We start from the raw sequence: 117,629 nt of genomic DNA on the forward strand, positions 1-117,629 counted from the left end.
ACTTTTAATATTGACGCCTCTTTTTTCTCATCCACTTCCCTTGTGGTCAAAGCAAATGTTTTACGTTCCTAAAAATATAAATTTATAATGTTTCTTTATTTAGGCTTAAAAAGCAGCATATTTTTTATCTTTATATGCAAAAGGATTGAAAAGTTAAAAAATTTATTTTATCACCTATTGTTTGTTTATTAATAATGTCTTGTATAAAATTACATTTTATTTTATGAAAATCTTTAATCCAATCCTGACCACATAAGGGAAGTTTATCCCCATCCAATATATAAAAATTTAAATATTTAATAACTTAAAATTGATAACTTATCCAACGACTGTGATGGATGCCCCTGCATAAGAGAATACTTTTTCGGAACAACTACTCAATTCAAGTTTCCCTAATTAGCAAGCCTTTAGAAATCTTTGATAGGCAAGGATATCACTAGAGATGTTGTATCTATCATAAAGAAAAAAAATTAAGATTGTTTAATTGAATATCAATAATAAAATCATTAATATAACTGATCTTATATCGTGGCCTTAAGTTATACGGTAGTTGTATGACAGTGTTTTTATACAATATAATGGTGTGATTAATATGGTGAAAGACAAATGCATATCAACTTCCTATACTCTCGAAAATGGCAAGGGATTACCTATCTTTACAAGGAACATCAACTGCTTGTGAATGGCATTTCTCAGTTGGAACTAATTTGTTGTAAAAAAATCGCATGTATGGAAGAAAATATAAGAAAAACACTTTGCCTTAAAAATTAGCTTAGAATTATAAATTAAATTAATAATATATATTTTAATTTTGTTTATAACTTGATTACATATTTTTATCATCAGATTATTTTAATAATTTTTTCAGTTTGAAATTAAATTTGTCAATATATTTGAGTATGATTTATTTTATTAGGAAAATTCATTCCATTTATTCAGATAATTCGAATCGAATGTTTTGCACTCTTGTTCAATTGTAATAATTTGACCATCATTTCTGATTGTTTATCTTTAATCAAAATTAACATAACAACTAAATTAAGTTTATAGAATTTTTAAACTTATAGTGATCTTAAAAATAATTATTGAAATATAAAACTTCTTTACTTGAGCAAATAATTTAAACATTTTTTCATTGCTTTAATAAAATATAGTTAATCATAGAAATATTATGCTCATTTTATTATATATAATCCATTAGTTGCTTAAGTAAATATTTATAATACAAAAAAAATAAAATAAAAGTTATTATTATTAATTCTCTTTAGGTTAAATAGTTATGTTCCGTTTCCATTTATCTATTGCTTAAAACTTGTAATAATAAATGAATCCATTATATTTTCTTAAATTCATAAATTATATTAAAATTATCAAAAAATATAATTTTTTTAAGTTCCTTATGTTTTCTTTTATTGATTATGGAGGAATATCAGAAATGATTTTCAAAATATTTGTCTCATATGCACAATTTTAACTAAAAAAATTATTCAAATATACAAGTTTCACTAAATTTTAACATTGAAAGTTTTAAATTTTATAAATTTAAATTAGTTATTTATATTCCAATTAATTGAAATTTGAAAGGAATAATCATAGAAAATTTTTAATTGGTTGAAATATAAAATTAAAACAGGCAACTGAAATAGGAATAGTAAGAGTTAGTATATAGAAATTGTTTTTTTTAGGAAATTCAATTATTTTTATTAATAACCTGCTAAAATCTGACATCTCATTTGATTATAAATAGACTATTAGAAATTTAAGTTGCTCCTAAATAGTGAAGGTCAACGGTCCGGTCCTATCGGTCTTAGACCGGGATCTGACCGGACCGATTGTCGGACAGATCTTTTTCTTGAGGACCGTGGTCCGGACCTGTCTTTTTATTTTTTACGGTCCGGACCGGTCTTTTATTATTGTTTAAGTTTGCTTTACTATACAATTAATATAATTTTTTTGTATATTTTATTTTATGATATTTTTCTAGAGGAGTCATTTTAGATTTTGTTAATTTTTATTTTACAATATGAAAACCATAAGTTTTTCCAAGAAACATTTTACTTATAGTCCCAATAAAAACATAGAGTATGTGTTCACTGCAGAACCAAATTTAATGTATCGTCAGCACCTAGTAACAAAATAATTGTTTATAATTTTTTAAGCAATAAATTAATCAAAATAAGCAATAATATTATTAAAATATTTTAGTTATTATATAGTTCTATTTTTTTTTAAAGAAACTGTCTGTATAATTTATTGTAAAAATTACTTAACCTTATTCTTAATAAAATAATTAGGTACCTTAAGCAGACATCTGATAAAACATAAAATATATACTTCTAATGATGAAAATGAAAATATCTCAAAAAACACAATCTACTCTTAATTTTAATATGCCCTCTACAAGCACAAAATCATTTTTTTCAATACCTTTGAAATTTTATTGTTTATATAATACTCTTATATTTAATAAAATGATAAAACAAATCAAATTAGGTTAAAAAATATGTTTTTTAAACAAATAGACCGGTCTTTTTATTTAGGACCAGGGTCTGGATCGATCTTTTTCTTAAGGACCGTGGTCCGGTCCGGTCAGAGAGTATCGGTCCAGTCCGGACCAAAGACCGGACCGTGACCTTCACTACTCCTAAATAGAAATGGTCTAGTGATGTAACGGCCAGATTTAAATCAATTTTATCCAAAACAATATATCTAAACTTCGTAATTTAGCAAATAAAGGTCAAAATTTTTGTGCCATCTATGAGAAAAATCTCTAGGCTTACATATTATTTTGGCTAAAATCGTGGACCATTTAATTACACTATCAAATACAAAAGTTTAAGTGTAAAATTTCAAATAGGTTTTTTTTAGAAAAATATATTGAAAAAAAAGATAATTTATTTTATATAAATTGAGATTCCAGGTTACACTAGTGTAAAATGCATAGCTGTTGACGTTAGTTACATTTAGCGTTACTCTTCAAAACTAGTAACGTCATTAAGTTCAAATATCTTTTCTTTAGAAAAATTTCGATAGTCCAAGTCATCAGACATATCATTATCACAAAATTTTTGTTATTTCTTATCTTGGGAATACGTTTTGGCCTTTATATGTTTTATTTTAATCAATACCTTTTATTCATTTCAAGCACTACTCTGATATAATTGAAGACATTCTATAATAGGCCAATAAAACTATAAGCAGAAAAAATGAAATAAGATAAGATACTCATATAATTTGTTTTAGAAACTCGGTTTTATATGTTTTTCAATTTTTATATAAATACTAGACCTCTAAAACATTAAACAAAAATAAATATAATAAATATTAAGGATTGTAAAAAGTAATGCGTTACATTAATCTTTTTATAGTAGTAACGCCTTTACATGATTTTTTGGAAATTTACTTTATAACAAGTTACCCCAAACCAGTAATAAGAAGAAATTCCATTATATACTACTGAAATCTGGATTAGGCTAAATTCCAGGATATGCTATGTCTATTTTATTAAAATAATTCTAATATTGCGTTAGCAGTTAACATGAATTCGTGGCTAAGTATACAAAATACAATAATTATACATTCGTTTTTGTTTACTTCGTTACTTATTTGCGCTATCTGTAGAGGACAAAGATGGGTTAATTACTACGATTAATGTGAAAGATTTGAATGATGATCAAGATTTTTTTTGAAATTCAACGGTTATATTTAATCACTTTTTCTGCATTTATTAAATTTAAAAAATCCTTAATTAAGAAGTCAGAATATTCACTTAGAAATCATGTTAACTTATTTATTCATCCAGTCAAATGTTTGCTAAAACGAATAGTAATGCAGAATTTACTATTTCTTATAAAATTGATAAGTCAAATTTAAAATTTTATTTTTCTGAGTAATAAAATGATGGTCATTTTATTATTCTTAATTTTACCTATTGACATTTATATTGGCCCAATTTAAATGGAATATATATTCATTCATTAATTACCCATCATTTATAAAAATATTGTCCATCAATTATGATATGAATATATCAATTAAAAAATTTTGTTTTTTAAAGAAATTATTTTTTTAAGGAATATCTATTTTGTTTATCTATTTCTCGGAATTATTATTATTTTCTTTTTTATCAATATTATTCATCGATTACTGGAATTGTGAATATTTTTCTTTTAAATAATTTTTTTATCGATTTTTTCAGATTTGTGATTTTAACTTTTTTTTATGGAGAAAAAAAAATAAAGTTATATATATAATAAAAGATATACGAAAACATAACAATGGCTACGAGGATGAGATCTTAAATGAATATAAAATTATATAAAATGTCAGCATCGATTCCTATTAAGGAAACAGCGATTCATCCACTATATTTCATATTAAATTAGAGGCATACTTCATATTAAACGATATATCGGACAATGAAAAAAAAAAGAGCAGCACTCAAATCGACATTATCAACGTATGACTTAGATAAAGTTCTTTTAAAATTCGTTCCTATGTCCATTAATAAAATAAAATATGACGATATGCTAGATTCTTTAATATCCAACGAAAAAAAATCGCAACGAGTTAATATTTCTTAAGGGAATGTCAATGTTGATTCCAATTTAAAATAATGAAGATTCTTTCGCGAAATTAAATATAATAAAATATCTGAATATTGTGAAACTTCTAAAAATATTTATCAATTATGACATTTACAAAACAATTCGGAGAAAATTTCACCAATTATATTCTAAGACTTGAAGCATTTTGTGGCAAATAATATTACTGACGATAAAAAGAAAAAAACGATAATTATTCTCTCATTACAATCCAGCGATATATATATATATATAAGTCCAAAAAGCTCATAAAAATGTTATGGATATTATTACAATATGTTAAATACTTTAAAGAGGAAGGAAGCATGTTATATTCCTGCGATAGACCATGAAATTTTTTTTTAAAAATATGAAGAAAACAATAATAATAGTTTAATAATTGATAAAAAAAACACGAATACAAAAATGATAATAATGTCAATTAAATGGATAAAGGAAACGGAAAAAAAGTCAGGGATCAAGTACTTCGCTCAAAATTACCAGATTTTATTGTCATATGACTTCCATTAACGATTCCGTAAATTCTTAGAGTTTAGCACTTTGTCAAGTATCGAAGAAAAAGAACAAGTCACGTTGAAACGGAAAAAATATTCAAAGGATTTATTATCAAATAATAAATTACACGTTAAAACAACGCAAATAAACCGGTCTAAAAATGAAAAATATTTTAAAGGATAAAAATATTGGAAAAAATAAATCAAATGACAATATAAAAGTGAAAAATATTAAGGGCAAAAATATAAATATGGAAAAAATTAAATTAAATATTTATAACGGACTTATGAATATTTTATTAAAATCTCACAATATGGAGATTTAACTAGATTATGATCATATCGAGAATTTGAAAATCAAGGGAAAACATGCCAAAATCAAGGAATTCGACATATGGAAATTAAAAATATTTCAGCATAACACCTGGAACGATGAATCAGCACCTCAGATTAAATTAGAAGAAATCGGAAACAAAAATATTAGGAAACTGGTGATCAAAAGAATTCAACAAGTAGAGCTATCAAAGAGGCAAAAATTTACGAATTCCAATAAGACTAAACTCACATCCAAAACCACCAACTTCGATTTCGGAAGGGGAAAGAAATGATGGCAGGACACGAAAATAAAAAAGATACAAGAGGACCAAAGCCGAAATAGACTCTATTTAAAGGGAGAGATGACATCAATTGAAATATTTTTTTTTCTTAAGAAATTATTTTTTTTAGGAATATCAATTTTATTTATCGATTTCTCGGAATTGTGATTATTTTTTTTAACTATTTTTTATAGATTTTCTCAGATTTGTGATTTTGACTGAAAAAAATAGACAAAATAAAGTTATATATATAAAATAAAAGATAAACGATAACATACAAATTATGTGCCAATGTTTGATATACCACAAAAATCAAGGAATATGAACTCTCTTTCTATTAAAGGTTAATTTTAATTATAAGTGATAAATGTTTACCTATATTAACACTATAAAATACTTATACTGGCACATTTCTTATTATGCTTCAAATTTACCAAAATTGCAATGGGATATGTCAAATTTCTATACCCTAATACCTACCAGGAACCAAAAAGACCGAAATAGCAATGGGATAGTCTAAATTTCCATACCTTAACACCAACTCTTCGTAAAATTATAGACTAAATCTGGCCCCTTCAAAAAAATTATGTTTTCAAGTGAAATAATAATAAGGTAAATTAAACTCAATTGGGTGGTTAGCACAGGAGCATTTACTTCAGATTAAAAATTGTAAAAGAATTATTTACATCACTGTCAGCTTCAGTAGTAATCAAATTTTTATCAGTAGGAGTGCATTTTAAATTATGAGAAGATTCAAGAAAAGGTTAATGATACTGCCAAGTCAACGTATAGCAATTTTTTAAACAACATAATTTGCTAAATAACGACAAAATTTATTAATATGTTATAAGACTCTCTTATTATTTAACAAATATTATAACGGAATTACGTGGCTGAGTCCGACCTCCTATATATGATCCCCCTCCCCCAAGGACGGAACCACCAAGTTGGAAAAACATTATCTTTGGTGGGATTCAAACCAAGAATATCGGATTGGTAAGCGACGCTCTTACTGACTAGGCCACAGACGCTTTCATGATTTTTCAAATAAATATTATAAATATTTGTTAGGTACTACCTTAGGCAGTATCTATCATTAACCCAGGAAAACGAGTTAAACAATTTAAAAAATACCGATGTCGAGGAGATAGATATTACTTGCGATTTTTAAGAGCTAATTAAAGTCCATTACTTAATATTTTGATCCAATTTAGTAGATAAAATTATAAATCATACTTGTTAAAAAAAAAATTGGGGTAAGTTATATTCCAATTTTACTAAAATTGATTTAATAGTTAACGCTGATACAAGATATTAAAAAGGGGTGATGACAGAAGCGTCCTCACCTTACAATCTCGGGGGGGGGGGGGGGTCAATTTTTTTCTAAATTACCTATTTTTAGTGGTAAAAAAAGATATCAAAATTAGGCGAGTCCCAGCTCCCCCCCCCTAAGTATCACTACTGGGTGATAAATAATTATGATACCTATAGCAGGATAGGATTGACAAACTAATAAGAACTCAGCATTAAAATATCATTTCTTAATAATAGATATTATTAATATATTATAATAAATATTAAATAAAGTAACCAATTCATTTATTTTTAAATTTACATTAGGTTAAAAATATTGCTATGACAAATTCAAGTTTGAGTAGTATATAATTTTTTAACATATTTGCCATCCTAAAAAGGGATTACATTAATGAATGATCAGTATAACACATTTTTAAGAATATTAATATAAAGTATTAATTAAAATAAAATTTATATTAAAAATAAGAGCTATAAATAAGATAAATGTTTTTTTATTTATATTATCTAGAATATGTATAATTTAAGCATTAATAATATAAATATATGATCTATTTAAATAAATGTATTATAAAAACAATGTTAAAGTTATCATCAGGATATCTCATCTTTAAAGGAAAATGATACTCCACAAGAGCAGCCAGTATTTGCATGAGGATTTTGAATAATGCGAAAAGATGAGCGTATTAATTCATCTTGGTAATCAAGGGTTGATTCAGATATATAATCTAAAGACAATTTATCAATTATAACTTTTGCACCGTCTTGCTCAATAATTCTTATTAAATAAAATTAATATGATATCATTAAACAATGACTATTTTTGTAAAAATATGCAATAACATGAAATAAAATGGTAATTTTTAAAAAAATACTGAATTAATTTTATAGAATATAATAGTATATCAGATAAATAATTAAATTTTAATACTTGTCATCACTGTTTTTATTAGAATCAATTTCAAATTTATACTGAAATCCTGAACAACCTCCACCTTCAACACTTATTCTAAGATAACCATCTTTTTGAATATATTTTAATTTCTTGGCACAAATTTAGACATTTCTTAGCAAATTTTATTTACCTTTATTGCATTATCAGTGAATTTAATGGACTTAGATGTCGAATATCTTATATATTTGAGCAATAAACCTTTCAAAAAATTTTTTTTAAGGATAACTGCCATTAAACATAATTAAATAAAATAATGGTATATTTAGATATGTCATAAGTGTCGGTAAGGTAAATAGTCACAAGCTAAAAGGGAATTTTAAATTCCATATATTAGGTATTTTTTATTAGCTAGCCCTTTATATATCTGTTTTATAGAAATCAAGGAGATGAGATAAATAATATATTATAAAACAAATTTAAAAAATTGTGAAATTTAGTCTTATACATTTTAAAGCCAAACCATAGCCAAATTTCAGGTTAGATATGAGTGGCAAATGTTTCTTTATTTTCTTCCCTTGGGTCATAAAGTATCTCTTACAAGCCTCTATTACTAAGATTTTAGAACCATGCAGATGATAGTTTAGGATCTGACGATCAGACCACTAGATATTAAATGTGTTTTTTTTAGCCTTCAGACTTCTCAATCAATATTTACAACAATCTGCTTACCCGAAGGTCAAAAAAATAAATAAAATGAATGACACTTTTATATTATCCCCAATTGTAATTCAGCCCACGTTCAATTTATCCCCAAGTTGGCTTTATAAAAAATCCATCACGAGAGTTAACTACATCTTTAAATGGGTAAGCCATCATTTAATGTGATAAAAAATTAAATGCTATAGTCGGATATCAATAATTACAAGGGAAAGCGGATGCCTATCAAACTGGATTTACAAGTTAAAAAGCTTGAAGTCATATTGGATAATTTTAGTTTGATAATGGATTCATATTGGTCTATGATTAGTAGATTGCATAAAGGATTTTTTGTATATTAAAGTAGTTTCGGAGTAGGGAGTGCTGGTAACAGATAATGAGATTGATTAAGATGGCTATGAAGTTGGCTAAAAACAAATGTACGCCTTACCAGTGTTGTTAAAACGCCGCGAGTCGCGACCCCGACCCAAAGCTCGGGTCGTTTTATTCGACTCCGACCCAAAGCTCGGGTCGTTTTATTCGACTCCGACTCAATGTTTGGGTCGTTTTTTTCGACTTCGACCCAAGTCCAAGCCGAAAAAAACGACGTCGACCCAAAATATGGGTCGTTTTTTACGACTCCGACTCAAAATTTGGGTCGTATTTTTCGACTCAAACTTGAAATTTGGGTCGTATTTTTCGACTTAAACTTGAAGTTTGGGTCGTATTTTTCGACTAAAACTTGAAGTTTGGGTCGTATTTTTTGACTCAAACTTGAAGTTTGGGTCGTATTTTTCGACTCCAACTCAAAGTTTGGGTCGTTTTTCTGACTCAGACTCAAACATCGGGTCGTTTTATTCAATCCGACCCAAAATATGGATCTTTCTTTTTAAAGACGACTTAAAGTTAGGGTTGCTTTTTTTCACCCCTAACCCAATATCTAGATCATTTTTTTGAACGAAAAGTCAAATAACATTTAGTATATATTAATATTATAGGCGGGAAAGTTACTTAAAGCTTCTTTAAATTATAATGCTCTGATTAACTATTCATCATAGTTATATTTTAAAATTTTTAAGTGATGTACCATAGAAAAGTGCCATTTGTCATGATAATTATTTTTGAACTTTTTAAATGAAATAGATAAAAATATATATTCTAAACATGTTAAATTGAAAATTCAGTGAGGATGTATCATAGATAGGTGACAATTGTCATATACGCTATTTTTGAACTTTTTCAAATTTTTTTAAAGGAAATAGCTAAAAATATATATTCTAAACATGTTAAATTAAAAATTCAGTGAGGATGTATCATAGATAGGTGACAATTGTCATAATCGCTATTTTTGAACTTTTTCAAATTTTTTTAAAGGAAATATCTTAAAATATATATTCTAAACATGTTAAATTAAAAATTCAGTGAGGATGTATCATAGATAGGTGACAATTGTCATAATCGCTATTTTTGAACTTTTTCCAATTTTTTTAAAGGAAACATCTTAAAATATATATTCTAAACATGTTAAATTTAAAATTCAGTGAGGATGTATCATATATAGATGACAATTGTCATAATCGCTATTTTTGAACTTTTTCAAATTTTTTTAAAGGAAATATCTAAAAATATATATTCTAAACATGTTAAATTAAAAATTCAGTGAGGATGTATCATAGATATGTGACTTTAACATGTTTAGAATATATATTTTTAGCTATCTCCTTTAAAAAAATTTGAAAAAGTTCAAAAATAGCGATTATGACAATTGTCACCTATCTATGATACATCCTCACTGAATTTTAAATTTAATTAGAATATATATTTTTAGATATTTCCTTTAAAAAAGTTCAAAAATAGCGATTATGACAATTGTCACCTATCTATGATACATCCTCACTGAAATTTTAATTTAACATGTTTAGAATATATATTTTTAGCTATTTCCTTTAAAAAAATTTGAAAAAGTTCAAAAATAGCGATTTTGACAATTGTCACCTATATATGATACATCCTCACTGAATTTTTAGTTTAACATGTTTAGAATATATATTTTTAGATATTTCCTTAAAAAAAATTTGAAAAATTTCAAAAATAGCGATTATGACAATTGTCACCTATATATGATACATCCTCACTGAATTTTAAATTTAACATGTTTAGAATATATATTTTTAGATATTTCCTTTAAAAAAATTTGAAAAAGTTCAAAAATAGCGATTATGACAATTGTCACCTATATATGATACATCCTCACTGAATTTTTAATTTAACATGTTTAGAATATATATTTTTAGCTATTTGCTTTAAAATAATTGAAAAAAGTTCAAAAATATTGATTATGACAATTGTCACCTATCTATGATATCCTCACTGAATTTTTAATTTAACATGTTTAGAATGATTTCCGTGCCTATGAATGTATAGACACTTCATCGTAAAGTTTCGTCCAATTCTGTGATTGGTTCATTAAAGTGCGGGAAAAGTAATAGTTTAAAAATATTTTTTTTTATAATCATTGTAATGGAAATTAAAACGGTATCAAACAACATCAAAATTCTTCTTGAGAAAAGAATTAATCCCAAAATAATTCAAAATTAACAATCTAGATATAATCAATTTAGTAATGTAATTTTAGAAAACAAAATTACTATAAAAAATCCAAAAGAGGACATGATATTCTATGTTTTAATGATTTGGAATATACAATGCATAGAGTAATTAATTCCAAATCATATTACCGATGTAGAAAAAGAAGTTGTTCTGGATGGGGTATTTTCCAATCAGTAAGTTCACAGAAACTCAGGATCATACCTTAGAACAATGAAAATCCCCTATTGGGTTTTTTTTATAGATAATTCACTATAACACCTATTTAGTCAATAACCTTCTACTTATGTCTGATAGTCAACCAATAACTCAATTCCAATTATCTCAACAAATTATACAACCTTCATTATCAAGTTTCATAAAATATTAGATTTTTAAAATCAATATAATTTTAGACTATCAGCTAACTCAATCTCAAATTCTAGCAACGCCCAACATGCAGTCTACTAATACCATATCAAGTTTCACAAAATAAAATTTCTATAATCAATTTTTTTTAGGCAATATGTTTACTCAGTCTCAGTTCTTTGTTACAAACTCTCAACCAACTTCAACTAGTATCATCAATTATTATCTTTTTATATTCATTACTTTAGGTAATATGTTTGCTCAATCTCAACCCCTAGTAACACCTAACATGCAACCCTTAATGCCATATCAAGTTTATCAAAATTTATAATCATTTAATTATTAGGCATTATATTACCTCATAGGAATGACTCTAAAAAAACAAATTCCAAATATATCCTAAAAGAAAGAAATTTGGAAAAGCTGACTACACAATATAATAATCATATTAATAAATTGGAATTGCTGATAAATCATCAGCTTATATTAAATTAGTATATAATTCAAATGTATTTGATAATATATAATTTTTATTATTGTATTTTACATTGTAAATAATTTATATTTGTTTTATACATGCTAAATAAATATTAGTTGTTTATATTTTTGTATTCGATTTATACATTTGATATAATTAACATATGACATATACATTATAAATTTGAATAATAAAATAAGCTTCTTAATTTGCTGTAAAAATTGTATCCTAGGTTGTTCTTTTGATATTGTGTAAGAGCTAAGATAAAAAGATAAATTTTTGCCATTTGAAACTTGCTAAATATTCTATATTTGAATAATAATATATATTAAATTTTACCATTTTAAACCTATTAATCTTCTTAATTTGCTGTAAAAATTATATCCTAGGTTTTTCTTTTGATATTGTGTAAGAGCTAAGATAAATTTTTACCATTTGAAACCTGCTAAATATTCTATATTTGAATAATAATATATATTAAATTTTACCATTTTAAACCTATTAATCTTCTTAATTTGCTGTAGAAATTATATCCTTTTTTCTTTTGATATTGTGTAAGAGCTAAGATAAATTTTTACCATTTGAAACCTACTAAATATTCTATATTTGAATAAAAATATATATTAAATTTTACCATTTTAAACCTATTAATCTTCTTAATTTGCTGTAGAAATTATATCCTAGGTTTTTCTTTTGATATTGTGTAAGAGCTAAGATAAATTTTTACCATTTGAAACCTGCTAAATATTCTATATTTGAATAATATATATTAAATTTTACCATTTTAAAAGAATTATTAACATTTAATGTAAATTTTTACCATTTCAAATCTATTAATCTCCATTTTAGAACGAATTGGACGAAAAATACGATGAAGTGTCTTACGATCAAAGGCACCCCACCCGTTTAGAATATATATTTTAAGATATTTCCTTTAAAAAAATTTGTAAAAGTTCATAAATAGCGATTATGACAATTGTCACCTATCTATGATTCATCCTCACTGAATTTTTAATTTAACATGTTTAGAATATATATTTTTAGCTATTTCCTTTAAAAAAATTTGAAAAAGTTCAAAAATAGCGTATATGACAATTGTCACCTATCTATGATACATCCTCACTGAATTTTTAATTTAACATGTTTAGAATATATATTTTTAGATATTTCCTTTAAAAAAATTTGAAAAAGTTCAAAAATAGCGATTATGACAATTGTCACCTATCTATGATACATCCTCACTGAATTTTTAATTTAACATGTTTAGAATATATATTTTTAGCAATTTGCTTTAAAAAAACTCAAAAGAGTTCAAAAATAGCGATTATGACAATTACCACTTATCTATGGTACATCATCACTGAAATTTTGATTTAACATGTCTACAATATATATTTTTATCTATTTCACAATATATATTTTTATCTATTTCATTTAAAAAAGTTCAAAAATAATTATCATGACAAATGCCACTTTTCTATGGTACATCACTTAAAAATTTTAAAATATAACTATGATGAATAGTTAATCAGAGCATTATAATTTAAAGAAGCTTTAAGTAACTTTCCCGCCTATAATATTAATATATATTAAATGTTATTTGACTTTTGGTCGAAAAAAATGATCTAGATAATTGGGTTAGGGGTGAAAAAAAGCAACCCTAACTTTAAGTCGTCTTTAAAAAAAAAGATCCATATTTTGGGTCGGATTGAATAAAACGACCCGATGTTTGAGTCTGAGTCAGAAAAACGACCCAAACTTTGAGTTGGAGTCGAAAAATACGACCCAAACTTCAAGTTTTAGTCGAAAAATACGACCCAAACTTCAAGTTTGAGTCGAAAAATATGACCCAAACTTCAAGTTTAAGTCGAAAAATACGACCCAAATTTCAAGTTTGAGTCGAAAAATACGACCCAAATTTTGAGTCGGAGTCGTAAAAAACGACCCATATTTTGGGTCGAGGTCGTTTTTTTCGGCTTGGACTTGGGTCGGAGTCGAAAAAAACGACCCATATTTTGGGTCGAAGTCGTTTTTCTCGGCTTGAACTCTGGTCGAAGTCGTAAAAAACGACCAAAACTTTGAGTTGGAGTCGAAAAAAACGACCCAAAATTCGGGTGAGCTCTGTTCGAGCCGACTCGGCTAAGCAGATTAACAACACTACTCCTACGGTAGGTTGGATAATTTACTGGTATATGAGTAGTAGAAAGTGGGATTTGGAGGGTGAGCAAAATTGTGTTTTGGGCCAGGCGCGCAAGCGTCTCAAACGAATAAAGGGAGGGATTGAAAACCCTTGAAGGGCCTGGAATTTTAAGGTTGAGAGGGACCCAATCACATTGGTCATAAGTTAAGATTATAAAATTAGTTTAATAATAATTTAAGGTTATATTTGAGGGTATACAAACATTTAAAATATACATCATTTTAATAAGTCAAAATAGTTCAAAAACATCTTTATTTCTGTTCTGCATGCATACTCGTCTCTCACAGTTCCAAAACTTCCTTCTGTCCTAGAAACACATTCGTAAATTTCTTTATCAAATATCCTTTATGATTGGATAAATCATATTAATATTTAAAGATAATAAGATGTGGATAAATAAACTAAATGTTAAATTAGAGTAATATTAATTTTAATATTTAATAAAATACTTAACTAAATATATTTGACAAAAGATATAATCAGAAAATTTATCTTGGTGAGAGGACTTAGTAAGCGACGTTTTATAAAACTTCTGTCGGGGGGGTAAAAATTGTCGCCTAAATGTTTAATTAATACTACACACATTTTATTTATGCATAATTAAATTCATATCAACAATTGAAATTAAGTCAATGCGTGATTTACATATCATATAACATAATATACTAAATGGCTTATATATAGATATGAAGATAAATATAAAAAAATTATAAATCGTAATTGGAGTCGATCAATATTTACGGATTTTTAATAATTGACAAATGAAACATAAACTTGAGATAATATCATGTAACTCTATCTAATATCATTTTTGATTATAAAGTAATCAAAATATAAAAAATCTTAGAAATAGAATGCTCAAATAATCTAATTGACAACTTTTCACAACCAAAAATTAAAGCTTGTAAACGGGATGCTGAACTTCTTCAAAATTAATAGGCCTCGAATGATCCCTGCTTTTACTATCCATGAAATCTTTGTTTGACTGAAATGTTCTGATATCGATAGGATCGGATTTAAAATTGATCACTGTAGGCACCTGGGATAAATTCTTGTTATCTGATTAAAAATTTTTTAAATCATGAAGTAATGATAAGAAATATAGTAAAAGTGATATACAAATAAGCAGTTCTTAATTTATATTACTACCTACCGTGAAATTATTAATAGTCTAAAATAGAAGTCTGCATTAACTGGCCCAGTACCTTACCAACCTGAAATTAGTTTATTCGGGCCGTGACCGGTAAAAAATTTACGGGCCGTGACGGGCGAAAAAATTTATTTGGCTGAATTATTTGATGAATGTGATATTTGATGTGCAGTGTTTTTAATTTAACCACTTCCCAATATTATAAATTGTTGTTTATTTTGGGGTTCAACTACATATATTTAGGTTCAGGCATTGTATTTAAAAAAATCGAATCAGACAACTGTAGTAAAAAAATTGAAAACAGGCCGGCCGTGTAATAATTTGGACGAAATTTACTCCCAACCAGGTCGGCCTAAAAAAAATTTCTTTTGGAATAAGAGATGCAAGGATAAGTTGATTAAACATTATTAATCTAGGTTAACGAAAAAAAATAAGTTTTTATAAAAATGAACTAGCCATCAATTAGAATAATATTTCGTGATTATAATTTAGGAAAACAATAAATTAAAATAAAATTTAAAAAAAAACCAAACTAATTAACTAAAAATTTAATAATAGCTGCGTTATAACATAGTTATAAAATTTTTATTTTGAATCTTTTATAAATTGAATGACAAAGAATTGGTTACACTTACAAGACAAAATGTTTGGAAAAATGCTGATATAGGTATAGGTTTTTAGAGTCTAATCTGATCCGATATAAAGTAAATATATCAGCCGATCACTAATATCTGCCTATCCGATTTTAAATATCAATTATGGACACAATGTTCTGAGAATCTAATAAACAAAAATAGAATGATAAAATTAACATATCATATAGCTTTTTTAGTCAAATTGTGTCCTTTTGCAAATACCATAATATTTTTTCCAAATCAAGTGCCTTTTTAAATCTAAGTTCGATTAAAAACGTCATTTTGTTAAAAAGTATTTTCCATAACAAATCGACCAAAATAACGTAATTTCAGATGACCATTTTTTAAATAGATTATTGACATGAAGGTTAAATAGATTTTATATTTTTTACAAATAGAAATTTTACTGCTCTAGCTCAAATACATCTCTAGTTATGGTTCTTCAAAGTTCGATGAGAGCCTTAACGTATATCAAATTACTCCAAATATATTTGGTGTAAAGTAACAAATTAAATATCAATTTGTAGCACTCAAAATTCTCCTTCAGGAAATGCAAAAATTATTTTGAAAAGTGCCACATTTAAAAGGATGAAACTCGAAAAATGTATATTGCCAATATACTAACATAAAGTAAAAATATTAATTGATAAAATAAAAATTTATACTTTATTTAGATTTTTATAATTTTAGGAATAAAAAAATCAATTATAAAGGACATTTGAAATGATGAAACTCATCAAATATGTCCATTAACAACATATTTAAATATTATAGTAAAAATATTAATGGGGAAAATAAAAATTTATACTTTATTTAGATTATTATAATTTTAGGAATAAAAAAATCAATTATAAAGGACATTTGAAATGATGAAACTCATCAAATATGTCCATTAACAACATATTTAAATATTAAAGTAAAAATGTTAATGGGGAAAATAAAAATTTAAATTTTATTTAGTTTTTTTAAAATAATTTTAGTAATAAATAAATCAATGAGAGAGTTTAGTTATTTAATAAAGATAATTATAATGTATTTTTTGAATCAAAATATGCATTATGTATTATAAATAACCGTTAATATTTCTATAAAATTATTATGTAAACTAGAAAATTTATACGCTTTTTATACCCAAATAAAAATAAAATATATTTTAATTATTTTTTATAGATAGCGCCCTATATAATTAATTTTTTTATTCCTAAAATTATGCAAACTAAATAAAATTTTAATTCTTATTTTCTCCGTTTGAATATATTGATAGTAAGCATATTTTATGAGTTTCAATCGTTTCAAATGCCCTTTATAATTGATTTTTTATTCTTAAAATAGTAAAAAACTATATAAAATTTAAATTTTTATTTTCTCCATTAATATTTTTACTTATATATGTAAATATATTGGTAATAAACATATTTCATGGATTTCATCGTTTTAAATGGGAACTTTTCAAAATAATTTTATTTTACCGAAAATAGACACTGAAATTTTTTTTAACCCTTCAATACTATGGTGGGGTATATGAAACCCTTGGCATGCTAAAAATGATATTACATAATAATGGTTTATGATCTGGATTCTTCAGTAGCTTCATCAAATATATCTTAGAATCTATATTCCAAATTTCATATATTTTGGTTGAGTAGTTTTTAAGATATAAGCATTTTGTGACTGATTGTGGTTTGTGAGACCCCACCAGAATAAATTATAATTTTTTAAGAAATTTTTTTTAAAAAATTTATAAAATTATAAATATATACTAGTATATTATAAAATTTTTAAAATAAAATATAAATCTTATATTTTGAATGAGATATATGAAAAATAAAACATAAGGATTTTCTCTGGTGGAGTTATTTTATTTTTATTTTTCACCAGCTGACTCATTTCTCAAATTCATTTATAATGACGTTTGCAGATTCTAAAGTTAAATATATAATTATTTAAGATGTAATATCATTTTATTTGAGGTGATTATGACAATATAATTAATAGTGAGGATGAAGATTTTATATATGATAGTGATCATGATACACAATCTGAATTAGATGAAGAAATGTTAGTTGAAGACAATAAACTTAATTATATTTATGTAAATATGAAATCGTTTATCATAATATCTAAAAAAATAAGTTTACTAGATGGAAAAAGGATCTTCCTAATCAAAGAATAAGAACTCATCAACAAAATTTAATTATTCAACTGCCAGGAGTAAAAGAATAAGGGAAAGAAGCTGACACTCCAGAAAAATGTTTTGACTTGTTCATAACACCAAAAATGATTAAAGAGATTATCATACCAAGGAAAAAATTAATATTATATGTAATAACTATACTGACCAATATGAAAGTTCTACTAAAGAAGTTGATGTAACACAATTCAAGACATTATTGGGAAATCTTTATTAAGCTGAAAATGAAAATAAAAAAAACAAAATATTTTTTTTCAAATATGTAAAATATATTTATGTTTAAACACATTAATGTTTTATGTAATAAATGTTTTGCATGTCAAATTTAACATATTTCAATATTCTATATTTTTTTTATGTTTGAATGTATTAGTGTAATTTTTTTTATATTGAAGAATAAAGATCCTTATTATGAATTATCATGATTATATGATAGATAAGTTATTTTTTTAATTTATTATTTAAAATTTAAAAAAAAGTAAGCTTTTTTTAATAATTTTGACACAAATTATAATTATCCTCATCATCTTTAATCTAAGCTTAAGAAATAAAAATAAATAAATATTTTAACAAGTTTAAGGTTAGTTCTATCTTATATCCAAATATTAAATAAAAATAATGAATATAACTGGAGATATATACATTTGAAATTGGGGTCTATTAAACCCCACCAGGGAACTAACGTCATTTTTACACCAGAGTTTTGAAGGATTAAAATAATTTTTGCATTTTATTAAGGAGATATTTTAGAGCTACAAAATGATATATATTTTGTTACCTTTAGACTAAAAATATTTTGAGTATTTCGAGATTCGTTAAAAGAGGAAAAGACTCTCATCGAACTTTGAAGGCCCATAACTCGGGATTTATTTAAAAGGAATTAAAATTTAGATTTGTATAAAATATCAAATCATTTAACCTTCATACCAAGTTTCATCCATTAAAATAATCGTCCAAATCATTGTCGATTTGTCATGGAATTTCCTATATGTGACTAAAAAAGCTATATAAAGCAAATGGGGTATTAAAATTTAAGAAAAATAATTTCCTGGTTCAATACTAATATTATATCATATTTTATTCGCCATTTTAATATAATGGATCGAAAGGCCAATTATGATATCGGCTGATAACTGATTTTATTAAAAATACGAATGATTTGGTCGAATCGATATCAAAAAATAGGTATATCCATTTGAATTAACCTATCAATTTTACCAATTAATGACCAGTCAGACAGAGGAGCAACGGATCTCAGTGCCCTCCCCCCGCAAAAATTACATGGAAATTTTTTTAAACTTAGAAAATTCATATAAAATAACTTTATTGTATGAAAATATTTGCATAAAGTCAAGATAATACTCTAGAAAATAAATACTAAAAAAATATATGATTAATTTAGGAATTTTTTTGTGCAAATTAATTATTAATCATGTTATTTTAAAAAAAACTATGAAAAAAAATTGACTACTAGAAAAAAATTGAAAATATAACAAGTTAATATAGTGAATGGAATAAAATATTACAAAAATATTTTTTACAAAATAATAAGATTTATCTGGCATTTTTTTATTTAAATAAAGTAATAAAATTTTTATATTTTGCAATCTTCTAATTTAAAAAAAATGCCGCGGGTGGTGTCTCTGTTACGCCTCTGTAGTCAGGTATTTATAAACAGAATATTAAAATTTTGATGTATACAATAACGATTGAATCGTTTTACCTAAATAAACCTCCAAGCATTTTAGCCAGTGGAAAATGTCAGCTTGAGTAATTTCTTTGCCGACACGATTTTTGACATAGCGATAATTATCATTATTACCATGGTCTTCATCTGCAATATCGACTAGATTATCATTATTCAGATTATTTTCATAGACATCTAGATTATCTTTGTCAAAATAAAAATCGTTATGGACAAATTTTTTGGTGTTCGAAATGTTTAACTGGCTAGCTTTATAAGAATTCGATTCGATGTTTTCCAAACTTTTTGTTTTTTTTGTCGCTCCCCCAAAAAAGTTCCAGTCTTCGGGAGTGATATCGGATCTAAATATAACCGTGGCGAATATTTTAGCTCCGTCTGGCATAATTTCGTGAACGTTAGTTAATGGATAAGAGTCAACGGGAATTCCAGGTTTTTCGAAATACATTGGCCAATCGGATACGTCTTATAAAAATAAAAGAAATTAAAAAATAAAGAAAATTTCGAGAGAAAGATAAGAAAGAATGAAACATCTACATGAAATATTTAAAAAATCTATATATCGACCAGTCTAGTCAGAATCACAAGGGAGGGATAATTGAAATAATATTAATTACCATCATAATCCCTAGAATCCAGTCTATCTATTCCTTCTCTTTTAGCCATTTCTTTTTGAGTTAGATTTGATTTCAACGTAAAATATTTTATGGGTCGACCCTGTACCCAAGTTACATCGGGACCCTCTACAGTTAATATCGAGGGTTTATTGTCCTTGAAATAGAAATTTTATTTTATTACATATTTTATAAAACCTTATTTACTTTATTCTGATGAAATTTTTTTTTGTATTAAAAATATATAGTATATTTATTAACTTTTTTTTAAATTATAAAAATTCATAGTAGTGTGATATTTTCACGCTTAAAAAATCTTAGCGAGACTGTATTCTCAGTACAAATATAATGCTAACTTTAGAATGCACGCGAAGATTGACCAAATTATTTTCCTGGTTAATAAATTATATTTATAGTGTTGGCACTGCTTTTATTTGAAAAAGGCCTTGTAACATATTAAAATTTGAGTTTTTTATTGATATTATAGTAAAGAAAAAGATGCAAATGTATTTTTTAAAATTAATAACATAGACTCGAGAGGAATGAAAACCAAGCTGATATTTATTTCTTCCAGTTATGAGATCAGATAGTGAGAGACAATGTGGGTACGGGGTAAATATTATACATTTATATTTCAAATCTTAACTTTTTCCCCAAATTCTTGTACAAGTTGATTTAGTAAGGCTTTTTGTTCCGGAGTCTGCCCCACAATAAATGTCCATTGAGATTTGTCCAACAAATCAGCATATTTGTCATATGATTCCAAGAGCGTTTCACGAAAAACGAAAGGGTCTTTTATATTACGCTTATGAGAAATAACAAATATTTTATTATTATAATTTTATATTAATACAACTGCTCATATAGATAAAAATTATTCGTTAACTTTTTGAAAAATAAAGAGTAATGGCATTCATCATGTTTCTTTTTTGAGGTTAAATTATTTTCTTTTTAAATCGGGCTAGTATTCATTATTTCTTATTTTATTTTTCAATATATATTATCTTTTATTATATTCATAAACAATTTAAATTAATTTCCTAGAATATATGTAATGTTAAAAAATCAGTGGTGCAAAACGATGATAATTAATAAACAATTAATTAATGATGTCACTATATAATACATCTAATTCTTTAAGTTCCTTAAATTTAGCCTTCAAACATTTGTTATCATCTCGTTTTATGAGGTAAGAAGTGTGGTGTCTTGAATCGGCTCTCATGATTCCATTTTCGTGGTTTATCATTATTTTAGTATAACTACCTTCATTATTAGCATCGTAGATAAAAGGTTTATTGGATTCATCGGAGTCTTTCTCAGTATCGAATTCTGAACCTAAATATTTTTAAGGATATTTAAAGCGTAACGAGTTTATACAATTGGGAGCAAAAAAATGTTAAAAAAATAGATAAGTTATTATTTATATTATAAAAAAATTTATTATTCTAAAACATGGTTAGTTTTAACTCTCATATTATTTATTTGCAATTGTATTAACAGCGGTTAAAATGAATGAACAGGTTAATTATATAACCAGTACAATAATACGCATAGTATTACAGTTATAGTTTGCGTAATAATATGTAGGCTAAAGCCATGCTAAAGCATTCTAATGAGAATGTTAAAAAAATAGAAAGGCAAAAATCGAGTTTCAAAATATATTTTCCGAAAATTTGGATATCTCGGCGTTTGCATATTAAACTTTTTTATGCACTGCTTACTAGTTGATATAGTTCCGAATAATATAAAATATATTTTAAACTCGAGATCTGCAAATCACCCGGCCCGAACATGGCTCGAGGTCGGGCCTAATATTCTTAAAAAAAATTTGTTCTGGGCTTAAATTTTAAAATATATGAATCCATTGTCAAATAAATTGATATATTTTAAAATTCTTGCAAGAAACAAAGCGCTAATATTTTCTAATTATATAATATTTTTTATATAAAAAAAAATTAAATTTTTTTATATTTAAATAAATTCAGGCAGGGCGAACAAATAATTTTTATTTCGGGTTAGGCTTTTCGAGACAAATAAAAAAATTCGTTTGGGATCGGGCAGGGAAGGACAAATTTTTAAAAAAAATTCTGACCAGGCCGGGCTAGAAAAATTAGGGCCAAGATAACTATTTAAAACTATTCTATATATGTTTTTTATAATGGCTACCAAGTGCTCAATTACTCTAACGCTTCAGCGCTATGGCAAGGTCATGGAAGGAAAGCCTAGAAAAATAATTAATCAATAAACAACCCCTTAATTCAGAAATACCACTATTTTAGGGGGTGAACATTATTCATTAATTTTAATATTAAATCGAGTCGAATCAAAATACTTAAACGTGGTTATAAAAACATATCTTCCAGAGATTTGTATTGGGGCCCAGGTCAATTTTTTCCCAGTGATGTGCTACCGATCAAGCCTGGTCCCACTTATAATACGGTCAAGGTCGAATCCCCCAAATTTAAAAAAAATTAATTTTAGATGGAAATTATAAGCCCTCAAGGAAAATAAAATATTGTGGTTTTATTACGAAAATACACCAGAATGTACATCTTAAAATCAATGTCCAAAAAAAGTGCTTACGAATTTGTAGGGCTCATGCTTTCGATCAATTTAATAAATCAAACATTATATTTCCTAATCTCGGGCGTTTATTTGAGTGAGAATTTTCAGTAACTAGCCTTAATGTGAAATTAATAAGATTTAATTTCGACAAGTTATTGCCTCTATATAGATAACCAAATAATCTCTTTTTTTCAAAACCAAACTCACTAACATTTGAGATAAAAAAAAATTTAAAAAAATATTGTCGTTTTTTATACATCGTAAAATAAGACACATTAATATACAAAATATATTCCTTCTTTATAACTCATCTATTAAAATATACGAGAACCATAAATAGCGAGTATAATGGAAACAACTCACTTTTTTTAGCTAATATCTTCAAATCCAATTACAAATTCTGATGGAGGTTTACTCCATAAAATTTTATATTAATACAATAAATAAGGCTAGAACTTTAAAAAAAAAAGATACTCGATTTTACTATCTTTTAGAATCATTAGTATCAGTTTAATGATGATGCTTTTTTAAATAAAATTTTACTTTGGGAACGAATATAATCTACTTAAATATCTGAAACCAAGATTGCAAGTATTAATCTATCTGTAGGTGGGTCGAAGGAGTGGTATTATTATTTTTCTAAATAAAGGTCAATGTACTAGCAAATTTTAATCTAAATTGCTTTATTTACCTAAACTATGATTGATGTTGGCTAAGATTTGGGACAATTACGTGAACTGCAATTTCATAATAACCTTTAAAAAAACACGGCGTTCACAATTTACCTCCCCCCTACTCAAATTCATGATCCATTTTTTCAAATAGAAACATTACACTACATAGGTAAACATTAATTCAAGAAATTTTTGATTATTATAGTCTTCTTTTATAGATGTCAATATATAATTTTATTTTCTTATAAGATCTATCGTATTTCCAATGTTAAAGCGAACACATATAAATTTTCATAATTAATATTATAAACTATTATTATAATACTTTCAATCAAGTTAGAGGAATTAGGATAAGTAGGAATATTGTGCGAAGGATAAAACGTATGAATTTCTAGGTCCATATCCACGTCTTGGTACATCCTGTATAATGCTAATTGAGAGCATGTCATTGTTAAACGTCCCTTTGTGGGAGAAAGGAGATTTATAAATTTTTTAATGATATTTTATGCAACTTTCATCATTTACAATTATTTCTTAAAGTCTCATTGATGCAGAATTAAAAATAGTGTTTAATTATAGAACACAAATCCCGTTAAAATTAAAATGCTATAAGTAGAACCCCTTCAAACATGGCAAGCTTTACATAGCCTTCCTTGATGAAATACTTTTTTTTTACTAAAACATAATCAATTATTTATTTAAAAAACAGTAAAACTATTTTTAATTATTTGTGTACACATTTGCGAAGACATTTTATAACCGTATAGACAAAAATGAATTGCATTCTTACAAATAAATAAAAAGAAAATAAATTATTATTAATTTGTTGAACTCACTAAATTGTCAACCTTTCCATAGGCAGAAGGGGGTATCAAATCTTCTAGAGGTTGTGTGATGCCTAAAAAAGGATTTATATTTTTGAACTTGTTCTTCCAATACATTATTCTCCTGAATTTCCTCAACACGTGAGTCCACTCTCCGAACCTATCTTTAAGTATATTAAAAAGTTCTTCGTCAGGCGCTACTCCTTTAAAAACAATACATTTTTTTAAAAAAAAGAATAATTATTATTTTCATTCTCTTCCTAGTCATATTAAGTGCTCCGTCCCATCCTTTTTAGCTGTGATTAAATGCCATAAAGTTATCGACAAGTGTTTAGTTTCTTCACCCAGCTCCGTCCTGGAAAACGGTCAATTCTCGTCCAGTCCTGGACAAAGATCTTAAGACAGTATTCTTTGCATTCATTTTGATCCTTTCTTTTCATCATTTTTTGTAATCTTATATTAAATGGATATTAGTATTTATCTTCAAATTATTGAAATGGGTGTAGATTAATTTAGATAAATCTTTTGATGACGATCAAGAGTCTCTTTAACATTTAAAAAACAAAATTATCTAAAGGAAAACAAAAAAAAATTTTCTTCAAATATTGCATATAATTTTTTTTTCCTTTTTATAAAATCAATTTATGTATCGTCGACTTAATTATTATAATTGTTCAATATCCATTTTTCAAAATTTTTCAGGAGAGAATTTTTAAAAAAATATTTTTTGTATTTTAATAGGAAATAACACTATAACAATGTAAATAGATTATTATTCTAAATAATATTTTTGTTGATTTGGAGGAATACACCACACCGAAAAATTGATTTATTGATAAAATTAAGTTTGCAAAAATGTGGATATAGAACACTATAATACTCAGCAGACGATATATAATTTTTCTTATGAATTGTGCATCATGATTCAAGTTATAAACTCTAAACCTGTCATAATTCATAATTTAGCACTTACGGGAAAACTATTATTCAGACCTGAGTCGCGAATCATGATGCGTATCTCTAATTTTTCATACAAAATATGGCTGTTAATTTGTTCGATGTAATCAAGGACACCCGGTAAAATGTAAGTATGTGATCCATAATAAAATGACAAATTATATAAATGCGCGATATTTTTACACATACGAATCCATGAGAGGTTGTTGGCAAATAAAAATCATCAATAGTTTACCGTTTAAAGAGATTTGCTTTTACCATTTAATTTAACCTGCCTATTTGACGGGTCAAAAAAGACAAGAATTAAGATCTTAACTAAATATCCTTATGCTGGTGAATCTCAATGTATATATATAAAATCATCTGTTACTGTAGGCATATCTTATGTACCATTCTGAAGAAAATTGGAAATGACAATTTAATCAACTATCGCCCAAAAAATTTAAATGTCCAAAAGAGCCAGATTTAAAGGTATTGAATCATTATGAGTGCATATATAATCTTCAATTCCATTTGATCTATAACGATCCCAAAGGAATGATGGATTTAATGAAAAATAATCTTTGAAAGTATTAAATACGACTACATTAAATGTTCTTAAAAAATCAAAACTTGTAGGCTCAGGAATATAAGAAAGATGAAGGATAAATTTCTCGTATAATTTCGGATATACTGAGTACTTTCTTTATAAATTAATTCTCCTGCTTACCGTTTTTTCACAAGAATTTTCAGAGATGTCAGTATAAAGATGCCTAGAATCAGAATCGTCGAGAATCCTGGAACCAGGCTATGTTTAGTTAAGGATTTTCTTGACCCAGTTTAATAAAGGCGGTTAATAAAGGGGCAGACGAATCCTAATTAATTGATAGTGAAAGAAAGTGCATTTGACTAACATCATATACATGGATATGGATTCACATGCTCAAACGTATCACCCATTTAGGTTCGGCTCAGGTTAAGGAATTAAATTTTATAAAGGTAATAAAGGTTCATATATTAATAATAATTTTTTATAAAGGATACCCATATAAAGCATTATAAATTATTTTATGATAAATATATAAGAATAAGGAACTTAAAACACTATTTAAAGCTAAACCAATTTTTTTTTCAATTATCTGTCATGATAAAATATATTTTAATCTTTAGAATATTCTTTCAATTTATATCTGTAAAGCTAGGGCATACATGGCTATTATTGCCAATAGACTGCGGGTTGCTCTAATTTTCTTCTTTCACAAAATGCAAATATTTAATAAAGATTGAAAATCATCTTCATGGTCTGGATAATTATTTTCATTATATCATCACATCATATCTCAATTACATGTCAAGTTTGTAAAATATTTTCTAGTCCTGTTATTTTGTCATCTGACAATAATATTTGATATCAGTGATCAAGATAAGAAAAACACAGAATGCATCATATTTTGTTAGCGTAAATTAATAAAATATATTTTAAAAAAATAATACATAAAGAGAAATATGCTAAAAACTAAAAAGATACCACAAACGCGATATGTTTGTCAAAAATATATCCCTTAAGTATTATATCTACTTATTGGGGGTCTTCGAGTGCTTTAGCATTGGTACATTAATCAATATTTATAAAATAAAAAACCTATATGAACCTGTTTATAGAGTTATAACGATTTAAAAAGGTACGGCCAGCTCCTTTAAATTTTTCCCAAAAAGGTTCGATTCATTAAAAATTTTTAAATTATATAGGTTCAGTTTACGAGGTTAGGTTCGACACTCTTAATATTACAGAATGATTAAAAACAGGTTTAATTAGAAGGATGGATGATGTTATTATATCTTTCGTATGGGTAGCTGTCTACCTTTAAAATTCTTGTACTTTTTAAACAAAGATCTTTTCTTATATAATTTAATTATAAATGGTAGTGTTGTTAATTGACTAAATTTAGTCGACTAACAGAGGACTAACTAATAGTTTTAGTCGAACAATTCGACTAAAAACTTTAGCGACTAAATTAGTTGACTAAAACGACTAATTAGTAGACCAAAACGACTAATTAGTCGACTAAAAACAGAGAAGATAAACAAAAAGAAGTAAAGTGAGAACTTGTCCTTAAAATAACTATATGAGTTATATATAAGTTATTTTTAATATATTTTTTTTGGAATTTCTTTTTCTTTGAAGGAACAGGTTAAAATTTTAAATTGTTATTTTTGAACTTTTTTAAAATTATTTTAAAGCAAGGTATAAATATATATTGTAAACATGTTATATTAAAATTTCAGTGAAGATGTACCATAGAAAAGTGACAATTGTCATAATCGTCATTTATAGGTTTTTTTGAACTTTTTTGAAGCAAATAGGTAAAAATATATACTGTAAACATGTTAAAATAAAATTTAAGTGAAGATGTACCATAGAAAAGTGGCAATTCTCATAATCGTCATTTTTAAGTTTTTTTGAAATTTTTTGAAGCAAATGGATAAAAATATATATTGTAAACATGTTATATTTAAATTTCAGTGAAGATGTACCATAGAAAAGTGACAATTGTCATAATCGTCATTTTTAAGTTTTTTTGGAATTATTTGAAGCATATGGGTAAAAATATATTAAACATGTTATATTTAAATTTCAGTGAAGATGTACCATAGAAAAGTGACAATTGTCATAATCGTCATTTTTAAGTTTTTTTGGAATTATTTGAAGCATATGGGTAAAAATATATTAAACATGTTATATTTAAATTTCAGTGAAGATGTACCATAGAAAAGTGACAATTGTCATAATCGTCATTTTTAAGTTTTTTTGGAATTTTTTGAAGCATATGGGTAAAAATATAAATTGTAAACATGTTATATTTAAATTTCAGTGAAGATGTACCATAGAAAAGTGACAATTGTCATAATCGTCATTTTTAAGTTTTTTGGAATTTTTGAAGCATATGGGTAAAAATATATATTGTAAACATGTTATATTTAAATTTCAGTGAAGATGTACCATAGAAAAGTGACAATTGTCATAATCGTCATTTTTAAGTTTTTTTGGAATTTTTTGAAGCATATGGGTAAAAATATATATTGTAAACATGTTATATTAAAATTTCAGTGAAGATGTACCATAGAAAAGTGACAATTGTCATAATCGTCATTTTTAAGTTTTTTTGAAATTTTTTGAAGCAAATAGGTAAAAATATATATTGTAAACATGTTAAAATAAAATTTAAGCGAAGATGTACCATAGAAAAGTGACAATTGTCATAATCGTCATTTTTAAGTTTTTTGAAATTTTGAAGCAAATAGGTAAAAATATATACTGTAAACATGATAAATTAAAATTTCAGTGAAGATGTACCATAGAAAAGTGACAATTGTCATAATCATTATTTTTTAAACTTTTTGAAGTAACAGAGTAAAATAAATTGTAAACATGTTAATTTAAAATTTAAATGAGGATGTGACATATGACAATTAATATAATCGTTAATTTTAAGATCTTTAAAATAATTGTTGAAACAAGCTGGGTTTTAGCCTACGCCCTTCCATCTAATTTTAAAAGTGCTGACCGATTTAAAAATTTAAACTTTTATTAGTTATTTAAAATTTATTAGGTAAACATTAAAAAATATATGCTTCATTTTAACATTTTTAATACTAAAGTACCGATTACTGTTTTGGATATTATTGTTGAGAGAAGGTAATTAGATTAAAAATACTTTTTGGATTTTTTTGCATATAACTAACATCGACGTGGATAAAAATTTAATTTTACACTTTTTCCCAAAAGCAAAGAAAATTCAATTATAAATGAAGTCAAGATTATATCACACAAAAGAAGGGTGTAAATTACAATTTATTTAAATTTATCAATATAAATATATTTAACTATCAATTGATTTTTTAAACTTATAAATGTTTAAAATAAATAAAATATCTTTGAAAACCTAGAAAATAAATTATACAAAAATATCTTTTTCAATATTGATATTTGAGGTTCAAAATCAAACCTAGATAAGAGTGATTATCATCGATCATCGGAATCTTCTAATTCATTTTTTTTATTCTTAATCCGGTATCTGATTCCACGTGAAAATTGATATACGACTTAATTCAATAAATAACCATACCATACCTTAATTTTAGAAAAATAATTTTCCAATTATTATGTTTTTAAAATCAAAAAATAAAATTTAATTTAAAAAATAGTATATTCTGAAATTTTCATATATTTTTCCTTATTTTTATAAGTTGTTTTGTTTATTTATTTGCCTAAATTGAATAATTCATCTTTGAGATTTTTTTTCTTATTTTAAATAATTTTAGCGCCTATCTGGCACCATTAATTTTTTGTATATTTATTAATTTAATATTATTATTATTATTAAATAGCCAATATCTCCCCCGACTCTCTCTCTCTCCCATTATTATTTTAAATTTTTATTTGTATATTCTTTTCAAAATTTTTTTGCTAAATTCTGTAATGTCTTTTTCAAACTCAAATTCTCAAGAGGTAAAATAATTTTTTTATAAATAAATTAAGGAACCAAATGTTTTATAATAAAAAGACCTTATCTAGATACTTGGAGGTAGAGAAGAATAGTCTTATAATTAGTTCTCAACAGGAAGAGAATGATGTAATATTTTTATTATATATAATTTATATTAGTATACCCATTAGCGTTGTTATTACAATGTAGAAGAAAATAGACAGGAAATCATAAGCAATGAAGAAATCTATATTCGCGAGTTTGACCCAGATTCAGATGTAATATTTATATTTCGATAGTTTAAAATTTTAAAAATATCAAATGTAATTAGTTGCAGTTATATTTCAAAAACTAGTTACATAATAAGTTACTTTATACATCATTCATAAACGCATATATTTAAATAAAAATTTGGATATAATAATTATAATCAATTATTTGAAAAAAATATACAATTTATTTATATAAAAAAAATAATTAAACCGAAAAAAATATCGGACCCTAAATCTCCGGGTATACAGGCCAGGACGTATTTTAATTTCTTTAAAATATACTTAGGCAGGGCCTGAAATTTTTTTAAAAAAAATACTTGTGCCAGGCAGTATACTTTAAAGCCAAATATTTGAAATAGCCATTATTAGCTATAAAAATCAAAAATAAATATGATATATTTTAAAAATGTCCGGACCAGACCTGATAGTAGGTAATTAATTTAGTAGTTTATTCAAAAATAATTAAGTCTTTGTCGTTTTCATAATTATGTTCTATGATTTTATTTAGCAAAATTAAAAAAAAAACATTAATAAAATTATTTTAGCATATCCTTTATCCTTAATATTCTTTACATAACATGACCCTTTTTAAGAAACCCCTTTTTTTTATAAATAAATATTCTCTTCGCATAATTATATCCAATTTTAAACTCGTGAATATACCCTTTAGAACCAACTCATTATTTTATTATTTTCTCCTTCGCGTCTGATTTGTTATTTCAACCCATTAGTATTCACCTCATTCCTTTTTTTGTGGCTATATCCAATGTATATTTTAAAAAAATCTCTCCCCCTCTAAAGCTTTATTTAAAAATATTTTTTTAGTTTTTCTAGCGCTTGCTACTTCCCTTTTTATTTATATTCAACGCTTTATTATTTCGCAATTTTATTCTACGCTTTCGTCGCTACATTATTTTTGAACACTTTAATTAAAATAAATTATTAATTAAACAAATCAAAAATTCCAACAATATATTTTTTAAAACTAAATTACATTTAAAACAATTGATCACAGATGATCCAAAAAAGGCTATATCAATCAAAATTTATCGATCCAAATGTATATTTATACATGGGTCATTAAGCCCCGCCGACAAAACCATTTCTCTTCTTTTAATTATACATTAATACCTAGAATATAGATAGAGTATTATAATTTTAATAAATAATATTAAAATAAAAAAAAATATATTAAAAATAAAATTAATTATTGAAATATATTATTTAGATTATAGAGAGAAATGTTATGCAAGCTTAAGATTTTGATCATAGGTGGCACAATGGGTTGAACATCTAAAACAAAATTTCGAGGCTTACATAATCTGGATAAAATATTGAGTTAGCCATGTTTAAAAATTGACTTAAAATGAGCTATTTAACAATACTATCATTTTGTATAATAACAATGAACCAATTTTAAAAGATAAAATATATTTTTTATTATATAAATAATATATAGATAGAGCCTATAACTAGCCAAGATGCTAGTACAAGTGACTTATCACAAATTTCTGATATATCTACATCAAGTAATTTAAATATTTCGAATATATAAAATGACTCCGACGAAATCTCGTCGGAAATGTATATACTGCAATACACATTATAGTTAAAATACAGCCACAAGTACATATTTTTAAAATTTAATATACAATTATAATATATATTTTTAGCAAATTTAAAACGACATATTTCTATATCCCATTCTCATCTAAGAATAGAAAATAAAATAAATTAATTCTTTAGTAAGAATAAGGAAATTACTTCCCCATGAAAATATGCAATTAAACAAATTGATTATAAGATATATAATAAAAAATAACATCTCATTTAATAAAATAGAATCTCCATTTTTCCGAAATATTTTCTCATTTATATTTAAAAATGAGAAGATTTGGTGCAGACAAACTGCTGCCTGCTATGTAAAAGATTTATATAATAAATCTAAAAATAAAATTATTTAAGACCTTAAACAGGTAAATAGTAAAATCAGCCTGACAACTGACTTATGGACAGGAATAAATTCCTTCTCATATTTATCAATAACAATACATTATATTGATAATGATTGGAAATTTGTTAATCTCCTACTTGATTTAATTGAATTACCTCACCCACATACGGGGACAGAAATATCAGAATCTATCCAAGCTTCTCTCGAATCATTTAAAATTCATGATAAAGTTATGGCGGTTACTCATGATAATGCTAAAAACATGTTAGCAGCATCGCGTATATTGAGTGAAACTTATACAGAGTTATATGGTTCATCTTTGTATAACCATAGGTGTCTTGCTCACATAATAAATATTATTGTGGGTGAGGGAATGATTGTTTTAAATGATAAATTAGAAAAAATAAATAAATTTGTCAAAAAATTGCACACATCACCAAAATATATGAAAGAATTTTTAGACATAACTGGAGGTATACGCATACCACTTGATGTCGTAACTAGATGGAATTCTAAATTTTTGATGATATCCTCTATTAACAAAGTAATTATGTTTACTTATATTTTTTTTTATAGAATTTAGATGCAGTCAATAAATTGGGGAAAAAAGGGAGCCACCAAGATGGTCAATTATTTATAAATAATGAAAAATCAATTTTTTTAAAAGATGTAGAGGATTTTTTAAAACCCTTTTACAAGATTACTTTAGAAGCTTCGTCAGCTACAAATACAACCATTGGCTCATCTGTATTGTTCATAAACTGCATTGAAAATATTTTAAATCATTATATTACTGGTGATACCGTATTGAAAAATACAGCGGAGGTAATGTTAACAAAATGTCAAAAATATTAAACATATGACATCAATTTCCAATTTTATATCAAGTATATTGGATCCTAAAACAAAGCAGAAATTTTTACCTAAATTTATAAATAAATTGGAATTTTTTCATCAATTTAAAACTTTATATACGAAATATAACAACACATCAAAGTCATCAGCCTCTGAAAATGATATCTTGGAAATTGAGGCATTACCATTTTCTGTAAGCATGCATAACATTCTAAGAAAGTAAATATATGATTACATACATATATATATATTTATTATTTAGGGGTGAGTTACAAAATGAACCATTGACCGACGAAATATCGCTTTATTTAAGAGAAGATGTAGCAAGTCCAATAACAAATGTATTAGAATGGTGGTCGAATAATAAAAATTCATATCCTAATTTATCTTTAATGGCTAAAGATTTCTTAGCTCAACAAACCACTAGTGTTGCTAGCGAAAGAATCTGTAGTAAGGCAGTGGAATGTATAACTAAAAAGAGAAATAAAATGTCGTCAACAACACTCAAACATTGCATATCTCTAAATTGTTGGGAAGTTGATATTGAATAAAAATTTATTTTTTAAATATGTATATGGCAGTATTATAATGTAACTTATTAATTATATAATAATGGTTTACATAAAAAAGCGCAAATATTCTTTATATTGTTTTTCAATATATAAAATTTAAATATTCGTATATTAATAAAATACCATAAATTCATGTGTTAATTTTTGTTATTGAACTCGTCATTACCAGATAAGTCCAATTTTTTAAAATATTCTTGAATCAAAAATAAATTTTTAAATGAGAATTATCAGCTTATAAATTAATTTACTAAAATATTTTTAATATTCATTATCATCTTTATTAAAAAAACACTGAAAAGTTTTTAAAGGAGATTTATCAGCCACTTAATTAATTTTTCGTAACTTTAGTAAAGGTGATAGACAATAACCTTGAAGCAATATTTATTCATTGATTGTCCGAAAAATAGATGAAATGTTATAATATAAGGCATTTTCAATCATGGAGAAAGAATGTGAAATGAAATTGTAAATAATTTTCATATGTTTTTCGTCTTGCCTTTCTTTCTTTCTCTGGCTCATATGAAATTTAAATATGCCTATTCTTTAAATTTTTTAAGTATCTAATAAAAAAATGAATCAGTTTCATCGATACAACACCACTAGAAAAATCTCATTATATAGAAAGGATAAAAGAATTTACGATTGAAATTAATTATGATCAAAATATTTATGGTATTATAAAATAATATTTATTAATATTAATTATAGTTATTATGCAAAAATAATAAGGAATTCATATTTTGTGGGCTCAAAGATGTTCCCATTTGTTAATACCTTTCTCTCTGTAATAGAATTGCCAATATTTTTCTAATTTTAATTGTAATTACATGATTTTTGTTTCCACAAAAGTAGGAAATCGGTATACCTTTTACTAATGAGATTTTATATAAATAAATTTTTATTTAAAGAGAAATTAGGCTAAATTTAAATTTATTGTATAATGATTCATTTCTAAATTATATTAATCAATCTCCTTTAAAATTTAAATGTTTTGTTATATAATTAAATAGTGTACTCTCCTCAGTCCTCTCCTCACTATAAACCTCACCTACCCTTATATTGTGAAATTAATATTGATAAACTAAAAAAAATTTAAAATAATAAGAGAGAGAGAGTCGGGGGAGATTTTGGTTATTTAATATTATTAAATTAATATTTAAATACAAAAAATTAATGGTGCCAGATAGGCGCTAAAATTATTTAAAATAAGAAATAAAATCTCAAAATGTGATGAATTATTCAATTTAGGCAAATAAATAAACAAAACAACTTATAAAAATAAGGAAAAATATATGAAAATTTCAGAATATACTATTTTTTAAATTAAATTTTATTTTTAAAACATAATAATTGGAAAATCATTTTTCTAAAATTAAGGTATGGTATGGTTATTTATTGAATTAATTCATATATCAATTTTCACGTGGAACTAGATACCGGATTAAGAATAAAAAAAATTAATTATAAGTTGCAATAATCAGATAATTCCGATGATCGATCATAATCACTCTTATCTAGTTTGATTTTGAACCTCATATATCAATATTGAAAAAAGATATTTTTGTATAATTTATTTTCTAGGTTTTCAAAGATGTTTTATTAATTTTAAACATTTATAAGTTTAAAAAAAATCAATTGATAATTAAAAAATATTTATCATATTGATTCCTTTAAATAAATTGTAATTTACACCCTTCTTTTGTGTGATATAATCTTGACTTCATTTATAATTGAATTTTCTTTGCTTTTGGGAAAAAGTGTAAAATTAAATTTTAATCCACGTCGATGTTAGTTACATACAAAAAAAATCCAAAAAGTATTTTTAATCTAATTACCTTCTCTCAACATTAATATCCAAAACAGTAATCGGTACTTTAGTATTAAAAATGAAGCATATATTTTTTAATGTTTACCTAATAAATTTTAAATAACTAATAAGAGTTTAAATTTTTAAATCGGTCCGTTAGCACTTTTAAAATTAGATGAAAGGGCGTAAGCTAAATCCTAGCTCGTTTCAGCAATGATTCTAAAGATCTTAAAATTAACGATTATATTAATTGTCATATGTCACATCCTCATTTAAATTTCAAATTATGTTTACAATTTATTTTACTCTGTTACTTCAAAAAAGTTTAAAAAATAATGATTATGACAATTGTCACTTTTCTATGGTACATCTTCACTGAAATTTTAATTTATCATGTTTACAGTATATATTTTTACCTATTTGCTTCAAAATTTCAAAAAAACTTAAAAATGACGATTATGACAATTGTCACTTTTCTATGGTACATCTTCGCTTAAATTTTATTTTAACATGTTTACAGTATATATTTTTACCTATTTGCTTCAAAAATTCGAAAAAACTTAAAAATGACGATTGTGACAAATGTCACTTTTTAAGGTAGATATTCACTGAAATTTTATTTTAACATGTTTACAGTATATATTTTTACCTATTCATATAATGAGTCATAACTCCTAGACCCATGTTCATAGCAATCTAAGATTTTGTACAAATATAAAGCAATGTGATATCTATCTACAGAAAAAAAATATGTAAAAAAATACCTTTTTTTCTACGGCCATTTCCGGTTTTAAATGTCCATTTTTTGATATTATTCAGATTTCTATTATATTTATTTTTATGTCATATTAAAGATCTATTATTAAGCTACATAATAAAATTTAAATTATTTTTCTAGCATAAGTATTTCTCGAGATATTTGAAAATAAATGATGAGAATTTTGTAAAAAATGTACCATTTTTCCGCCCTTTAAACGCCCATATTTCAGCGGATAAGCGGTATTGGGAGGTAAAATTTTATTTTTTTTTTAGTTATAGTATATACTACCGTGCAAAATTTAAAAAAAAAATGAAGAGGGTAGGGTTGAAAATTGACTTTTTTGTCGATTTGATATGGAATTCACCATATATTTTTATCCATTTGCTTCAAAAAATTTCAAAAAAACCTATAAATGACGATTATGACAATTGTCACTTTTCTATGGTATATCTTCACTGAAATTTAAATAAAACATGTTTACAATATATATTTTTACCTATTTGCTTCAAAAAATTTCAAAAAAACTTAAAAATGACGATTATGACAATTGTCACTTTTCTATGGTACATCTTCACTGAAATTTAAATATAACATTTTTACAATATATTTTTACCCATTTGCTTCAAAAAATTTCAAAAAAACCTATAAATGACGTTATTGTCACTTTTCTATGGTATATCTTCGCTTAAATTTTATTTTAACATGTTTACAATATATATTTTTACCTATTTGCTTCAAAAAATTTCAAAAAAACTTAAAAATGACGATTATGACAATTGTCACTTTTCTATGGTGCATCTTCGCTTAAATTTTATTTTAACATGTTTACAATATATATTTTTACCCATTTGTTTCAAAAAACCTATAAATGACGATTATGACAATTGTCACTTTCTATAGTACATCTTCACTGAAATTTAAATATAACATGTTTACAATATATATTTTTACCCATGTGCTTCAAAAAATTTCAAAAAAACTTAAAAATGACGATTATGACAATTGTCACTTTTCTATGGTATATCTTCACTGAAATTTAAATAAAACATGTTTACAATATATATTTTTACCCATTTGCTTCAGAAAATTTCAAAAAAACTTAAAAATGACGATTATGACAATTGTCACTTTTCTATGGTACATCTTCACTGAAATTTTGATTCAACATGTTTACAATATATATTTATACCTTGCTTTAAAATAATTTAAAAAAAGTTCAAAAATAACAATTTATAATTTTTACCTGTTCCTTCAAAGAAAAATAAATTCAAAAAATATTAAAAATAACTTATATATAACTCATATAGTTATTTTAATGACAAATTCTCACTTTACTTCTTTTTGTTTATCTTCTCTGATTAGTCGACTAAATTAGTCGTTTTTAGTCGACTAATTAGTCGTTTTAGTCGACTTAGTCTACTAATTAGTCTTTTTTATTCTACTAATTAGTCGTTTTAGTCGAAAGTTTTTAGTCGATTTCCTCGACTACGACTATTAGTCTTAGTAGGAAGAAATTAACTAATTAACAACACTAATAAATGGGCTAGAAATTAATAGATGCTTATCACTTGAGTTTTAGCGCAAACCCTAGAATTTAAAATGGAATATCTGGTGATTCGAAATATTGAATCTAGTGGCTTATACCAGATAAAAAAAATATTATTATATCACTTCCCAACATCATTAGGATTTTTCAATCTAATCTAATCATCAATCCAAATTATGAATATTGTCATAGTTTTTGGTATAAGTTACAAATTAATTATCGATTTATAACAATAAATTTCATGAATGACAATTATATTTGACAAACTCAACACTCACATAATGTTGTGGTTTTTAGAAAAACCTGATTTAAAATAAGAAACAAGGTATTTAGTAGAATTTTTCAATATACTGGTATTTTATTTTAATTTTAATTAAAATAATATAAGGTAGAACATTTTACATTTGAAATAGAGAGAAGGAAATATAATATATATAATAAATGTTTAATGATCTACCATGGTGTTCCATAAAATCGAGAACCGTAATAGCACATGTTTGTTGTTTGGGATAATGAAAGAATTCAACCTTAAATGAGGTGATTAAAAGTTTTATAATAATATAATCAAAGACCAACAGGTCGACGTACCCAGATCTGGAACAGTAAAATAGTATGATTATAAAAACGGAGCCAGGCTTAAAAAAATAATTAAATAAAATCACAAGCTTAGTCTTAGTTTGAAACTATTTTTTGTTAAAACTTGGGCCAGGTTAGGCCAATTTAAAATAAATTAATTAAAGCTTTATCAATTTACATGTTGTAAAAATCCCATAATGTAACAATAAACATTTATTTGTGCTTCTATTACTTTCAATTCAATTTCGTTATAAGGCAATTTAAAATTACGAAATAATATTAATCCAAGCCAAGCCGGGCTAAAAGATAAGAAAGGGCCGGGTATTTAATACAGTAAACATTCAATACCTGAATATATTTCTAGGAAAAAATATTTCAAATTTAATAATGGCGTTGATGGTTCGATTCTTGGAGGGACTCCTTTTCACCAATTCAAACTAAATATTTATATGCTAAAAGGTTAGAATATATGAGATATGGGCCAGGGCATGCATGATCTAATGGGACCCTTTAAAAGGGTTTTAAAAAATTAGATAATGACCCAAACTGTAAATATCATCACAATTTAATTCGCATTTAAATCCAACTGATTTTTATTTCCAGATTGCCAGAAAATAATTCTAAATTTTAAAAATCCAGCCAGGCTAAAAATGACAAAATTTTATTTACTGACCTAAAAATTAAACCTACTCTTTAATTCGATGGCATGTTGTATTCTTTTTTACTTTCTATATATTTTATCTATATTATGAATGATTATATAAGCTTAAAAGAAGAAGAAATGATGAAATTACTTGAAATGTATTTTCAGGTACCATAATTTTGACTGGGAAGACACTCAATAAGGCTTTGTAAGCCCCAAGATTTTTATGAACATTGCATGGTTTCATTTTTCCCAGAATATCATAGATGAATTCGACTGCACCCCTTCCATGCTTTCCCTGAGCTATAAACACATTTATGGCATCTATGTATATATGTAAAAAAAATAATATATTAATATTTTTATGAGTAGATCATAAGGCACTTATATTAACAAAGAAAAGTTCTACAATGTTTAAGAGATCCTTGGATATTATTTTAGAGTACACATTACTAAAAAAAGTGTTTCTCAATTTTAATATGGTACTTCCATTTTATGCTAAGAGATAATTTTCATTTGCATAACATAGGACTGTGCCGATATTCAATATCTGATAGGGATCAATATTTTCATTGTTTTTGCTTATATATCATTGTATAATATTTTTATTTTATACATAATTTCATAATACTAATAAATTCATAAAAGGTCTAAAATTCAATTTATTTATAAAGTTTAAAAATAATTGAATTATTTTAAGAGATAGGATAGAGTAGCTATAACTATTACTGCAAAATCTTGGTTAATCACTGCCCATATTTTAAATAAGATGCTTAACATTTGGGGGAAATAAACAAAAAAACAAAATATACTTGAACATTCATGATAATGCACCAAATATTGCTTTGACCATGAGAAATAGAAATTTCAACATTTTGATAAATTTTAAATGAGATTAATTCAAAGATAGGTATGGTAAATAAAAATTAATCTAAATATCAAAAACTTTAAAATTTCCCCTATAGTTTCCCCAATTTTCATAATATGTTTTTGATTAAATAATCACAATTATTTTCATATTTTACTAAAATATTTTTTTTATGTTTGATAAATTATAATTGTGTTTTATTTTTGTATGTATATGTTTATTCTCAATCATTTTTGATATTATAATAATAGATCAACTCAAGTAATGTTCACCTGATGGAAAATTTTTAATTAGCAGAAATGCATTTAAAGTAAAAAAAAATTTTAATCACCAGAAATATATTTAAAATTAAAACATTAATTGAGCTAAGAATAAGGAGGAGAATTAAAGGTGAGAGATGATGGGATAGGTTTTGTGGTTAATTAAAAGTTTGAGATATGAATTAGGTAGGGTAAATTCGTTTTTTTTTAATAACAGAGTTGACAGGAATGTCAATTTCCTTGGGTTAAACTTAAATTTCTTAATTTTTATTATAAAATTTTACAAAATAATATTTGTCTTAATTAATTATTATTATTCTGTCTCATTTGAGATTTAGATATTATTTTACAAAATTCTTGTCAAAATTAAATATCTATAAAAAAGTATATTTGTAATTAATGTAGATGAAATTTAAATATAATATAAGAAATTTTATGATAGTGTATTATATGAAATCAAAGTAAGGTAAATATTGAATTTACAACAGCTGTCTGTGCCAAATTGTTTATTTTCCATAACTCATGTGTGTAATGGAAGAAACTATTTCAATCTTTAAAACCTGTATTTAAAATATCTTCAAAATATTTATCTACTAAAAATTTGTCAAACAATGAATATGAAAAGATTAAAATTATAGTAATTGAAGGATTAGCCCTCATTTGTTATGGGTATACATAATAGGGGAATGCATTGTAAATTTCATTATAGTAACTCCAAGCACTATATTCTATAAATCAATTGAAATAGGGATCTATACATAATAGGGGAATGCATTGTAAATTTCATTATAGTAACTCCAAGCACTATATTCTATAAATCAATTGAAATAGGGATCAATAGGCATACAGGTGGGTGAATATATATATCCAATTTTATTAAAATATATGAAGTAATAAGAAATACAAATACAAATATTAACACCAAAATAATGGATTATTCACTTAATATCAAGAAAGCATTGACACTTGATAAATTTCTAAATAATGAATGCATCGTGTGTGCAACTCATGTACTTAATTTGCCCTTATGGGATATGATATGACAAATAAAATACTGCCATTTCAAATTTAAGTAGCAAAGGTCATATTGTTGTATTATTGTGTTACAAAAAAATGCATTATTCTAATTATGATAATATTCAAAAGTTATTATTTAGATCCCAGTCTATGTAAAGAGATGAAAACAAGTGATAATTGTAGATTTTTTATACTTTAAGTGTTTAACAATTGGAGTTATTCACTTTTCGTTTTTCACAATAATTTCTACAATTTTTTCTATTTCTTATTTTATTTCTTTTAATTTTTCCTTTTATGTTAATTTATAATTGATTAATTTATATATAACTTAATAAAGAAATTAGAATTTGTATTATATTTATTTTATTTTTAGGTACAAAATCTTGTTTCTATAATAACTATTATAAAATCCAACAAGATTGTTATCAACATTTATGGAAAAAGAAGTATTTAGAGATAAAAATAAAATTGCTTCATTAAAATTGCCTAGCCCAATTTGCTGGGCAAGTATAGTTTAATGATTAATAGTCTGATAAAAATAAAAATATATTGGAGGAAATGGCAATACTTTATATTTTTGCACATAATTTAATTTCTCAAAATAGTATAAAAAATTGATAAGAGCAGGAAAATAATTTTTATAACAAAGAAATCTCCAGTTTATGGGTAAGCAACTTCTAGAAATGGCAAATTGATAGTCTCATATTTACAAGGACAGATCTGGAATCATTTTTATCATTAAACAAAGATAATTAATAATCAAGATATCTTGTTAATATTAACTAAGAAATTTGTAATTAATTTAGTTGAGCTATAATTTTTTATTTTTTAAGGAAAATATGTTTAAAAACAATATATAAGATTTCCTAAACATGGAAAACAATATTAACCAGTAAAATATTTTTTAAAAGAAAATTTCCTGGTTTTTCTAGTTGTTTTCTTTAATTATAGTTTCCCAAGAAATTGATATACCTAAGATCCATACAGTCCTAATTTGCAGACACATTATTACTCCCTTTTCTCTATAATTTTTTTATAGTTTTAAATACCTAGGCATATTCATAACATTTAAATAAATTTTTTTTTATATTTTAAATATTTTCAGAAAATTTAAGTTTAAATATTTCAAACATGCTAAAACATTTTAGGTAATCTGAACAAAATTCAAAAATATGTTTGGAATCCCATTTTTTGAAAGTAATATATTATATAGTCATTTGTCCATCACTATTTACCACATATACTTTAATAAAAAAAGGTTGAATTAAAAACTGAGATTCTTATATAGTGAATCTTGTTTATAACATTATAATCGAAGACTATAAAATCGCAATATTAACTTATATAAAAACTAAACCAAAGTAATTTTTCCTAGGGTCATCATTCTTTTGTTCTTTAAATATTAAAATTCGATTTTTAACAGAAGAATCCTCTTGCCTACCGTACTTATCGGCATCTAGTTGTTTCGAACATAATTGTTTAGATAGGATGTTCTTTTTAAATATAATTATATTTAAAAATTAGTTGTATTATTACTTTATTAGCGAAAAGATTGTTAAATTTTGTTAAAAACATATGAAATGTTAGCAATGGCGTGGCGCCATGGCCAAATGCCTATGCAAAGCTCCAATTTTTAAAATACAGGGTAAGGAAAAAATATAATAATAGCCTGGAATGTAAAATATAGGGTAAGGAAAAAATATAATATAATAATACCCTGGATTTTTAATTTACAAATTAGTTGAAAATTAAATCTGAAAATTTGAATGAATCTTAATTAATAGCTCATTAATTTTTTAGGATCATATTTACTATTTACTTAAAAATTTTTAAACTTTTGTTAGGAAATGTGAAGATAAATTCACCTTTAGCTTATTTTTCTCTTTTATGGAGACTGTTGTTGTAATTATTTAAAAATAATTATATATATTTTATATAACATGTCAATCAAATATTTTAAAATTAAATATATTTATAAGATTGATAATATTTTTATTTTATTAAATTCTTGGATAATAAATAAAAAAATTAGAACTCAAATTCTGATCTTAAACTAATGGTGCACATCAACAGATGATTTATTTATTCTGAGTTAAATAAGTTATTATAAAGAAAATTTATTCTGTGACAAGGTTCACATCGTAGAAGAATTCTAGAACAGGCTTTCTAATAAATAGTCTCATTAGGAAACACAAATAAAAAAAAAATTTTATATTGTTTCCTAAATTTAAAAAATAAATTTATATATATATACACAACGCAAATTTTGGATAATTAATTATAAAATAATTAAAAATTTTGGTAATAAAATTTTCTTTAATACATAAATAAAAACGAGGGGCTCCATACATCTTACCTTCAACAAATAATTATAATACAATGGTGATAGGAGAAGAAGAAGATTTTACTCAATATGCAATGATGAGAGAACGATCACAAACTCCTATAAACAATATAAAATGTTTTTTATGTGGGAGATTAGGACATAAGATTATAAACTGTCGAGCTAACTTTGGATCATTACCAAGAAAAAGGATATGGAAAGTTCCAAGTTTCGCAGCCAAAAGGAATCGTCTCAAATTCTGACACGAATAATTTTATGAGGCGTATCCGAAGAGTCACGAAGAATTTTTTCCACGAGATCTGGGGCTAAGGATCACTATTCAACATCGGAAGCTGAAGCCTCCTCGAGAGAAATACAAAAGTTTGAAGATATGCTATTAGCCAACCCTGAAGAAGAAAAATTAGGAATCAAACCTATATCTCATCCCAAATAAAGGGGTGGGATGTTGTAAATAATGATAATTAATTTTAAATAATTTTTTTTTTAATATTATTTTTTTTTTTTGTTGAAAAATCATTATTAATATTTTTGTTTGGAATTTTTAAAATAAAAAAGGTTTTCGTTTTTGTAATTTTATCTTAATATATTTTTTTGTGTGAAATAATTTGAATAAAATAAAGTGGCAACAATCCATCTTTGTATTATTTAAATAAAAATAAGTTGTAACAATTTACAATTTATCCTAGAATAATTTAATTTTAAAAATAAGTCGCAACAGTATTATTGGAGATAACTCCAAAAAATATGTTATGGAGAAAAAATCTCTGAAGTACAAGTTAAATTGAATTTCTATATAAAATATTAATAATTTGTAATATTTCGTAAATAATGTAATACTTTGACAATTGGTTTTAATATGACCTCCTATAGTTGCATAGAAAATTTAAGTTATAGGATCATCTGTTAAGTTCATCTGTTATATTGAATTTCAATATAAAATATTAATAATTTGTAATATTTTGTAAATGTATATATATATGTTTATTAACATAAAACTAACATTTAACATTAAAAATCCCAATCAATATTAATAATTTGTAAATAATATATTATTTTTTCCAAGCATCCAAGATCTTAATAATTTAAAAAGATTTTCTAAAATTTTGAAAACCAGGCCAATATTAATTTTGAGAAATATTGTTTAAGACCAGTCCATCTCATAATAATTTTGAAAACCAAGCCAATAATATTTTTAAGAAATATTTTTGTTATATATGCATAAAAAAACATGTGAATTGGTGATTATTGTCATTTTTCTATAGTACACTTCACTTAAATATTAAATTAAAGTTTACAAAACATATTTTAACCTTTACCTTGAAAATGAGAAAGCCTGGGCAAACCACTTATTAGAGAATCATGACAAAATAAGGTCTACCCTAATATTATTATAAAAATTAAAAATATTACCTCGTATTATTGGAGATAACTCTAAAAATAAAGTTATCGAGAAAAAATATCTGGCGTACAAGTAAATTGAATTTCTATATAAAATATAAATAATTTGTAATATTTAGAAATAATGTATTACTTTGACAATTGGTTTTAATATGGCCTCCTACATTTGCATAAAAAACGTAAGTTATAGGATCATATGTTTGTATAAAATAAATAAATAAATCAACAAATTAAAAAAATAAAAATACGTAAATCGGATAGTTTTAAAATTAATATTGAAATTAATGAACAAATTGTTGATATAGAATTTAATAAATTAAATAAAATTTGTGATGATATATCTGTTTTAATAGAGATATATGGTATAATTTTTAAAGACACTTTGGGATGTCTTAATGATTATCAAGTGTATGTGAAACTAAAATAGGGATTTTCACCTATTTTTTTAGCATGTTGACGAGTTCCTTTTGAGTGGAAAAAGGAAATTGAAGGCGAATTAGATCGTTGGGTCATATATAGTATTATTATTTCGGTAGAATATAGTAAATGGATCACAACATTGGTTCCTGTTCAAAAATAAAATAGAAAATTGAGACTATGTGCTGATTTTCGTGTAAATTTAAACCGGTGGGTTGTTGAAGTTAAATATCCATTGCCCAGAATTGAAGATTTGGTTTTTTGAAAAGTGCGAAATATTTTTCTTTACCTTTAAAGGAGGAAATTTGTAAATTGTTAACGATAGCGACTTCTAAATGATTAATCTCATTTAGCGTTTGGATTAAGTGTGTCAGCATCTAATTTCCAAAGTACCATGGCATCTGTTTTCCAGAAGCTAGAAGGTATATTTTATTATATGGATGATGTTTTGATAACTGGGGTGACACCAAAGCAGCATAATCAACGTCTTGGAGAAGTTTTTAAGATAATTCGTGATAACGGGTTGAGAACTAACAAAAAAAAGTGTTCTTGGTGACCGATATAGTGTATTTGGGTCATCATATTAATGGGGTTAAAGTGAAACCTCTTGATAAAAATTTAAATAATATCTCTAATATGAACAGGATTGCCATGTCTCCCTCCAACAGCGGGAGACTCCCGCAATTTTTTAGTTTACACGCAGACATCTCTCTCCCGCAAAACTACCACAAATGGAAACCTCCCGCGAAAATCTACAGCAATTTTTTAATTTCTCCCGCATTTTTTTAAAAGTATTTTAACGTTTTTAAAATATTAACAATTTTGAGAGACAGTAATTGATTATTTTTATATTTTAATAAATTTTGAATATTTATTTGAAAAACATGTGCAGTTTATAAATTTTTTTCTATCCTGTCTTATTTTTATCTAATAATAAATCAACATCATTTCATTCATATAAGTCAGTACAGGGGAGTATATCACAGCGATTGCAATACAAAAATATTCTCCAAAAATAATATTGAAATGAGTACAATAATATCTTATTATGTATTTAACTTAATACGTGATAATTAAGCGCCTATCCCTATAATGTTATACACACACACGGTAGATTTCCAAATGCGGTCGTTTGCTGGACATTCGCATAAAATATATTTTTAATTTTAAAATTAAAATCGTTTTTTTATAAAATTTTATCTTGTTTACATTCTTTTATATTTAAAAAAGATCTTTGGTTTTTTTTATTATTATATTTTAATAAATCAAGATAAAAATATTTACCAACTTTGCATTTATAAAAAATAATAAACGGATAATTATGTCAATTGGCCAGCAAAAAATTTCTTTTTAGCAATTTTATATTTCTACCGCAATTTTCATATTTCTCCCGCAAAATACTAAATTTCTCCCGTAATTTGAAAATTTTGACTTGGCAACCCTGAATATGAACTAGCCAAGTAGTAAAGCTGAAGTACAGTCTTTTTGGGGCAATTGCAGTATAAAAGATAGGAGTTTATTTTGAGTGAAAAATTGAACAACTAAATGCTTTTTAAATTTTGAAGAAAAAAATAGATGAAGAACATATTTTAGTGTGTTTTAATAACGATTTAGAAATAGTCTAAGCCGTAGATACATCTAATAAAGGTGTCAGAGGAGCGTTATTACATTTAATTTATGGTTTTCAAGAATTTTTCATGAAGCTGTTATTGAATAGGAAGCCTTAGCGGTTATTTTTGGATTAACCAAGTATCGTGAATATTTACTTGGTAAAAAATTTGTTTATATTGATCATAAACCTTTGATTCATTTGTTTGAAAAAAATAACAAAGAATTAATGATGTCCCCGACATTACATTGTTGAAACTTGTGGGAAGATTTATTGTGGAAATTAAATATCGGCGAGAGAAAAAGAATCATTTGTCAGATATTTTGTATAGATTAGGAACGGGGTGTGCAGGTTATGAAATAATTGACAATATAATTATAGATAGAGAGGATGTATTAGTTCGTACTCTATCATATAGTATATTAAAAAGAGATCCTACAATTTGGAAAGATCTTAAATTAAATACCTACTGAGACAAGGATTTAAATCAGTTAAAATTGTGTTTAATGGGTGAAAAACATTGGAAAAGCAAACATGATTCATATAAAAAATACAAAAAGAATTTTCAATTGTGGACGATATAATGCATGGAAATCGTATAATACCATGTAAATTGCGTGTGAGGTTTTATGTTTATTGCATCCAGTCATCAAGGCAGAGATAAAATCATGGGCGCGTGAATATATTTGGTGGCCTAGCATGAATTTGGAAATTGAAAAAATTACAAACAAATGTGTTCCATGTAATACCTGTGCATCCATGCCCCGTAAAGAAATGTGAAGTGTGTGGCTAAAGTCAAGTCAACCATGGGAAAGGGTCCACATTTATTTTTTTGATAAGGATAAAAAAAGATAAAAAACATATTTTTAATTGTTGATTGATAATTTAAGGGGAATGAATATGAAGAAGTTCATGGGTTAATGAATAAGTTTGGTATCAAATAATTACAAAAGTTGTGGTCAAAATTTGGAATTTCTGAAACAACTGTGTCTGATGAAGGTCCAGCGTTTATAAGTAAAAATTTTAGACATTTTTGTACTTCATTACAAATAAAACTTGTGTTAGCTCTACCATATCATCCTATCTCTAAGGGTCAAGCTGAAAGTATGGTAGCCAGAGTGAAAAATTGAATTTAAAAGGCCAAACAAGAAAAAAATAAGATTTGGATGGCACAGTTATATTATAATAATTCCAAAAATAAAAGGGGTGTTACTCCTGTTGAATTGTTTCTGGGTCGAAGAACAAGATTGCCCTTAGATTTTTTAAAACCAAAAGGCAATGCTATTATATTACCATGTGAGAGAGTAAATATAAAGCTGTGGGATATATTATATGGACTAGTGTTTTCGACAATAAGAATAAAAAATAGGAGAAAATGTGGGTAAAAATTCAATAGTATAAAATTTGTAAGCGGAACTATGAGAATTCGCCACAATGATCATATAAAAAAAGGGGAATAATAAGAAATGTGAAATTATTATTAGATGTATATAAAAAAAAATGGTATCTTAATTAACCCAAATATTTCTAATATTATTAGATGCATATATAAAAAAGATGTATATTAATTAACCAAATTATTTCTGACTCAATTGACTTTTTAGATATTATTTTAATTATATCTTAGGAATCATATATTGTCTTAATGTGATAAAGGAAAGGAATATTAATTGACATTAGATATTAATTCTATTATACCTTAGCAATTATTGTAATTTCTTAATTTGATAAAAGAAGATTATCTAAATTTTATCTTCATAATTGTTGTAATTTCTTAATGTAATAGAGTATATTATTTCAATTCCTTCTTTGTAACTGTTGTCATGGTAAAATTTATTGTAAGTTTATCTGTTTAAAATTTAATTTATTATTATGTGTCAAGTGTAATAATAAATAAATAATAGAAGAATAAAAAGAAACATATAAGATATTTCATAAATTTAATAGATAATTTGTTAAGTGAATTCATTTAATTTTAACATTAAATTTTTGATATACATACTAAGTGATGGTATGATAGTATATACATAGTATACACATGAGTGAGATTGTTTATTAATGTGTCGAGTACTTATTTAATTTTTTGATATGCATATTTGTGATATTATATACACAAGTGTGAAAGCGTATATTAATTAATATCATTATTGTGAAAGTGTATATTAATCAATATTATTATTATTTTTGAAAAATTAAAAAAAATTAATAAATCATAATATTTTTTTCGTAGAGTAAAAATGTTTTTTTTTGAAATTAATTAATTAAATATAATAAATTTAAAAAAAATTTTTGGATTAATTTTATATCGTAATAAAAAAATATGTATAATAACGATATAATCTCAGTAAACTGCGAACCCTTTTATTTACAAATGATAATTATTCCAAAGAAACCAAAAAAGTTGCAAATATATTGGGGACAAATAAAAAAAAATAAAATAATTAATAAAAAGAATAAAAAAAATACCAAATATGCCATGCAAGGTCCGACATCTTCTAATGCACGAGAATGTTTTCGATCCCATTCCTTTCAACATCTAATGATGGATTGTGATGTACCATCTTATGCATTAAATCAGCAAAAATCAATATGTCATATTCAAAAGGAGAAAATGAGGCCAATGGGTTCAAACAAGTATAACCAGGATCTAAAAAATGTCTAATCCAGAAATGCAACCATAAGACAATATGAGGGTTTCTAATGAATTATCAAAGGGATGAAGAAAATAAAAATAATAATGAAACGATTGAATACTCAGAAAATCAAAGCCAAAATACATTGATAACAAATATTAATGAAATGGAAGAAGCAGCGCTGCAATGAAAAATAATCCATACTTAGTTTTATATGAACTTAATGATTTTTAGATTCTAGATAGTATAAATATACATATATTGATTATTTCGACGATATATGTCCTTCTCCCGTTAGGGGTGGACATGTTGTAATTATTTAAAAATAATTATATAGTTATTTTATATAATATGTCAATCATTTATTTTAAAATTAATTATATTTATAAGATTGATAATATTTTTATTTTATTAAATTATTGAATTTTAATCTAAACTCAAATTCTGATCTTAAACAGAGACAAATCACTCTTTAGCCAATTTTGACTTTTTAAAATTTTAGACATTAGTCGTTATTGTGATAGATTATATTTGTATAACCTCAGTGACAAAGCGTCAAGTTTACTATTAGAGAAGCAATCGATAAGTTTTTTAAAAATTTATATTTAGTCAAACCATAAAAAAATTAAAATATATTAATAAGTAGAAGTCTTTATTTTTGGTAAAATTATCAAGTAATGAATTATAAAAATTATTGTTAAATTTAAAAAATTTTTAATTAGTTTTTTTCAATGAAAATCATAAATAGATTTAAAATTAAAATTTTTTTAATTTTATATTTATTCTTCAAATATTAGAGAAATATCAAGGGGAAATAAATAATACTTATATTTTATTTATATATAAGTTTTAATAATATATATATTTTAGTCTTAATATTTTTATTATATATATATTTATTTAAATTATACGCTCATACATATGAGATAAAATTTGCACTTAATTACTTTTATTCTTTAGATAAAAAAGTGTTAAATAAAAGTTTATCAATGTATTTTAAAGGTATATATAAACAGAAACAGATACCTCTGATATAGTATATAGAGATAGACCGATATTTTTTATCAACTCTGATAGTCTTAATAAATCTTCAATAATATAATTACAATTATTAAACATTAATTATTGCTTTAAAAAAAAGATTTATTTAAAAGTAAGGAAATAAATATAATAAAATAAATTTTTTTCTCTTTTATATATTAAAAAAATAAACATATTTTTATTTGCTTCCCCAATGTTTATTTTTTAAACGCAAAATTACACAATACATTTGCATGATTTTCTTTATATTTATTAAAAAAAATAGGCAATATTAAATTTGCATCCCTCATGTATATTTTTTTTAACATAGAAAATATAATTTTTTTAACGTTGATACGTAATTCTTCTTAACGTAATAATAATAATATTAATAATTTTTTTTTTAAGGAAGCTTCGATACTATATAATTTTTTAAAGATTTTTAATGTGGATTATTAGTTTAATTTTTTGGATCATATGGGTGTAAAATTTTTAATAAAAAGCGTAATTTTACTTTACCCTACCTAATTTAAGGGTTCTTATAATGTTTTCCAAAAATAAAAGAACTCAAAGTCCTTTACTAAAATCTAAGCATGCATACTCTTTAGATTACCTAAAGTATTAACTATCTATTTTTATCAATATAGCAATTATTAAGATTATTATACAACATACTCCTCAAAAATCAAATAATAACTGAAGAAAATAAAGATTTATTAATTGAAACTCTTAGATCAATATCAGAATTATTGATATGGGGAGATCAAAATGATCCATCATTATTTGAGTATCTATATTTTTTATTTGTAATATAATAAACTTTATTTAGTTTTTTTCTTGAAAAGAATATGTTATTATTTTTCATATCATTTGCTAAACAAGATTTAATGGGAGGAAAATATTTGAGTGTGCAATTGCTTCAAACTCTGAATATCTTGTTTGAAAATATTAGGTAAATTGAAAATTATATGTTTAGTTTATCATTATTTTTGACATTTCTTTATATCTTATAGCTATTTAAGCTATAATTGTTGTTATTGAAATATATTTCATGTTTTAATTATTTTAATCTTTATAGATCTGACACATCTTTATATTATTTGCTTTCAAACAATCATATCAATACACTTATTCAACATAATTTTGACTTTACTCAAGAGGAAGTAAGAATCAGCTTATTTAATATATTCATATTTATTCAACTAGTTTTATAGTAAATATTTTTTAAAAAATACATTTGAAATATAGATAAACTATTGAGAATTTATATATATACATATAAATATCATAATTATTCACTCCAAAATTATAAAAACAAATGATACATGCTGAGATATATTGCTTAAAAATTTGGTGGGGGGAGGGGGCTATTTCATATTTTATCAAGAAATATATATACAAAATCAATTTTTTTTATTTTGAATATTAATACTATTCTATTTATATTCTATTCTAAAAATAAGGTCACAAAATACCACATATATTTTTAGAAATTTAAATATATATAAGTATGAATTCAAAATATTCTATAAATCTTTCATTTTTGGGGGTTTATTTTTCTCCATTCTTTTGTGATGATTCATTTGTCATATTTTGATATATAGATCGTAATCCATTCTGATATTGAAGCTCCATTATTTATGTACATTAAGTTTTAGTATTTACTCTTAAACTTGCTCAATTATCTACATTGATCAAAATCATAAGATGAAAGCCCCTTTCACTTTCAGCAGTACTGCAGGATAAAGTATCCATAGTTAAGACATTTTTTAAAGAGTTTAATTAGAATTATTTGAAAGTTATTAATGATGGCTCATTATATGTTTTAAATTAGTATCAGGAGGTTGTTATAAAATAATGAGTGTTTTTTAGGGAGTAGAGGTTGGTTTTTGGATGGGTGTGCTTCTTCTGTTGGACTTACATAATATTTATTATTATCAACATTTTTCTGATAAATTTTTTTAAATTTTAGTCAATCAAAAATATATCATTGGCAAAATTGATTATTCTTATCAACTAATAACCGACTTATTTGGAAATTTCATATTCTATTTAAACATTAAAAAGAATTTGTTAAATTTGGACTATTTCTTGCCTTTAGTTTTGTATCGGTTCAATCCTAACTGTCAAAAAAATTTGCTAAGTTTTTTCACGATTGAGCTATCCTTTAATTTCATAAAATGAGGCTAAGATCATGGTTTTAAAAATTAAGGTTAGCCTTTTTAGAGTTAGCTCAAAACCTACAACAAATGAAGCAATTTATCACCGTACTTGTTGATGCTGAACATTCTGAACTTTAAATAAAGCAGAAGTGATTACAACATAAAATTTCTATAAAAATAAAAAATATTGAAAAATAAAAGTTTTTGCTATTTTTTTCTATGTGACTATAAAAAAATATAAAAAAGATTTTGACTATAAAAATTTTAATTTTTATACAATAAAGAAAAAAGGGATTTAAATGTAATACTTTTGAAAAATTTGTAATTTTTTGGGTGGAGGGGGGAGGTGTGGATCGGAAGGGCTCAACTAGTGTTGTAATAGTTACATTATAAGTTACTTTATACATCATTCATATAATCAGGGTTGGGCAAATTTTCAGAAAATTGTATTCGGATACAGATACAGATACTTTATAAAATTTTGTATTTAAGATACAAGATACTAGATACTTTAGAAAAATTTCAATAAGATATAAGATACAAGATACTTGTATTTTTTTTAAAAAAAGTATCTAAGATACAAGATACTTTTTTAAAAAACTTTAAATAGTCAAAATCAAAATGTATAAAGCTTTATTTCTTATCTATAATATAAATTTATAAAAAAATATTTAAAATAAATTGTAGAAAATAACAAATTTATTATAAAAGATAATGCGATATTCCATTTAATAATTATATAATTAGTAAATAATAATAAATCAGCATCATAAATCAGCATTATTTTTTAATATTATTAATTTTTCAAATGATTTATCGTTCAATCTTTGACGATTTGGTCTATTAACCATATTAGCAAAGCTAAATAATCTTTCAATGGGGGCTGAGGAGGGTAATATTGTGTTATATTTAATAAATATTTCTTTTATATATTTAATAAATATTTCTTTTATATATTTATAACTATTTAACATATTTATACTCCGCATGTCATCTTTCATATAATTTAGTACCTCTATTTCAATATCATTTATTGAATTATTAGAATTGGATGTGGTACTTTTAAGGCAAAAGTAATCATCATTTTCATCAATTGAAGATTTTGTTGAAGTATTAATTTTAATATTATTTTTAAAAACAATTAAAACTTGTAATAACAAATCCTGAAGGTATTTTTTTTCTTTTTCACCATCAATTCAACGATTTTTAAAATAGGGATGAAAAATAGTTGCCAAAAATGCACGTTTAACATTGTTATCAAAATCATATATATTTTTAAATCTTTTATTTAAATTCTATGGCAACAGCTAATGGTTTGCAAAATTGTAGATTGGTTTGAATTAAATTTGTAATTTTTTTTTAACGACATTTAAAATTGGAGCTGATTCTCCATAATAGCAGTTGATTTCACTCTGTATTTTGTCAATCGCTATAGCCAATGGAGCCATTATATTGCAATATTCTTCTAAATATTGAATTTCAATAGTCTCTTAATTTAGGAAATTCTAATTTTTGACATAATTTAGGAAGTTCGCCTTTAAATTTTAATAAACTATGAAGATTATCATACAAACTATTCCATCCAGTGCAACAAGGTGTAACTAATTGTTTTCCTAAAACTGGTTTGATAAGTTCTGCAGTTTTAGGCCTATTATTTGCATTACATAGCTTAGTACTATTGCAGGATGATGAATTTTAGAAATGTTAGGAGAATCCTTAATAGCTCTCTCGACATTTGTTGTGGCAATTAGACTTATCGTATGGCACAAATAACGAATGTGTTGAGGCAATGTTATTGAGGCTTCTTTAGACCCTTAAATAAACAAATAAATAATTTTATTTGAATAAAATTTTTTACAAAATTTACAAAATTTACAATATCATAATAAATTTTAAAGAAGTATTAAATTATACTTTCAATGTTTTCGAATTCTATACATTCATCATCATTGATATCAAAGTCATTCTCTTCAGCTACATAGAATATCCAAACTCCTTGAAAGCTTTCTTAAAGTTAGAGCCGTTATCTGTAACAGTTGCTATAACTTTTTCGTCAATACCAAAGTCACGATGAATTTCTTTATTATGATCATCTTGAAGTACTTCAAAAAATTTGCCATTAAGTATGCTTAGTTTAAATTTATTGTTATAATTTTCGGTTGAAGATTCATCTGAAGACGAAGATAAACATATTATTCTATTTTCTTCTTCCATGATTTTAAAATAGACAAATATAAAACGATTCAAATATGGTAGTTCTAATTGTTAGCAAATTGCTATATGACGACCAACGTCATATATCAAAAATTATCTTAAAATATCTAAATTTTGATTAAATTTTTCATTTAAATCTTAAAACAATATCATTTTAAATTTTAATACTATTTAAATTAACCAATATAAATTTTTTTTAAAGTATCTGTATCTTTTTGAATACAAAGTTGGTTAAGATACAAATACTTTTAAATATATGTATCTTAGATACTGGATACAAGATACTTTCCAAAATTTTAAAATGTATCTTAGATACAAATATCCGCGATACTGCCCAACCCTGCATATAACGCATTTATTTACTGAACGAATTTATTTAATATAAAAAATTATGATATCCAAATTATAATAATTTGCAATTTATTTATATAAAAAAATAAGCAAACCGAAAAAAATATCGGAAAATAGAATATTTATATTTACATCGAATAAAAATATCCTATATATTTGCAATAAAAAAAAACATTTATTTTTCATAAAAATTTGAGTTTAATAAATGTTTATTTGCTTTTAACAACAATTGGATTAAAATTTTTATCTAGGAGACGCGCTCGTTTTTTTCCAAAGATGAGCTTCCCTAGACTGAATAAACTCTCTACAGGAGCCCTTGATGTAATAACACTATATTTAATAAAGAGTATTTTTAAAATTGGAAAATCACCATATAAAGATAATGTGCTGTTATAGGATTTAATAAAATTTTCACTAAATTAATCATTATCAATAATATTTTGACGCTTCAAATCAAAAAATCCAACTACATCTAATGATGTTTGTTGCGAAAATGAGCCATTTGTGTTAGATTCACCGCGAGGTATTAAAGTTTAATTAAATTTAAAATTTCCATCTTTTTTGATCTATTTCGAGTAATGTTTCATCCAAATGTTTTATATATTGAGATTTTTAAATTTAATGAGATAAGAGACATTACAAATTTATATTAATTAAGTTACAAAAAGTATGATCTGGTTACAAATTTTAAACCAAATTGATATAATTATCCTGATACCTAGGTACTTAAAATCTAAAAATATATTTAATATTAAATTTAAATAAGGATAAATTAGAAAAAGTTGCTCTATGCTAAGAGGTTTTAGACTAGGGTGTAGTGTTGTTAAACGGCTCATTTTGAGCAGATTTTTGAAAACGGCTAACTCAATATTTCATTCAGAATAGTATTAGGCAAGTCTTGAATATTTTATTTGTAGAAGGAACAAAGGTTTGGACATCTATTAGCGAAATCTCGAGGCTTAAGCAATATTTTTCTGGCTAAAATATTGAGTTAGCCGTTTTTAAAAATCGGCTCAAAACGAGCCGTTTAACAACACTACTAGGGTCTTAGTAAAAAATTAATAAATGTTTATTTATTATAAAATGATTGATATTTACAATATTTATTGACCTTAGTAGCCTTTAATGAATATTTTGGATTACCTTTCAATTAATATAATGTTTAGTTGAAATATAACTTAGGTTTTTATCAACCTATATTTTAATTGAAATGCCTAGAGAGATTATTGCTAAACATAGTGGAGAAAAAACACTTATAGTTTATTCTTACAATGAATTAATTTAACCTATAAATAGTTGATATTATAATTTCATCAGGTTAAATTGGTCACTTCCAAGTAGAATTTCAATATGAGATATATTTAATAAGGTGATTAAGGAAAAAATAATACATAAGGAATTGAGTTAATTATAAAGCTTAGGTTTAGATAGGAGAAAAAAGGGAAACTTAACTTATTTTCAATTAACTTAATTTAGATTTGATATAGTTTGTTCTATTTAAATTAATAAGATTTATTAGGTTATACTGGTCACTTCCAGGTAAAAGTTTGGTCCAGAATTAAGAATCATCTCTTGACCAATCATCTAAATTTACATACAACACTTCTTCATTTCAACAGACATTTGTTCCATATAAAGATACTAGTATCAAAAAATTGTATCATGAAATTAATTTACTTAAGACATATCCTTGTACATTTAATATTATTATGTACCACATCGCTTATTATCATCAACTAATCCGATTGGAAATTATTTTAGTAAATGTTGCATGGTATTTTTGAAATCCTCCAATATTAAAAAATAGGCTTATTTATTCCGAAGGAAATGAAAATATATTAATTCACATTTACACAATTTAAAAAAATAAATTTAATTTAAAATAAATTTATCGCAACATATTAAAAATAAAATGAATTATTTTAATATATTATTTAGATTTATACTTACATATTTTAAAAGTAACTAGTTACTTTTAGCAGTTACATTGGTAAAAATATAACTAGTTACAGTTACTAGTTACAATTTTTAAAATATAACTAGTTACAGTTGTAACTAATTACCTTAAAAACACTAGGCTCAACCCCTCCTCAAATTTAGAAAGGAGGCTAAAAATCAAAAATAAATTAGTGGGAATGGGGCTTAGCCCACCGTCGATACACCATTTGATACAGGAAAAAGCACACCCTCTAGTAATTTTAGATACAACAGAGATACGCCAGATATTTTTAATTTCTATTTAATAGGATGAAATGTATAAAAAAATTTTTTTTGCAAAAACCTTAATTACAACAATGAGCTGATTAAAAGGAGTTTGGGCCAAGACCATACCCCACTCTCATGAACTGCAGATGTATTTAATTACTTTAAGGGCAGGAGAAAGGCAAATGTTAATTTAGTGAGCGCTATAGCCCTATAATCGCAGAATGTAGTTGGGTTTGTGATAAGTTGCATAGAAGATATAAATTCCAGTCTTTTGTTATTATCCCATAGCCTAATTTTATTAAAAATTACGACTAGGAAGTGTGGTGCAGCATTAGATGCCGCTTTGAGAGGTTCCCCAGTGATGTTATCCAAGCCTGGAGCTTTGTGATTTCTTAGTTTTCTGATTTCAGTTATTGAAATTGTGAGTGGATTTAGATGTAGATTGATCTTTCGACTATATTATAATCGGTCTTCTTGATTCAAAAATGTTCATGCAATAGTCTATCCATAGTACCATCTGATAATTCTGGTCTATTATGTCTTTATTTTTTTCTAGCCGAATGAAAGTAAGTTTCTTAAAATCTTTGATTTGCATAAATATTTAAGCTTACTATAAGCGTCAAAAAGCCTATATTTCCTATCATATCCATATCAATCTTATATGCTTTCCTAACCGTGAATATTCTTTTATCACATCTTAGTGATCTTTGGATTATTTTCCAGTTTCAAAATTACCTCTTGAGCTGAGTTCCTCAATTTTTGCATAGGTGTGGTAGTTTTGCCAATCTCTGAAAGGTGTGGCCTATTATACGTTAATGCAAACTTCAAACCAACGATATTGATAAGTATATAGTCACCGTCAAATAGTAAAGATAGACTACATTTTCTAGACCTGTCAAAAATTTGAATTGCCCCACCAAGGAGATACAATATAATACTGTTGTATGATCTTAACACCTTAGTGTTGTTAAACGGCTCGATTTTTAAAAACGGTCAACACCTCAGGTGTGATAATTTTGCTCATAGATAGAAAGGTTTGGGCATCTATTAAAGAAATCTCAGGACTTGCGTTATATTATTTTCTCTAAAATTTTATTTAAAATTGGCTAAATCGAGCCTTTTAAAACCATACTAGCTGAACGTTTTCCTGTAAAAACCGAAAACTCAACATTCTTTACAAGGGGTTTTTATTCGTATTTAAGCATGATAGCTTTGATAATACATCCATTTTGGCGGGCTTTAACAAAAATTAAATTTGCCGATCGATTTAAAATTAGGATAACAAAAACTAGTTCAAGTTCAAAGTTTTACATTAGAAAAAGGAGAATATTATATAAATTAAGTCTATTTTTTTTTAAGTGATACCACCCGGATCAAATTCAAAGGGATTAAGAATTAGCGCTTTTAGCAATTTTCTTTCCAATTATTCGCTAGCTATTTTTCATTTATTACTTTTATATTATTTTTAAATAGAAAATGAACGCACGTGATTTTTTTTATAGTTAATTCATTTGAAAAGATTTATAAATTATAAATAATACATCGATAACTTTTTAATAAAATAAAAGGAATATTTAAGTCGAAAAATTATTTTATTTAAATAATTATTTATATAAATCTTTGGTGGGAAAGGACTTAAAAACAATTAAAAAAGATTTTTTATTTCTTTTATTAAAAAAATAAATGGAGAAACCCAAAAGATACAATCGAAATTTTAATGTTATTAAGATCAGTTATCAGCAGGTTCAGAACCTGGCCAGTTTATTTCATCCAGAGCGGGTCATAGAATCGTATAATTTTTAAAATCCAGGCCTGGCATAAAAATAAATATTTTTTTTTACAAAATCCTTACTGGGCCGTTAGATAAATTTAAATTATGTTAATTGAACTTATACCTTTTTTTATATTCCTTAACATAAATTTCTTGCGATACGATAATTATTTAAATTAAAACGTTAATTCAATTTTTGTTCAAAATAGCTAAATCATTTTTCCAATCGTTTCTTTAAATATTATTATTTTTTCAGCCAAATGAGGTCCGAGAAATATTTTTATGGAATAAAAAAAACATATTTTTACCATGGATGCAGACCGAACCTCAATTATTAAATTATTTGTCACCTGAACCGAGCCTATAAATAGATAATCATTTCTGATTGAAAAGTATCAGTAACTTTTTTTTAGATATTTTTATATATATTGCTATTTAACGGTGCCAGATACATAAGTTAGTATATAGGATAAGACTGTTCTCAACCAATTTATTCTTTCATCTTATAAATATAATTTGACGAGAATCTTAAAAATATTTCAATTGTATGCCGATCAAGTATCTTTAGGGATAATAATTTAAATGTAAAAATCAGGTATATTTTTGCAATAATAAAATAAATTTTAGCTGCATTTATGGGTTAATTTAGTTATAAAATAAATGAGCTCGAACAATTTGTATAGATTCAAACGGAATTAATATTAATATTTACACCGACCGAACCGAAACCGTTACAATTATCGGAATCCAACCCGTTCGTTAAGGTTCGGATATCTTCCGATGTTTTAAATATTTTTTTCCTTCCCTAGTAATTTCCTTCTCAATAAAATTTCCCAACCCTAAAATAGATTACTCTTTGAAAAATCATATGCATTAATTTTGTTGCTTATTTATTCAATAACTTATTAAACATTTTATTTATTTATAAATAGGTAATTTTTTTTTTTTAATGATATATACTTTATTAATAAAAATATTTAATACATTGAACGTTAAAAGTAAAACATATATACGTAATTTAAAAAAATATATATTAAAAATGTCATGTAAACTATAAAATCTATATAAAAAACTGTATAATAAAAAAAAAAAATTAGAATAGTGAATTGTATGTTGGGTGGGAGGAGGTCAAGAAAGAGAGCCATGGATGGCAATGCAGTTAGATCTGCATATATCAATAGATATGCGCTGTCTGAGATAGAAGCCTTCCTGAGGATCACCAGTGATGGCGCGGATTTTTTTACCGAGGGTTTTGAAGAAGGATAGGTCATGATTGCCAAAGGACCCGGTTGTGTCGGATACGATTGGTATGAGATTGCAATTTGTTAGGGAAGTGTATTTATTAATTTTCTAGTTTTCAGCTCGCATGAATGAGTTCTTATTAAAGGAGAAAGCAAATCGGTCGATGCAGGTATAGTCCCATGCTAATGAAATTCCATTACTCCATGGTATTAATGTCAGCCCATCTGGACGTATATTATTCTCGGTTGAGAGGCAACAGGGTTCGAGGGTTGCTGGAATTTGAGCTGAGCGTAGAGCACGGAGAATGGTGCTATTAACTGCACTGTGTCGAGAATGTCTACCTTTAGAGAATCGACAATGAAGAGGATGGTGTCCAAAACAATCAACGGGTTGGGAACATAATGTACATGTGGAGTTGGCCAGTATATTACAACCAAGACGGAGACCTATTGCTATGCGTAATTCTTCGTTTGTTAAGAGAAGTCCTAAGTTTGAGCTGGGCAAAGCTTCTAACCATTCATAGCCCCATAAGGAAGGCAAAAGTTGTGGAACTTGCAGTTGTGGGAGAGAGAGATGATCAACTGTAATGGGAGATAATAAATGTGAAAGGATTGATTGGGATCCCTTAGAAGCAGCACTCGATATTAAATATTCAACGGAGTGGCGTATTAAGGGAAGATCCCAGTCATGTTGCTTTCGTGATGTGGGGATTGGAGCGGAGAAGTAATTCTCTTTCCAGATTTCTAAGGCGTGGAGAAAGTGGGAGTCTGTGCGATTATTGTTAAGTGATAGCATAATTAAGCCGGAGCTTGATTCTGAGGCTAAAAAAGCAGCAAGGCTGAGTGACACGGGTGATCTTAAGCCAAGACCCCCAAATTTCGAGGGTAAGGAGGCCTGCATCCAAGAATTAGGGCTGAATTTTATATTAAGGATGCCTTCTAAAGAGTCTTTGATTGTTGATTCAATTTGGGTGAGAATTTCCTGGTATAAGAAAAGTGGGGCAGAGCGGAAGGCGTGTTGGATTTTTGGGATAAAGAAAAAGTTTTTGAGAAGGAAGAAAGCTTGATGGTAGGGAAGGACTGACGGAGATGTAAAATAATCAAAACTGTAAAACTCTGGCCCTTAGCTTTTAAATTAAAAATTTTCTGGGTTGGGCCAATTGGGTCGGGCTGGGTTTGAAATGAAAAATACATTTGAGCCAAGCCTAAAAATTTACCTCCCCAGGTCTCTGATTTTATTTGTATTCGAGAATACATCTGTTCAAGATGTCGGTCAACAGTATTATACTTTCTTTATTCAAACATTTAGTTTATTTAAAAATAATAATGATAATGATAATAAAATTTTTTTTGGCCTACCCTCATAAGTGGTTTGTTCAGATCACCTAAGCTAAGTTGTTAGCCTAAAAAAATTTGACTTTAAATATCTAAGTTGAGTTTAATTTAAAGTTTGAGGCTATTTTTTAGGATTAAAACTTGTCGAAATCTAGGAGTTAGCTAAAGATAGATGATTTAGCAATGTTACATCCTAAATGAAACAAGTATTTTCAAAATTGGCTTAGCAAATATGATTTATAACCTCCTAATAATATTTACTCGTTCAAAAAACTGTATTTCAATCTTAAACACAAACACAAGATTGACATAGAATTTATACCGAACCTGCATTTTAAAAATTCCCTTAACCCGTTTAAATTGATTTTAGAAATTCGTTACCCCTGAATTCTCATATCGATGTTTTTTTTATTCTAACGTTAAAATATTTTTTTTATAAAATTAAAGATTGTGGGCTATTATATATCATTCTTGAAGACGCTTTCGATGAAATTGAACCAGCATACTATCCATTTCTTCATAAACGAAGTAAATTTCTGTTTTTCTTCAAAAGATTACTAAAATGCTTATTTTGTATACTTCACCGCGAATTCATACTAACTATGAAAACAGGGTTATTGGGAAACGAACATTTATTTTATTTACATCCCTCTTATATACAAATATTTTTATTATCCAATCAAAAAGATATTCATCAATCGCATCATGATTATTCTAAAATTTAACGATTACAATTAAAACCCCTAAAAGGTTATTTTATTTTTGTTCTATATACAAAAATCGCGCGATGAAAATTTAAAATTTGGACACAACCTATTTTTAAGATTAAATAAGCGTTTAAAATATATATTGAAGGGTTAACTATGGATTCGCTTTGCACCACTTAACCACTCTCATTATTTATTTCTTACCTTTAAAGATTGGGTCTTTCGAAGTAAAAATAAATGTATACCATTCCCAGTAACCAAGAAATTTAGAACCATTTTCTTTTTATTATATTTTACTTTTTAATTTTTTTTAATGATTTAACCAATAAATAATGGAATTCGGTTATCATAATATTTTTTTCTCTTGGTTCTTGGGGTAAAAACTGTATATTATATAAAAACAAATAAAATAATAAGGCAAAAATTCTGAGTTATAGATGAAAATTTTTAAGGTTAAAAATAAAAAAAAAATTATTGATTATTTTTCGATCAAATATAATAAAAATATTTTAAATAGAACGTATGTAGGATATCTAGGGGAAGTTTTTATAATTCGTAAAAAGAATATTAGCCCTTCGACTCAAAAATGTATTTGCCAGTTAGCGTAACAAATTATAAGAATCAATGAAATAGATATAAAAGCAGCTATCAAAGAATTTACATCCCGATCGCTACCTTTATCTTTAAGTTTCATAGTGTATTTTTAATTCTACATGGTCAGCTATATTTAAAAAAAGGAATAACTCAAAAACAACCCATTTTTTTCAAACGTCTACATACACATTACTCTAGTTACCATTATAAGTTATATTCTTAAAAGGGAAGGGAAAAGAAAAGAAGGTTTCAAATTTTATCTGTATTGATAGTTCATGTACATAAATTATTATAGTTTGCTAAATTTTTTGTACTCTTAATTACCTAGTGAGGTTTAAAATTAACCCTCCGGAAAAAATGTAAACTATTGATGAAGTAATTTAAAAAAAATACTTATGATTATCTTTTGCTCTGTAGATTAAAAATGGAGGTTATTGATTTATATCTTTTTTTAACGTAGATGACCGTAATTTAAAATAAATTCATAATTATCACAAGCACTCCAACGAATTCCCACTTTATGCCGAAGCCATCAAATTTTACAAAAGTACCGAGCCTATGGTCAGGATAGCCGTGCAAACTATAACCCTTAATATCTTTTCAAGTACAGTTTTATTAATATTTTTAATATATTGATACTACTATTTCAACTGTAATAAATTAATAGATAAATTAAATTACAATATTTCAGGCTTAGCAAAATAACATTATATAAAATTTTAAAAAAAATAGAATTTTCCGCTTTAATTTATTTATAGTATTGTCACTAATTATAAGTTTTATTTCATCATTTTATCAGAACCGTTTGGTTCTTTGTGAAAAATCCATGTAAACCTCACCACTTCAGGCGGTCTATAATGGAATGAATTGGTTTCATTTACACGGTAACTCTTGCAAACGCATTTTTTTTTATTCTTCTTTGCCATCTTGTTTCTTTTTTTAAATATATATTTTAAATAATTTGGGGAAAAGTCAAAGACAAAAATGCCCGCCAACAGATAACAAAATGCAGTGCCACCTATTTTTACGACCTCTCCTCCAGTCTGGAATCGAATATTTTAAACATCAACAGTGCTCTCGCGGAACTCACTAATCGCATCACTAACATTTTAACCGAAATTTCGAGCGATAGACCAGCCAAAATGGACGTCAAAATTTGCGACGAAAATGTAAAAGGGAAAATTCCCGAAAAAGGAAAGACGGAGCTCAACGAACCCGAGTTAGTCCATGATGGTGATAAGAGAATAAAAAAGGGTTACGACGCTCTGGATTTGCGAAATATTTTGAGAAAAAAGTGATCTTATTTTCTATTATCTCATCCTGATTCATTTAAAACATTTTTTTCTAGTCATATTGTGTAGCTTTTTCTAAATCTTGCGACTTTTTTGAAAAATAGGTCTTGAAAATGGAGGCCATTATATGATTAAAATGCCTATTTATTTAAGTTGAAATATAGTTCACACATTATTTGTAGAACATCCGTTTCCTTTTGTATAATTGTTTATTGGCCAGTTTTAGAAAATGTGTTAATGTTTAAATTATTTTCAATCCGTGCTTTATAGCTAAAAAATTAATCAAACTGTATATAAAGGGATATAAATAATTACTTTACGAAAGTACCTTTTATTATCAAATAAATTTATCTCCCTCGCCACCTCCTCCCACACTTACAAAGCTGTACTCCTTTACTCGAAAAACTTAACGACCTTACCATTGACCACTTGGACAAGTTGCATTATATTTACGACATTTTTGAGTGCAGTGGAAACAAATTTTCGGCCTTGACCAGTCTCCTTAGCGAAATTCTGGTGAACAACGTGTTCGTTCCACTTTACTTGGTCCCGCTATCGCCACCGCACAATCATTCTCCTCCTTTACCTCATCATATCCAGTCTGATATGGACAGAAGAGATGGAATACCTGTAAGATTTATTGGAGAGATATTGCGACGTGAAGAATTTAAGAAAATCAATACTTGAATTCTGTGATATATAAAATACTCATTGTCTTTGACCTTGGGGGGTTGCAAGTTAAAACTTATAAGTTTCTCGAAGATCCAATTACAGATCATATCCATATTCTTTGAATTTTGAGATTGATCATATTTTAAAAATGAACAATTCTGATAATTTATGACTTACGAAGGGGGAAAATTTAACAAAAAAAATTGCCGCCCTTAGCAAAATTTATATATTTTTTCTTCTCTTGATAATTTACATAATATAAAATTTTTGTTTTAGTTTATTACAAATGAACCAAAAACCACATATTTTGAAAATATTCTGGCACCTAAAAATATATTTATAGTTATCAAAAAAATTAACAAGCATGAACAAGTTTGGGAATATCGTGTTCTGATTTTTATAATTATCACAAAGATGATGTAAATAAATCCTAAACCATAAAATCCTAAAAAAAACTTTATAGTCGTTTTATTTCTCTTGTTACTCCCCCCCCCCCCACCCCAACTAACTACGAAAATGAAGTAAGATTAAAATATTATAACTAATGATTTAATTCATCTTTTTCAGTTTTTTTAATAATTCCCCAAATAATGTTTTATCTCGCATAGCATACCAGCGCTAAATCGATGTCGCTGACTCCCGAAGTATCTCTTTTCCTGTTAACACAATGTTTCGAAATTTTCGGAAGCAAACAACATCAATGTATCGATAACTTCGCGAACATGGAAAATGAAAAATCGATTCACGCTTCCAAGCTCGTCAATTCCATGCTACAAGAGTTGATAGACCTTGTGTTCATAAACCCCAATCCCCTACAAATCATAATGTATTGCTGTGATATAAGAAAGTCTTTTTCCTCATCGCTCATTCAAACTTTTGACAGTGGTAATATTTCCCTCGACAAAACACAGAATATGGCCAACGATCCTAAAATGTGCGAAAGTTTTGCCGATTTTGGTGTATTGAAAACGGCGGCAAGAGATAATTGGAAAAGTGGAGAAGATTTGCTAAGCAGTAAAAGTTCGAACGATCTTATAAACGCGGAAGTTTACCAGAACATTGTGCCGGACGACAAGTTGTCTATGAGTTGCTTGTCCTTAGGGCATAAAGGTTAAATTTTTGATAACCTACTTTTTTAAAATGATTAACGTTCTTTTTCTTTTTTATTAGAAAGAAAGAAAGATAGGAAAGAAAGAAAGAAATGGAAGAATAAAAGCTTAACCTACCTAATAAACAAAACATGATAAGACTATTTTTTTTATAATTATAATTTACAAAATATAAATAAATAATATGTATGTAGATGAAGATTACCTCTATTCTCTCAAAAAGAAATTAAAGTAAAACAAATTATGGTATATTAATTATAAACTATTATTTTTATTCACTTAAAATAAATTATATAATGGGTAATCACAGACGTTTTGTCATTTATTATATTAATGGGATAAACATAATTTTTCTTGAAGAGAATGATATATTCATATTAAACTTTTCAGCATTTAATTAAAATCGTATTTTTAACCCTATTCGATCTTTAATTTAATATAGGTCCGGTATTTTTTATTTAATATAGGTCCAGTTTTTTTTATTTCGATCCGGTCTTTGCTAAGTTTAGCTATTAGAAATCTGCAATGTTCAACCCAGGTAACGCCTGAAACTTTTTTATTCTCAACAATAAAATTATAGTTAGATTGGTGTGAGGCCGGGAAATGAATATTAATAGGCTAGTAGGTTTTTTTGCCCATAATCTTGAATTTTAATTTAATCTCAAAACATGTTCAAATCATTATTGACAAAAATATGACATATTATGTAATGTATTAGCCTTATTGATGAATTATGATTTTTGATAGAAGTGATAATCCATAAAGTATAGTGTTTTTAATTTAACCACAAAACAGTCGTTTATTTTGGCATATATTTCGGGTTAAGCCTTGTATTCAAAAAACATAAAAAAATTATAACAGGGCTGGGTATAAATTGGGTTGGGCGAAAACTAAATCCTACTGAAAATTTAGCCATTTGCAAAATTTTTAAATGGCATTAAAATGTTATGCCAATTTTTCAGAGTAGTTTAATCTTCTAGAGCCTAATATAATACTTATAAGTTGTATATTTCTAAAGTAATATTGCACCAAAATATACTAATTTAAAGTTGGTATTATTCTTTAATAATATTGCATGGTTTGGTTTAAGTGAAACTAATATATTAACTAATTTGTTTAGATTTTATTAATGGTTTTATATTGGTATTGAGTTACCCTTACCCTCCATTCGTTTATTGAATAAATAATTATTTTATACCCTGTTCCTTCGATAATGAACGATCCATTTATAGTAATCAAGTTGTTTTGACTCTGCAATTTATTGTTATATTGATAGTTTATCATTTTACATTTGAAATTAATGGTAAAAATATATATTGCTTATACATTTATTACTAGTCCCATATATAAAACCTTGTTGCGAAATTTTGACATGGTGCCCAATAACGCGAATGAAGATGGGAGGATATTATTGATCCTTATTTTTATTTCCACAGTCTTATCGGATTCAAGTTTTTTAGATGAATAATTTAAAAAAAATATGGCGATTATTTTTCTGTATTATATTGATTACTTTCTTCTGCTATTTCTAATGAGGTTTTATTTTTCATAAGAAGAAAATTAAATTAAATTAAAAGAATAAAATTGAATGACCTTATGATAATTATTAACTAACTTATATTCTTTTTAAAATTAATTGAATGAATGAATGGTTAATAACCATGTGTACCGATCAATGATATATATTTGCCTAGACGGACTATTCATCAATTTAATGCGTATCAGCTGATAAACGATTATGGTTTCTCATGTGAATAATTTATATTAATTTTGTGAAAAATTTTTAATTTTAAAAAATCAGTTTCATTGTTTTATGTATAAGAATTCTTATAAGGGAAATCAAAATGGCGTATCACCACTTATTAATTATTTAACGATGTTTTAAAACAGGGATCCGAACCCAAACAAATATCTGTTTAAGTTTAGTTTTAGATAAAAATGGCGGTTCATGGTTCTAATTCGGTACCTAAAAAATAAAAAAATATCGGTTCTGTTTGAATCTAATATTTTATTAACATTATTGAGGTCTAGAGGGTTGTTTCTTTTTATGTAACGCTCAAGATTTTTCGTGGTTACCCTATCACATTTTGATATGTCATTTATAATACAATAAATGTAAATAATTTATATATTGGATTCGATTTATTTCTAAGCATTATGGCCATGTTCTAGAATATCAACAAACAGCCAAAAAAGCAAAAGAAAAAATTTAAAAAATAAAAATAAACAAACACCAAATACTTAAAACTAGAGTGTTCTAGTTCAAAAGCTTTTTATACTAGACTGAAAAGAAATAAGTATCAAAATTAAGTCGTCCCAGGACACGACCTAGGCTTAAAAATATTTAAATATTGTAAAATAGTGATATACTAATGGTTCAGATAGAAAATCATTTAACGATTCAGGTTTGGTTTAGGTTCAATAAAAAATAGCGGGGTTTTAACGGTTCAGGTTTGGTTTGAATCCCTGTTTAAAGCGCATTTTAATGTCTAGGTAAGTTCTGTATTACCATCTGCTAATAGAGGAAAGGCTGAATCGATTCGATTTTACGCAACGGTGCTAGAACAGTTATCCACCGACAAAATGTCCTGGATTTTTTAAAATATAAATAGTATTGATATTATAAAATTTTATTAAAACAATTAATTTTTTTTAAATATACCTTCCTAATCCATATCAGGTATTAAAAAATATTTTTATAAATCAGATCGATCTGATCTTTGAAAATAACATTAAGTAGGAAAACAAATGTCTAGAAAGATTAGAATACCCCCCCCCCCCTCCCAATATCCAATTAAATATAAAGCAAAGGGGCTATTCAAATTAAAAAATGCAATATTTATTTTTTTAAATCTATGATGAAATAAATATTAACAACAGTGTACCATATAATTTTTTTATCGCCATTTTGATATATCCTATCGGTCACTGTGATCAGGTCTATCCGATATTTAATAATCAGTACATCCCTCTAGTTAATAATAAAATATATAAAATATTCACATAAATTCCATTCGGTTTGGATTTTTAATGATACATCTTTAAATAATGATCTTTAACTAGTATTTTTAGGATTTTATACTTTTCAATCTGACCATCTAAGAATAAATTATACAATTATATGTTTTAAGACATTTCAGACCTTTGTTTCAACTTCAATCCTTCAATGATGTACGATATTCCTCTTGGGATAAAGGTATATACATAACATATATATGTATTTAAAATTTGTGCTCGTTCATGTAATAATCTTTCCCCCAAATAATTAGAAATTCAATTGAAACCTTTTATTTAAAAAAAATTGTTGAGTTTTTATTCAAAACAAAACAGATGTTAAAAAATTGTGTCAAAGATTGGAAGGGTTTATATCCATATTTCATGTATTTTGAGATAATTTTATATTTATAAAGATGAATTCACAAGAATTCTTTACTATGTGAACTAAGGTTAGATTATATTTAAATATTTTTAGACTCGAGAAATATCCGATTTTTCCGGCCTCAAAATCAATACTGGATTGATGATGGAAAAATTGATCAATTTTATATTCGACTACGTAATCAAAGGTATTTTGAAAATATAGTTAAAAAAGAAAGATTTATTAATAAGATTATTGAGAATAGACTCTTACTCTACACATATTGTATATACTCCCATATATTGTATAGATTATAATCTGTTTGATTTATAATCATCCTTAGACCCCATAAAGACATAATAGACTTGAAATTGCATTTTCACTATATTTTTTATATACTGTTATATACCATAGAAATTCACTCGTCTTTTTCATTCACTTCAACCTATCATCATCTCTGGTTTATCTTAACATCGTTATCTTTTTTTGTCAATTTTTTTATGTAAAAATATAATACTTCCTTTATATTAAAAAAATAATGGAAATTTAACGGTTAAATTTATATGTGTATTTATTCATGTTTTACTTCCCTTTTCCCCAGAATACACAGGTATGAGACTAGTGACCCTTTCTTTGGCATTATCCAACCTCGTGGCATTATTAGCTCGCTATACGGTAGATCCCGATCTATATGTCAAAAAAGCTGGCAAGGAAAAGGCGTTCATGATGGACAACGGAATCGATCAACTCATTGAGGCTTACGACGTTACTTTGACTCGAATGGTTAACGCTTTCAAGGTTTTTATCTATAAATATATATCTTTTTGAAAATGGTACCAGACTTCTCTGTTGTTCAGAAACGCTTAATCATTTGGGGAAAATCTTCGCTTTCACCATGCACATTTCCTAAGAGCAATCTATTTATTTTTTGATTTCGAATATCGATAAAATAACCCGGGGTATTGAAATGTTGATATATTTTTTTGAATTTCAAGCTAATATTTTGATTTACTATTTGAAAATAAATTAAAATAACTTAATTTCTTTGTATTTAAAGAGCTTTCTAACTTAAATACTAAATCTATAAATTATATAGTAAATTTACAAAAAATTAAACAAATTATTTATGATATGATTCCTATAACAAATACTTAATGCAGATATCGAACAAAACTTATTTATAAAACGGTTGTTATAGAAATAAATAGCCATAAAGAAGAGATATAAGAGCCTTAATTAACATTGGAATAATATATATATCATATTAAAAATTTGATGGCCGGAAAATTGGGACCGTGGGGGAAAACAAATATTAGCGAGCCGGGATGGACTTTTCATAAATCTTTGAGCCTGGTCGACCCTATTTTTCATAAATTGTTGGGTTGGGCCGGGCAAATTTTAAAAAAAATGTAAATTAGGCGGGTCGGACAAAAATTTGGATAACTTTTTTACCATAAATTGCCTTTGACCTGATTACACTTAAAATTTTAGTTTTACATTCTTGTAAATTAGTATTATATTTTGAAAAAGTATTCTTTTATACATATTTTTTAAACAATATTGTTTATAATAACTACATATACTACTAATTTTTTGCAAAGAGATGGACCGGGAAGTGTAGATATAATTTTTACATGTTTAAATGGATATATTGGAGAACTGGCTATTTGCTAAGGAGAGCCAAATTTCCCGCTTTCCTTCTCGCCTTATTTAATATCTTCAAGTATTGAAGAATGCAATTTGCAACTACAAACAAATAGTGTGTTAAAGATCTTGTCATCTTGGGCTTATTGATAAAAAAAGAAAACTATATTTTTTTGTTTAAAATATATATAAATTTAAACACATGAAAGTTTTAAAATAACTGCTATTACCCCCACCCACTTTTCCTATTTATTTATTTCTTCAATCCATCTCCGCCATTTATTAAATCATTATTTATATTATTGATTTAAAAAAAAATATATTAGTCCAATGAAGAAGTATTTACCGACGTGTTCGAAATCCAACTGGCCTCGCTGGTCTTTTTATTGATTCCATCCCTCCTACCCTTCTCTACTAATCAAACATTCCAATCTGACAATCAAAATACGCCTGATCATCTAAAGATCAGCGAAAAAAATGTAGATAAGACCGCTGTAACGACTAATATAGAGGTTAGTCTATTCCACAACCCTATACTCTTGCTTACTCATTTTGGCTTGGGAGATGATCGTAATCTTGACAAAGAAAATTATTTGAATATTATATCGAACATGAAAGTTGCGGCAAAGGTTTACGATACATTGTTGAATGATTGCGGTATCACTCGAGAAGCTGTTAGATCTTCGAATCAAAATCATGAACAGGTTTTTTTTATATAAGGAAGAATGGAAACAAAGGGAAGAAAACAAAGATAGTTTCGATGGAGATAAGAAAGAAAGAAAAAAAGATAGATAGATTAAAATCTGATTAAAATGCTTATTCTCTCATAAAGTTTATATAGAGGTATCTTTCTTTTTCTTTAACAAAAAGACTCTTAGCAATCTCGCAACTCTGTACGCATATGGTGGAGATTCGGTTGGTGAAATTTCTCCTACCCTCGTTAAACTCAAAATGGTAAAATAAGATATAAACATTTTATTTTTTGTTATCGGCTATTTTAAAGATATAGAAAAGGGCACAAATTACATTTTATAGGATGCAATGTTTTGAAAAAAAATTGTCAGATTTCCTAATATTAGTAAATTGAATTTATTGCTAATTAGTTTGGAAATTTTATAAATTAAAAAATGCAATTGGCGGATAATTTTGATAAGATGAGCAAGTGTTTAAACCTCAATAGTTATTAATATATTGTTTTCAGCTAAATACAAATAAGTCACATAACTAATTTATGAGCAAAATATTCCATCCAAAAATATTCGTGTAAATTAAAAGATTCTGATTAAATCTTCTATTGTAATAACCGCTTTCTCATTTCTTCATGTTTTTATTTTATTCTATTCCTAAACCTTCATTTATTTATAATTTTTTTAAAAATGGCTTGACGAATAAACGATGCTGTAAAATAGAATATTTCTTGCTTTTTATTGCTGAGAAAATTTTTTCGCCAATTATCCCCGCATTTTTATCCATTGACCCAAAGATTGCAAGAGCAAAAATGGGCATACGAAAAATCATTACAAGACGTGTACAAATCTTCCGTTCTACCTACTGTTGATACCGTTTTGGATTTAAGTTAAATTTATTTAATTTTGTTATAAAGCTTAAAAAATAAAAGTAATGGAAGTAATTAAAATAAGCTAAGATAGGAAGGAAAAAATAAGAAATGTTATGCATTTAAAATAAGAAACAACTAAAATAAAAATATACTGGTTCTCCTTGTTTACAAAATATATTTATATTTTTCTAATATTAAAACATAGGTGATAAAGATATTATATCATGCACCTTGGAAAAACATATGAAGTTAGTTTTATCCTGTATTGAATTTGAAATTTGTTAAACACTATTTACTATATAAGCATGAATTGTATTCATTCGCACGTAATAATAGAATAAGAGTTTACATTTTAAAAAAGAGGGATAATTTATATATATATAATAACTTTAAGATATCCTTTTTTGGTAAATTCTTTACGGTAATTTTAATCTAATACTGAGAAATTATTTAACTTTGCCAAGTAGTTTCATTTTTAATGCAGGAAAAAGAACCTTAATAATATAAAATCAACTATGTTACACTATTAGAGGTCTGAAACTGACAGGTTAAAAAAATTAAACATTAGTTGCGCCACTGAGAAAAATATTTTTAAACGAACGGGCGGGATGGTGATTTGAAATATTTTACAGAAAGAATAAGCATGAACTGGTCTATATTTACTAAAAAATCATTCATTACTTTATAATATTCCATATTTTATAAGTAGTAAAAAAAAATGTGTACGAAAATGAAAAAAGTTAAACCAACCAAACTAATAGTTTTTAAATAAAAAAACGAGTGGGTTTGCAGATTTTTATTTCTCACTAAAGCACAAAAAAATAAACCACCTTTTTTGAATAATTAGAAATATAAGAATATTCAAAGCAGAGACTTACTTGATGTTTTATCCGGAAATTTTAGTTCAATACATTTGTAATAATTAGATTTATGTGATTTCTTTTATTGATATTTCTGATGGATTTTTTAAATATAATAAAGAGGATAATTTAATTAGTTAACAATTAATTTATACCAGCATTCTGCCCGATACCGTCATAAAATTTGAATCCCGTTAATCTCTAATTCGCATATTAAAATTTATTAAATCTTTTTACTAGAATGTTTTGTTCAAGAAGGCAAATATTAATGAGTCCACTTTTGCACTCATTCAGCTGCGCGAATCCGTGACGATATAAATATTAAAAAATTTGATTACTAATCTTGGAAAGAAATATTCTTTGATATTATCTTTGATATTATCTTTGAATATAATATTATACCTGATTTATGATACTTATTTTTTATTTTACCTCCAAACAAATATAAAAAATTAAGTCAAAATCTTCCTTACTGGTTTTTGGTGGTTTCCGATTTTTATTTCTCTCTAGTCATACCTCATCAAAAAAAGATGGCTCATGGGATAGTCAAATACATAGCTCCGCTTAAAGTAAAAAAAATACACTAATTATTTTTGAAAAAATTAATAATTAGGATGAGGCAGAGTCCCGTAGGGTCGGGCGACAGTATCATTTTTAATAAAAAGGTCCGGCCCGTGTCCCGAAAAAAATATTAATCTATTCCTTTTTGCCTGATTGAAATCTAAATTACAAAATGAATTTAAAAATAAGGAGAAGGGCTAAATAGAGAATAGAATTTCTAAAAAGTCGAACCACGGTTTGGGGCAGGTCAAGAATAAGAAAAAATTTATTGGGGCTCGGTTGAGCTTGGGCCTCTGTGCTCCCTACCCCCGGTATGCAACTGTAGATAGATAGATAGAAAGGAAGGAAAGGGAACGTTAAATAGAAAATGAAACCATGATCTAATTTAAGTTTAAGTATTACCACAAAACATAGGATATAGAGATAGCCAGCATTTACAACGAACCGAAATCACTTCACGTCAGAACTCAAATACTATTCAATCATTCTTCCCCATCCTCGTTATCCCATATCTATAACCAAGAAGTATTCGATAAAATTGCTTGTTTCAAAGCTAAGCTCATATTCGAAGATGTTATAAGGTGCCAAGCTGCTAAAAATGTAATTTTTAAAATATTTTTTTATCTCTTATTTTTCTTTATTTACTCTTCTTTTCCTGTATAATTAATTTATTCTCTTTTTTAAAATTCATATTCCTTTTTCCCCGTTTCATTATGTAAAACGTTTTCCTCTCTTTAAAATTTTGCTGTAACTCGTTTTAAGAATGGTCATAAATTCTACAAACACCAGAAATCTTTTAAATTAATCATTTCTGTCTGAGGTCATTTCTGCTCCTTTAGTCTGTAAAATAGTTTTTGTTAATTTGATATTGTTTGGTTTGAGGGCCAATCAAAAAGTGATTGCTTATTTGCTATCGCATAGTAAAATGATAGAATTAATCAATTTATTTAAAATTATAACATGCCTTAGTCTATAATTTGATTCTATTCTTATTGAATGAATTATGAATCTACATAAGGCACGTTATAGGCGTTGCCAAAGGTGGCGATTCCACGATTTCTTCTCAAATGTCCCTCCTCTTAAATAAAAAATGAAAAGCAAAATTATTATTTTTAAATGCCTGGCCAAAGCTTAAAATAAGTTAACCATATTACTCCAATAAATTCGTGGAAAATTCTACCTAATAAAGCGCCCCCTTTAGTAAAATCTTAACGTAAGATACATTTTAATATTGCTAAAATTTAGTATATAAATGAAAATAATTATTGAATATTTTTAGTGTCTACTCAAAGGTAGAGCCAGTTGCCGCAAAATCAAGAGGTATTTGTTATCCAAGCTATTTCAATCTTCCCACCCTTCCTACCTTCCTTTGCCTATTCACGTTTTACAGAATTGTTCAGGTACTCCTAACAATTACACAGATCGTTCGGTCGATAAAAACAGTAGTTTATCTGAAAATATTCACCGTCGTCAAAGTTTGGAAAATCTACAACAAGATACGATACTTAGTTCACTCATAAACAATTCCGTAGAAAATAACCCATTTATATTTCCCACCTCTACCTCCGCTCCACCAAATAGGACATCATTACCCCAAAATAGTTTAAAAGAATATCTAATTATGAATTTTTGTACCCTTATTTTTGAAAAATTCTGTCTATTATAACAGGATCAGAATAATGTCTTTTTTTCAGTAAAAATTCAAGTTGAGATTTTAAAATTTGAGCTTGCAAAGCAAGTTTTATTGAAAAACAAATTATTATTGTTAAATTTTGAATTTATTACTTCGGGTTAACGGAAAACCCAATGTGCTGAGTATCTTCCTATATATTGAACGTGAAAAAATTCAAGAAAATAAAAAAAAACATATAACGATAAATTACGTTGTATAGCTAGCTGAGACCTTCATGGGCCGGCCCGGCCAGCAGGCTTAAACAGCCAATGGACCTAATATCATATTTGCTAGCGGGCCTGGGTTTTTGAAATTTTTAATTTTTTTTAATGGGTTTGGGCCTAAAATTATTAAATTAAAAATTTAGCTTATTTAAAACAGTTGCTAACTTAAAGAAATATTGCCTTTTTTTCTTCTTTCAATTATAATAAATTTCAGTTTTGTAGACAAAATGATTTCCTAAATACATGTAAATATTGTTTATTTTTATTAAATACAATAAATTAAATTTTTGGATATCAGCTTAGGCCGGGTTTGGTCAAAAAATTAAGGCCCATGAACATGAAGGTCTCTGATAGCTTACCATACAATTTTTGAAAATATTTTTTGCGATTAAAGATAGCTAAAAAAATCTCAAACTTTATAAAATTATGATATCTTATTACAAATATTTTATGAATGTTAAGGCAAAATTTATGGATATTTTTCTAACAATATTATCAAACAAAAAGCCACTTTTTTTAAAAAAAATTAATACCTTAATCTTTTTCTTTACGGTGAACCCATGTTAATTTTTTTTAATGGTGAGAAAAGCTTCTTTTTTCTGAATCCATTCCATAATACATTATTTTATATCAATATCAACTTCTAGGTTTATACTATCACCGTTAAGAACATTATCATAAACAGTTTTCTGTGTTTAAAAGATTCTCATATCTGACATTTAAAAATAAAGATTTCCAATAATGTATTTTTATAATAACAATTTTACCTTATTCATAATAATTTGCCTTAACTTAAAAAGGAAATATATTTCTAAATAAATAAAAACATTTTTGCAAGGTGACAAAAACGAAATACCTTTGACACACAGGTACATAGCATCTCCTCATGCCCCCGGTAGAAGGAATGACAATATTAAATGTGAGAAGAAATATATGCCTGGTTTATATGATAGATAAATACATTTCCTGTATGTTATCATTATTGTTATCTTGAAAATTTTTAATAAGGTATTTAGGACAAGGGAAGTAGTGATAAGTCTAAGGCCTTATCAGCATTCAAGCACACAAAAGATAACAAACCTGAAATCTAGCATTGCAAAATATTGTTTCCAAAGAAATTGAACGTTTTCGCTTTAAATTTTTTATCATTTGCTTTTAGAACCATGTTCATCCCTGTCTAGGATTTTGTACAAATATAAAGCAGTTTGATAGCCATCTACAGGGAAAAAAATTTGAAAAAATACATTTTTTTCTATGGTTATTTCCTTATACATCCGGTTTTCGAAATTTATCAAATTTATATTATCTTTTTTTATGTCATATTAAAGAATTATTATCAAGCTACATAATAAAATTTAAATTATTTCTCTAATATAATTATTTCTCGAGATATTTGAAAATAAATAAGGTGCATTTTGTCAAAAATGTACCATTTTATTTATAAAAGCCCCATATTTTAGCTGGTAAACAGTGTTGGAAACTAAAAATTCATTTTTTTCTTAGTAATAGTATATAATACCAGTATGTAAAATTAAGAAAAATTGAAAGTGGTCGGGTTGAAACCTTGGTTGATTTGATATGGAATTCACCATATTTAAACTACCTTTTATTTATTAGTATATTTATCGTATTAATTTTTTTTATAATGATTGCCAAAGGCTCAATTTCTCAATCGCTCAAATACTATACCCTTTCTGGTATGACCTTAACCTAAGGGGATTATTCTATAAAATTTTTATTTAATTGAATGAAACATAGCACCCAAGCCAAAATTTGTTTGCCATAAGATTATATTATCTTAAAAAAAGATAAATGAATTGTTTAAATCATCATTTATTTATGACCCTTATTATTGAATGGTGTTTTTAAAAGAAAAAACTTGTTGGGTTAATATTTAGTTTTTTTAAAATTTACTATGAATAAATAGCTTCTCCTTTATTTTTAAAATTCTAGAAAGATTACGAGATAATAAATAAAAAATATGGCATTAATAAATATGATTCTAACAACACGGGCAGTTGACAAACAATTAAAAACCACCCTTTTGAATCATATCTTTTGTAATTATCCTTTAAAACTTCTTCTCCGTTTAATGGCGATTTACAGGTTGGCCAGTTTTTACTCTGATTTTTCTTTTCCATACGGTCCTGAGCATTTATATTTGTAAAATTCATTTATGTCATATTCGCCGCTATCACCTTTATCCACATAATCTTGGGCCTTCCTCTAGGTCTTGATCCTCCTACTTCCATCAAGATATATCTCTTTACCCAGTCATCTTTTATCTTACGTTCCACATGCCCAAACCATCTTAGTCTATTACTCGAATTATCATTTCAATCACTTCTATACCCATTCTTGGTCCCAATTCCTTGCTAGTTTTTCTCTCTCAGAGATACCTCACACATCCTCTATTCATCCTCATCTCTGTTCCTTCCATTTTGGCTTCATGACCGCTTTCATTGCCCATGTTTCGCCACCATAAACTAAACAGCTCCTCACACAATCGTAAACTTTCCCTACTAACTTCAGAGAGATATTTTTATTTGTTAGAATAGACAACATCTCTGAACTTCTTCCACGTTTGTCTGATCCTTGCAACAACAGCAGAATCTATAACCATCTGCGTTTAGCATATCACCCAATTAGCAAAACTTTTTCACTTTTCCTGTGTTAACCCATTGCCAATATCCAAAAACCATTTTCTACGTTATCAGTATTATGTACTCCCTTTATGCACGTTCTACAAATAAAGGTCATTCTTGTTAACATTAGACTTCCTATTTTCCTGCAACATCTTTTATGCACCCATTTCTGGTATCTAGTGCATTTGATTGAATTTCTAGTAACTCCTTTCCCACATACACCACAATGCCAGTTACCGGATTCCGCATTTTCAGGCCATTTGCTTCCATAGCCATCTTCCATCTACTAATTTATCCCTCAATACTTCCTCACTGTTTGCCATTAATACAAGGTCATCTGTATATAATACCTCCCAGCAAAGTCCTTCACGAATCTCTTTAGCCACCACATCCATTACTAAGATAAATAATAGTGAACTCGATCCCTGATGAAGTCCTATCTTCACTTCAAAGCTTTTACTATCTTCATCATCCGTCCTTACCGCAGTTTGTACCTTCAAATACATTGCCATCAGTGCCATAACCAACCATTCTTCCACACCTGATTTTCTCAAAGCCCATCTAGTAACCTCGCACGGCACCCTGTCAAATGCCTTCTCCAAATCAAAAAACGCATAATACAGTTTCTTTTTTGTAAAATCAAATTGTATTTCATCAATTTTCGTTTGTTCCCCTATACGCTTCTCTAGCATCCACTCAAATACTTTCATTGCTTATTCAAATAGTTCAATAAGAACCGCAATCTAAAGGATTACCTTGACCCTCTTATACTGGAATAATTATACTTCTTCGCCATTCCTCGGGAATAATTCCTTCTGTGACAATTAGATTGGTTAAATTTATAAACTAAAAATCCCTAAGTCATCAGAACCTTTAAACATTTCTGATACCACTCTAGTCAAATCGCTACCTTCCCTTTTTTCATCTTTTCGATGCTCTCTTAATTTTTTCCTTTCCAAATTTACACCCTGGACCTTCTACCTTTGCACAACGAACATCATGTTTTTTATACCATTACTATCAATCACTATTTTAACTTCCATATTTTTTAAACAACACCTACCACATCCTGCCTCTTTTTTGCCATCAGGACCACATTTCACATTCTTTCTTCGCATTCCATTTCTATAGCCAGTTACTGCCTTTGTTCTTGCGCTTTCGTTAATAATTTCATGGCATTTCTCGCCACCTTGTAAACTATTTTCTTTACTATTGTACCATTCTTAAAATACCTCAGTTTCTCGTCTACGCTACCTCCGGATTCCATCACCATTCCTTATGTCTAGGCGGCCTTTTGCTCATCCACATTTCTCCTCAGTTGTTCTCAACCAGGCTTTCTTCATGGATTCCAACTTGTCATTTACCCTAGATACTTGTGCCACCTCCGCCTTTCTTATCTCCAATGTCATATTGAATTGACGTCTAGCACGCTTCTCCTTCAATTCCCAAACCTTCAGCTTTGGCACAAACTTTCTTTAAATAATCCTGGCGCCTTTAAAAGTGAGATCTCTTATAACTAGTCATTGGTGTTCAATACATTCCTAGCATCACCAACGTCCAAAATTTTCACCTCTTCCGGATTTCTCATGCCTTAACTAAACTCTCCATGTATTCCCTCATAACTTTCACTACTCGCTCCCATATGCCCATTAATATCACCAGCCAGGATAATTTCCTCTTCATTTACCAATTTCGATGTCACCTTAAATTGACTGTCTCAAAATATATCTTTCTCTTCTTCACTTCTTCCAACCTGAGAAATATATGCCAGAATAATATTGCATAGCTTTCTACCAAAAATCATCTTGATAATCATTATCTGGTTATTTATTTCTTACCTCGATTAGTTTGTCCATTCATTTCTCTGCAACCAATACGCCAATGCCAGCCTTACCATCATTGCTTACTTGCCAAAAAAATGTATACTTTTCACTTGTCCTGCCAATCATTCTTGCACCATTACTTTTCCACCTGGTCTCTTGTATGCAGCACACATCTATATGCCTTCTATGCATTGCGACCACTTCTCTCCCTCTTCACGTCATGCTCCCAACATTCCATGCCGCAATTCTTACTCTATCCCCCGTAAACTGGTTTCTCCACTTATTATCAGGGCGTTTATGGGTTTCATTTTTACGAATCGTGGTTTCACCAGGTTTCTAATTCTTCTTTTTGTCGTAAGCAGATGAAGAGGCCCACGGGGTACTTTTGGCTCTGCCCAAGCTTTGTTGTAATCATAAATTTTGGAGCAAGATTTTTACATGTGGATGCCCTTCTTAACATCATTCCCTTTAGATGGTTTTTACACCCCGTCGAGGAGACGGTGATCCTATTCTAGACCCAAGCCACAGGTCCTTTAAATATATATTTAATTTTTCGTAAATCTATAATATTTATAAATATTAAAATAAAATTTACCCAATTCATTTATTTTTATAAATTTTAAAAAAAAGAAATTAGAAAACTAGAACCCTGCAAATATTTGATTTTTGGCCCGGCCCAAATTTTTATTTTAGGCCTTAGCCCGGTACGAAATTTTTGATTAAAAAACATAAATTAGACGCTTTTTATGAGATAAAATCACTACTTGTTTTGTCCTTATCACAGTGAAATTCTAATGGTTATTTCATTTTTTATAAAAGAGAAAATTCATTTTCTCAATTATTTTTTATAATGTTCCAACCAACCCCAATCTAGACTGATTTTTTACTTTTAGGTCCAAGGACGAATTAGTTTAAAAAGTTAGGCCCTAGCGGGTTAGAGATGACTTGCAGAGCTATATTATGAACAACAAATGGCTTGTATAGTATATTTAAAAAAAAATTTAGATAAAAAGGATAATAAAAAAGGGTTATGTCGTAATTAAAGGAATTTCTTGAGACAGTTATAATTCATATTTAAACAATAAAATAGGAAAAATATACAGAGAAATGAATGCGCCATTTAATAATATTTCCAATCAGGAGAATCGCGATCCTGTAAAGTATCATGCAATTGATATTGAAGACCCACCTGGATCCTTAGGTATTATCTGAATAAAAAAAATAAATATTAAATTTTCATTTTAAGGTATATTTTTTATATTGCAATGTTTCGTTCAAGCTTTAATCAGAAATTATTCTATATTGCCTATTTTACAAATATCGAAAAAGGGGAGAATATTTAAAATATTCATCTAAGATATATGATTTTTTTGTATCTTTACTCACTATCTTTTTCACATTTTTAATAAGATACTTGCATCTGTATCTAAGATCAAAAGAATTTTTTTCATTTTCTTGACAAAAGTTAGATACTTTTTATGTTTTTGTTTAAAAATTTAATAATCAATCACGTATAACTTTTTTCTTGGATTATTGTATTTGTTTATCTTTCCTACCTCTCTTCATATTTTAAAAATATCGCTAAATTTTATAGCATATTTATAATCAACTTGAAAATCGACAACTTACATCATTATACATAAATAACACCAAAACAAAATAGGGAAGGCACGCATTTTATATATTAGTGTAATGAATAGAATAACACCATTGTATAATATATTTTTAATTTGTAGAAACCTTCATCGTAGTAATGAAATTATGGAAATAAGTTCCCTTTAATCAAATTCAAAACTTAAAATTTTAGATGAAATTTTTTTAAAAGATTAAAGTGAAAAAATATAAAAGTATAACAATAATGCTAAGCCTGAACAAACAAATAATCTATAAAGTGTCAACAAATTATAAATTTTCTTAAACATATTAAATTATTTATATTTAATAATATATAGTTTTGTTCTTATTTTTGCTTGCATTTATTCTAATTAATGGTTGCTTTTCTTTTTAAATCATATTATTAGAAATAGGTGTTATGTTTTAATATATATTATTAAGCCCATTATATTTTTATAAGCTTTATAATGGTTATATTGTTTTGTTTGTATCAATATTATTAAAAGGTGCCATTTAGAATTTTTCAAGACGTACCAATTATATCTAAAGACCCAGGGGGAAAACTAGCTCTCCATCACCACAAAAAAATTATCCAATAATCACAAAATAAAATTGATAGTATTTGTTGCTAGGGGGTTTATACTCTATAGATTTAGTTGAACAGCCTAAATTTGTTAATGATGGGAGGCTTATTGCAATGAAAAATTGAAGAAATACGAGAATCAAATTCAGCCCTTATAAAATATTTATAAGGCTCAATCTATCTGCATCACGGCAGATTTACGGACTGCAATAAAGATAAAAACCATTGAAAGATGATCAAGAAAATGCTTGAAACATTCTTATGTTAAAATAGCAGAGTCAATCAAAAAAGTTTATCGAAGTTCAATATTTCAGATAAGCTAATTGCAACAGTTAGAGATAACACTTCATTTTGTCAGGTCATTTACTGAATATAGTGTAAAATGTTTGTGATTGAGATAATAAACTTGAAAATTCAATTTGTCACATTAGCTACCTTTATTAAGACCTGTTCAAGATGGTATTGGCAAAGATTTTGGAATTTTTTGATGAATATAGTAAATCATTTAGCATTTATATATCATTCATGCTTTAATAACATATTGAATCTGAAGTAACTAGTGGTTATTTATATTTAATTATTTCACTTAAGATAAATTAATATTTCTTTATTTCACTTTAATAAAAAGACATATATATATTTAAAATTTCTGACTTTATATAAGGATGTTAATATGAATAATAATAAAATGATAACTAAAATAAAATGAAATTCACGAGGTTAACTTAGAGTATGATTTGAATATAACTTAATACAAATAACAAATTAAATAAGTTATAATGTAAGTGGGTGAATAATGTAGTAAATATGTTTTTTAAGCCATATAAATAGGTCAAATGACCTAATTTAATTAAATATTTATGTTATTATATAAATCAGATTATAAGAGCCAGATGAAGGAAAAAATACCATCAAAATATATTATTAAAAAAGCCCTAAATTTATTAGTACATAATCAAACTACAACATTATTAGATTTAACACTAATAACCGAGAAAAAGATGATTATTAGTTTAATAATACAAATGATATTGAACTGGAGGTTTTTAATTATTTTAAAGATCGTTGAAATAATAAACTATTATCCTTCCATTAAGGGAAATTTAAAAAAAATATAATCTTCACTTAGTAGCTCAGATTGAAAGGTTATTCTTTTTTGACACAATATTATTTACTCTGTAACGGCAAAGACTTGTGATAAATTATTAGAAAAATGGATTATTTTCAAAAATAATAATTTAATTTATTAAATACACTGATAGTTAAATTAATAAATTTCAAAATAATGTAAAATGATATTTCAACTCCATAAAAAATACTAGTATGCCTTACCTGTCAAATTATATGAATGGGTTAAAATTAATATTTTTTGAAATGTTTGATTATGTAATCTGCCTCGACATTATATATGATAATTTTATATAATTTACCATTTATTGTAAATATTCATTTTTATTATAAAATGAGTTTTATTAATAATATTCTTTCTCTAATTATATACCTATGTTATATTCTCCACAACATTATATTTAATTTAATAGGTAATGATAATCTTATAAAAAAAGTACCTAGTATTTAAGATACTATTTAGAAAAAGATACAAATATCTTAGATCTTGTATTTTTTGATATTTTTAATAAGATATATCTGTCACTTTGCAAAATGATATATTTTTTAAAAATTCACTTCAATATTTTGCCATATTGCTAGTAGTACTTGAACGAACTCATCTACAATCATTTCTATATATTTGAAGCACACCCTAATTATGTTTTTTTTTAAATTCAGGATGATCGAACAATGTTAGTCAAATTTCTTTATGCTAATTATGATAAATAGTCTAACTTATTAAAAAATATAATTAATTTTAAAATCATAAAAGAGACGCTAAAAGTTAACTAAGCAATTTACCCTCAAAAATGTTAATGAGCTCTGCTCTTCATTCGACATAAAATAAATATGGTGTTAGGTCTTAAAAACGTCTGAGATCGATAAACGCTATTGCATACCACAGAAAAATAAAGAACTGAATTTAGAATTAACAATTTCAAAACAATTATAGGGAAATCTATATAGGTAGAACTTTTTAAGCCTGGCCCAGCACGGATTTTTTTTTATAAAAATTCTTGTTTTCAAACTCCGGCCATGATTTTTATTGAGCTTGTTTAAGTCTGTCCTGGTTTATTTTTTATTATGATTGATCATTTTTTACGGAATATTGAAAATATGAGCAATAAATAAATGCTAAATGACTCCTTTATACAATTTTTCCAACTGATTAAAGGATATTATTTTTATTTTTTTGTTTAAAAAAATCGACTTCGGCTCGGGTGTTGTAAAAAATTATTTCTATACCTAGTCCAGGTTCGTAATTTTCTCTTAAAGCGCTGCCCTGATTTTTAAGATTAAATTATTTTACCTTTCAGAACGGGTTCCTGGCTGGGATCATACTGATCATTTTTTTAGTCCTTGATTATCAGAAAAGACCTTCCAAAAGTCATTATTTTTAGCCGTCTCTAAAAATCTCTAAATTTTGTAATCACTAATATTAATTTTTAATATAAAAAATAATATAATAATTAAAAGACTATACACAATCTTTCCTCGTTCACGATCCAAAAAAATCAAGTTTACCTGATGAAATTGGTCCATACCGAAACAGAAAATCAATCGATTACACCAGATGCAATAAAATTAAGGAGATATGAAATTATCAATATTTAATAATTGTGTATATTTAATGTGTGAAAACTGATTTGTCTGATTACAATATATATATCATTATTTATGTATTATGGTGCTAATATCTGATATTTAAATCATTGAGGATTAGCCAATCAAATATATTTTTTAAATTCTTCTACATAACAAAAAAAATAAAGCAAAAAAAAGGATATAGAAATAAAAGATAAAATATCGCAGATTTACTAATTTTTTTGTTTTCACTCCTTAGAAAATTTTATTTCTAAATATTCAAAACAGGAACGGGTTATGTTACCCATCTTATAGTTAACTTTTAATTATACACTGTGTCCCAGTTAAGTTAAACTAATATTTTTTTTTTGACAATGAATCTCAATTTTAAAAAAAGAAATAATTGTTTATTGCACAAAGACAAACAGAATTCCAACTTTTCAACATGTAAAAATTTATTTTTTATTAAACTTTACAATCAAAAACATGAAAACACAACAGTTAAAATTGATTTGGCCAAATGTTGCTCTTTAAAGCTGATGCTCAAAATGCCCACCATTAGCTCGAAGACATGTGCTAAATCGATCTCGCCAATCATTGATTGCACAATTAACCAATCAATAATTCCTTGATCAAAATGATTCCATTCCTCCACAAATCGATGTTTGGGATGGTCAACGTGGGGTAAGCAGGGTTCATAAACACGTTCTTGAAGGACGCCCTATATCTTGTAGTCGACCTATTGGAGGGTCAAAGAGTGGATGCTCTTGTGATCTGAAGCCCTATCCTGCTGAAATATGAAAACAATTACTGCCTGACAGCAGGTAATAAGTTCTCACTTAGTAGGACGTCACGATAGTATGCGCCAGTAATTTTGACCCCTGAATTGATAAAGATGAGCTCTACAGCCAAGACTTGATGCCCCGACTGAAATCATGGCGGATTTAGAGAAATTTGGGAAAATACGAAGCAATCAATTGGCTGAAACTTTTTTTTCTCATTGGAACTACAATAAACACACCATCATTTTGCAGATTTACCGATGGAGCTACTGTATGCATTTTTTTATCCGTGAATCAGATGAAATAAACTAACTTCTAAGGGTATTTTCATAGAAGTTGCCTACTTTCTAGAAGTCAAATCTTATTCCCCTAGGCTAGGTCCTTGGCTTATTTCTTTTAAAAGTTTCGGCTGAGCTCTTTGTGAATAATCCGATGAACTGAAGTTCGCGAAATACCAGTTTATCGAGAACTGGATGAATTGTTCTTTGGATGCCATGGCTTAATACGAGTATTTCAACAGAATCAACAATTTCCATAGTATGAGCTGTGCGTGGTCTCTCACCACTTTACCGTTTTTTTCCTAATCCGACGGTAGCATTAATTTTTGCAATCAATTGATTCAAGGCTGTGATAGACCAGTATATTATGAAATTTCTTCAAAAACCTTTTGGCTTTAAAAAGTATTAGTTCAAGTGGCACTTTGTATATATAAATAAAAATTTTAAAAGAGTTTTTGTGAGATAAAATCATTTTTAGGATTATCTAATTGAAAAGATTATCGGCTCTAAATCCAACTATCAAGTCAGAAAGAATGAGAATTATTGCAATATATTAAGTATGCGTCTATATTTATTTATATTTTAGATTTCCTCTCAAATATAGTGTTGGAAGCAAAAGAAGCTCGAAACGGCCAACGCCTAATATTCCAAAGCTAGCGGGATTCCATTACTCCATCAAATAAGTGTCATATCATCCAAGTTTTTACCAAAGCTGAGAACCCTAATTCTAAAAAAGGGTTCCGAAATTATTATATCTTACAAAATAAAATTATTGTGATTTCCTCTTAAGTGTGATAATATATATTATATCTAATGTTAAAAATACTCGTTCAAAACTTAAAAAATCCTGACAATACATAACCAGTCACTCACCTTTTAAAAGAAAATATCACATTGTTTAAAACCAGGACATATCCTTAAAGCTAGAAGAATAACACAGGTGTTAAAATTAAAATATAGATTTTCTATGCCCAACCCATTTAATAAAACTATTTTAATTTGTTGATTTTATTCTTTTCTTTGGTCTTACTTTTTTCAAATAATCTAACTAACAACAATAAAATATATATTATTTATGATATAAAATATTGCTAAATGATGAATGTAAAAATTAAATTAAAATTTTTATTAATAAAATTTTTCCAAGAAAAAACACAATGAATTTATTAAAAGGGGCAGTTCAATAAAACCCAAGGTTCGGATTCTCAGCCCTAACAACCAGTTTTAAATGATATAACAAAACAAAAATATTTTTATATTTCTTTATTCATTTTTTGAAAAAATATATAAATTAAAGTCAAAATTATGACTATCGATTCTGAAAATAAAAATACTAAAGGTATATCGTTTACCAAAGATTCCAAGATTAAATTTTACCCCGGGTCTTATTAAGTGTTTTTAAATGTATTGTATTTTTAATAATAATCCAACTATCTACAAAATATAAATCAAATCAATTTTTATATTTAATTCGGATTTTTTTTAAAAAAGATTTGATTAACCAAAGCTTTAAACGTAGGGATTTGTGAATAATATTTTTGTACCATCTTATTGATATGATATCTATATTCATTAAAAAGGAATACCTTCATATTTTTATTTAAATACATGAAAGAATTTAAATGTTTTAAAAATATAAGAGAATCGAATTTAAAATTGATATGCAACCAAGAAAGGGTATCACTCTTCGGAAATTTGCCTGTTCTCGTAATAAGCTATCCCCCCCTCCCCAATGTATACAAAACATCATATGAAAGAAAAATTAGTAAAAGTTAATTACTTTTTAAAATAACGACTTTAATTCGAAATTTTTAGGAAAAAAACATTTTTATAAAAAAGTGAAAAATCGAATATAGCCAAGGGCCTATTGTAAGTTTATACCTATTTCATCTTTAGAGCTAATAGTCTCAAATTTGGTCAAAAGATGAATTTTTGACTGGGAATCTTATAAGCCTGAAGTTTTTGTGAGAATTGGAGTTTTCCTCTAGAGTATTCAATATGTATAACTACATTATGCATATGCGGCTATGATTTTTTTAAATATCGGATCACATATAAGATTTTTATAACAAAATCTAAAATGGTGCCGTTAAACAGCTCGTTTTGAGTCTAAACGGCTAACTCAATATTTTAGCCAGAAAAATATTACCTAAGCCTCAAGATTCATCTATTAGATATTTAGATGGGCAATCTATGAACAAAATCTTCAGGCTTACATAATGTTTTCTGGATAAAATTTTGAGTTAGCCGTTTTTAAAAATCGGCTCAAATGGAGCCGTTTAAGAATAATACAGAGTTGTTAAAGTAGCGCGCTAAACTATAGCTAATAGCGGCTACTTTTTTAAAAATTATTTAATCTTTTAGCGCGTTTAAAAAATATAATGAATGTAAGTTTAAGCACGAAAATTTAAATATAATACCATAATTAATTATAATTTTTATGATTTATTATTTAATTTTGAAATTGAAATATATTTTCATTTTGTAATTAATATTTTCATTTTGTATTATTAACCTAAATCACCTATTAATAATTTAAAATGGCATCGCATAGCGAGCTTTAAAAGTAGCGATTACCAACTCTGGAATAATACTTTTAAATGTAGCAATTTATCAAAAATAAAAATTTAATGGTTGCTATCCAATAATATCTTATATAAAAGAACCCCATTCTATATAAAATTATTCTCTATTTGAACAAAAGATATGTTTAAACTTCCATAAAATTAAATTTTAAAGATATTGAGGGTCTGGGGTTACTTTTCAAAAGTTAACTTGTGTGCGTTCTTTTTTAAATTTATTTTTGCTTATTGAAATATGAATATGGTAAGAAATCATTTTAGAAAGCAGAAAAAAATAAATGATGAAATCATTAATAAATTCAATGAAAATCCATCCTTGCTAGCCATTATGGAGAAAACAATCAGGTTATGCAACAGTAAAAAGATATAAATCAAGATTAATGAAACAACAACATTTTATATTATCTACATCAAGATGAATATTCAAGAAAGAGCAAGAAACTATATTATACAATTATCTAGTAAATGCATCTAAAATGTCACTTAAATGGTCTTTTTTGGCATATGGATCCTGTTGCAATTTTAATCCATTTGTTTAAATTATCAATAAATTCCACTAATTTTTCATAATTAAGTTCATTATGGCTTATTTTGTATTAATAAATAGTTGCAATAATATAAATCATTTTTATATTTAAAAATAATCAATATTTTGCAAATGGATAATTAACTCATCTTTCCCCGATTGTAGCCAGTGTTGTTTAACAGCTCGTTTTGAGCCGATTTTAAAAATCGCTAAGTTAATATTTTAGCTAAAAAATAAGCCTTTAGATTTCGCTAACAGATATTTAGACCTTTGTGCCATCTATGAGCAAAATCTTCAGGCTTGCATAAGATTTTTCTTGGTAAAATATTGAGTTAACCGTTTTTTATTAACAACATTAGGTATAACTCATCCTTTCCCAAAATTTTTATCGGAAAAATTAATATTGTTAAAAAATTATTTTTATGTATAGCATAAAAGTAAATAAGTGAAATCAAATGAAAATTTATTTAATATTTCAAGTAGTTTTAATTTTATTAACGTTTTCCATTTAAGGCTGGCATGCTCTCACGTCTCCTCTATATCCATTAGATGCTCATTTAGTAGTACGATCTCTTGGTTATAAATATATTGATCTTTTTTGCACTTTTTCATCAACTTTCTATTTTGGTTATTATTTGTCTTGAGACAAAATGCTCTTCCTAATTTTATGAAATTTATAATATATATATTCCTCAACTTCTAAGCTACCGAATTCATTTAGTCCGGGATTTCGGCTTTTGAATATTTGCTTGAGCCATTTAAGCTTACTCACTTCCCTTGAGGCTATGTGGCAAGGGGAAAAATTGCATATTTGTGAATTAAGAATTTCCCAGAGCAACAATAATCACATAAAATATTTTAAGTGAGTTTTTTTGCCTCTGGAAACACTCACAAAACCCTGATATTTTTACTGATCATATGTAATGATCGTTTTAAGTATCAAAGGTAAGATGCTCCGGTTTTTTATTTTGTGGTCTAATAATAAAGCCATCCAATGACATAGTTTATTCTTATAAAATAAAATTTTATCGCAAAAGAGCAAAACACCTATATAAATATTTTTAAAAACAATCAATAATTGAAAATGTTATTTTGTAAATTTTTATCATACAGGTAACACAGTATATAGAGTTTGCCGACGAAGTAAGTTTCTTATAAAATATATTCCACTCTAATTTAAAAAAAACCCTAAGTTCGGATTCTTTTTTCCTATTTTTATCCGTATTCATAGCAAATAGGCGTATTCAAGATTTTTTTAACTGGAGGACTATTGTATACCACCCCCCTATAGAATTTATTAGATGGCTTCAGGTAGTTTTTGCAGATATGGGTTATATTTTAAAAAGAATGGGTTGATTATTTTTTGAAAATATTGTTCATATATTTATTTTATTCATTTCTTGTTGAGAGAGAAAATATGGGGGGGGGGGGGGGTTCAAGATTTATTTGCCTTAAATAATATTTACGAAATAGTTAATTTTTATTGAGGAGGGATTTTCCGCTTCCACCCACCCCTCCTAGGTTACGTCTTGGGTTCGGGTTCGAACCCCTGGGGTAAACAAAGTAAGATTTTATTTTAATTTAATACATATTGAAATTAAATATGGATAAAAAATAAAGATTAAACGTCATGCATGTTTAAATAATAAAAAGAAATTCATAAGATTATTATTAACAAACATTATTTGTACATTAGCGTTCATTATAATAAAACTTATTCCATATTTCTTAATGTTTTTTATGGTAGCCATGTTAAACAAACTTATGAGAAAAACATTACATTTGTATTTTGTTGAATTATTCTATTCATTTATGCTAAAAAGTCATAAATGTATATTATATTTAGTTATTTGCTCATAAGACATTATTATGTAAAAAAATATATACTATTTATCATTTAGAAAAGAAGCAAATGTGTGAATGGCATGATGATAAATGTTGCTACAATAGAAGAGGCGAATGCTGGAAAAATGAACCTAAGCCCATAATACCACTGCAATAAATAAAACATAAACCCTGTTTGAGCTTCTGCCTTATAGTAATATAATATTTCTTTAAATTTAATAGGCAAAGTTATCAAATTTCTTCTACATATATCAGAGTTAAATTTATATATTTTTTTTATTCATTGAGTTAGTTTATTATTAAGAAATAAAATTAAAACCAAGGTCATATTAAAAATTAACGATTATAAAAATTTTAATAAAAAAAACAAATGAATGGAAATTAAATTTAAAAAAAAAACAATTAAAAGATCGGTTTACTTACATTGCTATAAGGAACTATGAATAGCAATTCAATTACTTTGATGAATACCCATTATATTCCATATAGCAAATTATTTTGATGAATAGCCATCGTAATGGCTTGTTTGAAATAGAAGGCTTCATTACTATCGTCATTTATTTGAATTTTCTCCCTAATGTGATAAATTTAAGTAATTCTTCACCAAAAACACCTGGAGTATTGGGGATAAAAATTACGTTCGCGATGTCTGAATATTTATCTATTTTCAAGATTTTTGCCGAATTAATTGCTGAGGCATTTCTTTTGGATCGCGCCAAAAAATAGCATATTTAATCCCAAGTTATTGAAGACCAGAAGACCAAGAATTTTAATTGAATTAAATTTATAAGCTATAAATTATTAATTTAAGATTTCGGAAAAGTATGTAATTTATAATTTCAAAATATATAATTTTGAAATTTGTATCTAGCTATTAATCTAATTTTAAATTTAATGACGGAGACGCACAATTTAACAATTATAAGAAGAAAATAATTTTTAGAATAATATAAATTATGTAGAATGTAGTTGTTAATCATTTTATTTTATACCCTTGATACCAATATCTAAACTGATACAATATTGGCTGATACTTTCGATAAAAATAATAATGTAGCTTATTTTTTGAAAATATCAGATATATATATAGTTTATTAATATTATCTTTTTTTTAATTTTTAACTGGTTGGCATATTTATAATTAATTTATGAAATTCATAAATTAAAATAAAGGAAAAAATATATATGAAATAATTTTAACTGTATCTTTATCATTTTTTTCATCGGTTAAGAAGTTTTTATATTTCTTTTCTAAATTCTATTAACATATTTATGAAACTGTTAAATTAAATTTGTAATCACAATTGTGCTCTTTTGGCTAAAAAAATGATATGATCCTATAAAAGAGTTCCTCTAAAATGCTTGTATATATTTTATATTTTCAGTTTACAATATTAGAAACCTCAACTTGATTCAGGCAAAGTTTTAATATTATAACTAAACTTTTACCTATCACTTTTTAAATTTTAGCTTTAATTCCATTCGTAAATATGTTTTTTTACCCTCTATCTTTTCTATCTCTTACATCACAATCATTTAATAATTGTTTAAAATAATCCACTTTAATTGTAAGTCCACCTTATTTATGTTAATTATTTTGTACTTTTTCTCATTATATAGTAAGATTTATAATAATAATAATAATAATAATTAAAACATAGAATCAAGATAGTACATGTTAAAATACAGCATCTATTCATTTTAGAAGAATTTACATGATAGGGCATTTTTAATGTTTTTTTTTCTTTTCGAATTTCATAAGATCAATAATATGAAATAAAAATATTTACTCGTGAGAATTAAAACATTTTTGCATAATTCAGCGTTAAGTCTTTCGTTCATTATTGAGAGATACGAGGGAAAGGATTGTCTGTGATAAGTTTAAAGCATCGAGTCCAAGTGGCTTGTAATATGTATGGTGAGAGACTACATCTATCTAAGTATACAGCTTTAAAAACTGTCATGATCTAAAAAATTCTTCGTATATAGGGAAGACCGTGGGAAGCCCAAGTAATTGAGTTCAATTCAAATTATTGCAAAACTAATCTAAGGTCTGAAATTTAATCCTTTTAATACATAATTATGATACAACACTCGACAAAAAATATATGCCTTATGTCTCATTCAAAATTTTATATTTAAAAAAAAATGTTTTGTCGCCACTCTATCACTTGTGCGAGTTTTTAAATTTTTAGGATTGCAACCGGGAGATACGATCAATTTTACACCTATATATACAATTTTTTCATATTATATAATATACCATTTTTATTTTTAGTGTTCCACTTAATCTTTATTAATACAAGAATTAATTATTGTCATAGTATAATTTTTTATTATACGGTCCTATACGTGGTCCTTTACCTCATTACTTGGTCCATAGGCCCTACATTTTTTAATTAGAAAAATGGAAATAAATTAAAATTTTAATTTTCTAAAAAATTTATTATATGCATTAAATACATCATTTACAGCTACCATTTAAGTTAACTGACAATATTTTTTGTTAAATTTACAAAAGTTAAAATCTGGTTCTCTGTGCTTTGGTCTCCCTTAGTTCATTATCTCATGGAGCATGATGTTATTGTTGCTCATTCTCTAGCTACTTAATAAATTGTATTATCGGAAGATTTGGATTATGAATATTATTTTGAATCGATAGCATTAAGAAAATAAATAAATTCAGCTGCTTCAGCTTAAATTGTTTAATCTTAATTTCTAGTTTATACGCTCTAACTAGTGAGGTATACTGAAAGACTATTCTGGACTATAAGACATTGACTTTTTTTGTCTTACCACTATGCCAGAGTTTGTATATGTACACAAGATTTTCGGAACATCATTTCCAAAAGCCATGGAATTTGTTTTATATAATGTCTGATCTAATGTTGCTTGTAAAAGAATGCATTATTGCTTTTGCCCTTAGGTTCATTTATTGTAGGCCTTTAGCTATGTTATAATTCCATAAAAATTATTTTAGGCTTATCTTTCTTTTTTTATAAAAATTTTGAATTATAGTCGTTATTTTACAAAGTCATTAACTTTTACTAATTTTTATTTCAAATTCTTGTTTATAATGATTTATTTTATACATTTTTGTTGGAGGGGAAAAGGGTGTAGTGGGAAATTTTTTATTATCTTAAAATAATATTTACGATAACGGGCAAACTTCCTAAGAGGGGTATTCCCCTTGCACCTCCCCGACCTCCTGCGACGCCTATGACACTGTTGCATAAATTTAATTCATGAATTACTTCCTCAAGAAAATTTATATATTATCTGTATTTTTTTGTTTTTGCCTTCGTTATATACTTGATTTGATATACTTGATTCTTTCTACTGTAATGTTAGCTGATCCTATCAATTCCTAACCAATAATGTCTATGTGGTATAGATAGTATTAATATTGGGAGAATTATGTCCGTTTTCTAAATTTCAATTTCGTAAAACATCGATTGGGGTAAAAATTTGGTTGGCCACTTTGTTTGCTACATTGACCTCATCTAGTAACTTTTTGGCAGACTTCTTCAATTTTAATAAAAATTTTCGTCTGTTTTTATTTTTATATTTTCATTCTCATTTCTTCTTATTTGGACAAGTATACAATTATTTAAAATTATTGCTTAAAATATAACCATTTTAAAATACCAGTGATAATCGTTTTTTATAACTTGTTTTTATTGAGTCAATTTATGCTTACTTTTAGTATCTTTATTAAAAGAAGAAAGAGTATTATATTTGTATAAAAGACATTAAAGTTTTATATTCTATTTTTATTTATATTATTTAATAGGCATAATTCGGCAAATCCAGTCAAGAATATACACCTAAAATATTATAAATATTTATAAAATCAAAATTGTCCTATTTTTATCCTTTCAAATTGATTAAAATATAACTATTGAGTTTATAATTTGTATGATATACATTTAATATGATATTATAAATTGTTTTTATATAAATAAGGAGCGGGAAGAATGTGGGGGAGTATGTGCTTATTGACATGAATTGTTCTAATTTTTGGCATTAAGGGGGAGGGGGAATAATCAATTTTTAAGAGGGGTAAGGATTAAAAAATATTTAGAGAGTTGAATTAATTTTTTAGGAAGTAGGGGATAAAAATATTAGAGAGGGGGGGGGGGGTGCGAGTTAATATTTATTGTTTTAGGGGAGTGTAGGTGCCTGGAAAAAATTAGAGACATTTAAATAAATGACATGATCTGATTAATAAATATTTTAGAAGGATGAGACAAAATACATGAATTCAAAAAATTACATCTAAATTTAAATAAAATTCATCTCTTTTCTCTTTACCTGCGTAATTCGTTTTCCTTTGATATATATAATCAAGAATCAAAATAGTTGGCTCAAACCATTTTTGCCTGGTCCAATTTATCAACTTAGACTTTGCTCAAATTTTATTAAGTAATTAATTTGATTGTTTAACAAAAATTAAGAAATATACACAAGTTTATAAAATAATAGGGAATAATATTTGGCTGAAATTTATGATAAATTATATTATTAGTTTTCACATAAATTTTACTTTAAAATACTAAATTCTTTTTACATAAAACCTAATTAAAAAAAATTATGATTTATAAATTTATAATTAAAAAGAAAATTCTATAATTGAGTCCCCCAAAAGGAACCATAATTGCTAAAAATTTCTATTTGAATTTTTTGTCGAATAAAAAGAAATTCTCTGGGTTCATTTGTGAAAAGTCGTATTTTATTACCCAGATTTTTTAAAAACATAAATGTTGAAGGCGAAAAATGCCCGTTAATAGAGGTCACTACTGGAGTGAATATGAAGTTTTTAAAATTTTTGTATTTGTTTGTCTCTTTGATTTCTGCCTGTGTTATTAAATTGAAATTTGTGTTTGAAGGGAATGATGAGACACACGTGTAGTCCCATGTGAGTGGTTTGCCGAGGCCCCAAGGCATGGTTGTCATACCATCAGGTCTTAAACCATCTACTTGAGATAAATTTGATGATTCAAGATTGTTTGGAATGTGTGCAGCTGTTAAGCTTCTATTAATTATATGGTTTACAGCTGAGTGGCGTTGATGTCGTCCTTGACTAAAAATACAATTTAAGCCATGTCTACCCTTTGAATCAACGGGTGATTTGCATTTGATACAGGCATGAGGCTGTACTATATAGCAACTTAGACGTAAACCAATGGTTACTCTCAATTGTTCATCTGATAAGAGATTACCAAGGTTACGACTAGGGAGTGATTATAACCATTCATGATCACCAAGTCTGTCAGATAATTGAAGGAGTTGAATGCAATCTAAAGGTGGATTGACTGATATATCTGTTTGGTATGTCAAGATTAAAGGTGAGAAAATTTTTTTGTGTGTGATGATTGATGGTAATACGGTGTTAATGGGTGTGTTTGCCTTCCATTTGTCAATAGCGTCCTCTAATAAACGATCAGTAGGGCATATGAAATTGGTTACAAAATATTCGCACAATTACAATTTATAAGCAATTATTGAAGGGTTTTAAAACTGTGCAGAAAACTTGTATATATTTAAAGAAAAAGTTCTTATTGTGGATTTTTTTTTATAAAGGCTTGATCCCGGTCCTATTAAATAAATTCTTAGAGCCGAGTCTGGCCCGAAATATTTTGAAATACATAGAACCGAGCCCTCGGTTTACTAGGCTTTTTAATCTATATTAAGGTATCGGTTGTGAAGGTATTCAGTAGTCTCGTAAATTAAAGATTATTTTTTCATGGTATATGAAGATAAATAAATTGCCGTTAAATCACGCAATCCTTATTAAACATGTGGATAAGGTGAATATTACTGGGAGCATAAATTATTATGTTTACCATGAATACTCAGATCGAATACAAAATATACTTAAGACGGTAGTGTGGGGGGAGGGGGATTGTATTCTCATAATTTTATATAGCATAGTATAAACCTAGCTTAATGTTTTTAGTCAATCTCTAAATTTATTTCGTAAAAATTTTGATTATATTTCTTCAAAAATGCTAGAATCTTAAGTGGATGACAACGCGCTTTAAGCATATATTGTTTAAGTCATCATTTGGAATCCGGTGTCTGATTCTATAAAATTTTTACTAGTTATTAATGTAAATACTTTTATTGTTAATATTTATATTTATATAGCAAATCCACCAATAAAATCAATATACTATGAATAAAATATCTTGAATTAGGCATTCCTGATGATTAGCACCAATAAAATCAATAAGTTTTGGATATTGATTTGGCATTCCTGCTGATTAGAAAGACATCTATAAGATGGGTGTCTAACAGCTGTGTGCTGTAAGGAATATTATAAAATCCTGAATATGCATTTTAAAAAATCCAGCTAATTTAATAAGAGATCAATATTTAACAAGCTAGCCATCCGATTAGAAAGCTATATTCTTATTAGATCTAACCTTGATGCATTATGTTATTCGAATTATCCATTCTATCTTTAGGTATTCTGAGAATACCAATCAATTTTCCGATAGCTGAAAGATTAATAAAGCGAATGATTTGTGTTCTAAAATATTTGAAGAATATTATCGGTATATTTTTTAAATTTATTATATTTTATTAACGCTTATCCAATATTTTTAAAAGGATAATCTATAAAAATCTCAGGAGTGAGTGTGAATCAACACTCTTTCTTATTCAATACTTATTTTCTGTTCCTCTTGTTATAGTTATTTATATAAGTATCAGTCTTACGCTCTCTCCTTGGGAACATACGTAATTTCCCGAACTTACAGAGAAAAAGAGAGATAAAATGAAACTTATCTAAAATAAAATTTTCTCTTAAAAAGTATATTATATTTTGAATATTGAGTGTTTCATTGTTGCTTTTAATTTGATTAAATATCTAAAATAATGCTCAGTTGAATAATTTTGAATACTATTTTACTATAAATATTTTCTAAAAATCGAAAAATTAATAGGAAATATGATAAGTGAATGAATATGATATATTGTTATATGATACACAATTTTTAAATATATTTTGTTTATTTTTAATTTTTATGGATAATAATTGGCATTTAAAATATTAAGCCTAAACGTTAAAATTTTTTTTAGGCTCAGCCTGGGTATTTAAAAAAAATTTAGGCCTGGCATATTTAAAAAAATAAAAATAGTCTCTGTATAAAAGTAGCAAATTGAATCTTAAAAATAAAAACGTGTAATAGCTAAAATAAAATCAATTTAGATACATTATAAATTAGATAGAAATTTGTAATACCTAAAAGTAACAAATTGAATCTTAAAATTTAAAACGTGTAATGGCTACAATAACTTTAATTTTAGATACAATCGAAATTTGTTAAAAATTTGCAATATCTGAAAGTTACAAATTGAATCTTAAAAATAAAATCTGTATTGGCTACGCTACAATAAAAAAAATTACACAAAATATTTCATTTTAAAAAATAATCGAATATATATTTTTTTATAATAACTACTATTTTCAGAAATTATTAAAGCATAGATTCCCTGGGGAGAACATATTATATTCTTTCGTACTATTTTTTGTTAGGTATATTAAAGGTAAACATTAATACATATTTATTTCTTCCTCATAGTTCAAAATGCCAATCTCAATAATTATAAAATTAAAGAGGTGTATGAGATTTCTTTTTAATTTTCTTAACATTTTGCGAAACCAACATACTGGATTTGTCGTTTGCGAATTTATATAGCCTTTTGAGAGATAATTCGAATTAATTTCTCTAGAACAGCCAATTTATAATTGCGAGTTTGCGAAGCGGGGGTTTAGTAAATATAAATAAACTTTTCAAAGATTTATTTAAAATATTTATATTGGTAAGTGATATCAATCTGAATTAAAATCTAGAGTTAGATAATATCATCAAAGGATAAATGAACTAAATTGTGCATGAAAATGTACTTGAGAACTTACCGAAAATTGTTTTATAATCGACAAATTTCTCAAAAATAAGATTAAACTGTGCTTCAAACCTCATCTGAATATTTTATTGAGAATTTATGCAAATTTAAATATATCTCAGATTTAGAAATTTTTAAAATAATTGGAACAATATCATTTTATCTTTAAAACCAATCATATAGATATTCTTACTATTTGGAAATTACTGAAAATGCCAAATCTTCTGTCTTTTATACTTCACAACTATCAAAATAACGCTATAATGGCTAGAAATTTAAATGATAAGCCTTCTGATTTATAGTAAAAAGATATCATTTGAGTCTAAAGTGAAATACAAAGATATAGAATAAGATGAACAAAGAGAATGTATAGTATTCAAGTGAATGTAAGTATAACGTTCAAAAATCTTATTGACTTCTATAGGTGTCAAATATGTTTATTGAAAAGATTATTTATATATATATTTGTTTATACATTACATATTATTGTTTAAATTGATAAATTAATTAATTCTTTTAAAATTTAAAAAATAAACAGTTAATTTGAATATAAAATTTGTTAAGATAATTGAAATGTTTAAATTGTAAAGGTAATTGGAAGGTTTAAATTACCGATAGTATGTAAATTTTAGTAGTATAAATAGTGAGATCAAAAATGAAATAAAAGAAGAGAAAACGAAAAGAGAAAGTTTTATAATTTTTACTTTATATTTTGATTTATATTTTTACGTTTTAGTTTTATTTATATTTTTACGTTTTAGTTTTATTTATATTATTTTAGAATGATTTTGATTAACTATATTATTTTAATAAATTAATTTGTCATCTTCAATTCTTGTTCGTAATAATCACTAGTGTTCTAAATAATTGGTTCCTTACGTATCTACTATGGACTTAAAACTTCAGTCTAATTAACTCAAAATAGGAAATTCAAAAAAAAGAGGAAGAAAAGATTGATAAAATGACCATAGACCTTAAGACAAAGAATAAAATCAATCAAGATAAAGAAACAATTGTATCACGATCCAGGCAAATGGTCGTAGAAGAAACGGAAGAGCAAATTTTAGTATAGTTAGAAGTAACACATGTTTGAAAGAGTACAAAATTAGTCGTTTTAGTTACAAGAGATCGTTATAACTAAAATAAATTCGTTACAAGTGATCGTTATCAGTACAAGAGATCGTTATAGCTAAAGGAAATTCATTACAAGTGATGGTTATAGGTACAAGAGATCGTTATAGCTAAAAGAAATTCGGTATAAGAGATCGTTATCGTTAAAAGAAATGGTTTTAGTTACAAGAGAGCGTTATCGTTATAAGAGATCTTTATCGTAGACATTATGGGACAAAAGAAGTATTTAGGAGTTGCCTTCGCAAAAGGGGATAACTCTGTCTAAGAATCAGTCATCACGTATAGCTAGCTATCCTGTATTGGCAGTTCAGAATGGATTTAGGCGATTGGAAAGAGGTGTCAAATACGTGTATTGAAAAAGAAGTTATTTATAATTTTTAAAATAAACAGTTAATATGAATATAAAATTTGTTAAAATAATTGAAATATTTAAATTGTAAAGGTAATTGGAAGGTTTAAATTGTAATCAGACTTATATTAAATTATAGATGGTATGTAAATTTTAGTAGTATAAATAGTGAGATCGAAAATGTAATAAAAGGAAAAGAAAAGAAAGTTTTATAATTTTTACTTTATATTTTGATTTAAATTTTTACGTTTTAGTTTTATTAATGTTATTTTAGAATGATTTAATAAATTAATTTGTCATCTTCAATTCTGTTCATAATAATCACTTGTGTTCTAAACAATAGGGTTCAGATTTTTTTTCGCCTCATAATTGTCAAACCATAAGGAATTGTACCAAAATATTTTTGAAAAATAACGAGTTTATGTTCAGTAAATAACCAGGGGAAAATTAGGATATTTTAGGGGCCATAAAATTTTTCTTATTCATTGTAATTTTTAAAAAGTATAAATATTACATATTTAGCTCAAATTATTTAAAAATATTGCATAAATATTACCTATTTCTTTTTCATAGCTTCTTCCCATTTGGTAATAAATTTTTAAGCGAAAACTGTTTACACAAATGTTGTTAAGAAATATTGTAAATTCTTTACATATCTATATTAGTAATCATAACATATGTGATGTGACTGAATATAATTTTTTTCATTGTACAATCCCGGGAGACATTAGAATTTTCTTACAAAAAGGCAGAAATTAGAATGAATAATTGAAATATATATAATTACCAATAAGATAAATATTCTAATAAATCTATTTTATTTAAATTGAGAGGTTATAATATTATAAAATATAAAGGCTATGTGAAAGAGAGCAATTAAAATATGAATTATATATTATTTTTATGTAAAGATATAATTTAGATTTAAATTTACTTAATATTCCGGATTAATGAATATCTATGATTATAACTCTCACTCGACCTCTACCAATGAAAGAATTGACGTCAAAAAAGGGTGGAGGAGGATGTAAAGGGTTACCGAGCAATACTAAATTAAATTTGAGCAACCCTAAATTAAAAAAAATTTTCACGGTAGTTTTTAATTTAGAACCTAAATATATTTTTAAAATTTTTTGATCTACCCTAAATTAAAAAAAAAGTAGTTTTATGCAATCCCAATGATATCACCAAATAAAAGTTAAGAGTTTGAACATAAGCATAGATAAAATTTTGATGAGGGAGACAGGATCACTATGAGGTGGGGGTTTTCTCATAAATTTTATTGGAGGTCTTTAGATCATCTTATTTATTGCGAGTCTTTAGTTATGTTACATATTATTTATAAAAATAATTTAGGTTTGTCGCTTATTTTATAAAAATGTTTTTTTCTGAATATTTTTTAATTATTGTTATTATTTTAAAAAAATTATATACTTCTATACTTAATTTTCTTTCAAATCGTTTAAAGTAATATATTGTATAAAAAGAACTTGAGAAATGAAATGAGAATGGAAATGGGGGAGAGGGAGTGTTATCAACTTAAAATTATATTTATAACAGGTAAATTTTCAAAGGAGGCACCCCCCCCTGCTACGTCTATTAGTTTGAAGATAATGCTATGTTTTTTTTTATAAAATCGAGGAGAAAATTTACCATTTTTAGGAAATTCAATCAAAAACTGATAATAAGTAAATTATTTCCTTTCAATCATAGTATATTATATAATTCCATTTTTTATTATCTTTATCAAAATTCTAAACACATTTAAATATATTATCTGGGGATGGGGGAGGGGGGGGGGGTGGGGTAGCTGGGAGTTACTAGCCATTTCAAGTTGGATTGGTACACTTAAAAAAAATCTTTAAAAAATGAACCCCAATCTTTAATACAAAAAAAATAATCGGAGGGTTCACCAAACCTTTCCCCGTGCTCCCTTCTAACCAAATCAATAAGTTAATTTTGAAGCTCATTATTGGATCTAATTTTTTCAAGCCCGACTGGATCAAGGTTTCATCTAACCATTGAACCGAATTTATTTTTTCAAAGATTCGAGCCCGATCAGATCCAAATATTTTATTTTAGAATTATCCTACTCGGAAAAAAAAATAATTATGGAACTGTCGAAATGTACAATATTTCAACGAACGAAATAATTATAAGCTCAAGGAAAATATAAAATGTTGGTGTTATCCTTAAAAATAATATTTGTAAAAAAACATTAGAAAAACAAAAAAATTTAAAAAAATTTTTTAATGTCCTAACTCCTAACTTTAACCCGAACCGAATTAAAATGTTAATATTAAGGTCCGATCGGACTTAATCCGAGAAAATGTTTGTCCGCAATCTATCCGTGCGTGGCTCTAGTTAGTTATTTTTTAATTTAATGATAAGCGATATATATCAGGAATCAGGAGTGAACTATAATGAGCCGCTAAACCGTTATAAATATCTATTTTTGAAGGAGTAAAAAGCCTTTATAAAAAAGTTAAACAGGTTTGAACCAAGTTAAATAGGTTTCAGCCAAAATAAAATAAATAATTTTACCTTTTCCTTGTGGTGTATTACATATTTTACCATATCTGCGTTGTTATTTATAATTATTAAATGATCAAAATATTTGTTTAATATCCACAAAAAGTATGTATTCGTTATGACTTAAATTGATCCACCTGCTTCATATAGTATTATAGCATTCCTATTTCCTATATTTTAGTATGAAAAATATCTAAATAACCCATTTTTGATTTAGTTACATTTAATTAATCTAAAAAATCATCAGTTTTTATATATTGGGAATAAAAAAATTTGAATATCCAAAATTTTATAAACTTGTTCTTATACTTGCGTTTCCCGCAACACAATTTCTGTTAAAAGGGCCTCTTTGGGGCTAAAATTTTTGTTATCGTCACAACGAACAAATATGAATCCACTTATATTAGGAAATATATTACTTATACTTTCAAATAATATATTTAGAGATGAGTTATGATTCTTATATATTATTCATAGGTCCTTATAATAAAAATAAATTAATTTCATCTATTTTATAAATAAACAATATATTAACTTAAGTGATAGCAATAATTTTTAATAAATAATATTCAATACGATGGTGTTGCTTCAATAAAAATATTTAGAAAAAATTTCTAACCGTAATGAACTTTTATAAACCTTTACAATGCTGAAACGAACCGAAACTTTATAAATTATTTCCTAAAAACCTTAACCGAGCCGTTACCATTATAATTTTTTACATATTGAACCGTAACCAAACTGAACAGTTATATACAAAAGTTCGGATCCCTGATGCTTATGCTATTTAATTAATTTGTTTTATTCTGTTGTTTGACAGATAAATGTATATATAAGATGCTTAATTAATTATTTGTTTTTGTCAAAAAAAGACATTGTAACTTTTCTTTAACCAAGACTATAAATATTAATAATCTACTAGATATATATATTAGATTAGTATATAATACCATTTTAAAAAATTTCAACTTTTCTAAAATAAAGTTTTTATTAAATAATATACTTAAATCATGATTTATATATAGCATACAGTTGTTATTGCTATTATATAATATAAAACATATTTATAATTAAGGGGAATAAGTGAAAACTCGTGGCAAATTCCTTATAAGAAAATTGATATTTAACTTTATAATATAAGTTTAAAATATCCTATATTTAATATTATATGAAACTATCTAATATTTAATTATTTGGTTTATATTATAAGGCAATTTCATTAAATATATAGACCTAGACCGGCCGCCGAAAATCACACCGGTTACCTATCGGCGTATAAATAAATTTAAAATAGTTTTCTTAATTATTTTTATTCCATTGATTGGTCAAAATTGTATAATTTTTTCAGGAAAAATCTTAAATACAATAGATCTAACATTGGATGTGTTAGATCTTGATAGCACTGATCCATATCCTGATTGATACCTGTTTTAATTTGGCAATTCCTTATGATAATATTAATAATGCCACTCAAATGAGAACATAAAAATTAAATGTCCCAACCAGATGGCATAGTATATTAATTATGCTAGAAAGTATAACGAGATAATAAAAGTTAATTAATAATGGATTGAGAAGAATTGAAAATCATTTTTCATACTATGAATCGGATTTCATATAGGAAATATTAATGTATCTTTTGAAATTTAAATAAACATTTGAATTTCTATCTTCATAAAAAGGGCCTATCAGAAGTGAAATAGAAACACATTTAATAGCGATTGATAGAGATAGCTCCAAAATTATTTCACTAAAGAAATATTTTTTAAAAACTAGTATAAGATTTTCTGTTTGCTATATCAAAGTAATATTATGTAGTATTTTAATTTACCTTTTCTTTCAAAAATTATTTATGTGTAGGTTCTTCCCAAAAACCCATTCTTTCAAAAATAAAAATTATATCAAATATATGATAGAGCAAAATTGCACATTACTTGAATTTACTATTAAATATCTTAAACTTATAGAGCATTATGATATTAGATTAGTAAATAGAGAGATTGAAAACCAAGAGGAGATATCAAATACAATTATGGCAAGGTCAGAAAAAAATATTCTACATCAAGCACAAATTATGATTCCACTTTAAATGACTAGAACAGAAATGCCGTATTCTTCTCGAAAAACGCCACTTACAAGATATGGATATTCTATTTCTAGAAAGAAAAGAGGATCGAACTTCTGATTCTTTCCAAGCTAGCCATTCTTTATGTTTCAGCAACTAGCACACATAGTGATAGAGTTTTCTTTACCTCTGGATTAGCTCTGAATTCAATTAGGTCATCCTTATGTATAGCAAATTTAAATAAAATTATTTTTATGAATGATAACTATAAAATTACATTATAATTAGTTATCTTTACAATACAGATTTAAAAAATATGCCGACAAATATCTGTAGTTATATATATTTTTAAAAAATTCGTTTTTCTTAAAAAAATTTAATAAAATATATCTTAGAAATTTATATCTGTGGTCGATATACACAGTTGACGGTAGCTAAAAAGTGGCGCGTCTCCGGCCGTCGATTAGATTTATCGGCGCACAGGTCTTACTATAAATGATGTAATTTGCTGAATATGTCAGCGAATTAAGAAAAAAAATGAATCTACATATTTCAAAAAATAGGTTAACTAAAGACAAATGAGTTTAAGTATTATATAATTAAAAAAAATATTTTCTGAAGGGCACTCTTATTTATAATATTAGTAGGAAGATATTTAACCCTTCTTAGGGGTTTTATATTATCCCGCGCCCTTGGAAATTACAATAACAATAAAACTATATTTATTATTTTGATCCGGTTTTTGGTTGTTTAATAATTTTGTATAAACAAATATTATTTAAAATTTGGTATATTTTTGAAAAGTATTATTTTAGATATTACTGAATTATTTATCATCAAATCAAACCAGAAATTCCTTGGAAAATAAATTCTATGATTTATTTGCCATCAAAATAATGTTTACTTGGATGATATAAAAAATTTAGATTTTAATATTTATTTTTATTGAGTTTAGACGACCTAACGAATAACCAAGGAGTCGAACCGGTATCTATAAAGTGTTCAGGTGCGAAATATAAAAATGTTTTTTCAGGTTCTAAAATTTTTGCAATATTTATATCAAATCTAAGCTCTAATTTATCTATATATGATAGAACTGTTTAATAAACAACTTAAGAGAGTCCATCAAAAATAGATTATAGCTAACGGATATTAAAAGTTAAAAAACAGCTTTGGAGACGTAGTCTTAAATAAAAATATAGAAAGACACGCAAAAAATGTGAATTATTGAGAAAATATACAATACATAACAAAGTATAATAAATATTTAAGATATCAGTAAAAATAGAAGGCATTACTCTTATTGGTTTAAAAAGTCCACTTTTTAGATATTTCGTTGGCTGTGTATTATAGTGTTCTAAATCCACTTTTTTGGAAAATGTTTTTTTTTAAGAAATGAATTCCTCAGTATACTAGTTAAATATCTACAATAAAAATGTTAAAAGAACAGAACACTATAATATTTGTAAATTGTAATGTACATTTTAGTCAACCAACTAAAATTAAATGAAAAATTATTTTATCATGAAAGTTTTACTTAATTATTATCTAGATTTTAATATAATCGAGAAAACAAAATCAAAATATTTAAAGATATTATTAAAAAATATCTAGCTTAAAAAATTATTATATTCTGTATCATTTACCGAGAGAGAGATTTCTAAATTTAAAATCTGATTTCACCGAAAAATGCATTCCACCATGTGTATAAAACCCCCTATAAATTTCAGACAATTTTCACCATAAACCTTTGTGCATATTTGAAAAATCTATATAAAAGTTGATACAAATTAAAGATACTTTCAAAGTTTCAGGCATGATTATCAGTGCAGTGAATACATTCCTGGTCAAATCAGATTTTTCAAATTTAAGATTTGCCCTCAGTAAGTGATTTAAAATTAAAAGATTCTGAATGGATTCCATATACCAATACGACATATAAATATATATTAAAAATGGTTTATAGGTCGCTCCTTTTAGCGATTTGGTATAAAGGTTAGTATGGATCAGAAGATTATTAAAATTAATTCCGGTACAATAGTTAGGTTAGGTTAAGTTCCTCCGAGTCCCTGATAATAATTAGAGATTTGCAAATCACGGCCAGGCCCGTTGCTGGGTCCATTTTTAAAAAATAATTTTGGTTCGGGCTGGATCGGTTTTATATTTTTTTAAAAAATTTGTGCCTAGGACGGACTTAAATTATTAAATATTATATCATTACATTTTTGTCAAATAAATAGATATATTTTAAAATTCTTACAAGAAACAAGGTATTATTTTTTTATATTTAAACAAATTCGAACCGGGCGGACTATTTTTTAGTTTTGCTTAGGGTCGGGCTTTTTGGGACAAAAAAAATTTTTTTTCGGGATCGGGCCCGGCCGGATTTTTGGACTAGGGAAATTAGGCCCGATCCAGATCACTAATAATAATAATAACCCCTCTGATTGTATTATTAATGGATAAAATTTTAAAATATTAATATGTTAGATTAACTATTTACAAGGTTGTGTCCAAAATATCAAAAATTAAATTCGCAAACTTTATAAACTTTATCGAAAAACAAAAATATAATTTTTTAAATATAACAATAAAAATATGTTTAAAATATAATGCTAGAAAATTTTAAAAATTTAACATACGATTTAAAAAATTTAACATACGATTTAAAAAATTTAACATAAGATTTTAAAAATTTAATTTACAATCTCATTAAAATTTCTGAAAGTTTCGAAACTTTTGCGAATTTTTAAGGAGCCTAAATTATAAATTTCTTTTATATCGAGATATAACACCATAAAGGATACACTACAATACCCCTATTTTTATGAACGTTCTGGCCAATTATATTTATATAATCAAATTGAGTAGTTGAAGGGCTAGAAAATATTTTTTTTAAAGTACCAATTGGGAATAACGATACATCTATAACATAAAATAAGAAATGACTATTATGCTGAGATTTTTATGGGAGGAATCCTTAAATAAGCGGTTGTAATATTTTTTTGTTGAAATTTTATTTACCTCCCCTTCCCCTCATCGATATAATTAGATTCGGATACGCGCCTAATATAAGAGGTGGGTCAAAACCCCGACCTGTGAAAATAACAAATTTTTTTGGCCTTGACTGTAATAATTTTTCCGCCCCTTAAAATTTTGCATAGGTTGTCTATCCATAATCTTTCTACCGATCTCCAGAAAAGTAGATAATATTATTTTGTCAAACAATATAATATTATATTAATATATATATAATATATCTATTTATAAACAATTATTAAAAAAATTAAATCAAAATGAAAGAAATCTCTTAATTATTGCCAATGCTGTTTAAGATGTGGCGGCACGCTATATATACAAACAGATATTGAATATAATTAAGTACTAGTGCAAAAAAATTAATTAATTAAAAAAAAACACCAAATTTTTTTTATTATGCATGAATTTTATTTTCCTTCTTTTAACTTTACTTTAAGAATTGAATTAATAAAAATGGAAAGAAAGTATTAATAAATTTTATAAATTTTCTATAAATATCTTTGAAATAAAAAATCGATTTTCACGCAAAAATATCAGTTCAAAATATTTTAAATAGAAAAAGAAATGAATAAAGTTTTTGTGATGAATTTAGGTTTATGCAACTCTAAATTTTAATCTTATAGAGATAAGACAATAAATGATCAAAAGCGCGGAGAAGAGAAAGAATGCTATAGTGAAGAACTTGTCACCCCCCCCCCATTTTTTATACTTAGGATGATCTATTAGAATTACAAAACTCATCTTATTCTTATGGGTATTCTTCAGGCGTTTGAACTGAATCAAAACCTTGAATGGCTAACTCAAATCCTGTTATTTATTTAACAGCTCATTTTTGGAGGGAGGCACCGTATAGGCAGATACTAATAAAAATTTAGTTTGAATACATAACAATTTACGTAAATTGACATGCTCTAGGCCTTTGAACGTATATGTTCCTGACTCCATTTAAATATGTTTACATTACTGAGGCTCAATTATAGGCTTGTATGCCATTTATACACATAAGATATAATTTATGGATAAATTGAAAGAATCACATAACTTATAACGTGAGTCTTGAAACACGAGTTTTTGAAAGCCTAAAAAATTCATAAATAGTCTACTTTTTATTAATGCATGCAAATGCTAAATTGCTTACTTGACAATAATTCATTAAGTAAGAAATTAATCTAGGCCTAATACGTGCAAATAGTTATAGGGAAAATGAACATCGAAAAAAATTACCTGAAAAGACTTACGGAAGATAGCCCTAATAAAAAATATTCAAGGGAAAAATGTCACGAAGAGAAAACCCGGAAATAATAATCCCGGGAAAAATCCGTACCAAATCCCTAAAAACACCAGAAATAAAACTACTAAAATGAAAAACCCAGCCCTATAAATAATAGGTTTGCTCCACTGAAACTAGGTACGAAATAAGAACAGGTAACTGAAGGGGGTGGGGGGGGGGGTTAAGTCAAACTCGAGGAAATTTGTAATATTTTTTTTTAATTTTTTTTATTAAAAAATAATAAATATGCGATTGCACTAATCTTAAAATTTAATATTTTTTCAAGTTATAACAATCTTAATGATAATGGATATGATCATTACTCGGTCAATCACAACAGAAACTTTCTAGACCCAAATGATATATCGACCCATACTCAATGTATTGATCGTTTATGGGTTCTTAAGGCGAGCCGAGCATCCCTAGAACTGGAAGAAAATCTTCCTCTCATTTATATATATGTGAATATTCTTGTTTTCTTAGTATTAAAAATATGTCATATTTAAGTAAATTAATTTAATTTCTAGATGATATAAATTTATTTAGAACTATTCTTGTTTTTCCTTAAAATTTTATATAAATATATCTATATTATCATATTTATATATAATGTTTATTGTTATTCAAATAAATTGTTAATTATCTAGTATTTGATAATAGTCCTAACTTGGTAGCATCCAATATAGCCCACGTCTTTTTAAAATTTTTAAATAATATACTCTATTTTTAATGTAAAATTAAAGAACTATGAAAATTTTTACAAAAAAAAATTAGTCCTAACTAACTTAGTAGCATTTTAAGCATATACCTTTTCCATTTTTAATGCAAAATTAAAGAATTGTAAAAATTTTCACAAGAAAAAAATATTTTCTTAAAACTTTTGAGTGATGAAACTTTGATAATTAATACATCAAAAAATTTCCACTCATATCCACATGATCGCTTATTTATTATTAAATAAAACAATATTAAAAATTTCCCCGAGTTTAAGTGGCTTACCCTGAGGGGGTTATTTATTTCCAGAACTTAATTTCTCAAAGTATAAAATGAAATATAAATAAAAGGCCGTGATCGGGAAAAATTAAAAGGCCGATTTGGACCACTGTTATTTGAAGGAAAACGGTCCATCATTTGATCCGATTTATTCTCGGTCTCGGACCATTGACCTTCACCAGGACTATGGCAAAATTGGAATAAGTATTCAATTCATCTGTCAATATATAAATATGTTATTTTTTAAAATGGGTCTTTTGTAACCTTTAATCTACATTATATGGGTTGCATGCTGTAAAACAAGGTAGGTAAAAATAAGAAGTATAGTTTTAGTGGATCCCCAAATCCAATAAATATCCGTTTTTATAGTTATACATGTAACCAATAAAAAAAAGAAAAATAATATTATTTTTTCTTAATTTTTATACAAATTCAAATTTAAAAAATATAAAACGAGGAAAATAAGTAAGCAGTTTTAAATAAATTTAAAAAAAATATTGTTTATCAAATTTATAAAAATGTGGAGATCTCTCTAAAGAAATTCAATTTTATTCACGTCCATTTTTGTAAATATCATCTAAACGAATTATAATTTCACCCCTATACACCCCCCTCCTCCACCCTCTTTCCCAAGTATGTATATATTATATCGTTATAAACAAGAATTTGAAAGAAAAATAATTTTTTTAAAATTACGGACTACAATTCAATTTAAAAATAATGCTTAAAAACATAACACATGAAAAACCTAACAAATGGTGACCCCCCCCCTCTAGAAAAATCCTGACTACTCTTATGTCTGTTATCCCGTCATTACAGAGAAACCATTACAGAGAAAACAATTATAGGGAAAGAAACTTTTACAGAGAAAACAATATAGAGAATGTCGTTTATAGAGATATTTTATAGAAAATGTATTTTACAGAGATATTTTTATAGAGAAAACAATTATAGAGAATGTCATTTATAGAGAATGTCATTTATAGAGAATGTCGATTATAGAGAATGATTTTACAGAGAATGAATTTACAGAGAATAAATTTATATAGAGAAAAATTTTACAGAGAATGATTTTATAGAGAATGATTTTACAGAGAAGGATTTTATAGAGAATGATTTTATAGAGAATGATTTTATAAAGAATGTATTTTATAGAGAATTATTTAACAAGGAATTTTATCTAAAGAATATGATTAATACCATTTGTACAGGCGCGTACGCAGGAATTTGGTCTGGGGGGGGGGGATAATAAATTTTTTAAAGAAATATAAAGCATAAATTTATTATAACTAATAACTATTTCTAATACACAATTTTAAATTAATGTGAATTATAAAAAAATTATATGTATAAACCGTCATATAAAAAACTATAAAAAAAATGTGAATTAAAAAATATTAAACGGATATAACTGGCGATAGAAAAACTATCAAATAACTGTGAATTATAAAATATAAAGTGCATACAACCTAACCACTATATGAATCACTTAAATGACCCAAAATAGAAATTTGAATTTTTGAGCCTTTAAATTTATATATATAAAAAATTTAAATGTTGGAAATATAAATTAATATACAAAAAGTATATAAGGAATAATTGTATTTTGTATGTTATATATTTACATGTAAAATCCAATCTTAATTGGGATTGAGCTAATTTTTCAATTATCTCATCCTTGCTTGTCGTCAATGCCTATGAATATTCAAAAGATCCAAACCTTACAATCTACTTTCAGTAGTTGTTGGTATGTTTTCCCCCGGGCCAGATCATATTTTAATTTTTTAAATATACCAGGGCCGGGCCGATTTTTTTTTTTTAAAAACAACTGGGCAGGGCCTAAAAATTTTTTAAAAAGACACCCGGGCAGGGCCTGAAAATTTTTTTAAAAAAATATCCGAGCCGGGTTGTATATTTTAAAACAGCCTATATTTAAAATCGTTATTTAGCTATAAAAAAAATAAATATATAATTTATTTTTAAAAAATCCCAGCCGGGCCTGAAAATTTAAAAAAAAAACCCGAACCGGGCTGTAAAAATTTTTTGAAAAAAATACGGGTCGTGCCCTGCAAATGGTACCTCTGCAGGGCTCTGTTATTCTTCTTAAAAAAGAGAATGTTCTCTCATTAGTTTACTAATGGGAAGAGTTGCTAATATATATAAACCCTTTTAATACTTGGGAATATAATCTAAAATGTGTTTGAAATGCAAAGCATCCATAGCATTTTTTGGGACTATATCAACCATAGTTAATTTTATGAACATAGTTATTCAGCTAATAAGGCATCATAAGATACTTTAACATCTTCATGATAAAAATCTAACAAATATTTTTTTTCTATCACTATCTGAAAAAGGTTGGTAAGGCTTGTGTAAAAGTAATATCTGCAGATTGGTAAGTGCTGCATGATGAATTAAAAACTATTCATTTATTTGGGTTATAAATATATCTAAGAGAGGGGACATTTGTTTTATAATATATTAATGTTTTAACGATGAGCTTGCCTTGCTGCAAGTCGAGGGAGACAAATATTAAACACGTATAGCTCTGCTTTTGACTCAACAATAACATATAAAATATGAAATTCTTCATCAACATTATCCCTAATTTCCTTGAGTTCTAATTAAATGCTTTCCGCTATTCTCTTTTATTAAATCAGTCAATGTCATGTTTTTGAAAAGTATTATATATAGTTGTATAATTAAATAATACATTCTAATGAGGAAAAAAATTTGGAATAAGCATTGAATCCAATAATTTTCTTGCTTCTGAGAAGGAAATATTTCTTTCAGGCCATTGTGATATTTCAGTAATAGCAAATAATCGGCTCTTCTAACTCCATAAAAACTGTTACTGCTTGATGGCGAAGACTCTATCTCTTTGGACAAGCTTGCAATTTCTTTCTCCCTGTTGGACAAGGAGTTTCAGAAATAATTATTATTTGACTAGAAATTTGAAAATGGTAGATAAATATTACGCCATTAAAAATTTGAAAATAATAAGTAAATATCATGCCGGAAAACTTAAAATCGAAATTAATTCATAAAATAACTTAGTAGATGAATGTGATAAATAAATATAATTAAATATTTGATATGAGATAGGAATAAATATTAACAAATATAAATTAATATAAACAATAATATTTTTGAAAAATATATCTGGCATCTGCATTTTTTGGCCTGGAGGGGGGGGGGGGCTAGACTGAATAAACGCTCTACAAGAGCACTTGATGAAATCCTCCCCCCCCCCTCCATTGCATATTTGACTGTTTTCATAAATATCAATTTAAGCTAATCCCGCTGTGTACGCGCCTGCATTTGTATATGAAGTTTTTATAAGATAAACCTAAGAGCTTAGAAATATTCATTTCAAAATATCAAATAAATTTTTATTCCTAATAAATCCAAATAAACATAGTATAAATAATTACCAATATAAAAAATACAATTATATGATTAAATTAAACATTTAAATTTCCTTAAATAATCCAGCATGGTTCTTAAATGAAGATCTTCAACAATTAGAAAAAACCTTATGAATCTTTCGCGATACTCTTTCTTTGTCAGTGGCCAATAGTCCTAAAGAATATTGCTCCAATTTGTAACAATTCAGGCTATCTTCGTTTTAAAGAACTAAAAATGGAAAAGTTTTTAAACTTATAATACAATATAATTACTCACACTTTATAAATTTCCAGACCTCTGAATGATGGGAACTTGTATGAGATGAAAAACTTTGATTCCAGCCCTCTACTGAATTATTGGCATTCGGTTCACGAGATAGTGTAGATTTGTAGCAATTCCATAAAGAAATGCGAAATATTGGTGACCTCCTCTCCATCGTTATCATTTTTCCAATCCTTGTCTCTTCAAAGTATTCCATCAAGAGAGCGAGAATATCCCTATTTTCTTGATAGAATTCAGAGACCCATAATTCCTCTAATCCATGAATTACATCCTCAACTGGTAACATATGCTAGTGTCATTAGCATTTTTATGTACATAGCAAAATTTGTTTGTGTTTTGTATGCATTGCAAATTAGCGGATTTTGAACCGTGCGTCATATGCATTGCGAGCATATGAAACAGGCCCTCGCGCATTGCAGTCCGTGGAAACGACTGTTTAAAAGCAGATGACGCAGCTAATTTAAAGTCGATCATGATTTTAGAATTTAAAAAAATTTGGAAATTTTTTATTTGATTGAAAATATTAATATGGCCAGGTGATGTCATCAGAACATAAATAGCGAGGATATTGGTTTTATGTTTCATCCAGTGGATGGTTTATATTTTCTGGAAGAGAGGATGACATGTCTTGAATGTGCCATCTGCATACCACATATGTTGATAAAAATTATAAATTTTTGATGGTTGAAAACAGAGTTGTTAAGGAGCGGCGCTCCTGTTTTCAAAAGTGAGCAGCTTCAATCTAAAAAAGCATCTAAAAGTAAAAAATCTTTCTTTTAAATACAAATTGATTTGGAAGATTTTTTTGGATTCCATGAAATTGATCATCAGGAAGATAATATATTGGGCAAATATTTTTTAATGATGATACCAAAATTACTATTTTTGATAAATTCCCTGAATTAAAAAATATCTTTATAAAATACAATAGCTTCCCCCTAGTGCTCCTGTGGAGTGCTTAGTATTGCAAAACAGGTCTTAGGGAAGAGGCGTGACTATCATATTACAATAATCGCTCAGATCCGGCTATCCCTGAATCTACTATCCAGTAGATACTAATATAATTATAACCTTCTAAAATATTTAAGCATGATAGAAAATTATAAAACTTTCTGAAATTTGAAAATAGTTTTATATTATTATGTGAATTTTATATTCGAACTTTTAATATTTTAATGCCACTAAATATAATGATATAAAAGCATTTAAAATTTATCTCAATGATGCGCTCTATTAATGTTTTATTTAGTAACTATTGCTAGTTACTTATGAAAAATAATTGTAACTAGTGACTAGTTATATTTAAAAAAGATAGCTAGTAACTGAATCTTGTGCAAAGATAATCAAACAATTTTCTGCGCCGATTGTAATAATTTTTTTATAATAAAAACTACCAAATTATTCGCTTATATAGGGCAATTCTAATATTTAATATTATTTTAAATACTGTAATTATTTTTCCCTTGACCATTCAGAGCCTAAGTAATAATTACATAAATATACACAAAAATGTTAAATATTATATAGATATAATATTTTTTTTAAAATAATTATCTATAAAATACATCATTCTCCATAAAATACATTCTCTATAAAATCATTCTCTATAAAATTTATATTCTGTAAAATCTTCATTCTCTGTAAAATCTTCAATCTCTTTAAAATCATTCTCTGTAAAATCATTCTCTGTAAAATCATTCTCTGTAAAATCATTCTCTGTAAAATCATTCTCTGTAAAATCATTCTCTGTAAAATCATTCTCTGTAAAATCATTCTCTGTAAAATCATTCTCTGTAAAATCATTCTCTGTAAAATCATTCTCTGTAAAATCATTCTCTGTAAAATCATTCTCTGTAAAATCATTCTCTGTAAAATCATTCTCTGTAAAATCATTCTCTGTAAAATCATTCTCTATAAAATTATTATCTATAAACAACATTATCTATAATTGTTTTCTCTCGAAGCGCATTCTCTATAAACGTCATTCTCTATATAAAACTTTCTCTAGAAAATTTCTCTATAAACGACATTCTCTATAATTGTTTTCTCTATAAAAGTTTCTCTGTAAAATACATTCTTTGTAATGTTTCTCTGTAATGACGTGGAACCCCTATGTCTCCACTGGTCACAAAAATGTGTAGATATTTACCGATCTATAAAAGATATTACTAATTAAATTAAAAAAGAGACATTATTTAATATAACCAAAACGGATATATTATATATAAATTAAGTTAAAAATGATATACTCTATGATGAAGATTAATTTAAAAAGGGACAGTAATTAAGCTTGAAAGGATATCAATAATAGAAATAAAGAAAATTAATAAAAACTGATCATTATAATGGTCTCCTAATAAATAAAATGATATAAAATAAAATCAATTTTGATGAAACTAGGAGGGATAAATTTATTATAACAAATACAATTTATTTTACAAAGATTGTCCATAAACTATCTTATGGGGTGATCAAATTTTTCTGAAGGGTTTGGATGCTGAAGTGAAAATAAATAAAATGAATATCGTTTTTATACTTGAAAAAAAAACATGTAATACATAACAGAGCTGCGACATATGGTGTGGTAAGAAGGGCATCAATGATAATGTCGGCCCCCTGAAAATGGTTAAGAGAAATAGCTTACTCTTTCCATAAATTTTTTGTGAATATAATGTTATTTTAACATATTAATAAACATTTTAAATTATTGGAAACAAAAATAGATATTATATTTTTTGTTAAAAATCAAATGTTAAAATATGAATGAATTTCTACATTTTTAGTGGAACATAGTGTTTAGCCATTATTCCCATATTGATTATACTCATTTTTAAATTTATTGAACTGGCAATTCTTTTAATCTTAACCCTAACCTAACTTTAATTTTTACCTTAACCAAGAGGTTGATTTCAGAAAAAAGTGACAATCGAGATCGGGTTCTACAGTACCTCACATATAAGCTACTACACCCTCTAAGTCACCCATTATAACGGAAACTTTTTTATATATCGTGGGCTGAGAAGATTCCATCTCTGCTTTTTGTAATTTTACAGGAGAATTTAAATAATTAAGTTTCTATTGTTTTAAATAGGATTGACCTTATATTGGCTATAATTTGAACTTAGTTCGTAAATATTATGGATTTTTTATGTAAATAGAATTTTATAATTATATAAAATTGAT

The 117,629-nt window shown here is 26.3% G+C and overlaps 2 protein-coding genes across 6 annotated transcripts; one reads left to right on the forward strand and one right to left on the reverse strand.

Annotated features, from left to right (window-relative positions):
* Positions 1-14,911: 14,911 nt before the first annotated feature.
* On the reverse strand, positions 14,912-42,803 carry LOC135925822 (uncharacterized). The gene is made up of 11 exons (XM_065461321.1): positions 42,677-42,803; positions 42,498-42,633; positions 39,147-39,319; positions 38,234-38,303; positions 24,600-24,790; positions 24,089-24,224; positions 21,651-21,859; positions 21,171-21,329; positions 20,528-20,681; positions 19,932-20,375; positions 14,912-15,291 (listed from the first exon to the last, which is right to left on the reverse strand). Exons 1-11 carry the CDS (start codon positions 42,713-42,715, stop codon positions 15,128-15,130), a joined length of 1,875 nt encoding a protein of 624 aa, XP_065317393.1. The 5' UTR covers positions 42,716-42,803; the 3' UTR covers positions 14,912-15,127.
* Positions 42,804-51,046: 8,243 nt separating this feature from the next.
* On the forward strand, positions 51,047-85,551 carry LOC135927638 (uncharacterized). Of its 5 annotated transcripts, none has more exons than XR_010572133.1 (24): positions 51,047-51,179; positions 51,220-51,348; positions 51,391-51,513; positions 51,640-51,724; positions 62,288-62,368; positions 63,640-63,745; positions 64,114-64,435; positions 64,817-65,063; positions 65,714-66,215; positions 66,409-66,445; positions 67,553-67,665; positions 69,346-69,410; positions 69,687-69,780; positions 70,174-70,370; positions 71,543-71,920; positions 72,087-72,170; positions 72,626-72,791; positions 72,980-73,022; positions 74,092-74,203; positions 74,610-74,795; positions 75,475-75,796; positions 76,930-77,010; positions 81,650-81,760; positions 85,343-85,369. XR_010572133.1 is itself a non-coding variant. In XM_065463755.1 (24 exons), the coding sequence occupies exons 1-24, from the start codon at positions 51,106-51,108 to the stop codon at positions 85,462-85,464; spliced, it is 3,801 nt and encodes a 1,266-aa protein (XP_065319827.1). In that variant the 5' UTR covers positions 51,047-51,105; the 3' UTR covers positions 85,465-85,551. The 5 variants fall into 5 exon arrangements, 3 of the variants coding, with proteins under 3 accessions (XP_065319827.1, XP_065319828.1, XP_065319829.1); XR_010572132.1 differs by lacking the exon at positions 85,343-85,369 and adding an exon at positions 80,922-81,087 and having other exon boundaries at positions 81,650-81,758; XM_065463755.1 differs by having other exon boundaries at positions 76,930-77,031; positions 85,343-85,551.
* The last annotated feature ends 32,078 nt before the right edge of the window (positions 85,552-117,629 follow it).

The sequence above is a fragment of the Gordionus sp. m RMFG-2023 genome, chromosome 3 (genome assembly GCF_954871325.1).
Source record: "Gordionus sp. m RMFG-2023 chromosome 3, tfGorSpeb1-WG-v2, whole genome shotgun sequence".
Taxonomy (NCBI): Eukaryota; Metazoa; Nematomorpha; class Gordioida; order Chordodea; family Parachordodidae; genus Gordionus; species Gordionus sp. m RMFG-2023.

What these genes read in the sequence shown, in the direction of transcription:
- LOC135927638 (XM_065463755.1), top strand. Translation starts at nt 51,106, where the DNA reads ATGTTTTCCAAAAATAAAAGAACTCAAAGTCCTTTACTAAAATCTAAG. An exon ending in AATGATCCATCATTATTTGA is followed by an intron (nt 51,349 to 51,390) that starts GTATCTATATTT and finishes AACTTTATTTAG; the next exon opens with TTTTTTTCTTGAAAAGAATA. An exon ending in TTGACTTTACTCAAGAGGAA is followed by an intron (nt 51,725 to 62,287) that starts GTAAGAATCAGC and finishes ATAAAATTAAAG; the next exon opens with ATTGTGGGCTATTATATATC.
- LOC135925822 (XM_065461321.1), bottom strand. Translation starts at nt 42,715, where the DNA reads ATGTTTTTAACAAAATTTAACAATCTTTTCGCTAATAAA. An exon ending in TACCTGAAAATACATTTCAA is followed by an intron (nt 38,304 to 39,146) that starts GTAATTTCATCA and finishes ACCTCATTTAAG; the next exon opens with GTTGAATTCTTTCATTATCC. An exon ending in TACAAGAATTTGGGGAAAAA is followed by an intron (nt 20,682 to 21,170) that starts GTTAAGATTTGA and finishes TTCTATTTCAAG; the next exon opens with GACAATAAACCCTCGATATT.